This window comes from Mesoplodon bidens (assembly GCF_964165515.1).
Source record: "Mesoplodon bidens genome assembly, chromosome: 14".
In the NCBI taxonomy this organism is placed as follows: domain Eukaryota; kingdom Metazoa; phylum Chordata; class Mammalia; order Artiodactyla; family Ziphiidae; genus Mesoplodon; species Mesoplodon bidens.
The window spans coordinates 63,932,493-64,076,671 of NC_138170.1; the positions used below are offsets into that span (position 1 = coordinate 63,932,493).

Sequence of the window (144,179 nt, forward strand, 5' to 3'; positions counted from 1 at the left end):
AGAGAGAAGTGTTGAAGTAGCTCTTTGTGATCTGAAAATATTGTTTTCTCCTTGTACTATGGTCAAATATATATATATATATATATATATATATATATATATATATATATTTGGATTTGTTATATCTTCTTGGTGAATTCAACTTTCACCATTATGAGGTGATCCTTCTGATATCTAGTAATCATTGTAATATTAGAGTCTTTTTTCTCAAACAGGAAAACAGCAATGTCAGTTTCATTTTGCTCTGTATTTGCAAGGTATATATTTTCTAATCATTTTGCTTTCAATCATTCTATATCCTTATGTTTAAATGTGGCTCTTTTAAAATCATATAATTGAGTTTTAAAACCCAGTCTGACAACTTTTGTTTTTGGAACACTTTGTCCAATTACATATTATAGGATTCCTGGTATATTTTGCTAAAATTGCCTTCTAACTTTTTATTTGTACTGATTGTTCTATGCCTCTTTATTTTTTGTAATCTTCTTTTAGATTATATTTTTGTTCTTTGTATTTTTAAATAAGTCTACTTTATCCTTATATTAGTTTGGAATAAGTACACTATATTCTATTCTTTTAGAAGTAACTTAACAATTCCAACATGAATTCTTGATTTATTAAAGTGTAATGATAATCTTTACCTTTAAACTCTCCTCTGACAGCGTAAGGAGTTTAGAACACTCAAACCTTATTTATTTATCTTCTGTGTTATGTGATATTTTTGTGCATTTTAATCATAAATATTTTATTTTTCCATAAGACATTATTACTTTTTGTTTTATACAATGTTTATTTACTTTTACTCATATATTCATCACTTTCTTTGCTTTTTATTCCTTATGACATCTCTGAACTTCCTTCTGCAATAATTTCCCCTGCCTGGAAGCATCTTTAGAGTTCATTTAGTGGTAGTCAACTGGATGTGAACTCTTTTGGTTTCTTTATTTATTTATTTTTGTCAAAAAATATATTTATTTTATTATTTAACTTTTATTCTTCTAGAGTATTCTTGCTAGCATATAATTCTGGGTTGGGAACTATTTCCTTTCAGCACTTCGACAAAATCATTTCACTGTTTTTGACTTCCACTGATGCTGCTGAGAAGTCAGTGTAAATGAACTGTCAATCTAACTGTAACTTTTGAAAAGAATGTCTTTTATCTCCATATGCTTTAAAAATTTTCTTTTTGTCTTTGGTTTTCTGAAGTTTCAAAGAAATGTGTCTAGTTGTGGGTTTCTTTTAATTTATCTTGCTTGGATTTGTTGGGCTCCTTGATCTGTCGATTGATGAACACATTGATGCCTTTTATCAATCCACAGATCCAAGGAGCTCAGCAAATGATACATTATTTCATCAACTATTGTATATTCTCCATTCTCTCTTTCCTCTCCTTCTGAGAATTAAATATCTATTAGATCTTCTCACTGTATCTGTGTGTCTCATATGTTTTATTTTTCATCATTTTTGTCTCACTCGGTTTTACTCTGTAAGAGTTGCTTCTAACCTATCTTCCTTTATGCTTGTTTTTATTTTTGTAATATTTAATCTGCTCTTAAACCCATTTAACTGAGTTTTTAATGTCAAGTTCAGAATTTCTATTTAATTATTTTCTAATCTACTGTATATCACTTTTGAAATATTTTCTGGTTTTATATTAGTTATCTGCTGGTACATAAGAAATTATAGTTAAACTTGAACACTTAAACTGACAATTTTTATCACATAGTTTTTGTACATCAGAAAACTGGGTGTAGCTTTGCTGAGTTCCTCTGCTCTATCTTCTCACAAGGTTGCAATCAACATGTTATATGGCGCTGCAGTCATCTCGAGGTTCTACTGAGAGGATCCCCCATTCTAAACTCACTCACGTGACTGTTACCAGCCCTCGGGTCTTGGGAGAATGTTGGCTGGAAACATCAGTTCCTTGCCACATGGGTTTCTTCATAAGGTAATTAATTAAATGGCAGCTTGTTTCTCCAAACCAGGGGCTCTAATTGAAAAAGAGAGGGACAGGGAGATAGGGGGAGGGGGAGAGGGAGGGAGGGGCTACTCTTCGTTGCGGTGTGTGGGCTTCTCATTGTGGTGGCTTCTCTTGTTGCAGAGCATGGGCACTAGGGCGTGTGGACTTCAGTAGTTGTGGATCACGGGCTCTAGAGTGCAGGCTCAGTAGTCGTGGCACATGGGCTTAGTTGCTCTGGGGCATATGGGATCTTCCTGGACCAGGGCTCGAACCCATGTCCCCTGCACTGGCAGGTGGATGCTTAACCACTGTGCTACCAGGGAAGTCCCAGGAAGTGGGGATTTTTGAGAGCCATTTTAGAGGCTATCTATCACAAGTTCCATGCCAAAATCTGCAGCTTGACTAGCTCCATGAACATAGTAAACATGGTTATTGTACGATCTTTGGTGATATTCATTTAGAATTTCTGTGGGTCTCTATAAGTTGCCTATTATTTCTACTGCTTCCATCTCATGACATATTTTCTCCTTATTGTCTGATTATGTTTGATTACATGGATTACCCTACAATTAAAAAAGTATTTGTAGAAATAATTTGAGGCCCAGGAAGCTGTTGCCTTCCTCTAAATATGATTTTGAAAGATTGATTTTGTTAGGTTATGATGGTATGGAGGAGAAGTAGCAATTTGGATTCACCTTAATCCTATAGGATTCAGAGTTTGAGATTTTCTGTATTACCCAGCTAATTTAAAGCTGGTTTGCAGTTCATGTAAGGGCTTATTCATTTCTAGTTTATTCTTCCTCCTAAGATGCAGACTTTCAAGTTTTCAGTCCAAGATAGGAGGTTGTTTCCCAAAGTCCTAACTCTTTATGTTCTTGGATTCTGACATTTTTACTCCACTCTTTTCTTTTCTTGGCCATGTGGCATGTGGGATCTTAGTTCCCTGACCAGGGATCAAACCCATGCCCCTACAGTGGAAGAGCAGAGTCTTAACCACTGGACTGCTAGGGAAGTCCCTGTACTCTACTCTTTATAGTCTTCTCCAAAGCATGATTACATCTTTCACTTATCACTTCCAGATTGATAAATGTTCCCAGGACAAAAGCAGTCTGAGTTGCAGACCTCACTTTCCTGGGTTTGTTTTCTTCCTAGATCTTGGTCCAGTATTTTTTCTACCATCTTGTTAGCTCTCTGATACCTAAAGAAAAATTTAAAAAAAATTTCACCACTTCTTTTTATCTGTCTTCAGTGGGAGGGATGGTCTGAATTACCCAGTCCATAATTCAAAAGCTGAAGTCCCAGTTTGCTTTTCTTTATGTTTTACCACACAGGTTTGTATTTTAAATGATATATTAAGTTCTTTTTAAAGTTCTATATAAAAACTTTTCATGTGGTATGTATTGTTCTGAAACTTGCTGTTTCACTCAACATTATGTTTCTTGGTATCATCCATGTTGATGTGCATAGCTCTAGTTTACTCATTTCCACCCAGATATAGAATTTCATTGTATGAATATATCATTCTTTATTAGTTCTCCTGTCAATGAATATTTGGGTCATTTTCAATTTTTGCTATTATGAACAGCGTTATAATTAAATTTATCATATTTAATGAAAATATTTGAAAGAAGATATAGGTAAATGAAGAGATATGCCATGTTTATGGATGAGACTCCATATTGAAAACATGTCAGTTTTCCCTGAAATGATTTATAGAATCAGTTTACATCTAAAAAAAAAAAACAAAAAACACCTCAACATATTGCATTCCAGTGAAATAATTTTTGCATTTAGTCAAAGATTATTGGTGGATATAAAACCACTATGTGAAAGTTGTTTAGTAACAGGATATTTACACAGTGCCAAGGTATCATGCCACAGCTTACTTACTAGTTGCAAAGAAAAATATGTACTTTTACAATGGAGAGAACTGGCAGTCACTCTCTTAACCAGGGAGCAAACTCAGATTCATAATGATGGGATGATTTGTCATGATGTGACTTATGATGTGACACAGTATAAAGTATCCACCATTAACTATGAAGTAGTATTTGTGCCCAAAGTATTTAACCTGAATTTAGCCAAGTTTTCAAGCCAAATTTCCTATTTATAGGAAATACAAGAGATTGAGGATAATGTTAAGTAACGCTATCCAGAAGTAATCAGGCAAATCCAGAATTTGCGGAACAGTCTATAGGACACCTAAGCTGATAGCTACAAAAAGTCATGTCATGAAAAAGATTGGTGAGGAGCCTCTTCTAGAAAACAAAAGACTTAAGAGTTGTAACAATCAAATAGGATGTGTGCATCTTGATTTGACCCTGGTACAAAAAATACTAATGTATAAACACATTTTTGGATAATTGTGGAAATTTAAGTGTGGACTGAATATGAGATGATTACAGGGAATTGTTAATTTTCTTAGATATGATAATGGCATTATAGTTATGGAGGAGGAGGCTCTTATTTTTAGAAAATTAACACAAATATTTAAGAGTAAAATGCATAATGCCTATTATTTTTAAATGTTTAGAAATCAAGTAGCCTTTACGAATATATCCACATATATAAGTAAAGCAAATATAGCACATATTAAAACGTACTGAACCTGGGTTGTGATTGTACAGGTGATCGTTATACTATTTTTCCTGTATACTTGAAAATTTCACAAAAATCACAGCAAAATACATCAAATTAGATTATGAAAATTCCAGCGGTATTTCATAGAATTTATCAAAATTTATATGGAAGGAATGGCCAAAAAAAAGTCTTTTTCTTGGAAAAGGGCCAAGAATAGTCAAAACTGTGTTGAGGTAGAACTAGGCGGGGGCATTTATTATGAGATATGGTAACTGGAACAGTTTGGTGTCAGCGAGTGACAGAAAAACAAACCAAAGATAAGTTTAGGGAGCACAGAACGTGGTTCTTACATTGATATAAACTTCAGATATGACAAAGATGTCACTGCAGATCAATGCACAAAGGGTAAACTTCAATAAATGGTCTGGGACAATTGGATACCTATATGGAGGGAAATGAAATTAGATCTCTACATCACATTACTCATACAAATCAATTCCAGATAGATTAAAAGTTTAAATGTGAAGGTCAAGCTTATAACAGGGTACAGGAGGATATATGACTTCAGGATAGGAAAGGCTTTCTTTAAAAAGATACAAAATCATTAACAAAAACAAAAGACTGAAATATGACTGTGTTATTTAGGAATCTCTGTACATAAAAAATCATTTAAAAGTGAAGAGACAAAACATAAACTGGGAGAACTTATTTCCATACATATAACAAAATTAAAGGACAACAAAAACAAAATGAAAAAAATTCTAAAAATCAGTAAGAAAAAGTTCAACAATGCAACGAAAAGCAGGTGAAAGATGTGACTATTTGATAGAGAGATTGAAAGAGGTTGAATAAACATTTATTTATTCCACAAATTTTTATTGAGTATCTCTGTCCGGAGCCAACTATGAGGTTGTAGTAGTAAACAAAACAGATGAATAGCCTTGCCCTTGAGTGACTAACATTTTAGTGGGTAGCACTGGTAAAGAGAAATAAGAATTCATGACTGCAAAAGAAACTGTGAGTCAGTATAGTCTGGTGGAATGGAGCGCAGGCTCTGTAGTACAACTCCTGAATACGATACCAGCTTTTCCTCCAACTAACTCTGGCGCCTTGGGCACGTTCTTCAATTCTCTAAGCTTCTATTTCCTCTTCTGGAAAATGGGAATAACAATAGTATCCACCCCATATGGTTGCTGAGAAAATCTAATGAGATGATGATACATGTAAAGCACTTAGCATGATGCCTGGTGAAAAGGAAAAAAAAAACGAACTCAGTTTTTTTCTTTCTATGGAGGGAAAAACGCAGTTCTTCCCTACTGTGTTTCTCGCCTGTGTGTCTCCTTTATTTTTACATAGAACACTTCATTTCTGGTCACCAAATGTGTGGAAGTTTTTCTCCACATCAAGCAATTCTCTGTGACACCAGCTGGGTGTCCTGCAATTTAGCTCAATTCTATCTACCTGGAGACAGCATCAGATCCCACAGGTTAAGGGCTCATTCCCACAAGACTGCCCTCCCCCACAACCCTGCAAGCTCAGGTTATCACCTGAGCTGATTCACTGGTTATAGAACCTTTCCTCAGGTTTGATTAATTTGCTAGAGTGGCTCACAGAAGTCAGGGAAACACTTACTTACATTAACCAGTTGATTAAAGGATATGGTAAGGACACAGATGGACAGTCATATAAAGAGATACATAGGGTGAAGTCTGGGAGGGTCCTGAGCACAGGAGATTCTGTCCCCATGGAGTTGAAGTGCATCCCTCTCCTGGTGTGGATGTGTTCCCAGCCTGGAAGCTCTCTGAACCCACTACTATTGGGATTTTATAGAGTCTTCCTCACGTGGGCATGATCAATTATTGACTCCCATTCCAGCCCCTCTCCCCTCTTTTGAGGAGGTGGGGTGGAACTGAAAATTCCAAGCTTCTAATCATGGCTTGGTCTCTCTGGTGACCAGCCCCCATCCAGGAGCCATCCAAGAGCCTACCCAAGTCACCTCATTAGAGCAAAAGTTGCTTCTAGTGCTCTTATCATTTTGAAATTTAGAAGGGTTTCAGGAGCCTTGTGTCAGGGATGGGGTGAAAGACAGGTATTCGAACAATAGATGCTCCTGGTCCTCTTATCACTTAGGAAATTACAAAGATTTTAAGAGCTCTGTGCCAGCAATGGGGGGGCAGGCAGGGACCAATATATATATATTTTATTTCACACCTGGTATATAATAATCAGTCAATACATATTAGATCTCCTTAATCTTCTATTATTATTAATAATCCACATAATGAGTAAAACTCAGTTAAATTACGAAGCCATAATTTAACTAAGCTTTAACTAAGCTTTCCTTAGCCTTTAATTCCAGTCTCCTTTCCAAATCCATCTTCAACCCAAACTGCTACAAATGGGAAACTGACACGCTGAGCTTCTTCCTGGACTCAGGCTTCACAAAGGTACACACAGTCAGAAATCTCTAGAGGGGATGAAGGAGTAGCCACATCTTCATAATACAGATGCTGCAATGTCAATCCCCAAATATACAGAGCTGGCTGAGAAGCAGCAGAATTGATATAGGAACTGAGAAAATTCCAGGCAGCACACAGGTGCCAGGGGCAGGCAGCACAGCCAGCAGCCACATCAGACCAGAGAATGAAGAAATAGGTGGTTGGGAGTTCAAGAGGAACTGTATCAAGTGCTGTTTCTCAGATTTGCCTCTTTGGAATAACCACTCCCCCAGGGTTTGGGGATGTATGTGCTAGTTAAATACTCAGATCCCTGTGTCTCTCTCCAGACTTGCTGCTTTATAATCTCCAGATGATGACTTAGGTGTTTTTAACAAGCATGTTTAGGAAGCATGCACAGAGGAAGGTGCATCCTAAATCAGGGAATTTGGCCTGTTAACCTAATCCTCCATCAGCCCTCTGCTGAAAATGTTTGCTTTGATTTGTGTCTGGTGATTTCCATCCATGCTATGATTGCAGACTCTTTGGTAACATGTGGAGACCTTGCTTTGGTAGAAACATAGAACATTATAACACAAAAGGACCCTTTCAAGAGTCAGGAAACAGGGCATCAAGTACCAACTATTTTCTAGATATTGTGCTGGGCATTTTTACATGCATTATCTCATTGATTTCCTCAGAGCAACCTTAAGTAGGTAATTTTTATTCCTTTTCCATAGGAGAAAAATAAGCTTGCATAGGTCAAGTAATTTGTCCCAAATTATGCATTTAAAAGGGGGCAGAGCTAAAGTTTACTTGAACACTCTTTGGTTGACACAAAAACCCTAACCTTTCCTCGAGAAAAGAAAGGTTATATTGCCTTTGAGATCAGCAAGACACTTCATTTTGAGGAGGAGGAGGCTGAAGCACAGAGGCATAAAGTGACTTGTTGAAAGTCACAAGGAGAGTTCTGGATGGGCTCCCAGGCCCCCTAGGTCCTGTTCTGCGGCCCTTTCTATGAAGCCACGCAGGTGCTTGACGGTGGTCAGAAACCCTGACCCTCTGAGACTCACCAAGGTCTCCAGCACAGAGTTCAAGCTGGCAGAAGTGCCCCTTGTGGAGTTTGCACCCTGGACTGTGTTATGCACTTCTGGGCCTGCTTCACTGACCAAACTCAAGCCTGTGTCTCCAAGATCTCAGACCTTTATATTATCTGTCTCTCATTTGCTATTTCCCATATATGAGAATAACTAAGAAAACTACATCAAAGCAAATGTTCTTAAGAGTCAACTATTTTAGATGAGCTTTTAAGAAAAGCTTCCCTTGAAATAGAAGGCAGGCTTTTTGTTTTAATGGTTGCCTGGGAAAAGTTACCTCGTACTCATTAATAAAGCAAAAGAGGAAGGTTGCCAGGTGGGGGCAGAGAATGTGGAGATGTGACCACAGGTGACAAATGACTCAGTGGGCAGCAGGCTGTGTTCTTTGACCTGGTAAACAAAAGAGACTCCCTCTGGGTCATGGTTTGTGCTCAGCAGCCACAGGACAGAGGGGCAGGGGGCCGGGTAGCATGGACCTGCACAATCCTCCCCCCCTCCTCCTCACTCCCATTCCACAGCCTCTCAATGTTCTGGGAATACTCTCTAAGCATTCTTCTTTCCACATCTTCCCTCATGAAGTTCCCTCTGTCCGGGATGCTCTTCTTTTTTTTTTTTTTTTAAAGATTTAATTTTATTTATTTTTGGCTGTGTTGGGTCTTCATTGCTGCGCGTGGGCTTTCTCTAGTTGCGGCGAGCAGGAGCTACTCTCTGTTGTGGTGCGCGGGCTTCTCACTGCGGTGACTTCCCTTGCAGCATGTGGGATCTTCCTGGACCAGGGCTCGAACCTGTGTCCCCTGTATTGGCAGATGGATTCTTAACCACTGCGCCACCAGGGAAGTCCTGGGATGCTCTTCTTGATTTTCTCTCTGATCAATTCTTATTCCTTCTCTAGAGCCAAGTTCAAATTCTGTCTCCTTCATAAAGTTTCTCATTCCTCACATAAAGATAACTGCTCTCCCACTTCAGACCTTTCAGCGCTTGCCATCTCATACTGTTCCACTAAATGTTGCCCTGTTTTGCACTGACTTCCATTTCTGTCTTAGCTGAAAGATCCTTAAGGGCAGGGAATCCTGTCTTTCTCATCTTGCTCTCCTTCAGTGCCTTGCACAGTGCCTTCCAGGACAACATCAACGATTAAGGAACACCATACAGAATGCCCACAAACTGGATCTCCAAACATGGGGCCAACAGACAAACACCTGGATGGGCTTCCACCACCTAATTTCTGAGTGCCTTCTACCTGAAGAATCTTACAGTTACTTTTCTCACAGCCCTCAGCTTCTTCCCTTCTTTCTGTGGCTCTGCTTGGGAGAGAACCCTTTCAGCTAGTGGTCATTTTAGAACACATGGCTGGCTGTTGGGGTATAAAGAAATCCCATTTCTTTCTTGGTTAAGATCCATCTGGAATCCTGAAAGAGTATCTCCTGTCCTCTGTTGACTTCACTGGGGACTTGGATTTCACTGGGGTTGAAAGATACTGTGTATTTCTGTGTCTGAAGCTGGGGAACTGGCCAACTTGAAGGGGAAGCAAAGGTAATAGAAGGAAGCCCCAGGGAGAGGGGAAAGGGAGGGTCCCTGGGAGGAAGGCTAGGTGCTTCCCCAGCTCTCCTCCCCTGAGGACATCAGATGCCTTAATGGAGTCTTTGGGGAGATGGTTGCAAGGAGCTGTGAAGAAATGGAAAGGACTTTAAGAGAAATTTGGGGGCAGGCTAGGATAAAGGAGCTGACACCATAGTGGTTTTCAGAGAAGGGGTAGTTTGGAGCAACCGAAACTGGAGGTTAGCAGTCAGAGATTTGATAATTTTTAGAGTGGAAAGTGGTGCAGCCACTGAGCTTGCCTTCAAAGAGAGTCACTGAGACCCAGGCAGAAAAAGCTTGACTTTCCGAGAGACAGAGAGGACTAAAGAGAACATTTTGGCTTTGGACTGGAGGGTGACCTGGAAATGGGAAGTGCCATGTAAGGTTATAACCCTGAACTCTGAATTTACCTAATTCAAAGTAGTTTTTACACCAGTAATTTCCTAACAAAGCTGTAAAGTAACTTGTAGACCGCACAGTTGATTGCTGGAAAGAGCATGATGAAGGTAGAACTGAGGGAGACAAACACCCTGCAGCTCTCACTGATGCAGACAGAATGTCACCCATACAGGAGGTGAAGTGACTTCAGGGCTATCTGCATCTTGTCTCTGGGTGGGCAGCGTCAGGGCCAGAGCCAGCTGTGCTGGAATGAGATGAGCTCTTGAGGATCTGAACTGGAACTGTCACCGACCTTCCCCATTAAGGGTCCTTCTGCCCAGTGTCATTGGAGCCAAAAGAAAGAGACGAGTTTTCGGAAGCAAAGGAGTTTTATTCTTCAATCAAAGAATGGAGAGGTGCCAGCAGATGCTCTGGAGTACAGGCTCTTTGGCGGGGGCGGGGGGGACGGGGGAGGGGCTGAGGTGGGCGGGGCTGGGGTGGGTGCAGACGCACTGCTCACAGCTCCAGATCCCAGAGCCTGGCGTAGAGTCTCTGTACACGGCCGGCCGCCGCCATCTTGAAAGGAGGTGTTGTTCGCGGAGCTCAGGGGTCGGTGCTGCAATTTTGCCCTAGGAGGACTGGTCTGAAGTGCGGGTGTGAGGCCTCTGCACACGGTTCCCTGTGAGCAAGTGATGCTAGACTAAGCACAAAGGAAAAGGAAAAAAAAAGGTTAGACTTTATTTTATTACCCAGAATATTTTTATTTCCCATGAATTGTTAATGGGCTTTGCCGGTGACAGAACCATCTAGTTGTGTTGCGGCCCGCACCATCCTCTTTCCCACCTTTGTCCCTGAAAATCACCTGAAATTGTCAATGGAGTTTGAAGATCAGGATAAAGGTATTTATTAGAGCTTTTTCCATGTTTTTGAGTGGATGGGCCCCGCCTGTGCTTTCTTTCCCCAGCAGCGCCTGATTGAGCCCAGCACTTGTCCGGGACCCCACGGGTGCTCTGTGTGGGACCCCTTAGCCCAGGTTACAGTCAGATTAGACCCGTGGCCTTCCACAGCCTTCTGGAAGGAGGAAAGAGGGAAGCACAGTTACCCCTGTGAGTGAGAAGTGAAAACTAGAGGTAATGGTGGAGGTGGGGCGTAGATGAGATTGTCTTTTTCATGTGTTGGAATGCTGATAGGTGTGCTTATGAAAAGTTAGCCCTAAAGCAAACTTTTGGAATTGGAAATATTTTCCTGTTAATTTTCATAATTAAACGGAATTTTTTTAACAGGAAAATTTAATCCTGAAATGGTTCAAATTGCATTTTCTAAAAGTAACCCCTTAAAAAAATCAGACACGAGAAGGGAAAATATGTTATCTTTTTTTAAATTGATTGATTAATTAATTAATTAATTTTTATCTGCGTTGGGTCTTTGTTGCTGCGGGTGGACTTTCTCTAGTTGTGGCGAGTGGGGACCACTCCTCGCTGCGGTGCGTGGGCTCCTCACTGCGGTGGCTTCTCCTGCTGTAGAGCATGGGCTGTAGGCGAGTGGGCCTCACAGGGTGGCTCGCGGGCTCAGTAGTTGTGGTGCACGGGCCCAGCCGCTCCGCGACATATGGCACCTTCCCACACCAGGGCTCGAACCTGTGTCCCCTGCACTGGCAGGCTGATTCCCAACCACTGTGCCACTAGGGAAGTCCTGGGAAAATATGTTTTGATAAGCTATCAATGATAATTGGAAGTCAAAACCTATGCATCTGATGATGAATGGAGCTCGTAGTTTTAGACTGGTCGCCAGACTCCCCAGTGATCTCATAGTGCCTTTCTTGGCATCCTGGAGAATGTAGTGAAAAGAAGGACTAATTGGGCCTGTATAATCTAAGGAAACTTAACTGACCCGGGTGTGCTAGTATAGCATGGCGCCCTCTGTGGAGTTTTCTCCTTTCTTCTTTTCAGTACAATTATAATATACAGGCACTTCTCACCGTGCATGGTTCCGGTATGCACGAATTTCCATAAACATGATTTAGTTAAATAACAGCAGCCTCTAAACATGAGTTCAAATTTCAGTTACCATGTATAGTCATTGAGAGTAATTATATAAAATACAAACTTCGGGCTAAGTCTACAGTCCACAAATCATTTCATAAAAAGCAAATTCACATCAGGAGCACTGACCAATTACATCACTTTTTTCAAAGTCTGTGGATGATTGGTCACTGAGCACCTGTCACTCAGTTTGTAAGAAATACAGAGGACACAGGAAAGAATTAAAACCACAAGGAAACAAATAGACATACCCAGAATGTGGCTGTTCTATAAGACAGTTACTTTGGTCTCTTCAGTAAGAGGGGGAAAAAAAAGGAGAGTGTGGCTGTTCTCACTTAAAAGAGACCTCAGAGACACATTCGCCAAATGTAGGGTATGGTACTCAATCAGACATTGGTTTGAATAAACCAGTTATAAAAGGTATCTTGAGGAAGGGGATAACTAGGAAATTTGAATATAGACTAGGTAGTAGGTGATATTAGAAGATTATTATGAATTTTGTTAGGTGTGAAAAATGCTATTGTGATCATGTAGAAACAGGTCCTTACTTTTCAGAAGTGCAAACTAAAATATATAGGGGTGAGATACTGTAAAGTCTGATATATACTCTAGAATACTTTAGCAGAAGAAAACTAAAAAAAGCAAATATGGCAAAATATTAACAATTTTAAAACCTAGGTGATGGATATGAGTGTTCATGATACCATTTTTCCTGCTCTTCTATAGGTTTGAAAGTTTCAATAATAAAAAATTTTATTTTTTTACCATATTATTTTTTTAAACATCTTTATTGGAGTATAATTGCTTTACAATGTTGTGTTAGTTTCTGCTGTATAACAAAGTGAATCAGCTATATGTATACATATATCCTCATATCCCCTCCCTCCTGTGCCTCCTTGAGGACACGGGGAGGGGGAAGGGTAAGCTGGGACGAAGTGAGAGAGTAGCACTGACATATATACATTACCAAATGTAAAGTAGATCGCTAGTGGGAAGCAGCCGCATAGCACAGGGAGATCAGCTCGGTGCTCTTTGACTACCTAGAGGGGTGGGATAGGGAGGGTGGGAGGGAGGCTCAACAGTAAAAAATTTGAAAACGTTCTAAAGATGTCTGACAAATGAAACATCTGGCTGCCTGAGTGTGCTGCTGGTTAATCTTTGAGGGAGCTGGAAGTTATTGGCTAGAGTGATAGGATTGTTGCATCACTGGTTGTGTGCTTTGAGGCCCTTAATCACAAGGTTGGAAACTGGCCAACAGGACAACTGGCCGGGACACAGATCACAGGGTGTGACTATGTGTCTGGGGACTTCTTCCTCAGTTCTATCCTGCCCTGAGGCTTTGAGTTCTGTCTTACTTGGGGTCAAACTGTTGTGGACAGTCCTTTAAGCAGTGGAGCAGTCATTCAGAGGGACTTACTATGACCTTGTGGCCACCCCTATGACCCATTAGGGAGGTTCAGCTGGGCTCAATTATTTGTCTGTTACCTTCACGTCTGAGAATCATTTATCCACACATACTTGTGCCTCTGGCCCAGTAGAAACTTGGGGTTAAGGAGAAAGCATGAAGCTCCTCTCAGACCTAAGTCATTCTATCTTTTCCTGAAAACACCAGATTTCAGGGAAATAGAGACTTTGGTATTTAAATAGTTGATATTCTAGTTTTTTTTAAATTTATTCATTCATTTTATTATTTATTTTTGGCTGCGTTGGGTCTCCGCTGCTGCACGGGCCCTCTCTAGTTGGGCGAGCGGGGCCACTCCTCGTTGCGGTGTGTGGTCTTCTGACTGTGGTGGCCTCCCCTGTTGCGGAGCACGGGCTCTAGGCATGCAGGCTCAGTAGTTGTGGCTCGCAGGCTCCAGAGCGCAGGCTCGGTAGCTGTGGCACACGGGCCTAGTTGCTCCGCAGCATGTGGGATCTTCCCAGACCAGGGCTTGAACCCATGTCTCCTGCACTGGCAGGCGGACTCCCAATGACTGCGCCACCAGGGAAGTCCCGATATTCTAGTTTTTAACCTCAGTGGATTAAATACAGATTCACTGTAGTATATACCTAAAAATTCTAGGTGATTCTAATGAGGTTCAGGCAAAGTACTGAGTTTTCCTAACACCCTACAGTTTGTTAGTGGTAGAGCTGGGACTAGAGCCCAGGTCTCATCATTCCGAGCTCATATTCTTTTCTTTTTACTTTTGTTATTTAATTTAATTTATTTTTTAATTTGATAAATTTGACATGTTATATTTTGTACATTTAAGGTGTATAGTGTGTTACTTTGATATATTTAGATATTATAATATGATTGCCATTGAAGCAATATCACATCATTATAGAATAATGTTATTGTCTATATTCATTATACTGTGCTATGGTTTATTTACTATTTGTTACAAGTTTGTACCCTTAAACACCATCAGTCTTATCCCCCACACCCCCATCCCCAGGTAACCACCATTTTACTCAGTTTTTGTTTTTTGACAGGTTTGATAGTGATATCAAACAGTACTTGTCTCTCTCTGTCTGACTTATCTCACTTAGCATAATGTGCTCAAGTCCATGTATGTTGCTGCATATGGCAGAATATTCTCCTTTGCGATGGCTGAATAATATTTCATTACATATATAATCTATAATCTATTTTATCTGTTCATCCATTGATGGACATTTGGGTTGTTTCCATATCTTGGCTATTGTGAATAATGCTGCTATGAACATGGATGTGTATACGTATCTCGTCGAAATCCTGTTTTCATTTCCTTTGGATGTATACCCAGAAGTGGAATTGCTGGATTGTGTGTTACATCTATTTGTAATTTTTTGAGGAATCTCTGTATTGTTTTCCATAGTGGTTGAACTAATTTATATTCCCATCAACAGTGTATAAGTGTTCCCTTTTCACCACATCCTCACCAGCACTTGTTGTCTCTTATTTTCTTGCTGATAGCCATTCTAATAGGTGTGAGGTGATACCTCATTGTGGTTTTGATTTGCATTTTCATGACGATTAGTGATGTTGAGCATCTTTTCATGTGCCTGTTGACCATTTTGATGTCCTCTTTGGAGAAATGTCTATTTAGTTCTTCTGCCCACTTTTTAATTGGATTGCTTGTTTTTTGTTGTTGTGTTCTTTGTATATGTTGGATATTAACCCTTTATCTAATATATGATTTGCAAAAATGTTCTTTCATTCTGCAGGCTGCCATTTTGTTTTGCTGATTGCTTCTTTTGCTATGCAGAGCTTTTGTGTTTGATATAGTTCCACTTGTTGATTTTTGCTTTTGTTGTTTGTGCTTTTAGCACCATGTCCAAAAAATCCTTGCCGAGACCGATATCAATGAGCTTCTTCCCTCTGTTTCTTTCTAGGAATTTTATGGTATCTAGTCTTATGTTTAAGTCTTTGATCTATTTCATAAACTCTATTTTAACTTATCATACTTCCTATTCAGTTGCTACAAATTCTTTGCCTCTATCCAGACCCTTCCCTGGTGCAACGATAAATTTTTTAGGTGTCCCTACTCTATGCATACTCTATGCACTGTGCAACCTACTTCAATTAAAGGACCAGTTTGTTCTTTACTTGGAAAGTCAGGGTTGTTACAGCATTAAGCAGTAACACAGGGCAGCATATGCAGAGAGCAAATGGTCATGACTGCTGATATGAGAGGATGCTTCTGGAAAAAGACGAGGCTGGTTGAGCCTTCAGGTAGTTTTTTGGTGGGATCCTCAAATTGTAGTCAGTATTTTGGTGCAAGAAGCTGATTTTGTCTGTGTTTCCAGAGAGCACAAGACTTCCTAGGCCTAATCCACCCAAGTGAAATTCACAAGAGATTTCTATGTAAACCAGAAAGCCAATTTTTTTAGTTTTAGAGGAGGACATGCTTGTCCAGAGGCCTAAATATTTGTGTCTGTATTGAGGGCGTGCTCTTCCTGAGGGACAGAGAATCAAAACCATCCCAGCATTTTGCCTGGTGAATTTTGAATCAGAGCAAAGGATGTTGGGTATGGGAGGGAAGATTACCTTAACGTGACCAAAGCATCAACCCATCCATTTCAGTGTCTTCACTCTATCTCCTTTGGACCAGGTGGGATTAACATTTGCCAAAGCTTGTTCTTTGATTCCTTTTGTTCACATATGTTATTACAATCAATTAGATAACAGGTTTTTCTCCCCCTTAAGTTTATTCATACCTTGATTTGATTCCTAGGTCATTCTTCCTACTTTGATCAAGCAATCATCATGCCCCTTTAGGTAAAGATATCATTCATTTCATGAGACTTTTCCTAGTTCAACTTCTAGATGGTAACTTTGTTCAAAGTCCCAAGGGCATTCCACTGTAGTTACCAGCTGGGAGCCAAAGAAATGGGAAGGGCTCTAGGCCAGTGGTTCCTAGACAGGGAACACAACTGGAGCTATAACTGTAAGAAAGTTTTCCCTGGTCAGAAGTCACATAGGAAGCTCTGCTTAAGGCTATGTTAGCTCTGTCAGTCATTTCTCCATAGCATTGCCAGTGCCTCTATCTCTGAAAGACCATTTTGAATAGGATTCCTATGTCACCCATCATCTTGGTGTTGTCTTCTTTCTAGGAAACTATGTGGAGTAAAACATCCATAAAAGGCACATATAATGGCATGCACACTTGGAGCAATGGCTACACCACAAGTGGGCTTCTAGGGTTATTACTCCTATCTCCCAGACAGCAAACTTGAGGCACATGATGTGAGGTGAGGTGAGATGATGGGAGGTGATAATACCCAAATATATCACAAATCAGTGGAAGAGCTTACACTAGAATTTAGAAACATATGCTAGCAGGTTTTCAGCTCCAAATCACATTCCCAGAAGCTGGAAATAGGTTAGAACTTCTTGTGGTTATGTTATATTCAGGACAACCAAGTTGAGGGCCAAAGGAGACCCATGTGAATTCAACTAAATAAACACCTGGGGAAGAGGTAAAACACCTTGACTGTGGCTCTACAATGGGTCCCCCTTGTCTTTCCCATCCTGGTACCCAGTACCATGGTCCACCTGGCCTTTCAGAGGTATGCTGAAACCTCTGTTGGCCTGACCAGCTCTCAAGCAGGTACAATGAGATGCCTAAGTGTGTTTGAAACCCAGCAACAGCTTGTGGCCTCCATAGATGCTCTCCCTGACTTGTCTCTCCCACCAGTCCACTGGCTACAGTTTGAAATCTTGTTTCCTGAGAGAAATACTCACACTATGAAACAGTAGCTGCCTTTGTGCTTTGTACATACATTTCCCCTGGGTCTAAGCCAGAATCTGTCTTTGGGGATAGGAGGAGAGTGTGAGTTACTTTCTAGGTAAGAACCATCTGATGTCAAGCCCTTCTCTGTCAGGTTCTGCTTGAGGTTTGAACTCACCTTGGCACCACAAGTTCTGATTAACATCAAAGGTAGGAGGGAGGTTTAAGGAGAGGTTTATTAGAGAAACAATGAGGCTCACTGTTGAGGTCCAAAATAGCCACAGGCTTTTGTTTTTTGTTTGTTTGTTTGTTTGTTTGTTTTTGCGGTATGTGGGCCTCTCACTGTTGTGGCCTCTCCCGTTGCGGAGCACAGGCTCCGGACGCGCAGGCTCAGCGGCCATGGCTCACGGGCCCAGCCGCTCTGTGGCATGTGGGATCTTCCCAGACCGGGGCACGAACCCGTGTCCCCTGCATCGGCAGGCGGACTCTCAACCACTGTGCCACCAGGGAAGCCCAGGCTTTTGTTGAGGAGTCATAAAGACCTCATCTGATGAGAAAGCTCATCCAGATTTCCTGTGTCTAACATGGCCCTGGGGCACTGAGCCCAGAGTTGAACTTGGTTCTGGAACAGAGGTTCCAGCCGCTTACTCCCAGGACTGTGCTGCCAGCCCATGGCAGTGTTTTCACTGGGGTTCATGCGGTGTCAGCGTCAGGTCACCAACTGTTGTTTACAGAATGGAAAAGACTTGCTTTTATTCTGTAATTATATTTTTCTACTATTTTGATATCAAAATATTTTCTTGTATGAAATTAATATAATGGCACATACTAGTTTAAAACATTGTATTCAATCAGAAAAGTAAAAGGTTGGCAGTTCTTGGGTCCCAGTTTTTAGAAATTAAGTGTAGTCTGTGAAATTTCAAAGTGTAGGAACCACTGTTTTCGGTGTTCCAAGGAAAAATAGGTTTCCCAGAGGCATGGGACTGGGAAGGAGTGTTTTTTTAGAATAGGTGTGTTTAAAGCTCCTTGCTTCTAGATTCATTCAGCTCCTACTCCCCACATGCACTGTTCCTTTTTAGACCTCATCTGCCCTTAGATTGACCCAGTTTTCTCCTTATGTGGACCTGCTTCTCCAAGAACACAGTGAACTTGGCCCAGCAGAGCTGTGGTCTGTGTCCATCCTCATAGCTTATGTCCTTTGATGTTTGCACTTCCTCCAGACTAATGGCCTGTCCATTCTCCTTCAAGACACAGAAGGGATATCTCCTGTTCTTCCTAATGATATTTTTGGCCGAGTAGTAGGGAAAAGGATCACATTAATACCTAAAGTGTCCCGTGGAACAGATTCTAATTTGGTGATGTGATTCGACAGCACTGCAACACTCAGAAGGACCTACAACTATCCGTTAAAAATCCTCAGTAAGTCATTTTTAAGGGGTTTTCCGGAAAAAAATTTAGTCAAGACTTGGTATCACCTGGGAATGGTAGCACACTGGCATAATTTAATAGAGCTGAATAGCCCACTCTCGTAAGAGAATTTATTTGCTCATATCTTTCTTATCTCATCAAGCATATCACAGGATCCTGAGGGAATGGGACAGGGGCAGGTAGTTTTTGATGTAGGAATGAGATGGAATGTGCATTACAGTGTTCTTTTCTAGCTAGCTTAGGTTTCCATTCTGGGTAGAGGAGGTTGCTGAAAAAAACATGGTGTGTGTGTGTGTGTGTGTGTATGTCTAAGCACAGGAAGGTAATGATGATTTATGAATAAAAGGACAGGAGCTAGCGTAAGATATCATGCGTGCCAAAATGTATGTATTAAAGGCATTAGCTATAAAATCTGCCTGCTGCACAGTTCTGTCCAGGGCTAGCTCTTAGGATGTGGAAGCAGGTCTACCCCAAACATTTATGGGGCTGGGTAAGAGTCAAATTGAAGCCCCAATTCCATATGTCTGAATATTTAAAAGTTATAAAATCAAGCCAATGAAGTATGAAATAAAATATGTTCTGTCTTTCTAACCTAAGATACACTTGATCCTCATTATTTGTGGATTCTGTATTTTCAAATTTGCCTTTTCAGTAAAATTTATTTGTAACACCCAAATCTGTACTTGTAGCACTGTCATAGTTATTCACAAATATGTACATAGTGGTGAAAAATTCAAGTTGCCCAAAGTGCATGTTCCCAGCTGAGGTTGAATAAGGTAACACTCTACCTTCTTTTAAAAAAATTGAGGTATAATTGTTATGCAACGATTTATTTATATGAAACAATTTCAGATGTACAACATAAGGATTCAATATATTTGTATGTATTGTGAAATGATCACCGCAGTAAGTCTAGTTAGTATTCATCACCACATATAGTTACAATTTTTTTCTTGAGATGAGAGATTTTGAGTTCTACTCTCTTAGCAACTTTCAAATATATAATATGGTATTAACTATAGTCACCATGCTGAACATCACATTCTCAGGATTTATTTATAACTGGAAGTTTGGGCCTTTTGACCCCTTCACCCATTTTGCCAACCCCACACCCCTAGCTTTGGGCAATCACCAGTCTATTCTCTGTATCCATGAATTCTTTTTTTTTAAATTCCATATATAGTGAGATTATATGGTATTTGTCTTTCTCTGTTTGACTTATTTCACTTAGCATTATGCTTTCAAGGTCCATCCATGTTATTGCAAGATTTCCTTCTTTTTATGGCTGAATAATATTCCATTGTATATGTATACCACATTTTCTTTACCCATTCATCCATCAGTGGGCATTTAGGTTGTTTCCATATCTTGGCTGTTTTAAATAATACTGCAGTGAACATCTGGTGCTCATATCTTTTCAAGTTAGTGCTTTAGTTTTCTTCAGATAAATACCCAGAAGGAGAATTGCTGGATCATATGGTAGTTCTATTTTTGATTTTTTGAGGAACCTTTGTACTGTTTTCCATAGTGGCTGCACAGTTTACATTCCCACCAACAGTGCACAAGTGTTCCCTTTTTTCTACATCTCTCTAGCGCTTGTTACTTCTTGTCTTTCTTTTTTTTTTTAAATAATTGTTCAAACTGATGTGAGGTGATAATTTCATTGTGGTTTTAATTTGCATTTTCCGGATGATTAGTGATGTTGAGTACATTTTCACGTAACTGCTGACCATCTGTATGTCTTCTTCAGAAATATCTCTGTTCAGATCCTCTGCCCATTTTTTGTTTTGTTTTGTTTTTGCCCTTAAGTTGTATGAGTTCTTTATGTATTTTGGATATTAGCCTCTTATCAGTTATATGATTTGCAAATATTTTCTCCCACTTGGTTGGTTACCTTTTCATTTTGTTGATGATTTCCTTTGCTGTGCAGAAGCTTTTTAGTTTGATGTAGTCCCACTTGGTTATTTTTGCTTTTGTTGCCTTTGCTTTGGTGTCAAACCCAAAAAGTCATCACCAGCAAGACTGTCAAGGAGCTTATTGGCTATGTTTAATTCTAGGAGTTTAATGGTTTCAGATCTTACATCAAGTCTTAAACTCATTTTGAGTTAGTTTTGGGTGTGGTGTGAGAGAGTGGACCAGTTTCATTCTTTTCCATGTGGCTGCCCAGTTTTCCCAACACCATTTATTGAAGAAACTGTCTTTTCCTCTACTGTATATTCTTTGCTCCTTTGTCATAAATTAACTGACCATATATGTGTGGGTTTACTTCTGGGCCTCCTTTTCTGTTCCACTGACCTGTGTGTCTGTTTTTATGCTGATACCATAGCTTTGTAACATAGTTTGAAATCAGGAAGTGTGATGCGTCTAGGTGCTTTACTGCATCTATCTACAAAATTTGATATGCTTAAATTTTCTTTTAATTAAAAATATTTTCTATTTTATCTTGTGATTTCCTCTTTGATCTATCAGTTTTTAGAACTGTGATTTTAATTTTAAATAGGAATTTTTCAATACCTTTTTTTTTTTTTTTTTTTGCGGTACGCGGGCCTCTCACTGTTGTGGCCTCTCCTGCTGCAGAGCACAGGCTCCGGATGCGCAGGCTCAGTGGCCATGGCTCACGGGCCCAGCCGCTCTGCGGCATGTGGGATCTTCCCGGACTGGGGCACGAACCCGTGTCCCCTGCATCAGCAGGCGGACTCTCAACCACTGCGCCACCAAGGAAGCCCTCAATACCTTTTTATTACTGATTTTAATTTAATTCTGACTTGGTCAGGAAACATACTATGTATGATTTCAGTTCTTTTGATTTTCTTGAGATTTGGTGTAAGGTTCAGAATATGTTCTATTTTATTGAATGTTCCAGATACATTGAAAAGAAGGAGTACTCGTCTCCTGTTAGTGGGGTGTTCTATATAAATGTCAATTAGGTCAAGTTGATTGATGATGTTCAGTCTTCTGTATCATTACTGACTTTCTGTCAAGTTATTCTACTGATTATTAAGAGAGAAATGTTGAATTACCCAACTATAGTTGTGGATTTGTCTATTTTTCCTTTCAGTTCTTTCAGTTTTTGCTTCATGTATTTTGAAGTGCTGTTGTTAGGTGAGTATACATTTTGGATTATTAAACTTTCTTTGTGGATTGAACTTTTTATAATTGTATTATATCCCTCTATATCAATGATAATATTCCTTGTTAAGATGTCTACTTTGTTGGATATCAATATAGTCAATCCAGCTTTTCTTTTGATTTGTGTTTCCATGGTATATCTTTTTCATCTTTTAATTTTTAACCTATTTGTATTTTAAATTCTTTTATTTTTATTTAAAAAATTCAATTTTATATTGGAGCATAGTTGATTAACAATATTGTGCAAGTTTCAGGTGCACAGCAAAGTGATTCATTTATACATATATATGTATCTATTTTCTTTCAAATTCTTTTCCTGTTTAGGTTACTGCAGAATATTGAGCAGCATTCCCTGTGTTATACGATAGGTTCTTGTTGGTTATCTATTTTAAATATAGCATTGTGTACATAATCCCAAACTCCTAATCTATACCTCCCCTCCACCTTTCCCCGTGCAAACCATTAGTTCATTCTGTAAGTCAGTGAGTCTGTTTCTGTTTTGTAAATATGTTCATTTGTACCAATTTTTTTAGATTCTGCATATAAGTGATATCATATGATATTTGTCTTTCTCTGACTTACTTCACTTAGTATGATAATCTCCAGATCCATCCATGGTGCCACAAATGACATTATTTCATTCTTTTTAATGGCTGAGTAATATTCCATTGTATATATGTACCATATCTTCTCTATCCATTCCTCTATCGATGGACATTTAGGTTGCTTCCATGTCTTGGCTATTGTTAACAGTGCTGCAATGAACACTGGAGTGTGTGTATCCTTTCCAACCGTGTTTTTCTCTGGCTATATGCGCAAGAGTGAAATTGCTGGATCATATGGTAGCTCTATTTTTAGTTTCTTAAGTAACTTCCATACTGTTCTCCATAGTGGGTGTGGCAATTTACATTCCCATCATCAGTGTGGGAGGGTTCCCTTTTTTCCACACCCTCTCCAGCATTTATTGTTTGTAGATTTTTTGATGATGGCCATTCTTTTTTTTTTTTTTTTTTGGCTGCATTGGGCCTTCATTGCTATGCAAGGGCTTTCTCTAGTTGTGGCGAGTGGGGGCTACTCTTCGTTGTGGAGCACAGGCTCTAGGGTGCGTGGGCTTCAGTAGTTGTAGCACATGGGCTCAGTAGTTGTGGCTCATAGGCTCTAGAGTGCAGGCTCAGTAGTTGTGGCACATGGGCTTAGTTGCTCCATGGCATGTGGGATCTTCCCAGACCAGGGCTCGAACCTGTGTCGTGCATTGGCAGGAGAATTCTTTTTTCTTTTTCTTTTTTTTATTAGTTTCTGCTTTATAACAAAGTGAATCAGTTATACATATACATCTGTTCCCATATCCCTTCCCTCTTGCGTCTCCCTCCCTCCCACCCTCCCTATCCCACCCCTCCAGGTGGTCACAAAGCACCGAGCTGATCTCCCTGTGCTATGTGGCTGCTTCCCACTAGCTATCTACCTTATGTTTGGTAGTGTATATATGTCCATGCCTCTCTGTCTCTTTGTCACAGCTTACCCTTCCCCCTCCCCATATCCTCAAGTCCATTCTCAAGTAGGTCTGTGTCTTTATTCCTGTTTTACCCCTAGGTTCTTCATGAGATTTTTTTTCTTAAATTCCATATATATGTGTTAGCATACGGTATTTGTCTTTCTCTTTCTGACTTACTTCACTCTGTATGACAGACTCTAGGTCTATCCACCTCATTACAAATAGCTCAATTTTGTTTCTTTTTATGGCTGAGTAATATTCCATTGTATATATGTGCCACATCTTCTTTATCCATTCATCCGATGATGGACACTTAGGTTGTTTCCATCTCCGGGCTATTGTAAATAGAGCTGCAATGAACATTGTGGTACATGTCTCTTTTTGAATTATGGTTTTCTCAGGGTATATGCCCAGTAGTGGGATTGCTGGGTCCTATGGTAGTTCTATTTGTAGTTTTTTAAGGAACCTCCACACTGTTCTCCATAGTGGCTGTACCAATTCACATTCCCACCAGCAGTGAAAGAGTGTTCCCTTTTCTCCACACCCTCTCCAGCATTTATTGTTTCTAGATTTTTTGATGATGGCCATTCTGACTGGTGTGAGATGATATCTCATTGTAGTTTTGATTTGCATTTCTCTAATGATTAATGATGTTGAGCATTCTTTCATGTGTTTGTTGGCAGTCTGTATATCTTCTTTGGAGAAATGTCTATTTAGGTCTTCTGCCCATTTTTGGATTGGGTTGTTTGTTTTTTTGCTATTGAGCTGCATGAGCTGCTTATTAATTTTGGAGATTAATCCTTTGTCAGTTGCTTCATTTGCAAATATTTTCTCCCATTCTGAGGGTTGTCTTTTGGTCTTATTTATGGTTTCCTTTGCTGTGCAAAAGCTTTGAAGTTTCATTAGGTCCCATTTGTTTATTTTTGTTTTTATTTCCATTTCTCTAGGAGGTGGGTCCAAAAGGATCTTGCTGTGATTTATGTCATAGAGTGTTCTGCCTATGTTTTCCTCTAAGAGTTTGATAGTTTCTGGCCTTACATTTAGGTCTTTAATCCATTTTGAGCTTATTTTTGTGTATGGTGTTAGGGAGTGATCTAATCTCATACTTTTACATGTACCTGTCCAGTGTTCCCAGCACCACTTAATGAAGAGGCTGTCCTTTCTCCACTGTACATTCCTGCCTCCTTTATCAAAGATAAGGTGACCATATGTGCGTGGGTTTATCTCTGGGCTTTCTATCCTGTTCCATTGATATATCTTTCTGTTTTTGTGCCAGTACCGTGCTGTCTTGATTACTGTAGCTTTGTAGTATAGTCTGAAGTCAGGGGGCCTGATTCCTCCAGCTCCGTTTTTCATTCTCAAGATTGCTTTGGCTATTTGGGGTCTTTTGTTTTTCCAAACAAATTTTGAATTTTTTTGTTCTAGTTCTGTGAAAAATGCCAGTGGTAGTTTGATAGGGATTGCATTGAATCTGTAGATTGCTTTGGGTAGTAGAGTCATTTTCACAATATTGATTCTTCCAATCCAGGAACATGGTATATCTCTCCATCTATTTGTATCATCTTTAATTTCTTTCATCAGTGTCTTATAATTTTCTGCATACATGTCTTTTGTCTCCTTAGGTAGGTTTATTCCTAGATATTTTATTCTGTTTGTTGCAGTGGTAAATGGGAGTGTTTTCTTGATTTCACTTTCAGATTTTTATCATTACTGTACAGGAATGCCAGAGATTTCTGTGCATTAATTTTGTATCCTGCTACTTTACCAAATTCATTGATTAGCTCTAGTAGTTTTCTGGTAGCATCTTTAGGATTCTCTATGTATAGTATCATGTCATCTGCAAACAGTGACAGCTTTACTTTTTCTTTTCCTATTTGGATTCCTTTTATTTTCTTTTCTTCTCTGATTGCTGTGGCTAAAACTTCCAAAACTATGTTGAATAAGAGTAGTGAGAGTGGGCAGCCTTGTCTTGTTCCTGATCTTAGTGGAAATGGTTTCAGTTTTTTACCATTGAGGGCGATGTTCGCTGTGGGTTTATCATATGTGGCCTTTATTATGTTGCGGAAAGTTCCCTCTATGCCTACTTCCTGCAGTGTTTTTATCATAAATGGGTGTTGAATTTTGTTGAAAGCTTTCTCTGCATCTATTGAGATGATCATATGGTTTTTCTCCTTCAATTTGTTAATATGGTGTATCACGTTGGTTGATTTGCATATATTGAAGAATCCTTACATTCTTGGAATAAACCCCACTTGATCATGGTGTATGATCCTTTTAATGTGCTGTTGGATTCTGTTTGCTAGTATTTTGTTGAGGATTTTTGCATCTATGTTCATCAGTGATATTGGCCTGTAGTTTTCTTTCTTTGTGACATCCTTGTCTGGTTTTGGTATCAGGGTGATGGTGGCCTTGTAGAATGAGTTTGGGAGTGTTCCTCCTTCTGCTACATTTTGGAAGAGTTTGAGAAGGATGGGTGTTAGCTCTTCTCTAAATGTTTGATAGAATTCGCCTGTGAAGCCATCTGGTCCTGGGCTTTTGTTTGATGGAAGATTTTTAATCACAGTTTCAATTTCAGTGCTTGTGATTGGTCTCTTCATATTTTCTATTTCTTCCTGCTTCAGTCTTGGCAGGTTGTGCATTTCTAAGAATTTGTCCATTTCTTCCAGGTTGTCCATTTTATTGGCATAGAGTTGCTTGTAGTAATCTCTCATGATCTTTTGTATTTCTGCAGAGTCAGTTGTTACTTCTCCTTTTTCATTTCTAATTCTATTGATTTGAGTCTTCTCCCTTTTTTTCTTGATGAGTCTGGCTAATGGTTATCAATTTTGTTTATTTTCTCAAAGAACCAGCTTTTAGTTTTATTCATCTTTGCTATCGTTTCCTTCATTTCTTTTTCATTTATTTCTGATCTGATCTTTATGATTTCTTTCCTTCTGCTAACTTTGGGGGTTTTTTGTTCTTCTTTCTCTAATTGCTTTAGGTGCATGGTCAGGTTGTTTACTCGAGATGTTTCCTGTTTCTTAAGGTGGGATTGTATTGCTATAAACTTACCTCTTAGAACTGCTTTTGCTGCATCCCATAGGTTTTGGGTCCTCGTGTCTCCATTGTCATTTGTTTCTAGGTATTTTTTTATTTCTTCAGTGATCACTTCGTTATTAAGTAGTGTATTGTTTAGCCTCCATGTGTTTGTATTTTTTACAGATCTTTTCCTGTAATTGATATCTAGTCTCATAGCACTGTGGTTGGAAAAGATACTTGATACAATTTCAATTTTCTTAAATTTACCAAGGCTTGATTTGTGACCCAAAATATGATCTATCCTGGAGAATGTTCCATGAGCACTTGAGAAAAATGTGTATTCTGTTGTTTTTGGATAGAATGTCCTATAAATATCAATTAAGTCCATCTTGTTTAATGTATCAATTAAAGCTTGTTTTTCCTAATTTATTTTCATTTTGGATGATCTGTCCATTGGTGAAAGTGGGGTGTTGAAATCCCCTACTATGAGTGTGTTACTGTCAATTTCCCCTTTTATGGCTGTTAGTATTTACCTTATGTATTGAGGTGCTCCTATGTTGGGTGCATAAATATTTATAATTGTTATATCTTCTTCTTGGATCGATCCCTTGATCATTATGTAGTGTCCTTCTTTGTCTCTTCTAATAGTCTTTATTTTAAAGTCTATTTTGTCAGACATGAGAATTGCTACTCCAGCTTTCTTTTGATTTCTATTTGCATGGAATATCTTTTTCCATCCCCTTACTTTCAATCTGTATGTGTCTCTAGGTCTGAAGTGGGTCTCTTGTAGACAGCATATATATGGGTCTTGTTTTTGTATCCATTCAGCCAATCTGTGTCTTTTGGTGGGAGCATTTAGTCCATTTACATTTAAGGTAATTATCCATATGTATGTTCCTATTCCCATTTTCTTAATTGTTTTGGGTTCGTTATTGTAGGTCTTTTCCTTCTGTTGTGTTTCTTGCCCAGAGATGTTCCTTTAGCATTTGTTGTAAAGCTGGTTTGGTGGTGCTGAACTCTCTCAGCTTTTCCTGGTCTGTAAAGGTTCTAATTTCTCCATCAAATCTGAAAGAGATCCTTGCTGGGTAGAGTAATCCTGGTTGCAGGTTCTTCTCCTTCATCACTTTAAATATGTCCTGCCACACTCTTCTGGCTTGTAGAGTTTCTGCTGAAAGATAAGCTGTTAACCTGATGGGGATTCCCTTGTGTGTTATTTGTTGTTTTTCCCTTGCTGCTTTTAATATGTTTTCTTTGTACTTAATTTTTGATAGTTTGATTAATATGTGTCTTGGTGTGTTTCTCCTTGGATTTATCCTGTATGGGACTCTCTCTGCTTCCTGGACTTGATTAACTATTTCCTTTCCCATATTAGGGGAGTTTTCAACTATAATCTCTTCAAATATTTTCTCAATCCCTTTCTTTTTCTCTTCTTCTTCTGGGCCCGTATAACTTGAATGTTGGTGCATTTAATGTTGTCCCAGAGGTCTCTGAGACTGTCCTCAGTTCTTTTCATTCTTTTTTCTTTATTCTGCTCTGCAGAATAAAGTAATTATTTCCACTATTTTATCTTCCTGGTCACTTATCCATTCTTCTGCCTCAGTTATTCTGCTATTGATCCCTTGTAGAGTATTTTAAATTTCATTTATTGTGTTGTTCATCATTGCTTGTTTCCTCTTTATTTCTTCTAGGTCTTTGTTAAATGTTTCTTGCATTTTCTCTATTCTATTTCCAAGGTTTTGGATCATCTTTGCTATCATTATTCTGAATTCTTTTTCAGGTAGACTGCCTATTTCCTCTTCATTTGTTAGGTCTGGTGGGTTTTTATCTTGCTCCTTCTCCTGCTGTGTTTTTTTCTGTCTTCTCATTTTGCTTATCGAACTGTGTTTGGGGTCTCCTTTTTGCAGGCTGCAGGTTTGTAGTTCACGTTGTTTTTGGTGTCTGTCCCCAGTGGCTAAAGTTGGTTCAATTGCTTGTGTAGGCTTCCTGGTGGAGCGGACTAGTGCCTGTGTTCTGGTGGATGAGGCTGGATCTTGTCTTTCTGGTGGGCAGGTCCACGTGTGGTGGTGTGTTTTGGTGTGTCTGTGGCCTTATTATGATTTTAGGCAGACTCTCTAATGGGGAGGGGTTGTGTTCCTGTTTTGCTAGTTGTTTGGCATAGGGTGTCTAGCACTGTAGGTTGCTGGTCGTTGAGTGAAGCTGGGTGTTGGTGTTGAGATGGAGATCTCTGGGTGATTTATGCCGTTTGATATTACATGGAGCTGGGAGGTCCCTTGTGGACCAGTGTCCTGAAGTTGGCTCTCCCACCTCAGAGGCACAGCACTGACTCCTGGCTGCAGCACCAAGAGCCTTTCATCCACACGGCTCAGAATAAAAGGGAGAAAAAATAGAAAGAAAGAAACAAAGAGGACAAAATAAAATAAAATAAAGTTATTAAAATAATAAATAATTATTAAGAAAAAAAATTTTTTAAGTGAAAAAAAACACAAAATAAAACTCCCCACCAACAAACAAACAAAATGGACCGACAGAACCCTAGGACAAATGGTGAAAGCAAAGCTATACAGACAATATCTCACACAGAAGCATACACATACACACTCACAAAAAGAGGAAAAGTTGAGAAAGTAATATATCTTGCTCTCAAAGTCCACCTCCTCAATTTGGGATGATTCGTTGTCTATTCAGGTATTCCACCGATGCAGGATACATCAAGTTGATTGTGGAGATTTAATCCGCTGCTACTGAGGCTGCCGGGAGAAATTTCCCTTTCTCTTCTTTGTTCGCACATCTCCCAGGGTTCAGCTTTGGATTTGGCCCCGCCTCTGCGTGTAGTCACCGGAGGGTGGGTGTTCTTCGCTCAGCCAGGACGGGGTTAAAAGAGCCGCTGATTTGACGGCTCTGGCTCACTCAGGCCAGGGGGAGGGAGGCGTACGGATGTGGGGTGAGCCTGCGTCGGCAGAGGCCGGCGTGACGTTGCACCAGCCTGAGGCGCACCGCCTGTTCTCCCAGGGAAGTTGTCCCTGGATTCCGGGACCCTGGCAGTGGCGGGCTGCACAGGCTCCTGGGAGGGGAGGTGTGGATAGTGACCTGTGCTCGCACACAGGCTTCTTGGTGGCGGCAGCAGCAGCCTTAGCGTCCCATGCCCGTCTCTGGGGTCTGCGCTGTTAGCCGCGGCTCGCGCCCATCTCTGGAGCTCCTTTAAGCAGCGCTCTTAATCCCCTCTCCTCATGCAGCAGTAAACAAAGAGGGAAGAAAAAGTGTCTTGCCTCTTCGGTAGGTCCAGACTTTTTCCCGGACTCCCTCCCGGCTAGTTGTGGTGCACTAACCCCTTCAGGCTGTGTTCACGCTGCCAATCCCAGTCCTCTCCCTGCACTCCGACCAAAGCCTGAGCCTCAGCTCCCAGCCCCGCCCACCCCAGTGGGCGAGCAGACAAGCCTCTCGGGCTGGTGAGTACCGGTCAGCACGGATCCTCCGTGCGGGAACCTCTCCGCTTTGCCCTCCGCACCCCTGTTGCTGCGCTCTCCTCCGTGGCTCCGAAGCTTCTCCCCTCTGCCACCCGCAGACTCCGCCCGCGAAGGAGCTTCCTAGTGTGTGGAAACCTTTCCTCCTTCACAGCTCCCTCCCACTGGTGCAGGTCCCGTCCCTATTTTTTGTCTCTGTTTATTCTTTTTTCTTTTGCCCTACCCAGGGACGTGGGGAGTTTCTTGCCTTTTGGGAGGTCTGAGGTCTTCTGCCAGCGTTCAGTAGGTGTTCTGTAGGAGTTGTTCCACGTGTAGATGTATTTCTGATGTATCTGTGGGGAGGAAGGTGATCTCTGCGTCTTACTCTTTCTCCATCTTCCCCCTCTCCACCGCCTATTATCTTAATAGTTATTCTATACAGCTTTTAAGGAGCTCACATTCTAACAGAAGAAATGGCTATGTGAAGAGAAACTTGTGAGAACTGTGGCAAGTGATATAGTACAGGGATGCAGAAAGTACCATGAACACGTGGAACATAGAGTAATCAATTCCTTATGGGAAAGATTCATAGGAGAGGTCAATGTGAGCCAAGTTTAAAAGAATGCTTAGGAGTTTTCCAAGCAGATAAGATGAATTTTGGTGTTATATAAATAAGAATCCCTGAATCTAAAAATTTAGATATTTATGCCATTCATCTATTGGTGTAATCTGCCTTTAAAAAATCCCTCTCTCATAAATACCCAAATAACAATAATAACAACAAAAAATCAAAACATTAGTTTCATTGGTGAAGTTTCCTTGGAGAACACAACCTTGACCTATTAGACTAATACTTTTCTCTTGAATTGAATTGGCTTACACAAACTAAGATGGAGGAGCTAAAATACCTCAAGTCTTCCCCTCGTTCAACTACAGTGCCAGAGCCTATTTCTATAAGCAACACTTAGAAGAGAGAAGACAGCTAGCATCACTGTGAGGGCTGCTCTGAAAACAAGAGAGGGGACCCCAGGCTGCATATGCATTTATCCTTCTCCAAATCTCCCCATCAGACATATCACCCCCCGACACACACACACTTTATGCACCTACCCTGTAGGGAGAATGAGTGAAGGCAGAGGAAAGAAGCTCTCTTCTCTCTTCTCTATACTTCCTAAAACTTTCTATTTTATGGACTAAAATAGAAATTTAGGGAGAGAAAGAAAATTTTTCTTCCTAGCCTGGAATGTTCAAAAATAGAGATTAGTTAATGAGGGGTATGAGTAATGTTTCTAAAGTTTCATGAGAAATGAAGTAGCAGGGAAGATCCAGAGAGAACAAAATCGAATCTGTGCTATATACATGTCTCTGTCTAGGAAACTTCTATAGAGCATGTCTTATGGGCCAGAAGTTATTCTAAATTTGAGAGTTTGAAAGGTGAATAAGATGTTGTTCTGAGGGGAACTCATGAACAGTTGTTTTCAATATGATACATTGTCATTTAGGGATCTTTGGATGCAAGCAACAGAAACTGACTAAAAATTTTATTGGTGAAGCTACTAACATGAATAATTCCAGATTAATGTTTCTTTAGAAATTTCTAATTAAGGCTAAAGAAAGAAGGTTGTCATTATTGTAAGGGATTTGGGCACTGAAAAAACAAAACTGATTTTCCTGCTAAATTCAGAAGGAAAATTTTAAAAACTCAGATTTTATAATGATTCTCCTTTGAGAGACCTAGAGTTGCTTAAAATCTGTTTTGTTTCTTTAACTGATTAATATTCTTTATAGATACTGCCCCTCTATTTCTATTTTAGACACTGCTGTTTTATCACAACTTGCTCTTCTGGTTTGCACAAGAGTTGATAAAATCTATCTATCGATCTACCTACATATCAGTCAATCATCTATCCATCCATCCATCCATCAGCAAATAAATTGGTGTAACTTATCTTTCACCAAAGGGGATCAAATATTCAGATTATAATATCTCCTTAATTAAATGGAGCAAGCTTATAGAGACAATATTAAGTGTTTATATATATATGTTAAGTACAAAAAACTCAAATATGTCTAAACTACTGATTCTCAACTGGGAGCAATTTTGTCTCCTCAGGAGACATCTGGTAATATCTGGGCATATTTTTGGTTGTCACAACTGGATGTGTGTATGCTACTGATATGTGTTACCTAATATTTTGTGCTTGACTTCTTATCATAATGTTTTTGAGATTCACCCATGTTATTTTATGTATTTTGTTTGTTTGTATTGATGAGTAGTGGTCCATGGTATAGTTATACCACAATTTTTTTACCCACTCACCTCTTGGTGAACATTTGGGTTGCTTCCAGTTTTGGGCTATTATGAATAATGTTGCTTTGAACATTCAATTTCCTGTTTTGTGTGGACACACACTTCCTTTCTTCTTGGGTAAATACTCAGATGAGAAGAATTACTGGATCACATGGTAAATGTGGGTTTATAAGGTACTGCATACTGTTTTCCAAATTGGTTGTACTATTTTACATCTCAAGTTACAAAATTTCAAGTTGTTACACATCCTTGTCAACATCTAGAATTTTCACTCTTTTAAATTTTAACCACTCTTTTGGGTATGTAGTAGTATCACATTGTGTTTTAGCTTACATTTTTTTGATGACTAATAATGCGGAGCATATTTTTATGTGCTTATTGGCTATTTGTAGATCTTCTTTGTGAAATGTCTATTAAAATATTTTGCCCATTTGGATTTGGTTGTAGGTCATCTAATTATTGAATTGTAAAAGTTATTTTCATATTCTGGATACAATTCCTTTGTTGAATATATGTGTGGCAAAAATGTTTTCCAAATGTATGGATTGCCATTTAGTCTTTTTAAAAATTTTTTTATTTATTTAATTAATTTATTTTTGGCTGTGTTGGGTCTTCGTTGCTCTGCCTGGACTTTCTCTAGTTGCAGTGAGCAGGGGCTACTTGTCATTGCGGTGCGTGGTCTTCTCATTGTGATGTCTACTCTTGTTGCAGTTGCATAGCACAGGCTGTAGTCACATGGGCTTTAGTAGTTGTGGTGCATGGGCTCAGTAGTTGTGGCTCATGGGCTCTAGAGTGCAGGCTCAGTAATTGTGGTGCACAGGCTTAGTTGCTCCATGCATGTGGGATTTTCCTGGACCAGGGCTCAAACCCATGTCCCCTGCATTGGCAGGCGGATTCTTAACCACTGCACCACCAGGGAAGCCCACCATTTAGTCTTCTTAAGTGTGTCTTTGGAAAAAGAAAAAAGTTTTTAATCTTGATGAAGTTGATATTTATCATTTTTTCTTTTATACTTTGTTCTTTAGAATGTCTTGTTTAAGAAATCTTTATCTAACTCAATGTCACAAAGATTTTATGCTATGTTCTCTTCTATAATTTTAATAGTTTTAACTCATACATTTAGATCTATAATCTATTTTTAAAGTTGATTTTGTATGTAATGGAAGAGTTGGGGTTTATTTTTTTCCATAGAGAAATCTAATTTTTCCAGCACCATTTTTTTTTCTCCATTGGATAGCTTTGGCAACTTCTGTTGAAAATCAAACATACTACAAATCTACAGTAATTCAAAAAGTATGGTACTGGCATTAGAATAGACAAATTGACCAATCAAATGGAACAGAGAACCCAGAAATAATCCCCTGCATATACAGTCAACTAATATTTGACAAGTGTGCCAGAACACTCAATTGGGAAAGGACAGTCTCTTTAATAAACCTTGCTGGTAAAGCTGGGTATGCAGAAAAATAAAATTGGACCCCTACCTTATACTGCTCACAAAAATTAACTCGCAGTGGATTAAAGACTTTAACATAAGACCTGATACCATGATTCCTAAAAGAAAATAGGGAGGAAACTTCTTGATATCAGTATTGGCAATTATCTTTTTGGTATGACATCCAAAGCACAAGCAACAAAGGAAAAAATTAGCAAGTGAGATTACATCAAACTATAAAGCTTCTGCACAGCAAAAGGAACAATCAACAAAATGAATGCAATATATGGAATGGAGAAAATATTTGCAAATCATATATTGGATAAGAGATTAATATCAAAAATATATGAAGAACTCATACAACTTAACAACAACAACACCAACAAACAACCCAAATAAAGAATGGGCAGAGGAACTGGATAGATATTTTTCCAAAGAAGAAATACAAATGGCCAATAGGTACATGAGAAAATGCTCAACATCACTAATCATCAGGGAAATGCAAATCAAAACCATGATGAGATATCACCTCACATCTGCTAGAATGGCTATCATCAAGAAAAGAAGAACCCTGAGAAAACCATAATTCAAAAAGAGTCATGTACCAAAATGTTCACTGCAGCTCTGTTTACAATAGCCAGGACATGGAAGCAACCTAAATGTCCATCAGCAGATGAATGGATAAACAAGATGTGGCACATATATACAATGGAATATTACTCAGCCATAAAAAGGAACGAAACTGAGTTATTTGTAGTGAGGTGGGTGGACATAGAGACTGTCATACAGAGTGAAGTAAGTCAGAAAGAGAAAAACAAATACCGTATATGGAATCTAAAAAAAAAAAAAAAAGGTCAGAAGAACCTAGGGGCAAGACAGGAATAAAGATGCAGACCTACTAGAGAATGGACTTGAGGATACGGGGAGGGGGAGGAGTAAGCTGGGACAAAGTGAGAGAGTGGCATGGACATATATATACTGCCAAATGTAAAATAGATAGCTAGTGGGAAGCAGCTGCATAGAAGAGGGAGATCAGCTCGGTGCTTTGTGACCACCTAGAGGAGTGGGATAGGGTGGGTGGGAGGTAGGGAGATGCAAGAGGGAAGAAATATGGGGACATATGTATGTGTATAACTGATTCACTTTGTTATAAAGCAGAAACTAACACACCATTGTAAAGCAATTATACTCTAATAAAGATGTTAAAAAAAAAGAAAGAAAAGAAGAGATAATAAGTGTTGGCAAAGATGTGGAGGAAGGGAACACTTGTACACTGTTGGTGGGAATGTAAATTAGTTTAGCCACTATAGAAAACTGTATAAAGGTTCCTCAAAATATTAAAAATAGAGCTACTATAAGATCCAGCTTTTGGATATATATCCAAAGAGTATGGAAACAGGATATCAAAAAGATATCTGCACTCCTGTGTTTATTGCAGCATTATTTTACAGTAGCCAGGATATGAAAACAACCTAACTTTCTATCAGTGGATGAATAGATTAGGAAGATGTAATATACATATACAATAGAATACTATTCTGCCACTTGTGACAACATGGATGGACCTTGAGGGTATTATGCTAAGATAACTGAGACAGAGAAAGACAAATGTTGCATGATATCACTTATATGTGAAATGTAAAAAGCTGAACTCATAGGAATGGAGAGTAGAATGGTGGTTACCAGGGTCTGGGGTGTGGGGGAATTGGGGAGAAGGTGTTAAAGGGTACAAATGTACAACTAGTAAATAAATAAGTTCTGGAGATCTAATGCACAACACAGTGACTTATCTTTTCCCTTTCTTGATGGTATTACTTACAGAAAAGGTTTTAGTCTCAATGAAGCCAGTTTATCTATTTTTCTTTTGTCACTTGTACTTTGTGTCATAGCTAAGAAATCATTGTCTAATATAAGGTCATGAAGATTTACACCTCTGTTTTCTTCTAAGAGTTTTATAGTTTTAACTCTCATTTTATGTGTTTGATCAATTTTGAGTTAAGTTTTGTATATGGTGTGAGGTAGGGGTCCAATTTCATTCTTTTGCACATAGATATCCATTTGCACCAAGACCAGTTGAAAAGGCTACTCCTTTCCCATTGAATGATCTTGGCACTCTTGTTGAAAATCAATTGACCATAGAGGGTACGAACTGATATTTGGACTCTCAGTTCTATTCCATTGGTCTATATGTTATTATGCTGGTACCACATTGTCTTGATAATTGTTTCTTGGTAGTAAGTTTTGAAGTTGGGAAATACTAGTTCTTCAATTTTTTTCTTCTTTTTAAAGATTGTTTTGTCTATTCTGGGTCCCTTGCATTTCCACGTGGATTTTAGGCTTAACTTTACCATTTCTGAAAAAATCAGTTAAGATTTTGATAGGAATTGAGCCAAATATGTAGATCAGTTTAGAGAGTGTATTAGTCTGCTCAGGTTGCCATAACAAAATATCATTGACTGGGTGTCTTAAACAGGAATTTGTTTTCACAGTTATGAAGATTATACAGCAAAGATGAAGGTACTAGCAGTGTTGGTATCTGGCAAGACATCTCTCCCTGGGTTGCAGATGACTGCCTTCTCAATGTGTCCTCACATAGGGTTGTAGTGGGGAGAGAGAGAGAGGGAGAGACTGAGAGATCTTCTTCTTCTCAAAAGGTCACAGTTCTATATCTGATGAGAGCTCCATACTTATGACCTCATTTAACCTTATCACCTCCTAAAGACCCTATCTTCAGATACAATCACATCGGGGGTTAGGGTTTCAACATATGAATTTTGTGAAAGCACAATTTACTCTATAGCAGAGAGCATGACATCTAATAATGTTAAGTCTTTCAATCCATGAACTTGGAATATCTTTCCATTTATTTAAATATTCTTTAATATCTTTCAACAGTGTTTGTAGTTTTCAGTGTACAAGTCCTTTTGTTAAAATTTTACCTTAGTATTTTTTTTGGTGCTATTGTAAAAGAATTGTTTTAGTAATTTCATTTCAGGTTTTCATTGCTAGTTTATAGAAATATAATTGATTTTTGTATACTGATCCTGTATCCTGCAACCTTGCTGAACTCACTTATTTGTTCTAATAGTTTTTAGTAGATTGCTTATCATTTTTATATATAAGATCATGTCATTTGTGAATATAGTTTTACTTCTTTCTTTCCAAACTGTTCCCACCATCTAACTCTTCTCTGTTTTGTTCTTGTCATTCCTTTCCTGTTCCCTTCCTTTAGACTTATTTGATTTTTTAAAGATTTTATTTTAATTTTCCCGTTGAATTTATAGCTTTTTTAAAATTGAGGTATAGTTGACATATAACATTATATTAGTCTCAGGTATACAACATAGTGATTTGATATTTGTATATATTGTGAAATGATCACCACAATAAGTCTAGTTAACATCCATGCCCATATATAGATGCATTTTTATAGGGTTGCCCTGTGGACTTCAATTACATTCATAATTTTCACAGTATAGTTATAGTTCTAGAACTACATATGGTTATATAGAACTATAGTTCAGTTATAGTTATATGCTTCACTTAAAAGATAGAAATATTATAGATAACTTATTGAATATAGTTCCCTGTGCTGCACAGGGAACTATATTTAATATCCTGTAATAAACCATAATGGAGAAGAATATGAAAAATAATATATATATATATATATATATATATATATATATATATATATATAAAACTGAATCACTTTGCTATACACCAGAAACTAACACAACATTGTAAATCAACTATATACTTCAATAAAAAAATTAAAAAAAGAAATCTTGCAAACGTATAAACTCATATCTCTTTACCCTTTATGTTATGATTGTTATATGTGGTATAACAACATACATTAAAACTTCATAAAATAGTGTAATACTTTTAGCTTTTAAACAGTTATATGGATTAAAGAATACTAAGAAGAAAAAGGCAAAAATAGTTTTTTTGTTACGTTTATCCAGATGTCCGTTTCTTTCTTTTTTTTTTCATCAGTGATGTGTTTATTGCTGTGGAAAAATAAAGCTCAGGTTGGGCAAAGAGAACAGGAATTTATCACCAGGGCAAGTATCAGTTCACATAAGAAAGGCACTTTTATTTGTCCAGAATGAATCTCTCTGGAATCCACAGCTAGAAATCAGGTTGTGTTAGTCAAGGAAGCAGTGATAAATGGTTCACTGGTTCAAACATTGGAGGAAATATGGTTTCCCAAACATGCATTTCAGAAAATTACATTTACCCTCCTGATTAACACACAATCATGTATTCATCACAGATGTCTTTGTTTTCATTCAGTTTCTTTTTTTTAAATTAATTTTTATTGGAGTATAGTTGATTTACAGTGTTGTATAGATGTCCATTTCTGATGCTCTACATTTTTTTCTGAAGATCCATATTTTAATCAAGTATGTTTTCCCTTCAGCCAAAAGAACTTTCTTTACCATTTATTGTAGTGAAGTTATGAATCTTCATAGTTTTTGTTTATCTGAAAATATTTTACCCTCATTATTGAATAATATTTTTGCTGGATATAGTATTCTGGGCAGATATTATTTTCTTTCAGCATTTTAAAGATCTCTTCTGATTTACATGTTTTCTGATGAGAAGTTAGCTGTTAATCAGATTGTTGCTCTCCTCTCTATAATGTTGTTTTTATATTGCTGCTTTCATTATTTGTTCTTTATTTTTGACCTTAATAAGTTAAATATGATTTGCTTCAGCATGGGCTTCTTTGTGTTTTTCTGCTTGTTGCTTATTGAATACCTTGAATCTGTCAATTTCTGTCTTTTTATCAATTTTGGGAATATTTCAGCCATTATTTCTTTGCATACTTTTAATGCCTCAATCTGTGTCTCTTATTCTTGTCTGTTAAGTTGTATAGATTATGGGTTGTATTATTTTTCTCTCATGAATATTATTTCCTTTGTTTTAGATGGTAATTTCCCTGGCTGGTCTTGAACTTCAAGCTTTCTTTTGTTTTGTTCAGAACTTTTGTCTTAAGCTGAATTGCTTTGAGTCTGTTCTGCATGTGTGCAGATGTGGGTAGACAGAATTTGGGGATTCCCTCTCTGGCTCTTTCCTTTCCAGGAATATGATAGGTTTTTTCCCATGTGTCTATGTTGCTGCTGTGTAGACGATTCAGACTGCACTTAAGCCAGACTAAGAGTCTCAGAAAAGAGGAACTTATGCCTATAGCTGTCCACATCCCCCTTCCATGTGAACATAAACTCCCCATCAGTATCTGTCTGCTGCTGCTTATTCTCCAGTACCTTTACGTAGGTTTTCTTCCTCTTAGTTTTTTTTTCTTTTATTTACTTATTTATTTATTTTATTTATTTTTTAGCTGCGTTGGGTCTTTGTTGCTGCACGTGGGCTTTCTCTAGTTGCGGCGAGTGGGGGCTACTCTCTGTTGCCGTGCGTGGGCTTCACATTGCAGTGGCTTCTCTTGTTGAGGAGCATGGGCTCTAGGTGTGTGGGCTTCAGTAGTTGTGGCTCGCAGGCTCTAGAGTGCAGGCTCAGTAATTGTGGCACACAGGCTTAGTTGCTCCATGGCATGTGGGATCTTCCCGGACCAGGGCTCGAACCCATGTCCCCTGCATTGGCAGGCAGATTCCCAACCACTGCACCACCAGGGAAATCCTGCTCTTAGGTTTTATCATTGCTTTCTGGCGTGTGTGTGTGTTTGTGTGTCTGGCAGAATATTAGTCCATCATGTTACCTGGTAGCGAATCTCCTTACCTTCATAAAAATGAAGGATATTTTCAATGGATATGAAATTCTTGGTTGAAAAAACTTTTTCCTTCAGCATTTTAAATATTTCATCATCCTCTGGCTTACATATTTTCTGAGAAATCTGTTGTACTTATTGCCTTTGTTCCTCTACGTCTTTTTTTTCTGGCTACTTAAGATTTTCCCTTTTATCACTGGTTCTCAGCAATTTGGTTATGAAATACCTTGGTGTGATTTGAGTGTGTGTGTTTATCTTGCTTGAGGTTTATCAGGGTTCTTGAATTTGTAAGATGGGGTTCTCATCAAATCTGGAAAGTCTTCAAATATTATTTCTCATTTTTTTTTCTGTCACTCTTCCTTTTTTTCTGGGATTCTATCTATTGTTAGACTTTCTGATATTGTCCAACAGGTCACTGAGTCTCCATTCATTTCCTCCTCCCCCTACAACCCCAATCTCATTTTTCTCTGTGAGAAATCTCATAATTCTTTTAGATTATTTTTATTATGATGTCTTCAAATTTACTAATCTTTTCTTGTGAAATGTCTATAGCCTATTATTAATCACATCCAGGGAATTTTTCACTTCAAACTTTTTCATTGTTGTAAGTTCCATTCTTATATTTTCCATTTATCTCATTATGTTAATTTAAAAAAATCCTTAAGCATATTGAGTATACTTAAAATAGGTATTTTAGAGTATTTGTCTGTTAATCCAGCATCTCTGTCATTTCTAGGTCTGTTTCTATTGACTGATTTTCCTCTTGGTTATGTGACACATTTTTTTGCTTCTTGACGTGTGTAGTGCAGAATTAAATTTATCCAAAGAGAGGTCTGGTCTTTGTGCCAGTTCCTTGGGGATAGCCTCTAAACCCTTGGGATAAAGAATTTGGTTGGCCCTTTCCCCAGTTCTGGGAAGTAGCCCCTAAATCCTTGGAATTTCCTTAGTGATAGGAGTATCTTTGCTGTTCATGGGGGCCCTGATAATTTATACTAAGTAGATGGCTCAGAATGGGGGCTGGCCATGCCAGAATGACGAACTATGTGATTAGAGGGTTGGGATTTGAGCCACGTGATATCAGCCTGACCTCTGAGGAGCAGAGCAGGGCTGGAGATTGAGTTCAGTCACATAGCCGGTGATCAATCAATTGTGAATGAAACCTTAATAAAAAATATGGACACTGAAGCTTGGATGAGCTTTCCTGGTAGGCAGGCCACTGCAATTGTCACACATTGATGTGCTGAGAAGGTAGTGGATTCTGACTCCATGGGGAGAGGACAAGAAAACTTCATGTTTGGGACACACACCCCCGACCTAATCTCTTCTTTTGGCTAGCTCTGATTTATGTCTTTTTGCTATAGTAAAGCTTTAATCATCAATATATTACTTTCCTGAGTTCTGTGAGTTGCTCTAGAGAATTATTGAACCTGAAGGTTTAGTGGGAACCCTCATATTTGTAGTGAGCTGTTCAGAAGTATGTGTGGCCTGGAGACCCCTGAAGTTACTTGTATCTGAAGTGAGGGCAGTCTTGTGGAGGACTATGTCCTAAACCTCTGAAGTTTGGCTCAACTTGAGTAGTTGGTGTCAGAAGTCAACACAACATGTCTAGTAACTTGGAGGATGTTGGATATTGTGAAGGCTACATTGTTACTTGTCTGTATGTAATTGTCTTCCTTTAAAGAGGGTTGGACATTGTTAAATTACTTGTGAATCATTTTGATCTTTTGGGGAGATTGACTGAACATTTTGTTAGGAAGGTAGTCTTCACTCTAAAAATAAATTCTTCCTACCACTAAAGCATGACCTTCTGGGATCACTACTGAATTTCCCAGGTGATCTCTTTCTCTCTCTGACACACACACACACACACACACACACACACACACACACATGCACACACCAGCCATACCCCAATCATCTCTTACATCAAGCTCTTATACTCTGGACCACTATTCGCCTGACTTAATCACCCCAGTGCCAGGTACCAGCCAACTAGAAATAGCCCCTACAACCAACAGCCCACTGGAAATATTCAAACTAGCCAATCCTAAGTCTGCTTACCTTACCTCGTCCATTCCTTCCTGCAGAAACCACAATAAAGCTCTTGTCCATGATTTCCTGTCACTCCCTCTGCCTACTGACTGATCCTGATTCTTCCCTGTGTGGTCTTGTGTGGCTTGCTGTGTCTCCTGTTTCTGGGGTTCTGTGAGTATAAACTTCCTTCATCATGGTCATTTCCATGTCTGCATGCCTCACCATACTGATTAAAATAAATTTCCAGTACCATTAAAACACACACAAAAAGTAAATACTGTATGATTATATTATGTAATGTCCAAAAGCTGGCATAACTAATTATGATGTCAGAAGTCAGGGTGGTGGTTATTCTGGGAGGGGATGTAAGGAGGCCTGAGGGGAGGATGTAAGGAGGCCTGAGGGGAGCTTCTGGTATGCTAGCAATCAGTTTCTTGACTTAGGTGCTGGTTGCAAGAATGTGTTCAGGTTGTGCAAATCAATCAAGTTGTATATTTCCAATCTGAGCATTTTCTTTATGCATGTAACTCAAAGCAGTTGCATTACTGGTTCCAATTCTCTACCTCTCCCTGTATCCCTGTCCTTTGCCATGTAACTTTGCAGTACTTTCCTTTTCTGACTCTGGAATCCACGATGTGACTTGATTTGGACAACGGAAAAAGTACAAAATAAGAGTGTACTAGTTCTTGGCCTGAGCCTCAAGAGGTCTTTTGTGTTTCTTGTCCTCTTGTACTTCTGTTATTGAGACTGTATAGATATGGTGGGGCTAGCTCACTTATGCTAGGACCAGAGCAATGTGGAACAGAGCTGTCTCAGCTAAGGTTCTCCATCCAAACCCAGCCTGGAGCAGGCCTCTCAGTTGCTCAACAGATGAATGAGTGAGCATAGGCAAGATCAGCCAAGCCTAGCCTAGGACAGCTGACCTCCAGCTGACTCACAGATGCATAATCTGAAGATAACTGACTTTTAGGGTAGTTTGTTATGCAGCAAAAGCTAACTGATACAATAATGGAAAAAAGATGATGAGGACTAAAATTGGGCAAAGTTGTAAGATAAGAGAGGAGAGAATTGGGACAGGAGAAATTTCATTAAAAAAAAAGTATTCCATCAAGTTGGGTTTGAAATGTCACATTGCCTATTATCCTGATACTGTATGTTATCAAGAAATATAGGGACTTCCCTGGCAATCCAGTGGTTAAGACTTCACCTTCCAATACAGGGAGTGCGGGTTCGATCCCTGGTCTGGGAGCTAAGATCCCACATGCCTCATGGCCAAAAACCAAAACATAAAATAAAAGAAGCAATATTGTAACAAATTCAGTAAAAACTTTAGAAATGGTCCACATCAAAAAAATCTTAAAAAAAAAAAAAGAAATCTAGAATTTCCTGAGTCTGCAAGCCAGCCTCCCAGGGAGGGTATGGCTATTTCGGACAGAGAAGAGGTAACCAAGAACACACAGGGAGGATCTGGGTGTGGGTGGAGGAGAGTGGAGGGGAAGATAAATGGGTTTAGTTTTGGGTAGGGTTGAATTTGAGGTCTCTGAAGGACATCCAAGTAGAGTTGTCCAGCAGGGAGGAAACACAGATGAGAAGCTCCAGTCTTTGCTGGAGGTCTAGATTTGGATGTTCTCAACTAGCAAGTAGTAAATAAGGAATCTGGGACTGGAGCTGGAAAGCCAGTGCAAATACAGCTCTAGGTAGCTGTGAGAGCTGAGCCTGGCCACTCCATGGAGAGTGCTTCAGCCAATATGGGTGGTTCCTACAGGGTGGTCAACTGAAAACTGAAGCCTATTTACAATTTAATTTTTAACCCAACAGGAAAGTGGTGAATACCTCTTCAGCAAGCAGAGGGTATCACCATACACCACGGTGTCCCAGGAATCAGGAAACAACCTCAAACTGGGCAGATGAAACACTATGTACCTTTCATTGGAATAGCAGGTAGGACAGGGCAGGAGTGGATGGAGTAATACTGAGTGGGGCTCCTGAGCGGCAGTTAGTGGGATCAAAGGGCGAAGGATGAAGAAAGCGCCCACGAAGGGGGAGGGAGAGCAAGGGAAAGATGGGTGGAGCCTGAAGTAGGGACAAGAGAAGAAAATTAACAGGGATGAAGCAATCAAGGGAGGTGGGACAAGAAGACGAGGAGGCAAACAGCAGGTGGGAAGAGGAGGCCAACCTGGGAGGAGGAAACTGGATTAAAGAAAGAAGAGGAAAAAAGGGGTACAAAATATATGAAGGAGGCAGTTAAGGAAGTCTGGATACTGAATCAGAGAAGGGAAGAGGAAACAGATAATGAACGAGGGGGTGAAGAATGACAGGAGGGCAGCAAATAGAAGGGAGAGAGAAAGAACCGCGTCTTAGGTGTTCTAGATCCCAGCTGCACTTCGAAGGGCAACATCATATGGAACTCGATTCATCCGCTCCAGGAGGTGGGAGAGGGCGTCCCGCGGCTGAAGCCCTAGACATGAGCCTGAATCTGGACCAGCTCGGGAAGTCCCGGGGAAGAGGAGAGGCTAGGGCAGACACACAGGATCACTACTCAAGGTCGAAATCCGTGCTTCCACGCCCACGCTCAGTCGACTCGTCTCTTCAAAGCAGAGCGAAAGCAGAGGAAATAAGGATGGGGAGAGGCTGGTACCTGCCTGGGGGCGAGGTGGTGCTGAGGGGCCACTAATGCCGGAAGTGGCCAAGGAGAGCGGCGCCCCAGCGCAGAAGGCCTGGGGGACGCGGGAAGTGGCTGGAGGCTGGGCCCAGAGTCGAAGGAAGGATTCAGGGTTGAGTGGAAGCTGGCGGAGAGTGAAGGAGCACAGGGAACCGGAGGGGTTGGGGAGATTCTGGCTGCGGATGGTCAGAGGGTGGGGACCGCGTGGCGACCACACAGAGGGTGTGTGTTAGGGCGGGAGAACTACCCTGGCTAAGTCGTACCTGTAATTTTCTATTTCCTAGTCCCAGAAATTGCAGCATGAGAGGTTGATGGGTGAAAAACAAATCTTCGAAGGGTAGTTAGAAGGAGAGAACAGTGGCAGGATGTGGAGAGGGCGGGCGCGCGGGCGAAGGCGCGAATATGGGCTAAAGGAAGGGCGCAGGACGCGAAGTTGGCTCCGCGAAATCCTTCATCCACTCTCCGCCTGGCTGCTTTCCGAAGTGCCAGCCCTGCGAAAGGGGCATCGCTGCTGAGCCTAGCCAGGGCTGGCCGCTCTGAGATGGGAGGTAGGATGGAGGGGCGGGAGCCAAGGCCGAAGGGGCGGACACGGGGTGGCGTCTAGCTTTCCATAAAGGGGCGGCGGGGGCCGCGCTCTCTTCTGCGCTGGCAGCGGCCACCAGCGGGGAACAGGGCGCAATGTCCGTTCCATGCCAGGAGAGTCCGGTGCTGGCAGGCAGCGCCACTTTGGCCGTCCTGGGGGCACTGGTTCTGTGCCTTGCGGAGCCCGCCGGCTACGGGAAGTACACGGAGAGCCGGATGCCCGTGGCTACCCGCCTGTCCGCCCGCGCCGCCTGGTTCCTGCAGGAGCTGCCCTCCTTCGCGGTGCCCGCGGGGATCCTCGCCGGGCAGCCCCGCTCTCTCTTCGGCCAGCCTGCGACTGTGCTTCTGGGCCTCTTCTGCGCACATTACTTCCACAGGTAGCGTAGCGTTTTCCCTTGAGGGTGTGCAGCGCAGCGCACTGCCAGGCTCCCGGCGTCCAGGAGCGCAGCGCGCGGCGCGAGCCGCTGCAAGGAACGCGGAGTGCGGCGCGAGGGGAGCACCTGGCTGGGCCGGGGCTGCGGGCCAGACGCGGGCTAGTGGAGGAGCGATCGCGGGCAGACGCCGCCTTCACTCTCCACGGCCCCGCGCGCGTCTCGGGTCCGCACTGCTCCGGGGAAAGCGGTGGAGCGGGGCGGGAGGCAAGCTGGAAAGCTCAAGCTGGGCAGAGCTCTTGGCTCAGACAGTTACCTCTCCAACTCCGCGCCGTCCCGCGTCACCTGTGGCGTCTTGCCCACCACCCCTTCTCGTTCTTCCTTCACCTTTCCTTTGCAGGGTGGGGGCGGGCTGGTTCTGAGATCTTGAGGGAGTCTAAGTATTGGCATCTCCCGAAGGAAACTCGGCTCAGAGGGACTGGATCAACGTATCTCTGCAGGGAGATGTGCAGACCCAGACCCTGGACTTAACGGTGAGAAGGAGAACGTGATGGGAACCCACTAACCTGAGCAAGAGTCCCACTTCTCAGGACCCACCGAAAAGGGACTGCGCTCACCACCAACTCGTTTCAAGTTCCCCTGGCACTAAAGTGTGGATGGGTTGAAGTTAACTTAGAGCTCAAATGTTCTTCTGAATTAAAAATCCCAAATTCAGGAGTACTTTACCTTCTGCTCTGAGAAAGAAAGACAGGAAAGAAACCAAGGGCTTTCAGGATTCGGAGAATAGATGTTCAAAAGAGACTATTCATAGGGGAAGAGAAGAGCTCAAGATTCAGTTGCCTACCATGCCTAGTCATTTACCTTCTGTCGTCCCATGTAGCCCCATTGTAACCTTGTGAGATATGTATTTACTGTGCCCACTTTATAGACAAAGGAGCTGAGGCTGTGTAAGGTTAAGTGACTGAATGAAGATGATACAGTTAGTGCCCAGCCAAATTCAAATCTAAGCCTGTGAAACTCCATGGTTTAAGACCTTTTCACCATGTTAAGCAGGCGGATACTCTGCAGGGATAAAACAGAATCCATGGACAGAGAAAAGTTGCCAAACCAAATCAAGAACTGGAACAGAAGCACAGCCTTATTTTGCGTAGAGAATTATGGGGTAAAAAAAATCAAGGAAATCTAGATTAGAAATTAGGGTAAAGAATTACTCTGGAAGCTGAAAGGCATGATCCTCTCTCATAAAGATCATAAGGGAAAAGCGATGCCTCATTTTGGGAAAAGGAGTGTAGAGAAACAAGTTTTAACCTCTCTTTCCATATAATCCCTTCTTATCCTCTGGATCTTTTTTATTGGTCAAGATTTAATATTTATGCAATTTTAACTGGATTCTCACTCTTTTAATAATTATTGCCAAGCAACCATTTCATAAATGGGTGTCCTTTCTGGAGATATTTACTAACCATTTTATTTTATCTAGATTTAGGTGGTTTAATTTGCACAGAAAGAAGGATGTTGGGTGTAGGAGATAAGAGACCAGCTTCTGATTTCACTGTTTTTGGAAAAGACATTTGACAGAAAAATGTGATTTTATCAGGCAATTACTTTTAACTTCTAATTAACTACTGTCTGTTAGCACCATAAACAATATTTTTATGAGTTCATTTCATCTTACAGTATTGATTAGTGCTTTCTGACAATCCTATTAACATAAGTTTTAGACTTGTTTTTAAAGCCAAAAGGTACTTTGCCTTAATAAATTATGACAAGTACATTTAAAAAACCAAGGAAGTTATTACTCATAAAATGAATATCAACACACTGTTCACCTTCTTCAGGGGAAAATTTAAAATGTAAAATTTAGAGGATTTGGGGATTGATTCTGCCTGAGGGAAAATTCCCCACAGAAAACACAACTCAAGGGTGAGTGAGTTGTCCCTAAGGAATGAAGATGTTATGTTTGTCCACCATTCCCTTTGTGTGAACTGTTTCTTTGTGGCCACTGGACTGTTGAATCTTTTATCATTTTGAGTGCTTACAAGGGGTTACGCACTGTACTAAACACTATGTGAGTTATCTACTAATCCTCATACCAACCCATTGAGGAAGCACTGTTATCACCCCCGTTTTGCAGGTGGGAAACTGGGGCGAGAAGAGCTTAAATAACTTGCCCAAGGTCACAAAGTAACCAGGGAGCCAGGGTTCAGACCCAGGGAATCTGAATCCAGATCTCAGGCTCTTAGCTACCATGATAAACTGTTTTATATTTGTTCTTGCTGCCTTGTTCTTGCCTTTTAAAAACTATATTTAGGCTTAAAATTATTTTTTAATTATAAAAATAATGAATGTTTACTAAAGAAAAAAATGAAAAGTACAAAAGTAGAAAAATTCCCATAATTTCAACACTTAAGTCATTAATTGTTAATGTTTTGGAACATTTCCATCAAGGTTCTAATTTTTCTTGGTCAATTTTTATACATACTTGCTATATTGAATATATGTAGGTTTTAGTTCTGCTTGATTACTGTCTATAATAAATATTTTTCCACATTATCATAGAATCTTTGTAAATATCATCTTAGTGGCTGCTTGTTATTTCATCTAAAAACAATAATTTATCCATCAATCTATAGTTTTTTGATAATTTTAATATTTTAAAAATATAATTTAAATTGGACATTTAATTTGTCTTTTTATTTTGGCTAAATAAGGTTGTGATGTACATTTTTGCACCTACATTTTTTTCAGAAGTCATCACTATTCTCTTAGCCAGGATTCCCAGAAGTGGTTCAAAGTTATGAGCATTTTTGCCTTGAGGTTTTAGGAGTCATTAGGCTTGATAGTGAGGGCACATTAAGGAAAAAGCTCCAGGCTGCCTTGGCTTTACCCTCTGCTGTGCGTAGCTATGACACAGAGAATACGATGGAGGAACAGGGGTTCAGGAGAAAGCTGGTTCAGCTGTGGCTTAGACTCTTTTGCAAAATGTCCCTTGGGGGCTATTCAGAAAAGCAATATGACCCATTGGATAGAAGGTGAAACTCTTTGCACTTTTCTCCATACAAGGGTGATATGCTAGAATGTGAGTCCCACAAGGGCAAGGATTTTTATCTCATTTGTTCATGACTGTGTCCTCAGTGTATAGAAAAGTGCCAGTACATATTTGGTACTCACTAAAATTTGTTGAATGCATGAATGAACTCTACCTCTGACATCAGTACAGGCAGTCAGAATTGTGGGAGGGCTAGCAATTACTTAGGAATCATTGCTGAGATTGCATGGCTAGGTCAACTCAGATCATTCTCTTCCCTTCAGAATCTATTGTTGTGGATATTTGGTTGGTTTAGCTACATGAAAATGACTGCTGTGTAAGCATGTTGCCTAATCCCACATCTAGAGTTGTTTGGAGTCAGAGTCATCTCACCTCCTCTTGTTGACCTTGACAGCGGCCTGGAATAATCCTTTGCCCCCACTCTCTGATTCATCATTTTCTCAAGATGCCTTGGTGTCTCACGCAATGGTCATCACAACACCTATGCCTGTGGAAGCTTATGTTTTTTCAAGACTTGGGTGTGACCTTGGTATTTAGATGAAAAAGAAAGCTGTTTTCAAATAAAGGTGACTATTCTGTAAAAAGTTGCTGGCAGTGTGACCTTCCTTGATGCACATGCAGAAGCAGAGGGCAATGCACACATTAGAGTCTGTTTGAATTTGGAAAGAACTTTCCTGGGGTTTAGATGCTGAAAATAATGACATTTTCTATTCAGCCAAATAAAATGATGGCTTAAATGGAAGGCCTTTTTTTTCTTTCTTTGAATTTTGAATTTTATTTTATTTATTTTTTTATACAGCAGGTTATTATTAGTTATCCATTTTATACATATCAGTGTATATATGTCAATCGCAATCTCCCAGTTCATCACACCACAACCTGCCCCCCACCACTTTCCCCCCTTTGAGTCCATACATTTGTTCTCTACATCTGTGTCTCTCTTTCTGCCCTGGAAACAGGTTCATCTGTACCATTTTTCTAGGTTCCGCATATATGCGTTAATATACGGTATTTGTTTTTCTCTTTCTGACATACTTCACTCTGTATGACAGTCTCTAGATCCATCCATGTCTCTACAAATGAGCCAATTTCGTTCCTTTTTATGGCTGAGTAATATTCCATTGTATATATGTACCACATCTTCTTTATCCATTTGTCTGTTGATGAACATTTAGGTTGCTTCCATGACCTGGCTATTGTACATGGTGCTGCAGTGAATATTGGTGTGCATGTGTCTTTTTGAATTATGGTTTTCTTTGAGTATATGCCCAGTAGTGGGTTTGCTGGGTGATATGGTACTTCTATTTTTAGTTATTTAAGGAACATCTATACTGTTCTACATACTGGCTGTATCAATTTTACATGCCTGCCAACAGTACAAGAGGGTTCCCTTTTCTCCACACCCTCTCCAGCATTTGTTGTTTGTAAACTTTCTGATGACGCCCATTCTAACTGGTGTGAGGTGAAAACTCGTAGTTTTGATTTGCATTTCTCTAATAATTAGTGATATTGAGCAGCGTTTCATGTGCTTCTTGACCATCTGTATGTCTTCTTTGGAGAAATGTCTATTTAGGTCTTCTGCCCATTTTTTGATTGGGTTGTTTATTTTCTTAATATTGAGCTGCATGAGCTGTTTATATATTTTGGAGATTAATCCTTTGTCCGAGGATTCATTTGCAAGTATTTTCTCCCTTTCTGAGGGTTGTCTTTTCGTCTTGTTTGTAGTTTCCTTTGCTTTACAAAAGCTTTTAAGTTTCATTAGGTCCCATTTGTTTATTTTTGTTTTTATTTCCATTACTCTAGGAGGCGGATCAAAAAAGATCTTGCTGTGATTTATGTCAAAGAGTGTTCTTCCTATATTTTCCTCTAAGAGTTTTATAGTGTCTGGTCTTACATTTAAGTCTCTAATCCATTTTGAGTTTATTTCTGTGTATGGTGTTAGGGAGTGTTCTAATTTCATTCTTTTACATGTAGCTGTCCAGTTTTCCCTGCACCACTTATTGAAGAGACTGTCTTTTGTCCATTGTATATCCTTTCCTCCTTTGTCATAGATTAGTTGACCATAGGTGCGTGGGTTTATCTCTGGGCTTTCTATCCTGTTCCATTGATCTATATTTCTGTTTTTTTTGTGTTGTGTACCATATTGTCTTGATTACTGTACCTTTGTAGTATAGTCAGAAGTCAGGGAGTCTGATTCCTCCAGCTCCGTTTTTCTTTCCCTCAAGACTGCATTGGCTATTCGGGGTCTTTTGTGTCTACATACAAATTTTAAGATTTTTTTGTTCTGGTTCTGTAAAAAATGCCATTGGTAATTTGATAGGGATTGCATTGACTCTGTAGATTGCTTTGGGTAGTATAGTCATTTTCACCATATTGATTCTTCCAATCCAAGAACATGGTATATCGCTCCATCTGTTTCTATTATCTTTAATTTCTTTCAACAGTGTCTTATAGTTTTCTGCATACAGGTATTCTGTCTCCCTAGGTAGGTTTGTTCCTAGGTATTTTATTCTTTTTGTTTCAGTGGTAAATGGGAGTGTTTCCTTAATATCTCTTTCAGATTTTTCATTATTAGTGTATAGGAATGCAAGGGATTTCTGTGCATTAATTTTGTATCCTGCAACTTTACCAAATTCATTGATTAGCTCTAGTAGTTTTCTGATAGCATCGTTAGGATTCTCTATGTATAGTATCATGTCATCTGCAAACAGTGACAGTTTTACTTCTTTTTCAATTTGTATTACTTTTATTTCTTTTTCTTCTCTGATTGCCATGGCTAGGACTTCCAAAACTATGTTGAATAATAGTGGCAAAAGTGCACATCCTTGTCTTGTTCCTGATCTTAGAGGAAATGCTTTCAGTTTTTCACCATTGAGAATGATTTTTGTTGTGGGTTTGTCGTATATGGCCTTTATTATGTTGAGGTAGGTTCCCTCTATGCCCACTTTCTGGAGAGTTTTTATCATAAATGGGTGTTGAATTTTGTCAAAAGCTTTTTCTGCATCTATTGAGGTGATCATACGGTTTTTTTTTTTTTTTTTTTTGCGGTACGCGGGCCTCTCACTGTTGTGGCTTCTCCCGTCGCGGAGCACAGGCTCTGGATGCTCAGGCTCAGCAGCCATGGCTCATGGGCCCAGCCGCTCTGTGGCATGTGGGATCTTCCTGGACCGGGGCACGAACCCGTGTCCCCTGCATCGGCAGGCAGACTCTCAACCACTGCACCACCAGGGAAGCCCGATCATATGGTTTTTATTTTTCAATTTGTTAATATGGTGTATCACATTGATTGATTTGAGTATATTGCAGAATCCTTGCATCCCCAGCATAAATCCCACTTAATCATGGTGTATGATCCTTTTAACGTGTTGTTGGATTCTGTTTGCTAGTATTTCGTTGAGGATTTTTGCATCTATATTCATCAGCCTGTGATATTGGTTTGTAATTTTCTTTTTTTGTAGTATCTTAGTCTGGTTTTGGTATCAGGGTGATGGTGGCCTCGTAGAATGAGTTTGGGAGTGTTCCTTCCTCTGCAATTTTTTGGAAGAGTTTGAGAAGGATGGGTGTTAGCTCTCCTCTAAATGTTTGATAGAATTCACCTGTGAAGCCACCTGGTCCTGGACTTTTGTTTTTTGGCAGATTTTTAATCACAGTTTGAATTTCATTACTCGTGATTGGTCTGTTCATAAATTGTATTTCTTGCTGGTTCAGTCTTGGAAGGTTATACCTTTCTAAGAATTTGTCCATTTCTTCCAGGTTGTCCATTTTATTGGCATAGAGTTGCTTGTAGTAGTCTCTTAGGATGCTTTGTATTTCTGCGGTGTCTGTTATAACTTCTCCTTTTTCATTTCTAATTTTATTGATTTGCATCCTCTCCCTCTTTTTCTTGATGAGTCTGGCTAATGGTTTATCAATTTTGTTTATCTTCTCAATGAACCAGCTTTTAGTTTTATTGATCTTTGCTATTGTTTTCTTTGTTTCTATTTCATTTATTTCTGCTCTGATCTTTATGATTTCTTTCCTTCTGCTAACTTTGGGTTTTCTTTGTTCTTCTTTCTCTAGTTCCTTTAGGTGTAAGTTTAGATTATTTATTTGAGATTTTTCTTGTTTCTTGAGGTAGGCTTGTAGAGCTATAAACTTCCCTTTAGAACTGCTTTTGCTGCATCCCATAGGTTTTGGATTGTCATATTTTCATGGTCATTTGTCTTTAGGTATTTTTTGATTTCCTCTTTGATTTCTGTAGTGATCTCTTGGTTATTTAGTAACGTAGTGTTTAGCCTCCATGTGTTTGTGTTTTTTATGTTTTTTCCCCTGTCATTCATTTCTAATCTCATAGTATTGTGGTCAGAAAAGATGCTTGATATGATTTCAATTTTCTTCAATTTACTGAGGCTTGATTTGTGAACCAAATGTGATCAATCCTGGAGAATGTTCCATGCACACTTGAGAAGAAGGTGTAATCTGTTGTTTTTGGATGGAATGTCCTATAAATATCAAATCTATCTGGTCTATTGTGTCATTTAAAGCTTCTGTTTCCTTATTTATTTTCATTTTGGATGATCTGTCCATTGGTGTAAGTGAGGTGTTAAAGTCCCCCACTATTATTGTGTTACTGTCAATTTCTTCTTTTATAGCTGTTAGCAGTTGCCTTATGTATTGATGTGCTCCTATGTTGGGTGCACATATATTTACAATTGTTATACCTTCTTCTTGGATTGATCCCTTGATCATTATGTAGTGTCCTTCCTTGTCTCTTGTAACATTCTTTATTTTAAAGTCTATTTTATCTGATATGAGTATTGCTACTCCAGCTTTCTTTTGATTTCCATTTGCATGGAATATCTTTTTCTGTCCACTCACTTTCAGTCTGTATGTGTCCCTAGATCTGAAGTGGGTCTCTTGTAGACAGCATATATATGGGTCTTGTTTTTGTATCCATTCAGCAAGCCTGTGTCATTGGGTTGGAGCATTGTTCCATTCATGTTTAAGGTAATTATCAATATGTATGTTCCTATGACCATTTTCTTTTTTTTTTTTAATTTAATTTTTTTTGCTGTGTTGTGTCTTCGTTTCTGTGCGAGGGCTTTCTCTAGTTGTGGCAAGCGGGGGCCACTCTTCATCGTGGTGCGCGGGCCTCTCACTATCGCGGCCTCTTGTTGCGGAGCACAGGCTCCAGATGCGCAGGCTCAGTAGTCGTGGCTCATGGGCCTAGTTGCTCCGCGGCATGTGGGATCCTCCCAGATCAGGGCTCGAACCCGTTTCCCCTGCATTAGCAGGCAGATTCTCAACCACTGCGCCACCAGGGAAGCCCCCCTATGACCATTTTCTCAATTGTTTTGGGTTTGTTTTTGTAGGTCCTTTTCTCCCCTTGTGTTTCCCACTTAGAGAAGTTCCTTTAGCCTTTGTTGTAGAGCTGGTTTGGTGGTGGTGGTTTCTCTTAACTTTTGCTTGTCTGTAAAGCTTTTGATTTCTCCATCGAATCTGAATGAGATCCTTGCTGGGTAGAGTAATCTTGGTTGTAGGTTCTTCCCTTTCATCACTTTAAGTGTATCATGCCACTCCCTTCTGGCTTGTAGAGTTTCTGCTGAGAAATCAGCTTTTAACCTTATGGGAGTTCCCTTGTATGTTATTTTTCATTTTTCCCTTGCTGCTTTCAATAATTTTTCTTTGTCTTTAATTTTTGCCAATTTGGTTACTATGTGTCTTGGTGTGTTTCTCCTTGGGTTTATCCTGTATGGGACTCACTGCGCTTCCTGGACTTGGGTGGCTATTTCCTTTCCCATGTTAGGGAAGTTTTCGACTATAATCTCTTCATGTTTTTTCTCAGGCCCTTTCTCTCTCTCTTCTCCTTCTGGGACCCCTATAATGCGAATGTTTTTGCATTTAATGTTGTCCCAGAGGTCTCTTAGGCTGTCTTCATTTCTTTTCATTCTTTTTTCATTATTCTGTTCTGCAGCAGTGAATTCCACCATTCTGTCTTCCAGGTCACTTATCCGTTCTTCTGCCTCAGTTATTCTGCTATTGATTCCTTCTAGTGTAGTTTTCATTTCAGTTATTGTATTGTTCATCTCTGTTTGTTTGTTCTTTAATTCTTCTTGGTCTTTGTTAAACATTTCTTGCATCTTCTCCATCTTTGCCTCTATTGTTTTTCCGAGGTCCTGGATCATCTTCACTATCATTCTGAATTTTTTTTCTGGAAGGTTGCCTATCTCTACTTCTTTTTGTTGTTTTTCTGGGGTTTTATCTTGTTCCTTCATGTGGTGCATAGCCCTCTGCCTTTTCATCTTGTCTGTCTTTCTGTGAATGTGGTTTTTGTTCCACAGGCTGCAGGATTGTAGTTCTTCTTGCTTCTGCTGTCTGTCCTCTGGTGGATGAGGCTATCTAAGAGGCTTGTGCAGGTTTCCTGATGGGAGGGACTGGTGGTGGGTAGAGCTGGGTGTTGCTCTGCTGGGCAGAGCTCAGGAAAACTTTAATCTTCTTGACTGCTGATGGGTGGGGCTGGCTTCCCTCCCTGTTGGTTGTTTGGCCTGAGGCAACCCAACACTGGAGCCTACCTGTGCTCTTTGGTGGGGCTAATGGCAGACTCTGCGAGGGCTCATGCCAAGGAGTACTTCCCAGAACTTCTGCTGCCAGTGTCGTTGTCCCCACGGTGAGCCACAGCCACCCCCCACCTCTGCAGGAGACCCTCCAACACTCGCAAGTAGGTCTGGTTCAGTCTCCTATGGGGTCACTGCTCCTTCCCCTGGGTCCCGGTGTACACACTACTTTGTGTGTGTCCTCCATGAGTGGAGTCTCTGTTTCCCCCAGTCCTGTCAAAGTCCTGCAATCAAATCCCACTAGCCTTCAAAGTCTGATTCTCTAGGAATTCCTCCTCCCATTGCTGGACCCCCAGGTTTCGACGCCTGATGTGGGGCTCAGAACCTTTACTCCAGTGGGTGGACTTCTGTGGAATAAGTGTTCTTAAGTTTGTGAGTCACCCACTCAGCCGTTATTTGATTTTATTGTGATTGCACCCCTCCTACCGTCTCATTGTGGCTTCTCCTTTGTCGTTGGATGTGAGTTATCTTTTTTGGTGATTTCCAGTGTCTTCCTGTCGATGATTGTTCAGAAGTTAGTTGTGATTCCAGTGCTCTTCCAAGAGTGAGTGCATGTTCATCCTTCTACTCCGCCATCTTGAACCAGTCTCTCAATAAGAGGCCTTTTTGCTCGATTGCTCAGTTCATTCTCCAGCAGCATGAATTCTTCCCCATCCTTCAAGACTCAGATCGGGCATCACTTCCTCCAAGAAGGCTTCTCTGTGTCCTTTCTCCTTTTGTAAGTCAAGGTGTGGTTTTCATAGCAGCCAGTGTGGCCTTCCATGAGGCACTTCACACACTGGGTCATAATTCTCTATTTTAAGGAAACGTCACATCTGTCTAGCCTCCTCATTTTATAGAAGCAGAGCACCACAAAGTTAAGACAATTCGGGGCAAAGAGGGCACTGGAACCTGAGTCTCATCATGTGCCCTGTCAACGCTTCTCCAATCTCATAAGACCTGCAGATGTGTCAAATATTCAGAAGTAATCAAACCTCATGAAGGAAATTACTCATTGGCTGAGAATCAGGGTGATGATTAATACGGACATTGGAAACCACCTAGAAAAATCTCTCCTCTTACACACTGAGAAGGAAGTCCCAGGCAGAATAAACTGAATTCTTGTGGTCACTTATTCATGTGTTAAGGACATTCATGAGGCATAATTCGGATCAATTAAAATGGGGGTCAGCAAACTTTTTCTGTAGAAAAGCCAGATAGTAGCTGTTTTAGGCTTTGCAGTAATACAATCTCTGTCACAACTACTCAACTCTGCTCTTGTAGCATGAAAACAGCACAGACAATATGTAGACAAATGAGTGAGGTAATGTTCCAATAAAACTTTATTTACAAAAACAGGTAGTGGGCTGTATTTGGCCTGTGGGTCATAGTTTGCTAGCCTCTCCTTAAGAAAACCATGTGTGGCATAGCTTTACATTCAGTGCCCTGGTAATTCTATTATAAAATCTTGTTAAATCCTATAGCAAAGTATTGGGCATAGTCTAGAAAATTTCTGGTACATTTAAATAGGAATTTGGTAGTAAATCTCATTTTCTGTGAATTCCTGGCTTGCAAGTCCTTTATTTGAACCTTTGTGGGAAATAGTAGGACTCTTGTAGTTTACATTCTAAATGGGATGACATCATAAGCACATCTAAAACATGTACTGCTATGTTTGCCAAAAATGTAAACAAGATTTAGAGATCTTGACCACTTTTACCACACTGAAGAAAGGTCCAACTTCTTGCTCATTTTAAATCTAATTTAATGTCACTTAACAAACAAGATAAGGAAACAGTGATCCAAGCTGGTTGAGTGACGTGTATGAAGTTACATGGCGAGGAAGGGGCAGAGTGGGGCTTGAACTTAGGAGTCCTAATTCTTTATCCGAGTTCCACATGCTCAGATCTGTGCTGGGTCCTAGGGGAGCACACAAAAGAAACACAAAGCTGGTGCTTGCCCTCCAGGAGAAAGGCAGGAAAACGCATCATAGTGTGTCTGACACTCTTTCTGGTGTGAAAGTTTGGTGGTGGTAATGTCAGTATGAGAGGCTCAGGACAGGTGGGAAAATGCAAATTGAGGGACATGTGGACCATGGTCATGCCACTGAACATGCTGAGGTCTCTGGTGCCTGTCTGTGTTTGAGTGTGCATGGAATAGTGGGCAGATGGGTGGGTGAGTTTTGAGGAAACCCAATAAATGGCACCCTTCTTCCCCACCCAAGTTCATAATCAACTGAGAGACAGATCCAGGAATTAGGCAACTAGAGACAAATTACTACCCTTATTAGTGGTAAAGCTGGTTTGGGGCAACATGGCTTCCATTTTGTATCCTAACACTGTCCCTCAGAAAAACTCAGCAACAGTGATGGCTGACTACCACAGGCCTTACCCAGTGGTGCCTGTTCTGGAAAGACAGCAGAACGGAAGAAGGGCTGAGCTGCACACACCCCTTGAGAGGTCCTGCTTTCATATTTACCAATTGGGCAATTTACTTCTCCTTTCCTGAGGAGCAGTGAGTGAGGGAGAGTGGAAAGGCAAGGAGGTATACTCAAATGAAAGGTCCTCGGCCAGCAGGAGGGAGGACATTAATGTTTTCTGTTACAAGATAGAATATGAAAGTTGTCTACATGTTGATTTTTGCCAGAGCCTGGCAACTTGGTTCTGGAACCTGGGGCACTTCCCTTTCTGCTTTTTGACTCCTTGCCACATATGGCAAGGAGACATTAAAGGCTGGACTCAAGATGTTTAGAAAGTTGCTGTGCTCAACCCAGCAGCCTTTAAGGAGACTCATCATAGGAGCTCTAAATTTTAAAACCCTCTGAACCAGGGCCAACAGTGCAATTTGCCTTCCATTTGGTTATGGAGCTCCGGGTGTTCCAGGAATTATGTTACGTGTTTTACATCAGTTATCTCATTTTATCCTTGAGACAATCGCTGTTATTAATGCAATTTCACAAATAACTGCACTTTGATTGCAGTGATTGGTGGGAGTGATGAGTAAGCACTCAGCTGGTCCTCGAAAGTTGGTCTGTGTGGGTGGGAATGAGATGTTCAGTCAGGAAAAGGGGTCTGTTTGGTGACCTATGACTTAAAATTGCCCTGTGCGCCATATGTACTCTGTCTTAGAATACCTTTTTAATACCAAATATCTTTTGTTTCTTTTAACATCTTTATTGGAGTAAAATTGCTTTACAATTGTGTGTTAGTTTCTGCTTTATAACAAAGTGAATCAGCTATACATATACATATGTCCCCATATCTCCTCCCTCTCACCCTCCCTATCCCACCCCTCTAGATGGTTACAAAGCACGGAGCTGATCTCCCTGTGCTATGCGGCTGCTTCCCACAATACCAATTATCTTTTGTATCTATGCCATAATATCGGATCCTACTATCCAAGCCTTAAATCAGGTCTGGGCCATTTTCAAAATTCTTCCATTTACTTGCTTCATGTTGTCAAGGCTGATCCTAAAAGTTACTGTGAAGAAAATAAGGCAATTTGCTTTTGACATTTTTCCTATTTGACCATGAAAAATCCCCAGCTCCCTTTCTGTGTACAGTCTCTGTTTCTCTCTTCTGCCTCTATCTGTCCTCTTTCAACAGCAGTACTTGGTCTCACTTCAGTCTCCCGGTGAATGTTCTTTACTTACCCAAAGTTACCTATCTGATAAACAAATCTAAATACTAGTGTTTTGGGTCCTTTGTTTTCTTATTATTGAGTTTTGAAAGTTCTTTGTATATTCTAGATACAAATTCTTTACCAGATATATACTTTGCAAATAATTTCTCCTACTCTGTATGGCTTGTCTTTTTTATTCTTTTAACCATATCTTTTGAAAAGCAGAGGTTTTTAATTTTGATGAAGTCCAATTTTTCTATTTGTTCTCATGCAATTAAATCTAAGAAATCTTTGCCTAGTCTAAAGTCACATGGTTTTTTTTCTTATGTTTTCTTATAAAAGGTTTATTATTTTAGGTTTTACATTTATGTCTATGATCTATTTTGAGTTAATTCTTATATAGGGTTAGAAATATGAATCAAAGTTCTTCCTTTTGCCTATAGATAGCCAATTTTTCCAGTACCATTTGTTGAAAATACTTTTCTTTCTCTAATGAAATTGCTCCTGCACCTCATGATATGAACAGATACTTTGCTAAAGAAAACATATGAATGGCAAATAAAAACGGGGAAAGATGCTCAACATCATTAGTCATTAGGGAAATGCTAATTAAACCACAGTGGGATACTACTATGCCTCCATTAGAATGACTAGAATAAAAAGACTGAACATACCAAGTGCTACTGAGGATGTGGAAGACTAGAATTCTTATACATTGTTGATAGGAATGTAAAATGATGACCACTTTGGAAAACATTTTGAAGTCTCTTAAAAAGTTAAACATAAACATACCATGTGAGCTACCCATTCTATTGCTAGCTCTTTTCCAAGCAAAATAAAAGCACATGTCGACACAAAGACTTCTATACAGATGTTTTTAGCAGGTTTATTGTAGCAGCCAAAAACCAGAAACAAGCCAAATGTCCATCAAAAAGTGAATGAGTAAACAAATTGTGGTATAACCATATAATAGAATACTACTCAGCAATAAAAATGAGTGAACTACTGATGTGAACTACACTAAGATGAAAGTCAAAATAATTATTCTGGGTAAAGAAGCCAAGCAAAAAAAATAGTGCATGTGGTTTTTTTTTAAATAAATTTATTTATTTTTGGCTGCATTGTCTTCATTGCTGCACACGGGCTTTCTCTAGTTGCAGCAAGCGGGGGCTACTCTTCGTTGCAGTGTGTAGTCTTCTCATTGTGGTGGCTTCTCTTGTTGCAGAGCACAGGCTCTAGGCGTGTGGGCTTCAGTAGTTTTGGCACGCAGCCTCAGTTGTTGTGGCTTGTGGGCTCTAGAGCACAGGCTCAGTAGTTGTGGCACATGGGCTTAGTTGCTCTGCGGCATTTGGGATCTTCCTGGACCAGGGCTCGAACAGGTGTCCCCTGCATTGACAGGTGGATTGTTAACCACTGCACCACCAGGGAAGCCCAGTACATGCTTTATGACTCCATTTGTATAAAATTCTATGAAATTCAAACTAACCTATGGTACATGAAGTACATCAGTAGTTTCCTGGGGACAAAGGGAGAGACAGAAGGATGAGATCATGAAGAGTACGAGCAAAATTTTGGTGGAGATGGATATGTTCATTATTTTGATATGATGGTTTTAAAATTTATCAAATTGCATACTTTAAATACATGCAGTTGATTGTTAATTATACCTCAGTAAAGATTAAAAAAAAAACTATAGGTAGGCCTTTGAAAAAATTGTTGTATGTGTGGCCCTGTGTCACTGAGAATTGTTCAAACTTTCTGTGAAGCTAATCTGGCAATGTTTAACAATAGCTGAAAAGCAGTTCACTTTTTCCCCCCAGGAATTCACTTAGGGAGAATACTCAAGGGCAATAGTCCAAAAGAAAGAAATGAATTTACACAAAGTTATAGTGTTACTATTCACAACTGTAGAACACTGGTAGTTACTTAAATGCTCTACTATTAAGGGCTCATTGTAATCAGTATGATTGAATATTACATATAATTCAAAAATATTACCTTCTTGGATCTATATCTGTGATGGAAATAAGAATATAAAGTCATTTAGTGAAAAAATAACACACAATGAGTATGCTCTAACAAAGTCCACATCAACGCATATGAATTAATATAGATAATTATTAGAATATAAAGTGATGTGAATAGCTGATACTTTTGGTTTATAGATTTTTTAAAATAAATTAAAAAAATTTTTTTGTCTGCGTTGGGTCTTCATTGCTGCGAGCGAGCTTTCTCTTATTGCAGCAAGCGGGGACTACTCTTCGCTGTAGTGCACGTGCTGCTTCTCATTGCAGTGGCTTCTCTTGTTGCAGAGCACGGGCTCTAGGCATGCGGGCTTCAGTTGTTGCGGCTCGTGGGCTCAGTAGTGTGGCTCATGGGCTCTAGAGCGCAGGCTCAGTAGTTGTGGCGCACGGGCTTAGTTGCTCTGCAGCATGTGGGATCTTCCAGGACCAGGGCTCGAACCCGTGTCCCCTGCATTGGCAGGTGGATTCTTAACCACTGTGCCACCAGGGAAATCCCTGGTTTCTAGATTTTTATGTAATATTTTCAAAGTGTTTAATGGCATAACTCTCACTATACCTAATAGAAGAAATAATACTGACATTACAAGATTTTAAGAATTACCTCGCAAACTGAGCATGCAATTAAATGCCAATAGAGATCAAGACATTTCTACAAATAAGCATTGCCTTGAGGGAAAAGTCACCATTAATGTGTAAGATCTCTCCCACTAAGCCACTATGACATCACTAACTTCTGAAATTGTCATCTTTCATATTGATCCTTTGAGTTAGGATGTTGAAGATCCCTTAAAAGGCAGTCATGTTACCTGGTAAAGTATCAATACACAAATATCCTTTTAATATGTATAGAATACATGGGGATGTCACCTGTCTGATTCTTGATAATGGTAATATATGTCTTCTCACTTTTTCCCCTACTCTGTCTAGCTAGAGTTTTATCAACTTTATTGATATTTTCAAGGAACCAGATTTTGGTTTCGTTGAGTTTCTCTATTGATTTTTATGTTCCTATTTGTTTTCTGATTTGATCTTTATTATTTCCTTCCTTCTTCTGGGTTTAGTTTGCTCTCCTTTTTCTAGTTTTTTAAGGCAGAAGCTGAGGTTATACTTTGAGACCTCCTTTTTCTAATTTGGCATATATTGCTATGAAAATCACAAAATACTGCTTATGGCACCTCATAAATTCTAATATGTTGTTTTTGGTTTAATTCATTTCAAAATACTGATATTTCTCTTTTGATTTCTTCTCTGATCCATGGGTTATTTGGAACGGTACTATTTAGTTTCCAAATGTTTAGGGATTTTCCAGTTATATTCTGTTATCAATTTCTAATATAATTTCATCATGGACAGAGAACATACTTTATATGACTTAAAGCCTTTTACTTGTTGAATTAAAACTTTTTTATGGCCCAGAATTTGGTCTGTCTTGGTAAATGTGCTTTTTTTTTTTTTTTTTTTTTTTGCGGTACGTGGGCCTCTCACTGTTTTGGCCTCCCCCGTTGTGAAGCACAGGCTCCAGATGTGCAGCCTCAGCAGCCATGGCCCACGGGCCCAGCCGCTCCGTGGCATGTGGGATCCTCCCAGACCGGGGCACGAACCCGCATCCCCTGCATCGGCAGGAAGACTCTCAACCACTGCGCCACCAGGGAGGCCCGGTAAATGTGCTCTTTAAACTTGAAAAGAATAGGTATTCTGCTGTAAGGAGGAGTGTTCTAAAAATGTCCATAGGTTAATTTGATTGAAAGTGCTTTTCAGATCTTCTATATCCTGCTGATTTTCTGTCTACTTTTTCAATAAGTACTGAGAGAGGAGTATTGATTTATGTCTGATTAAAATAGGACTTCCCTATTTCTCAAAGTTCTATCAGTTTTTTTTCATGTATTTTGAAGCTCTGTTATTAGATGCATGAGCATTTAGGATTGCTATGTCCTTGATGAATTGATCCTTTTTATCATTATTCCTTTATTATCACTACTTCATTATCATTACCCTTATTCCTGATAATATTCTTTGCTCTGAAATCTACTTTTATCTAATATTAATGTAGTCACTATGGCTTTCTTTTTATGAGGGTTGGCATGGCGTATTTTTTCAACATTTTACTTTCAATCTGTCTCTGTGTTTAAATTCACTGTATGTTTCTTGAAGGCAGTATATGGTCAAGTCTTGCTTTTTGCTCAATACTGACAATCTCTGCTTTTTAATTGGGACTTTTAGAATGTTTATAGCTAATGGGGTTATTTATGTAGTTTGGTTTAAATCTATCACATTGCTGTTTGTGTCTTTTTGTCTCTCTGTTATTTGTTTTCATTTTCCCTTTATCTTCCATCATTTGAATTGTGTTATTTTATTATATTTTATAGCTTTTGTTGGATTATTAGCTATAATTCTTTCTTTTGTTAGTTTGATTAAAGCTTTAAAGCACGTATCTTAAATTTATCACTATTTATTTTCAAGTGATATCATACCACTTCATGTGTAGTGTAAGAATGTTGAATAATATACTTCCCTTTCTTCCCTCTTGACCTTTATGCTATTGTTGTTATTTGTTTTACTTATACACATGCCATAAGAAGCTTCAACATACTGCTGTTATTTTTGTTTAAACAATTATCTTTTAAAGAGATTCAAATAATAAAAAACATGTATTTGCCCATGTATTTGCCATTTCTGATGCTCTTTACTTTTGGAGGTTGATCTATACTTCAATCTGATATTATTTTTGCTTTTGTCTGAAGAATTTAATTTTTTTAGAACAGTTTTTTCGTATTTTGAATATCTGAAAATGTCTTTATGTCTCCTTTGTTTCTGAAGGTATATAATTCTAGATATAACATTCAGATTGACAGTTATTTTCTTTCAGTACTTTAAAGGTGTCGCTCCACTGTTATCTAGCTTGCATTGTTTCCAAAAAGAAACCTGTCGTTCTCCTTATCTTTGTTCCTCTGTACATATGTCTTTGATCTCTGGCTGCTTTTAATACTTTCTTCTTGTCACTGGTTTTGAGCAATTTCATCATTATATTCCTTGGTGTAGTTTTCTTCATGTTTTTTATGCCAGGATTATTTAAACTTCTTGGATCTGTGGGCTTAAGGTTTTCATTAAATTTGGGCATCTTTTGTACATTATACTTAATTTTCCCCCTTTTTCTCCCCCATTATTCAGGATCTTCAATTACATACCTTTGAGGCCCATGTATATATGAAACTGTCTTGCAGATCACTGATGCTTTTTTCATTTTTTAAAATTCTCTTTTTTTCAGTGTGTTTCTTTTGGATAGTTTCTATTGCTGAGTCTTCAAGTTTACAGTCTTTTCTTCTGTGATGTCTAATGTATTGTTAATGCTATCTGGGGTGTTTTCATCTCAGACATTTTAGTTTTCATTTCTAGAAGTTTGATTTTGGTATTTCTGCTATCTTCTATGTCTCTACTTAATTTTACATATATACAAAATACAATTATAATAGCTGTTTTAATGTTATTGTCTGCTAATTCTAACATCTGTGTCATTTCTGTGTTATTTTGATTGATTATTCTTCTCATTATGGGCAATGTTTTCCTGCTTCTTTGCATGCCTAGTAATCTTTGATTGGATGGTCAGACATTGTACTTTGCTGGCTGTTGGATATTTTTGTATTCCTATAAATATTCTTGAGCTTTGTTCTGGGGTGCAGTTAAATTACTTGGAAGTAATTTGGCCCTTTCAGGTCTTAATGTGATTTATTAGGTGGTTCTAGAAGAGTGCTAGTGCAAGGGCTAATTAATCCCCTCCTCTGAGCTAAGCTTTCTGAGTACTCTACCCAATGTCCCATGTATTGTGAGTTTTTCAGTCCGGCTGGTGGGAATGGGTTCTATTCCTGGCCCATTCCAAATAACATCAGAATCCCTATAAAGCTTGGCTGCAGTATAAACCAAACAACTAGAATTAGAAAACCACAGCATCATTTTTGCAAATAATGAAAAATAAAGGAGACAAAATTACAGCTTAGAGAAATGATGTATTTGTGTCCAACAGTGAATGTGTCTTGTCCTTATCTTACCTTAGTAGCCTTGCTGAACTTTGTACTTCAAGCTGAAGACCACCCCGTGTCACAATTTATAATTTATTAACTTGGTCATGAGCAGTTCGCATGAGTGGCTGAGGAGATGTGTCTACACAATGCCAAAACCCACACCAAATCAATCAACTTAAAGAAAAAGAAAAGGTAAACTAGTTATTCAAATTAATTGATTAGTTACTCAGGCCAAGAGATTGATCTGGTTCTATTTGTACACTAAGATTTTTATCTTCTAGGGTATAAATAAATAAGCAAGCAAGCAAACAAACAAATAAATAAATAGGGTCAGTGGTCTGTAGCCTGTCTCTTGTAGGAGGTTGTAACCTCGATGATTACTGTCTCCATCATTCAGAAGATCCTCAAAATTTCTTAAAACCTTAGTAATTCATTGGATGTTCAGACTGAACTTCTGCTTTGATGTAGAGGTGGGAAGAAAGAGGAAAATTGAGTGAGTGAGCGGTCCCAGGGTCTCCCAATACTACCAGGACACAAATATTAAGAAATAATATAAACAGGAAACTTAAAAATGGTGTACTGTATTTTAGGTCTTCATGCGCTAATCATCTCAATGCTTTTCATAATTTTAATATATCTACTGGATCATGACCACCAGGTAATTCACACTGGATGACATCTGCAAGGGGTTGACAATGGGGCCTGTCTGTCCTCACTTCCAGGGCATCAGAGCAAGATAAGAAGATGTCTCAGGAGCTTTGGGGAAAACTTTGTATTGAATTTTTCCCATGGTATCACCCTTAGTAGAAAATGATCAACCACTCTATTGCAAGAAAAAGAAATGTAGTTTTATTGAATTAGGTCCCTTATAAAAAAAACTAGATTTGGCAGTCTAATTTCTCTGTGTGTACATAGTCTTTGGAGAAACCAAAACATCTGGTTACTTCCAATTTGAAAAAGTTAAATTTGCCATTGAAGTTTATGCTGTTAGTGGTTTTTAACCCTGTCTGCACATTAGAGTCATCTGGGGGGACTCGTAAGTGCTACTGATGCTCAGGATCCTACGCCTAAGATTCTGATTAATTTGTCCTCAGTGTGCCTCTTCCCCTTTAGCGTTGCTAAAGCCCCTTAGGTGATTTGAATATGGAACCAGAGGTGAGAACCTCTGATTTAAACAAATGCTCATGAAACTGATGTTTTTCACACAGTGACTGCAATAGAGCAAAGTGCTCAAGAGCATAAACTCTGGAAACAGCTCCACCTGGACTTGGATCCCAGCTGTGACATTTCATAGCTGTGTCAACTTGGGCCAATTTAATCTCTGTGCCTCGGTTTCCTTATCTGTATAATGGGGATAATAACAATATTACCTATCTCCTAGGGTTACTATAAAGATTAAATGAGTTAATACATGCAAAGTACTTAGAACATTACCTGGAGCATAGTAAGCAACATGTAAATATTAGCTGTATGTGGTCCTTTGCTGGCAGTTCCCTTACTGGATGTCTGAACTGAAATTAATTTCAATGACCTAATATTACTCTAACAAGGTGTATTAGTTCCCTGTAGCTGCTATAATAAATAACCACAAATGGGGTGGCTTACAACTACAGAAATTTTTTCTCTCATCATGCTGGAGACCAGAAGTCTGAAATTTTTTCTCTCGTCATTCTGGAGGCCAGAAGGTGCCAGCAGGGCTCCCTGTGGAAGCTCTAAAGGAAGATCTGTTCCTTGCCTCATCCAGCTTCTGGTAGCTGTCTGCATCCCTTGGCTTGTGGTTACATCTCTATGCTCTGTCTTCACATTGCCTTTTTCTCTGTGTATCTTTCTTTTCTTCTGCTCCTTTCTTGTATAAGGATACGTGTGATTGCATTTAGGGTCTATCCAGATTATCCAGGATAACACCATCTTCTCAAGATCCTTCATTTAAACTCATCTTTTGCCATGTAAGAATATTCACTCTTTTGCTATAATGAAGTAGTATTCACAAGTTCTGGGGATTAGGGCATAAACATATTCTGGGGGCCACCATTCAAACAACAACACAAGGTCCATAGTAAAACATAAACTTGGATGGGATGCACCACTGACTCATTCTGTATTTAGTCACCTTTGCATCTGGCCTGTACTTCCCGCTTTCTAATATGTCCAAAACCGTTATTTACAATGACAGGTATCATCTGAGTATATAGACAAATGACTGTTCATTGTCACTGTGTGTTAGTTCTTGGGAAGGACTTGGGGAAGTGGGCCAAGGGCTCAGAGGACGGGTTGGCCTAATGCCCTTTGGCATACATAGAGGCTCCAACAGGGAAAGAACTCTTGGTGAGCTCTGCTCCAAGAAAATAATTTTGGGGAAACTCTGTTTTATGATTAAATGCAACTCAAAACCTTCACCAAATCTGGTTTCAAACTTGGAAAAGTTTGATGTGTATTTCAAAAGAGAACAGTGTGGTGGTGCATTAATCAGGACTCTTTCAGTTCCAAGTGACAGAAAGTTCAAGTAGGTTTAAGTAAAACCTGAATTTATTAACTCTCATGACTGGAAAATTCTAACTTAAGGTCCAGATTGATGTAGTGGTTCCAAAGATACCATAAGACCTGGTTTCTCTCTCCAGCTCTTGGCCCTACTTCTTTTACTGGCTCTGTTTTCAGAAAGGCTGTCCTTTGGTGGTGGCAAGACAACTGTAACATCTAAGAGTATATGTACTCTCAGATCCAAGGCATGTGGCAAAAAACAGTTCTAGATAAAAACATAAGGGGTTTGTTGGGTCATATGCCCATCTCTGAAACAACCAGTGTAATAGGGCTGTCACTGTTCCGATTGACTGAGGATGAACCCTCTCATGGGCTAAGATGGAAAGGGAGTGGAGAACCAGGGTAGTTACCATAAAAAGGAAGAAAGAATGCTGGGTAGCAAATACAACAAATGACTACCAGAGATGCAACAAGATCCTTAGACTAAAATGACTGAAAACCAAACATGGATTCTTTTGAAGGGCATGTGAGATTTTTTTTTCCAATTGTATGTTTTGATGTGAATTTTCCTTTCCAACTGGAAATGAGTGAGTTGTTTTGAAGCAGGAGACCCTCATTTAAATCTCATCTCTGCTGCCCCTTTGTAGCTGTGTGGCCCTAGGAAAATTACCACACCTCTGTGAGTTTCATATTCTTCACTGGCCCAGTAGTAGTAACACACACACGCACACGCACACACACACTCAGGATAGATGCCTTCTTAGCAGGACAGCAGGATGCATAAACAGAATAAGCCTACCTGAACACAATCTGATCGGTACCAAAAAACCATCTGCCCCTACAACTCTTTTCTGTGGCCCTGAAACATGTCTGAAATTCCTACCACTCAAGTGTTTTCTTTGGTTTAAAGCAATGTGTCTCCAGGGAGCCAGGTAAAAAATGCAAAAAACCCCCAAGGAGAGGTAACGGGAAATCTTGCATCACTGACTACTCTTTATCTGCCGTCTTGGAGGGGATGAGCCAGAGAAAGTCACCTTGTGAGATGATTTTTATTGCCACATGCAAGGCAACAATTAAGACCTGGAGAAAAATGCTTTCTCTTCCTTCCTCATCTATTTTAGGATTCTTCTCTCACTGTTTCTCCTTTCACTCAGGCAGGGCCTTCATGTTCCCTAGCGATACCCAAAGCCATAGGGAACCTCCACAAGGAAGAACTCTGTCTAGTGTTCTCCTTTCCCCAAGTGTCTCTAGTTGTGAAATGACTCTCTTCTCCATAATCACAATTCTCATTTTCACACTGGAGCTGATGTTAGGTAGGGTGAGTGCCATCTGATTACTATTTGATTAAAGTATTTATGCAAAGCATGAATGAGGGACAGGCTCAACTTTCTTTCAGGGGATAAACAATATCTTCAATCTTCTATTTTGGCATAAGAGGGTTTTTTTAATTAATTAATTTTATTTATTTTTGGCTGCATTGGGTCTTCGTTGTTGTGCGCGGGCTTTTTCTAGTTGCGGTGAGCAGGGGCTACTCTTTGTTGCAGCGAGCGAGCTTCTCATTGTGCTGGCTTCTCTTGTTGCAGAGCATGGGCTCCAGGTGCGCGGGCTTCAGTAGTTGTGGCTCACAGGCTCTAGAGTGCAGGCTCAGTAGTTGTGGTGCACGGGCTTAGTTGCTCCGCGGCATGTGGGATCTTCCCGGACCAGGGCTCGAACCCATGTCCCCTGCATTGGCAGGCAGATTCTTAACCACTGCGCCACCAGGGAAGCCCTGGTGTAAGAGTTTTTTTTTTTTTTTTTTTTTTTTTTTTTTGCTGTACGCGGGCCTCTCACTGCTGTGGCCTCTCCCGTTGCGGAGCACAGGCTCCGGACACACAGGCTCCGCGGCCATGGCTCGCGGGCCCAGCCGCTCCGCGGCATGTGGGATCTTCCGGGATAGGGGCACGAACCCGTGTCCCCTGCATCGGCAGGCGGACTCTCAACCACTGCGCCACCAGGGAAGCCCTGGTGTAAGAGTTTTTGAGAAGGATACTTAGGTCTCTTTCCTAGTCACCAAAGGTCAGTTACAAATGTGCTTATAGCAGGTGCTAACTCCACTTCTGGGAGATTATTGCCCATAGGTTTTAGGTGTTGCTTAGAAGATAATAGGTAGTAGAGCATCCTGAGGGATTAGGACAAAGGAATGGTAGGTTTCAATAAAGGAACTGGAAAGAAAAGATTTGAAGATTGGGAAATTTCCAGGAAAAATAAACATTTTGGGGAACGGTCATGCATGTCTGTGTCAGGCATGTCTGGGATCCTGAGAACCTAGGAAAAAGAGGGAAGCAGTGGGAGAGAGCCCCACTGGGGATATGATCTGAGCAGACCCAAAGACTAGGGCACAAAGACCATTTTCACCATTGGTCTTAGGCTGACCCTCTGCTTTATACAGAGAAACTCTAATGATATATTTCCTTGGTTGGGGAAAGAAACACTTAGTCATTAAGTTTTAATATGTGCCAGTTACATTAATAATGCCATTTAATTCTTTCAACAACCTTCTGAGGTTGGTTATTATTCTCCTCCTTTACCAATGGAAAACTGAGGTTCAGAGGAGTTAAGTTGCCAAGGTCATTGTGATAGTTAAAAAAAATATTTTTTGATATGATTTCCTTGAAAAGATGGTACCTAAGAGAGAGTTAAGAGAGATCTTTATGCATTCTAAACTTCTAGTTCTTTGTAAGATATGTGGTTTCCAGATATTTTCCCCAATGTGTAGCTTGTCTTTTCATTCTCTTAACAGGGTCTTACAAAAAGCAAAAGTTTAAAAAATTTTGGTTAAGTCCAATTTATGAATTTTTCCTTTTATGGATGGTTCTTTGGGATTTTCTATAGAGATAATCATGTCGTTTTCAAACAGGAACAGTTTTATTTCTTATTTCTTATCTGTATGCTTTTAATTTTTTTCTTACCTTGTTGCACTGACTAGAATTTCCAGCACTTTGTTAAGTGAGAGTGGTGAGAAAAGACATCTTGTCTTGCTCATGATCTTAGAGGGAAAACATTCAGTCATTGACCATTAAGTATAATGTTAGCTGTAGATGTGCTTTATCAAGTTCAGAAAGTTTTCCTTTATTCCTGTTTTCTCAGAACTTTTATCATTAATAGGGTTGAATTTCATCATATTTTTTTACAATGATTGATATGATCATAATATTTCTTTTTTTATTCTGTTAAAATGTTGGGTTGCATTGATTGATTTTTGAATATTGAACCAGTCTTGCAGCCCTGGAATAAACCTCACTTGGTCATGCTGTATAATTCTTTTTATATATTGCTGAATTCTATTTGTTAACAGTTTGTTAAAAATTTTTGTGTCTATAATCATTGGCGTTAGTGGCTTGTAGTTTTTTTTCTTTGTACTTTGTTTGTCTGGTTTTTGTGTCAGAGTAATATTAGCTTTATAAAGTGAAGAGATTGTGCAGAATTAGTGTTAATTCTTCTTTAAATGTTAGGTAGAATTCTCCAGTGAAACCATCTGGACCTGGAGATTTCATTTTTGAGTTTTAAAATTAGGAATTAAATTTCCTTAATAGTTATAAGGCTAGTCAAATGATCTGTTTCATTAGGATGAGTTATGATTGCTTGTGCTTTTCAAGGAATTAGTCCATTTCATCTAAACTGTCAAATTTATGCATGTATAGTTGTTCATAGTATTTCATTAATATCCTTCTGTTATTTGCAGGTTCTGTAATGTTATCCCCTGTTTCTTTCCTGATTATGTTTTCTCTTTTTTTCTTTATTAGTCTCATTAAAGGTAAATTTTATTAATCTTTTCAAAGAATTAGTTTTATTATTGTTTTACTATTTTGAATTTTATTGATTTTTTGCTCTTATCTTTCTTATTGCCTCCTTTGGATTTATTATTCTCTCTCTTTTTTTTTTCTAGGTTCTTAAGGTAAAGGTTTTGAGACCCTTCCTATTTTCTATTGTATGTATTTAGTGCTACAAAATTTTCTATGAGCACTGATTTAGCTGTGTCCCACGAATTTTGATATATTGTATTTTTCATTTTCATTGAGTTCAATATAGTTTTAAAATTTCCCTTGAGGCTTCCTCTTTGAAACGTAAATTATTTGGAAGTGTGATGTTAAGTTTCCAAGTTTTGCAGATTTTCTTATCATCTTTCTGTCTGATTGATATAGTGAGAGGTGGCCAGATTCTGGAAATATTTTGAAGGTAGAGCTGACAGGATTTGCTAACAGATTCTATGTGGATTATGGGAGAGAGAGAGAGAGAGAGAGAGGGAGGGAGGGAGAGAGAGAGAGAGAGAAGGAGAAGAAGGAGAAGGAGAAGAAGAAGAAGAGAAGAGAGGGAGAAGTCAGTGAGGGTTCAAGTCCTCAGTCTGAGCAAGCAGAAGAATGAACTGAGATGGGGCAGACTCAGGGAGGTGCAGGTTTTGGGAAGAGTAGGGAATCAGGGGTTTGGGTTTGGATGTATTAAGTCTGAGATGTCCTTTCAATTAGATGTCTAGTAGGAAGTTGGCTACATGAGTCTGAGTTCAAGGACAGCAGACATCCTGCCTGGAGGCATAAATTTGGGAGTTGTCATTCTACAGATGATATTAAAAGGTAAGAGACTAGATGTGATCACATCTACAATGGCTGTAAATAAGAAAGAAAGAGTCCTGAGCCCTGGGGTACTCCCATATTTAGAGGTCAAGGAGATGAAGAGAAACCAGCAATCAAAAATGAAGAGAAATCAGTGAGGAAGGAGAAGAATCAAGAGAAAGTGGTGTGCTGGAAGCTGAGTAAAGACAGTGTTTCCAGAAGGATGGAGTGATTAACTTATCAAATAAGAGGGCTGAAAATTGGCTCTTGGATTTGGAAATGTGGAGGTCTGTGGTGGTCTCGCCAAGATCAGTGTCTGTCGGTGGGGAGGGAGGAAATAAGGAGGAAAAGACACAGATGGAAAGTATAGACAACTCTTTGGAGGAGTTCTGCTGTAAAGGAAAGCAGAAAAATGAGGTAGTGGATGAAGGGGGAGATGGGGTTGAGGAAGGAGTTATTACTGTACATAACAAGTAAATGTATACATGGAAGCCTTGTATTTATATATAGAACTTGAATTTATTTTGATTGACAATGAAGTCTAAAATTTAATATAGTGAGAAGTCTTCAATAAGCTTGATAATCTCAGCAATAGCATTTATATTTGAAGAAGACTTAGTTAAATATGAGATAGTCTACACAAGATGTGTAATTTTAAAGGTTTTTCCTTTAGTTTAATTTGGATTTGCAATTTCAGGTAATCCTTTCCAATAAACATCCCCCCAAATGAATATTTACTTAGCTGTGATAGAAAACTTTATATTTACATAGTGCTTAACAGGCTCTGTATCAGAACAAACACAAAAGAATGAAAATGTACATTAGACGTGTAGGAGGGAATTAAAGGGAAGTGGTTCCAAACCCAAACCCCAGGGAAACTGAGTCTCAGGCCATATTGGGATCTGAAGGTGAAGCTCACCTGCAAAACCCCACAGCACTAATGGTTATTAGCCTCTTGGGTGGACTCTCCTCCCCTTCCTCTCCATTGTTTTTATCACTTTCTACACGGAAACACTTATTTTAAATGGCTCCCAGTTTTCCAATAGCAAAGTTTTTCCGAACAGAAGAATCTTATTTGTTCTCCAGGACTCCTGGCTTTCCAGAGTCTTTTGCCTGTGCAGCTAGGCTGCATTTCCCAGTCGCTGTTGCAGTTGGGTGGCGCCAAAGGAATGAAAGTAGGAGTTATATGTGCTACTTCTAGTCCGCAGCCTGGCCCTTAAGAAAACCTTTACACAATCCTCCACGCTGTCTTTGTCTGTTGGCCAGAGGAGGAAGATGCACTGAAAGAGCCTGGATCCTCAATGATTATAGAGCAGAGCATCACCCCTGAACAGCATTGTGCTGTTCTTGACACAAGCAAGAAATGAGCTTTTATTACATGGAAACTCTCTGGAGTTGTTTATTATAGTAGCGAGCCTGTCTTGAATGAACATACTCTTTGGATGAGAAGTGATTGAGTACTGACTTTGCATTCAAACTTAGACAGTCTGGGGACTTTCCTCGTGATCCAGTGGCTAAGGCTCTGCGCTACAAATGCAGGGGGCCAGGGTTTGATCCCTGGTCAGAGAACTAGATTCCACATGCCGCAACTAAAGTTCTATTAAAATAAATAAATAATTAATTAAAAAGAATTACCAAAAAAAAACCCCCCAAAAACAACTTATAAGGTCCAGAAAGTAGAGGTTGGATGGATACATGATTTAATTTGGAAAATGACTACATGCACTATGTCCTGGGTTTTCAAAAGGCAAGGACTTTGCCTTTGGACTTGTTTTGAGGGCATTGTTGGCACTGACAGGGCCACATTGGGAGGCCGACAGCTATCTTTTAATAGGCTTTCTTTAGCCTTCTAAAACCCTTTCCCGCTAAGAACTTAAGCCACCCTCACACCCTCAAAGCTTCATAACCTATATAAATAGGAGGAGAAACAAATTGTTTAGCAATTATCCTGTGTCAGGCAATTTTTCTTACACCATCTTATTTAATTTTTATAAGAATCCAGTGAGGTAATAATGATTAACCTCCACTTACAGATGTTTATAATCAACTATGGTCATTATTCTTTTTGATACCCAGTTGGTCACAAATTTGGCCAGTGGAATTCCTTTCCAGTTGGCATCTATGTAATTTTGACAACTCCTGTCTCCCGTTTAATCTTCAATTGTTTCCTTATTTTCCAACACAAAGAAAATTTCTGACTCAACCTTGTACTTTTCCTGACTTTGATCTAGAATGAGCTACTTCTCCGTGGTGCCCTGCTTCCTTTAAGTAATGGTATTTACAAATGAAGACCCAGTTGCTTAGTGTGTTTTTGTTGCTGGTGTGCCATTTCTCCTAGATCTTTGAGTGGGCCAGTTTTAAAAGCCATGGATCCATACTGATATTTTCAATTCAAATTTAACATTACAACTTTTCATTTAATTTTATATTTGTGTCTTCTACACTGAAAATCTTAGTTCTTAGTTACATAGCATATTTCCTTTTTTTCTCTATCTGACAATATTCATAAAATAATTTATAAGCTACAATACCATTATTATTGGTAAAAATAGAATAAATTAAAATTTATTATATATTTGCCATTCTTTCCGTGCTTAGAATGAATATAGCCCACTAAGGCTATATGGTCAGAGCACTATGTTCAAATGTCACTTGAAATTATTCTTTTTTGTGTGTGTGTTACTGGTTTTATATACAATTGGGTTCATATCGATATTTTGGTTTGTTTTCAGTTTTACAATTTGCTTTCTTCACTTTTTGATATTTGATATCATTTTTTGTATTTAAAGGCATTTACATGGTCAAAAGTTCAAAACTATATGAAGAAGGTAAATTCAGCAATGTTTCACTTCATGTCAATCCCTTCCACTCTTTATCCCCTCCCATCCTTCTGCCCTTTATAGGTAAGTATCTTTTAAAATTACTTTCTCATTTATCCTTTTAGGGTTTTTTTTTGGGGGGGGAAGTAAGCAAATATGGTCACTTTGGTAAACATTCTGTCAATTCCTCAAAATGTTAACCATAAGACCCCAAAATTCCACTCCTAGGTATCTATCTGAGAAAAATGAAAACATACATACACATAAAACTTAGATGTGAATATTCATAGCAGCATTATCCATAGCAGTTAAAAAGTGGAAACAGGGAGGGACCTTCAAGATAGCGGAGGAGTAAGACATGGAGATCACCTTCCTCCCCACAAATAAATCAAAAATACATTTACATGTGGAACAACTCCTACAGAACACCTACTGAACAATGGCAGAAGACCTCAGACTTCCCAAAAGGCAAGAAACGTCCCATGTACCTGGGTAGGGCAAAAGAAAAAAGAAAAAACAGAGACAAAAGAATAGGGAAGGGACCTGCACCTCGGGGAGGGAGCTGTGAAGGAGGAAAAGTTTCCACACACTAGGAAGCCCCTTCACAGGCAGAGATGGGGGGTGGGTGGGTGGGGGAAGCTTTGGAGCCACAGAAGAGAGCACAACAACAGGGGTGCAGAGGGCAAAGCGGGGAGATTCCCGCACAGACGATCAGTGCCAACCAGCACTCACCAGCCCGAGAGGCTTGTCTGCTCACCCTTCGGGATGGGTGCAGGCTGGGAGCTGAGGCTTGGGCTTCGGAGATCAGACTCCAGGGAGAGGACTGGGGTTGGCTGTGTGAAGACAGCCTGAGGGGGCTAGTGCACCACAGCTAGCCAGGAGGGAGTCTGGACCTGCCAAAGAGGCAAGAGACCATGGTTTTGGGGTGCACGAGGAGAGAGGATTCCTTCTCCATGTGCCCACAGAAGGCAGAGCACTGCCTAAGCAAGCTCCAGAGATGGGCGTGAGCCGTGGCTATCAGCTTGGACCCCAGAGATGGGCATGAAATGCTAACGCTGCTGCTGCTGCCACCAAGAATCCTGTGTGCAAGCACAGGTCACTATCCACACCCCCCTGGAGCCCATGCAGCCCACCACTCCCAGGGTCCCATGATCTAGAGACAACTACCCTGGGAGAACACACGGCATGCCTCAGGCGGTTGCAATGTCATGCCAGCCTCTGATGCTGCAGGCTTGCCCCACATTCCAATTAAGACTACCATACCCCTCCCTCTCCATGGCCTGAGTGAGCAAGAGCACCATAATCAGCTGCTGCTTTAACCCCCTCCTGTCTGGGTGGGGAACAGATTCCTGAGGGAGACCTACACACAGAGGTGGGACCAAAACCAAAACTGAACACCAGGAGCTGTGCGAACAAAGAAGAGAAAGGGAAATTTCTCCGTGCAGCCTCAGGAGCAGGGATTAAATCCCCACAGTCAACTTGAGCCCTGCATCTGTGGAATACCTGAATAGACAAAGAATTGTCCCAAAATTGAGGTGGTGGACTTTGGGAGCAACTGCTACTGATTTGTTTCTGATTTTCATGCTTATCTTAGTTTACTCTTTTTTTTTTTTTGCTGTACGCGGGCCTCTCTCTGTTGTGGCCTCTCCCGTTGTGGAGCACAGGCTCCGGACGCACAGGCTCAGCAGCCATGGCTCACGAGCCCAGCCGCTCCGTGGCATGTGGGATCTTCCCAGACCGGGGCACGAACCCGTGTCCCCTGCATCGGCAGGCGGACTCTCAACCACTGCGCCACCAGGGAAGCCCTCTTAGTTTACTTTTTAGAACTTGTTATCATTGGTGGATTTGTTTATTGGTTTGGTTCCCATTTTTTTTAATTTAATTTTTTTATTTTAATAATTATTTAATTTTAATTTTATTTTTTTCCTTTTTTTTTTTTTTCTCCCTTTCCTCTGAGCCATGTGGCTGACAGAGTCTTGGTGCTCTGGCCTGGTGTCAGGCCTGAGCCTCCAAGGTGGGAGATCTGAGTTCAGGACATTGGACGACCAGAGACCTCCCAGTCCCATGTAATATCAATTGGCAAGCGCTCTCCCAGAGATCTCCACCTAAACACTAAGACCCGGCTTCGCCCAACAGCCAGCAAGCTCCAGTGCTGGATGCCCCATGCCAAACAACTAACAAGACAGAAACACAACCTCACCCATTAGCAGAGAGGCTTCCTAAAATCATACTAAGTTCACAGACATACCAAAACACACCACCGGATGTGGCCCTGCCCAACAGAAAGACAAGATCCAGCCCCACCCACCAGACCACAGGCACCAATCCCTTCCACCAGGAAGCCTACACAAGCCACTGAACTAACCTTACCCACTGGGGGTAGGCACAAAAAAACAGGAACTATGAACCTGCAGCCTGCAAAAAGGAGACCCCAAACAGTAAGTTAAAGAAAATGAGAAGACAGAGAAATATGCAGCAGATGAAGGAGCAAAATAAAAACCCACCAGAGCAAACAAATGAAGAGGAAATAGGCAGTCTACCTGAAAAACAATTCAGCATAATGATAGTAAAGATGATCCAAAATCTCGGAAACAGAATGGAGAAAATACAAGAAACATTTAACAAGGACCTAAAAGGACTAAAGAGCAAACAAACAATAATGAACAACAAAATAAATGAAATTAAAAATTATCTGAAAGGAATCAATAACAAAATAACTGAGGCAGAAGAATGGATAAGTGACCTTGAAGATAAAAGAGTGGAAATAACTACCATAGAGCAGAATAAAGAAAAAAGAATGAAAGTAATTTAGGAAGGTCTCAGAGACTTCTGGGACAACATTAAATGCAGCAACATTCGAATTATAGGGGTCCCAGAAGAAGAGGAAAAGAAAGGGTCTGAGAAAATATTGGAAGAGATTATACTTGAAAACTCCCCTAACATGGGAAAGGAAATAGTCAATCAAGTCCAGGAAGTTCAGAGACTCCCATACAGAATAAATTCAAGGAGAAACATGCCAAGACACATATTAATCAAACTATCAAAAATTAAATACAAAGAAAAAATACTAAAATCAGCAAGGGGAAAGCAACAAATAACATACAAAAGAACCCCATAAGATTAACAACTGATCTTTCAGCAGAAACTCTGCAAGCCAGAAGGGAGTGGCAGGACATATTTAAAGTGAGGAAAGGGAAAAACCTTCAACCAAGATTACCCAGCATGGATCTCATTCAGATTCAATGCAGAAATTAAAAACTTTACAGACAAGCAAAAGTTAAGAGAAATCACCACCACCAAACCTGTTTTACAACAAATGCTAAAGGAACTTCTCTAGGCACGAAACACAAGAGACATACAGAAGACATACAGAAACGAACCCAAAACAATTAAGAAAATGATAATAGGAACATATATATCGATCGATAGTTACCTTAAATATAAATGGATTAAATGCTCCTGCCAAGAGACATAGACTGGCTGAATGGATACAAAAACAAGACTGTATGTATGCTGTCTCTGTCTACAAGAGACCCACTTCAGACTTAGGGACACATACAGACTGAAAGTGAGGGGATGGAAAAAAGATATTCCATGCAAATGGAAATTTAAAAAAGCTGGAGTAGTAATTCTCATATCAGACAAAATAGACTTTAAAATAAAGAATGTTACAAGAAACAAGAAAGGACACTACATAATGATAAAGGGACCAATCCAAGAAGATATAACAACTGTAAACATTTATGTACCCAACATAGAGCACCTCAATACATAAGGCAAATGCTAACAGCCATAAAAGGCAAATCGACAGTAACACAATAATAGTAGGGAGCTTTAATACCCCACTTTTACCAATGAACAGATCATCCACAGTGAAAATACATAAGGAAACACAAGCTTTAAATGACACATTAGACAAGATGGACTTAATTGATATTTATAGGACATTCCACCCAAAAACAACAGAATACACTTTCTTCTCAGGTGCTTATGGAACATTCTCCAGGATAGGTCATGTCTAGGGTCACAAATCAAGCCTTGGTAAATTTAAGAAAATTGAAATCATATCAAGTATCTTTTCCGACCACAACGCTTTGACACTAGATATCAATTACAGGAAAACTGTAAAAACACACACACACACACACACACACACACACACACATGAAGCCTAAACAATACACTACTAAATAACTAAGAAATCACTGAAAAAATCAAAGAGGAAATCAAAAAATACCTAGAAACAAATGACAATGAAAGCACAATGGCCCAAAACCAATGGGATGTAGCAAAAGGAATTCTAAGTGGGAACTTTATAGCAATACAATCCTACCTCAAGGAACAAGAAACATCTCAAATAAACAACCTAATCTTACACCTAAAGAGATTAGAGAAGAAGAACAAAAAAAACCCAAAATAAGCAGAAGGAAAGAAATCATAAACATCAGATCAGAAATAAATGAAAAAGAAATGAAGGAAACAGTAACAAAGATCAATAAAACTAAAAGCTGGTTCTTTGAGAAGATAAACAAAATTGATAAACCATTGACCAGACTCATCAAAAAAAAAAAGAAGACTCAAATCAATAGAATTAGAAAGGAAAAAGGAGGAGTAACAACTGACACTGCAGAAATAAAAGGATCATGAGAGATGACTACAAGCAACTATATGCCAATAAAATGGAAAACCTGGAAAAAATGGACAAATTCTTAGAAAAGCACAACCTTCCAAGACTGAACCAGGAAGAAATACAAAATATAAACAGACCAATCACAAGCACTGAAATTGAAACTGTAATTAAAAATCTTTCAAAAAACAAAAGCCCAGGACGAGATGACTTTATGGGAGAATTCTATCAAACATTTAGAGAAGAGCTAACACCTATCCTTCTCAAACTCTTGCAAAATTAGCAGAGGGAGGAACACTCCCAAACTCATTCTACGAGGCCACCATCACCCTGATACCAAAACCAGACAAAGATGTCCCAAAAAGGGAAAGTACAGGCTAATATCACTGATGAACATAGATGCAACAATTCTCAACAAAATATTAGCAAACAGAATCCAACAGCATGTTAAAAGGATCATACACCATGATCAAGTGGGGTTTATCCCAGGAATGCAAGGATTCTCAGTATACACAAATCATCAATGTGATACACCATATTGACATATTGAAGGATAAAAACCATATGATAATCTCAATAGATGCAGAAAAAGTTTTCGACAAAATTCAACACCCATTTATGATAAAAACTCTCTAGAAAGTAGGCATAGGGGGAACATACCTCAACATCATAAAGGCCATATATGACAAACTCACAGCCAATGTCATTCTCAGCAGTGAAAAACTGAAACCATTTCCTCTAAGAACAGGAACAAGACAAGGTTGCGCACTCTCACTACTATTATTCAGCATAATTCTGGAAGTTTTAGCCACAGCAATCAGAGAAGAAAAAGAAATCAAAGGAATCCAAATCAGAAAAGAAGTAAAACTGGGCTTTCCTGGTGGCACAGTGGTTGAGAGTCCGCCTGCCGATGCAGGGGACATGGGTTCGTGCCCCGGTCCGGGAGGATCCCGCATGCCGCGGAGCGGCTAGGCCCATGAGCCATGGCCACTGAGCCTGCGCGTCTGGAACCTGTGCTCCACAATGCGAGAGGCCACAACAGTGAGAGGCCCACGTACCACAAAAAAAAAAAAAAAAAAAACCCAGAAAAGAAGTAAAACTGTCCCTGTTTGCAGATGACATGATACTATACATAGAGAATCCTAAAAATGCTACCAGATAACTACTTGAGCTAATCAATGAATTTGGTAAAGTAGCAGGATACAAAATTAATGCACAGAAATCTCTTGCATTCCTATACACTAATGACGAAAAATCTGAAAGAGAAATTAAGGAAAGATTCCCATTTATCATTGCAACAAAAAGAATAAAATACCTAGGAATAAACCTACCTAAGGAGACAAAAGACATGTGTGCAGAAAACTATAAGACACTGATGAAAGAAATTAAAAATGATACAAACTGATGGAGATATATACCATGTTCTTGGATTGGAAGAAGAATCAATATTTTGAAAATTACTACCCAAAGCAATCTACAGATACAATGCAATCCCTATCAAACTACCACTGGCATTTTTCACAGAAGTAGAACAAAGAATTTCACAATTCGTATGGAAACACAAAAGTCCCCAAATAGCCAAAGCAGTCTTGAGGGAAAAAAACGGAGCTGGAAGAATCAGGCTCCCTGACTTCAGAATATACTACAAAGCAACAGTATTCATGACAGTATGGTCCTGGCACAACAATAGAAATAGAGATCAATGGAACAGGATAGAAAGCCCAGAGATAAACCCATGCACATATGGTCACCTTATCTTTGATAAAGGAGGCAAGAATATACAATGGAGAAAAGACAGCCTCTTCAATAAGTGGTGCTGGGAAAAGTGGACAGCTACATGTAAAAGAATGAAATTAGAATGCTTCCTAACACCATAGACAAAAATAAACTCAAAATGGATTAAAGACCTTTAATGTAAGGCCAGACACTATAAAACTCTTAGAGGTAAACATAGGCATAACACTCTATGACATAAATGACAGCAAGATACTTTTTGACCCACCTCCTAGAGAAATGGAAATAAAAATAAACAAATGGGGCCTAATGAAACTTAAAAGCTTTTGCACAGCAAAGAAAACCATAAACAAGATGAAACGACAACGCTCAGAATGGGAGAAGATATTTCCAAATGGAGCAACTGACAGAGGATTAATCTCCAAAATATACAAGCAGCTCATGCAGCCTAATATCAAAAAAACAGACAACCGAATCCGAAAACGGGCAGAAGACCTAAAAAGTAATTTCTTCAAAGAAGATACACAGATTGCCAAGAAACACATGAAAGGATGCTCAACATCAGTAATCATTAGAGAAGTGCAAATCAAAACTACAATGAGGGGCTTCCCTGGTGGCGCATTGGTTGAGAGTCTGCCTGCCGATGCAGCAGACATGGGTTCGTGCCCCGGTCTGGGAAGATCCCACATGCTGCAGAGCGGCTGGGCCCGTGAGCCATGGCCGCTGAGCCTGCACGTCCGGAGCCTGTGCTATGCAACGGGAGAGGCCACAACAGTGAGAGGCCCTTGTACCACAAAAATAAAAACCCAAAAAATAAATAAGCCCAACTACAATGAGGTATCACCTCACAGCAGTCAGAATGGCCATCATCAAAAATTTCCACTACTAGGCATATACCCTGAGAAAACCATAATTCAAAAAGAGACATGTACCACAATGTTCACTGCAGCACTATTTACAATAGCCAGGACATGGAATCAATCTAAGTGTCCATTGACAAGTGAATGGATAAAGAAGATGTGACATATATATACAATGGAATATTACTCAACCATAAAAAGAAATGAAATTGAGTTATTTGTAGTGAGGTGGATGGACCTAGAGTGTGTCATACACAGTGAAGTAAGTCAGAAAGAGAAAACAAATACCGTATGCTAACACATATATATATGGAATCTAAAAAAAAAAAAGATTCTGATGAACTTAGGGTCAGGACAGGAATAAAGAAGCAGATGTAGAGAATGCACTTGAGGACACCGGGAGGGCTAAAGGTAAGCTGGGACAAAGTGAGAGAGTGGCATGGACATATATACACTACCAAATGTAAAATAGATATCTAGTGGGAAGCAGCTGCACAGCACAGGGAGATCAGCTCTGTGCTTTGTGACCACCTAGAGGGGTGGGATAGGGAGGGTAGGAGGGAGGTGCAAGAGGGAGGGGATATGGGGGTATATGTATACATATAGCTGATTCACTTTGTTATACAGCAGAAAGTAACACAACATTGTAAAGCAATTATACTCCGATAAAGATGTTAAAAAAAAAAAGTGGAAACAACCCAAATTTCTATCAGCTGACAAATGGGTAAACAAAATGTCATATATCCATACAATTAACTATTATTTGGCTATAAAAATGAAATTAAGTAGTGATACAACGTGGGTGACCCTTGAAAACATTATGCTAAATGAAAGAAGTCACAAAAGACCACATATTATATGATTCCATTTATATGAAATATTCAGAACAGGCTAATCCTTTCAGACAGATATTAGCAATAGATTGCTGGTTTCCAGGGGCTAGGGAGTGGGGGAAATTGGGATTGACTGCCACTAGGTATGGAGTCTCTTTTTGTGGTAATGAAGATGTTCTGGAATTAGATAGTGGTGATGGCTGCACACCTTTGTGAATATACTAAAAAACACTGAATTGTGCACTTTAAAAGGGTGAATTTTAGGTATGTTAATTTTATCTCAATAAAGCTTTTATAAAAATAAGCAAATATGTATATATATTCTTATTTCCCTTTCTTGTTATGAAAAGGTGGCAAATTTTAGATACTATTTTACAGCTTTCTTTTTTCACTAACAAATATGTCTTAGGGCTTGGATGAATCTCGAGAGAGATATCCTGAGTGAAGAAAACTGATTTCAAAGGTTACATATGTATGAGTCCATTTACATAATATTCTTGAAATGATAAAACTATGGAAAGGGATAACAGATTAGTGGTTACCAGGGGTTGGAAGAGGGTAGGCATACATCTGTGGCGATGAAAAGACAGTATGTAGAATCCTTGTGGTGATGGAGTAATAAGCAAATATACTGAAGCTTAAAAGTGTCATATACTATCTTAGTTTTTTACAGATGCATTCAAAAACTTGAATAATATGCATGATTTTCCATGAAAATATAAATTTTCCAGAATTTATTAGGATGCCCCAGAAGGCATAGATAATCTAAACAAACCGATTACCATGAGAGAAATAGAAATGTGATCAATAATATTAACAACTCCTCCTCCCAATAATACAGTCCAAGGTAGATTTCACAAAGGGCTTCTGCCAAATATTTAAATATGGGTAATTCTGGTGCTATTTATGTCATTCCAGAGCATGGTCAAAGAACAAATGCTTCCAGATTCTTTTTAAAGAGAGGAGTGTAACATTATTTGCAAATGCTGATAGACCTGGAAAATATACTGAAAAACTATTATAAATAATAAGGGAGTTCAGGATGTGGCTGGGAACAAAATTAATGTTAAAAAATCAAAGGCCTTCTTGTATATGTAAAACAATTACAGATGTAAATGGAAAATCCTATTTACAGTAACACAATTTAAAAAAGAATAAAACCTTTTTAAAACCCTTTTAAAAAACCCTTGGATTTAAACATTAAAAATATGCAAAATATATATGAAAAAACTGTAAAACCTACTGAGGGATGCACAAAAAAAGACCCAAATATGTGGAAAGGAACATCCTGTACCTGAATAGAAGAGTAATGTCAACAACAACCTAATAAAGATAATGTTTACAAAAACAACATATTTAATCAGCTTTTATTATTTATCCTGTTCTAAGCACTTTGAGTATATTAATTCACTTAATCTTTACAATGCTGTGAAATGAGCAGAGGAAGAAACAGACATAGTGAAGTTAAGTGACAGGGTCATCCATCTGGTAAGTGGAAGAGGCCCTACAATTTAACCTCTGGGCTCTACTGCCAGAATTTTCTCTTACTTAACCTAAAAAATGGAGATGTAACTCACGTATCATAAAATGCACCATGTTCAATGTACAATTCACTGGTTTTTAGTATATCCAAAATATTGTGCAATAATTACCACTATCTAATTCCAGAATATTTTCATCACCCCAAAAGGAAGTCCTGTACCTGGTAACAGTCACTCCCTGTTCCTTAATTCCCCATCTCCTGCCAACCTTCAATCTACTTTCTGTCTCTAAGGACTTGCCTATTCTGGATATTTCATATAAATGGAATCATAAAATATGTTGCTTTTGTGCTAGCTTCTTTCACCTAAGATACTGTTTTCAAGGTTCATCCATGTGGTTTATAGTTTAATAATATGCCATCAGTATGGATTTATAACATTTTTGTTTATTCATCAGTTGATGGACATTGTTTCTATTTTTTGGCTACTATGAATAATGCTGCTATGAACATTTGTGTACAAGTTATGTGTTAACATACATTTTCATTTATTTAGGGTAGGTACCTAGGAGTGGAAATTCTGGGTCATATGGTAACTCTGTTTAACTTTCTGAGGCACTGTCAGGCTGTTTTTTTTGAAGTGGCTACACCATTTTACATTCCCACCAACAATGTATAATAGTTCTAATTTCTCCTCACCAACACTTGTTCTTTTCTTTTTTGTTTAAATTGTAGCCCTCCTAGTTGCCTTAAAGTGGTATATCATTATGGTTTTGGTTGACATTTTCCTAATCTCTAAAGGTGTTGAGCATCCTTTCATGTGCTTATTGAACATTTGTTTATCTTTTTCGGAGTAATGTCTGTTCAAATCCGTTGCCCTTTTAATTGAGTTGTTTGTCTTTGTTGTTGTGTTGTAGTTCTTTATATATCTGGATATAAAAGTATAATCAGATATTGCTTTGGAAACATTTTCTCCCATTCTGTAGGTTGTCAATTTACTTTCTTAATAATGTTCTTTGCTGAACAAAAGCTCTTAATTTTGATGAAGCCCAATATATCTATTTTTTTCTCCTTAGCTTTTTTTGAATTTTATTTTATTTATTATTTTTTTTACACAGCAGGTTCTTATTAGTTATCTATTTTATCCATATTAGTATATATGTATCAATCCCAAACTTCCAATTCATCCCACACACACCCCCCACACACCCGTTTTCCCCATTGGTGTCCATACCTTTGTTCTCTGCATCTGTGTCTTTATTTCTGCCTTGCAAACGAGTTCAACTGTTGCACTTTTCTGGATTACACATATATGAGTTAGCATACGGTATTTGTTTTTCTCTTTCTGACTTACTTCACTCCGTATGACAGTCTCAGGTCCATCCATGTCTCTACAAATGACCCAATTTCGTTCCTGTTTACGGCTGAGTAATATTCCATTGTATATATTTACCACGTCTTCTTTATCTGTTTGTTGGTCGATGGGCATTTAGGTGGTTTCCATGACCTGGCTATTGAAAAGAGTGCTGCAATGAACATTGGGGTGCATGTGTCTTTTTGAATTATGGTTTTCTGTGGGTATATGCCAAGTAGTGGGATTGCTGGATCATATGTTAGTCCTATTTTTAGTTTTTTAAGGAACCTTCATACTGTTCTCCATAGTGGCTGTATCAATTTACATTCCCACCAACAGTGCAAGAGGGTTCCCTTTTCTCCACACCCTCTCTAGGATTGGGTGTTTTTAGATTTTCTGATGATGCCCATTCTAACTGGTGTGAGGTGATACCTCATAGTCATTTTGATTTGCATTTCTCTAATAATTAGTGACGTTGAGCAGCTTTTCGTATACCTCTTGCCATCTGTATGTCTTCTTTGGAGAAATGTCTATTTAGGTCTTCGGACCATGTTTGGATTGGGTTGTTTGTTTTTGTAATACTGAGCTGCATGAGCTGTTTATAGTCTTCCTTAGCTTTTGTTTTTTAACATCTTTATTGTAGTATAATTGCTTTACAATGGTGTGTTAGTTTCTGCTTTATAACAAAGTGAAGCAGTTATACATATACATATGTCCCCGTATCTCTTCCCTCTTGTGCCTCCCCCCACCTCCCTATCCCACCCCTCTAGGTGTTCACAAAGCATGGAGCTGATCTCCCTGTGCTATGTGGCTGCTTCCCACTAGCTATCTATTTTACATTTGGTAGTGTATATATGTTCACTTTGTCCCAGCTTACCCTTCCCCCTCCCCATATCCTCAAGTCCATTCTCTAGTACGTCTGTGTCTTTATTCCCATCTTGCCCCTAGGTTCTCCATGACCTTTTTTTTTTTTTTAGATTCCATATATGTGTGTTAGCATATGGTATTTCTTTCTTTCTTTCTGACCTACTTCACTCTGTATGGCAGACTCTAGGTCCATCCACCTCACTACAAATAACTCAATTTCATTTCTTTTTATGGCTGAGTAATATTCCATTGTACATATGTGCCACATCTTCTTTATCCACTTATCTGTCGATGGACACTTAGGTTGCTTCCATGTCCTGGCTATTGTAAATAGTGCTGCAGTGAACATTGTGGTACATGACTCTTTTTGAATTATGGTTTTCTCAGGGTATATGCCGAGTAGTGGGATTGCTGGGTCATATGGTAGTTCAATTTTTAATTCTTTAAGGAACCTCCATACTGTTCTCCATAGTGGCTTTAGCAATTTACATTCCCACCAACAGTGCAAGAGGGTTCCCTTTTGTCCACACCCAGTCCAGTATTTGTTGTTTATAGATTTTCTGATCATGCCCATTCTAACTGGTGTGAGGTGATACCTCATTGTAGTTTTGACTTGCATTTCTCTAATGATTAGTGATGTTGAGCATCCTTTCATGTGTTTGTTGGCAATCTGTATATCTTCTTTGGAGAAATGTCTGTTTAGGTCTTCTGCCCATTTTTGGATTGGGTTGTTTGTTTTTTTGATATTGAGCTGCATGAGCTGCTTGTAAAATTTGGAGATTAATCCTTTGTCAGTTGCTTCATTTCCATTCTGAGTGTTGTCTTTTGGTCTTGTTTATGGTTTCCTTTGCTGTGCAAAAGCTTTGAAGTTTCATTAGGTCGCATTTGTTTATTTATTTTTTATTTCCATTTCTCTAGGAGGTGGGTCAAAAAGGATCTTTCTGTGATTTATGTCATAGAATGTTCTGCCTATGTTTTCCTCTAAGAATTTGATAGTGTCTGGCCTTACATTTAGGTCTTTAATCCATTTTGAGTTTATTTTTGTGCGTGGTGTTAGAGAGTGTTCTAATTCCATTCTTTTACATGTAGCTGTCCAGTTTTCCCAGCACCACTTATTGAAGAGACTGTCTTTTCTCCATTGTATATTCTTGCCTCCTTTATCAAAAATAAGGCGACCATATGTGTGTGGGTTGGGAAAATTATCTTTGAGTAAGTAGAACACTATGGAAGGAACTCAAATATTCATCAAAGTAAAATACATAAGCACATGTGGTATATTCATACATGACAATAATATACAACAATGAAAATAAATGAACTATAGCCATCCACAACAACATGATTAAGTCTTAGAAACATAATGATGAGTTTCCTTTCATATGGAATTAAATATGAGCAAAATAAACTATATTTTTAGGGATGCATACAAATGAGGTAAAATTGTAAAGAAGCAAAAGGAAATGATTATTACAGGAATCAGAATGGTGGTTACCTCTGGGGTAATGGTGGTACTATGAACAGGAGGGACCCATAGGAGGCTTCCAGGTGATGGCAATATTCCATTTCTTGACTTGGGTTAGTGACTTTATGGGTGTTTATTTGATAGTAATTCATTAAACTATTCACATAGGTTTATGAACTTTCCTGTATGATGGTTATATTGCACCATAAAAGAAGAAAAATCAAAAACAGGACATAGTTTGCTGTCTAGTATTTAGCATTATATCTTGGGCAAATTTTAATTTTGACATTATATTTTTTAACGTCTTCCTAGATTCCTCTAGATTCATAGTTCCTAGCATTTAAAGGAATCTCTCACTTTTCTCAAGGGGTTCTGCAGCCCACTTTCTAGGGAATGCTACAATATCAGTAATGAAATCATATTAGAGAGACATATGGAAAGCCACATATGTCTGAACGACTCCTATCACAATTCCATTCCACTGCTACGTGGGATAAGCCTGGCTTTATCTTTCTTCCAGTATAATCTGGATTTCACTTCTGGATCCATGTAAAGCTGATCTCCAGTCCTGTGTTTATAGGATTGAATTTATTAACTTAATTTATAAGGATGAAATTTACCTTTCAAGGCTGTTGTGGCTTGAAATGCATGGTGGCTACTATGCATTTTAATGAAACAAGACAAATAATAGCCTAAATGATTGCTCTAGGACCAGATAATAATGTTCTTTCATTGCATACATTTAAGGGAAATGGTTTTTAAAAATGGGTTTGATGTGATTGCCTGTTGCTTCACCTCATTGATTGATTTTTTTTTTTTTTTAACAATGGATCCTGACCTTTCTCCTCCATATACCCTAGGACATTTGTTTACTCACTGCTCACTAGAGGGAGGCCGTTTCCAGTTGTATTCCTTTTCAGAGGCTTTGTCTTCTGCATGGGAAATGGACTCCTCCAAGGCTACTATCTGGTTTACTGTGCTGAATACCCTGCTGAGTGGTACACAGACATACGGTTTAGCTTGGGTAAGTGAATCTGACTGCTTCTCACCCATACCCCAGTTAACACCCCTTTCCACAGGCTAAATCACCATTACCTCTCCCTATCCTACTGCAATAACCTTCCAAGGATTCCATTCCCCCCACCCCCCACCCCACGACCACCTCCACCCTGGTCTTTTCTCTGTATAGCAGCGTGAGAGATCTTTGAAAAACATTGTGTCATTACGCATCTCAAAACCCTCCAATGCATTTCTGTTACTCTCAGGATAAAATACAAATTTCTTACCACTGCCTATGAAACCGAAATGTTCTTGGTCCTGCCCCATTTGCTGACTTCATTACCTATCTCCATCCATCTCACTGCGCTGTAGCCTCAGTGGCTTTCCTGCTGGACCTGGAATACTCAAGTTTGTCCTGCTCCAGAGCTGTCGTACAGACTACAGCCTCTGTGTAGAATGCTCAGTCCCTGTATACTCGGGGAGCTTGCTCCCTCCCTTTATTTAGGTCTCTATTAATTCACACCTCCTCAGAGAGACTTTTCCTGACCACCTATCCAGAATAGTAGAAAACACTGATCATTGAATTTTTTTCATTATCTGCAAGAGGAACTAAAGTTCTTTACTAAAGTAAAGGTTCAACTGTTTGTACATTCTTTTGGCTCAAAGGAAAAAGGCAGAGGTTATCCTTAATCCCTCTCTTTACATCACATATCACGTTCTCTCCATCAGCTTAGTACAGCTGCCTCTAGTTCTAAAACTTGTGCCGACTGAGCTCAGCTCTCCATGACTGCACTAACTTCATCCTGGTCTGAGCCAGGATGACCTCTTGACTGGACTGCCATGGTGACCTTCAAGCTAAATGTCCTACTGCCAGTCCTGACCTTCAGTAGCTCCTTCTCCACACAGAGGTCAGAGGGAACATTTGAACACACGAATGGCCAGAGGATTAGTTGTACGAATGCTGATACATGCACCCAATGGAGTATTCTGGAGCCACAAAAGCAACCAAACAAAGCAAAACAAAAGCAAGAAATGTCTCTGTGCTCATTTGGAGACATCTCTAGAACATGTGGTTAAATAAAGTGTGCACAGTGTGTGTAGTGTGCTGCTTTTTGTGTAAAAAATTGAAGGAGGAACTATTGGATTGATAAAAAAGAAACTGTTTTTAAAAAGGTTATCTGTAGAGTTTGGGGAAAAGAGAATGGGATGGTGGGCAGAAATTTTCTTTTAATACAGTTTTGTCCTTTGAGTCATGAAACTTCATAACTTAATTAAAAATCCAAATGAAAGTTGCTCAACACTGAGAAGAGATAAATAAATGTACCTAACTGTATAATTATTAAACTGATCCCATAACCACACAAGAAAATGATTTATGCCAGTTTACAGGAAATACAAAGAATAAAATAAGTTAGATGCCACCATGAGGAAGTAAGCCAGTCTTATCTAGAAAGGGGGGCTTTCTGAGGGACCACTGTCTGGTCTTTTTAAGAAGTCAGTGTCCTGAAAAAAAAAAAAAAGACAGGGGTCTGGGCTAGATGAAAATGTCCTTAAAGGATGTAATGACCAGATGTCAGGTGTGGTCCTATATTGGACTTTGGTTTACACGAACCAGCTAGAAGTGGTATTCTGGGGACATTTGAGAAAATTGGAATATGCCTAGATGTTACATAAGATGAAGATCTGGAAGGACATGCACCAAAGTGTTTAATGGTGGTAGTTCCTGGGTGGTAGGAACGAAGTGTCTTGGTTTTCTTATTTCTGCTAATTAGCATTTCATCTTCCACAAAACATATATACTTCTTTTATAATGATAATAAACTGACATCAGATCCTATTCTCCCCAGCTTAAAACCTGCCATCGGCTTCCTGTTGCAGTTAAAAATCCACACTCCTCACCATATCCTGTAGAGCTTGATGGGATTTTGAAAGTTCCATCCTCTTCTCATCTCCTCATTACCACCACCCCCCGCCCCCCACCATCTATCTTAAAGCATTAACTGTAGCACCTTCCTTCTGTTTCTTAGACATGCTAAACCTATACTAGCCTCAGGACCTTTGCTTCTGTTAGTCCCTCTACCAGAATGCTCTTCCTCAGATCTTTGTATTCTCATTATTCAAATCATAGGACAGATGCCAGATCTTCAGAAAAGCTTTCCCTATTGACCTCATCTAAAGTAGAGACACTTCCTCCCCACCCCAATTCACTCTTTATCTCCTTATCCTACTTTGATTTTCTGCTTTGTAGTGATATTATGTGATTTAAAATTTTTCATTATTTTAATTCATTTCTGTGTTTCTCCACTGAAATGTAAGCTCTATGAGAACAGACACCTTGACTGTTTTTCTCACTACTATGTCCCTGGCGTTTAGGACAGTGCTTGGTACATAGTAAGACCTCAACACATGTTATCTGAATAAATTAATGAAAGAATCAACACATGAATGAGTCTCATACCATCCTTGTAAGATAGGTACTGTTAGAATCTACATTTTACAGATAAGAACACTGAGGCTGAGAGAGGTTAAGTGACTTGTCCAAGGACACACAGACATCGAATCTAAGGTGCCTGCTTTTCCACTGTTGTGCATGCTATCTCCCCTCCCTTTCCCACCCCCTTGTCCTCCCTCCACTGGTGTCTCTTCCCAGGTTTCCTTTCTTCCAGGCTAATAATCTTTTGACAAGACGACATTAACAATCATTGTTTCATATCATAGCAAATGAGGTGAGAGTAGATGTGACTGTTTTGAATTCAGCTGTTCTTGCTTTTTGCCTGATGTTTGTTCTTTTAAATTTATTTTATTATATTTTTAGTTTTGGCTGCGTTGGGTCTTTTTTGCTGCGTGTGTGCTTTCTCTAGTTGCGGCAAACGGGGGCTACTCTTTGTTGCGGTGCATGGGCTTCTCATTGTGGTGGCTTCTCTTGTTGCAGAGCACGGGCTCTAGGTGTGCAGGCTTCAGTAGTTGCAGCATGTGGGCTCAGTAGTTGCAGCGCATGGGCTCTGGGGCACACAGACTTCAGTAGTTGTGGTGAGCGGGCTCAGTAGTTGTGGCTTGCAGGCTTAGTTGCTCCACAGCATGTTGGATCTTCCCGGACCAGGGATCGAACCCATGTCCCCTGCACTAGCAGGCAGATTCTTAACCACTGCACCACCAGGGAAGTCCCCTGCCTGATGTATTTTGATCAGCACAAATACACTTGGCTGAGAGCTGGGGTTGGGCGTCTATGTGGCACAGTGAGTGATTCTGGGCCCACTGGGATGTAATACATAGCATCCCTGACCCGAGCTCATCTCAGACCAGGGCCCTTTCTGTACCTGTGAATGGGGAAGGGGAGTGTGTGTGTGAACTGGCCATGGTGGAAACCAGTTTGCTAGGTGCCAAGCTCTCCGATTACTTCCATGAACGTGGGTATATCAATCAGTAGTGCTCTCAGCAATAAGTCACAGAAACCCAACTCATAGTGACTTAAATAATTAAGAATTTATATTTCTTACATAACAAGATTGTCCAAAGGTAGGTGGCTTCTGCATTCCTCCAGCTGCTTGCTGGTGTCATTAAGACCCCAGGCACTTTCTGCTCCACTGTTGTGAGAATATTTACTTCTAGTCCTCATCACAGTCACTTCATGGTTGCAAGACATTTCCTGTAGCTCAAGGCATCGCATCTGGCAACAAAGGAAGAGGGAGGCCATAGAGGCACTGGTCCCATTTAGCCCCCTTTATCAGAAAAGCAAAAGATTTCCAAGGAAACCTCCAGAAGACTTCCCTTTACATCCTCTTGGCAGAACTAGGCCACAAGACCGTCTCTCAGCCTCTGTAGTGGGGGTGGCAAAGGAGAAGGGATTAGAGTTGGCTGTTGAGTTTGCCGACCATGGTTTGATTATCTGTGAATGGGCCGAAAGCTTGCTATTTATTCATTCATTTATTTGTTTATTTACTTATTTAAGTATTGCATGATGGTAGGGCCTCCCTCTCTCCTTTCCCACTTGTCTCTATCACGTGACACTGTGCATTTTCAGCCCTTTGGTTTATGAAAGAGCACAGCCCCTTCATTCAAGTTTAGGACCAGGGTTAGTTGCCCCCTCCCCCACTTTTTTGCCTTAGTTTCATTCTTAAAATTCGAAGTCAAATGCCCTTCCCTTCATTTTTAGAAAAACAACAGCAACAACAAAAACTTTAGATTGTGAGAAAAACACCAAAAACAGGATATATTTTTAACTTCTCCCTCTCTTCTTTGCCAAGGTGTCTTCTTATTTATTTTGGGAATGGGAATCAACATTCACAGTGACTATATATTGCGCCAGCTCAGGAAGCCTGGAGAAATCATCTATAGGATTCCACAAGGTAATGTCTCCCCTGCCCTCCAGATTCCCACTCCTCCTTGAGAGCCTGTCTCAGGAATTACACTATGAGTAACAAAGGGACAGGGGGCAGAGAGGGCCCAGATGACACAATATATCCCAATATGTCCCTGACTTCTCCTCCACATCCCATCCTACCCCACAGCACATTTGCAGTCCTCATCTGAACCTGGAAGTTCAAGAGAAGAGCCCCCAGGAAGGTTCCTGATCACAATACCCTGCAGGTAGGGGGAGGGAGGGGTTTGGGGTAGGGTGAAAGTAGGCTGCCTCTTAGTTGCAGTAGGTAAGATTATTATGTGCTGTACTGGGGTTCTCCAGAGAAATAGAACCAATAGAATATAGATTTAGACATTGATAAATAAAGGGATTTATTATGAGGAATTGGCTCACATGACTATGGAGGCTGAGAAATCCCATGATCTTCCATCTACAGGGTGGAGCCCGCAGAGAGTAGGCAGTGTAATTTCCAGTCTGAGTCCCAAGGCCTGAGAACTGGGAGAGCTTCCGTGTAAGTTCCAGTCTGAATGCAGGAGAAGACCAATGTCCCAGCTCAAAAACAGAGAGTGAATTCTCCCTTACCCTGTTTTTTGTTCTATTCAGGCCTCCAGTGGATTGGATAACCATCAGCCCTGGGGAGGACAATCTGCTTTACTCAGTCTGTTGATTCAAATGTTAATCTTATCCAGAAACACCCTCACGGGCACACCCAGAAATAACGGTCAACCAAATATCTGGGCACCCCATGGCCAGTCAACTTGACACAAAAAATTAATCATATGTACAGAGTGTCGATCCTTCCTAGGTTAGCAAATGAAGCCTAATCATGCATGACCAACAAATGTGTCCTCTTCAGTAAGTCTCACTAGACTTACCTAGTGAGTAGTCAGGGGGTAGTATTTGTTTATTTCCTGCCACTCGTATGTTCTAAAAGGTGTAGAGAACCATATTTACTTGATCAAAAATTAGGATGGGAAGTCTAACAAGTACAAGTGCATTTTCAGAGATAAAGGTGCAGAATATTTGAAGTCCTAACTGTTCCCAAGTAACCAAGGTGTGAGGTTGACAAGTATAAGCAGGTGGGAGTGAATTCGTCCAAGTCACCCTTCAACATTTTTAGGTGGGTATTTGTGTAGGTCAATGGCTCTCACCCTTTTTGATGTAAATACAACTCTTTATTTACATTTAAAAATTACTGAATTATGACGTGATGTTAGCACAGGCTAATATCCACTGATTAAAAAAAATAATGACAAAGCTACTTTGAATTCGGTAACACTTAAATGAATTTGAATGTTGCTAACATCCTTTCGGTACCTACATCAAACAAAAATAATACTGTAGGTTGAGATACACCATTTGCTCTATTCACAGACTATTTATAGACCCTTTGCGGTAGGCCAGTGTTAACTCCTGGGGAGTTACAGGTCAGGAACTGCTGATGCAATATCATCCTTCAGGAAGATAGCTTTAAGGGGCTTTGATTTTTTAAGTCTTCATTCAGTAACTAGACAAATAGAGAAGAGCAGAGAAAGCTCTTAAAAGTGAAATTGCCAAGGTTAGTCTTCAACTATTAAGTTATGTTAGATAATGACTTAAAAACAAAATATTCTTTGTATAAGTATGGAAAGAAAAAATTGTTTGGGGTGAAACTTGCCCAGTTTAGTGTGGGGCAGAAATATTGAGTGTGGATATATTTCCTAACATTATAAATGTGTTGATTTCTAGATACAGTTTTGAGGTCAGAAATAGAGGTTGGGTAGAAAAGGAAATCTTTAAAATCAATAGAAACAGACTTCACCAGCCTCCAGTAGGTCAAAACCCTTGCAGCTCCCACTCTGTACTTTAAACTCGAACGGAGTGTACTGCTTTGCAGAGGTGGGAGGGCAAATGCCAAAGGAGAATCTGACTAATTCTCACATCAGTTCAGGTTTTTATTGTTTTCACGTGGTGTGTTGTTTTAACTTGTGTGTGGTGGACGTGCTGTGTGGGTGTCCAGGGAAGGAGTGAGAAGGTGAGTGGTAGCTGGAAATGTTACTTAATAGAACGAAACCATCCCCAACCTCCTGCACTGCATCCTTGTCCTGTCCAGAGCCAGTAGTCCAGCAGTTGTTGGAGATTTAGATGGAGCCCATCCAGCAGTCGGGGCCACTCCTCACAATTCCAGGATATTCTGAGGGCTACAGGATGCTGATGCTGTTTTCCCTTCTCCCCAAGAGGATTCCACCAAACTCCCATTACTCTGAAGGCAGTCTCCAGCCCCACATTCATCCTAGGTTCCCTTATGTATTTTGGAACAAAACACAGGGGTTTTAATGCGGCAATGATCTAGCACTGATGGTTGACTTGTTGATTCTTCTGCACGCAGGTGGCTTGTTCACGTACGTTTCTGGAGCCAATTTCCTTGGCGAGATCATTGAATGGATCGGCTATGCCCTGGCCACTTGGTCCCTCCCAGCACTTGCATTTGCATTTTTCTCACTTTGTTTCCTTGGGCTGCGAGCTTTTCACCACCACAGGTAAACTTTTCAATCAAGGTGGCAGCATCCACATAGCTTTCTTCTCCAAATAGGCTTTTATTAACACACGGAGTCAGATATAGACACCGAAGAGATTTTTTTTTTTTTACAAGGTAAGGTTGATACAATTATCCAGACGGATAAATTCTGACTGTTTGGATTTTCACTGAAGTTAAAATTTAGCTGGATGACTGTAACAGTAACAATTTTTTTTCTTCCTATGAGCAAAAACAAACCCAGGTAGACAGGAGCACCAAAGTGACTTGGGAAGCCACATGCCTCCTTGTTGAAGAAGGCTTCCCAGAGAGAAGCACTCAGTGTCCACATGAGTTAGTTGACCCAGGCTCTGTGCCCTCCTATCAGGCTTATCTGGCAATGGCTGCTGTTCGGCAGTGGACAACAGGTAAGAGGAGGTACAAGACGTAGATTCCATTTCCGTGCTTCGACTCACTTCCGCCACATCTCTTCAAGTGTGTTCCATAGGTGGGAGCCCAGGTTGCACTTTCCAAAGCTTCACAGGTAATTCTGAGGTACAGCCAGGATGGATAACCACTGGGGAAAAGTACTAGCCCTGTACCTAGTGTGCCTACTATTTTTAATTCTGGGTTTGGTGCTAACTGTTCAGGTAATCACAGAGCCCTGGAAACTCTAGGATTATTTTCTTGGAATCTGTGTAATACCAGGGCTTATTTTGGTACTCTCCTCCTTCCTCTACCTCCACCCTCCATAAATCATTACCAAGGTCATTGCTGGCTTCCTGGGAAGATAGGGTCAACAATTATGTACTTGTGTGGTGCAGTTTCAGGACTGTGCCATCTGTTGGGGAATGCTGGGAATTGCAGGGGTTTAGACCCATTCCCCTGTAGGTCTAGCCTAAAGCTTTACTAACTCCTCCCTCCCTCCCAATCCCTGAGCCTGGGATGGGGTAGGGACAAAAGAGTTAAGGAAAAGTATCACTGGAAGGGAAAGGGTTACATACTAAGTTGCTATCAGGCTGTAAAGGCAAATGTCAGATCCCTTCACTGAAATGGGGCTGGAGGAAAGAGAAAGCCTGTGGTTACTGGTAACAGAGGGGATGGATGCCCAAAGAGAGAATGGACTTGGAACCAGGACCCTGAAGGAACCCCTTATACTCCTGCATAGGTGTTTTAGTCCCGCTAATGATTAATTTCACAGTTTTGAAGGTTTAATTAAGAATGTGTTCTTTTCCTTGGAGTGGAATTTATGCAGAGACCTGTGAGAAATGAATGAAACAGCAACTCCTCATGACCTATTCTTCCCCCCTCCTCTGCTTGGTGGGGAAGGGCGCCAGAGGGTCCCCAGCCTGGAAGGGGGTCAGTGTAATAGTTCTCCCCCATTCAGGTAGGCCTGTTGCCCACCAGAGTCAGAGGGGCGGGGGAGAGGACAGGGCATCAGCCAGCAGTTGGAGGGGCCCTGAGAAGGGTGGCCTGCGCTGGGCTTGGTCAGGGGAGGGATAGCAATCCCACCAGAGGGTTCAAGCTAGTACAACAGCAGAATCCAAACTGAGGCCCTGTCCTATTATGTCAGCCTGCTTCAGAGGGAAGGGCGGAGGGCATCTTTTCATAGGGCTCACTGGGGTTTGTGGGAGGCAGCTCAGCAGACCTCAAATCACAGCATGGAAAACGAGCCACCTCCTGTAACATATTAATACTATTTGTCCCTCAGTTCAAACTATGGGACTTGCACAGAGTGTATCATCTTAATTATAACTTGAGAGCTGCCAGCTTCAACTGGGTAAGAGAACAGCCTGGTCACTTAAAGGGAAAGCCTTTTTACAAGATGTATTAGTCTCCCTGGGCTGCCGAAACAGATGACCACAAACCGAGTGGCTTAAAGAACAGAAATTTATTCTCTCACAGTTCTGAAGGCAGAAGTCTGAAATCAAGGTGTGGGCAGGGCCAGGCTCTCTCTGAAGGCTCAAGGGAAGAATCCTTCCTTGTCTCTTCCTAGCTTCTGGCAGTGGCCGGCAGTTTTTGGTGTTCATGGCTTATAGCGGCGTCACTCTAATCCCTGCCTCTGTCTTCACGTGGCCTTCTCCCATGTGTGTGTGTCTCTGTGTCCCTTCTTCCCCTTCTCATGAGGACACCAGTCATATTGAATTAAGGGCCCACCCTGCTCCAGTATGACCTCATCTTAATAAATTATATTTGCGGTGACTCTATTTCCAAAATAAGGTCACATTCTCAGGAACTGGGGGTTAGAACTTCAGCATATATTTGGGGGGAACACAATTCAACCCATAATACAAGGTGACATTTTCTTGGCGTTCCCAGGCCTCATGAAGGGATATTTTTCCTGGGAACATGACCAGTTCTCTAGGGTTAACGTTGCCCATGCTCTTTGGGGTCTCTGGTTCCCTGTATTTCTCAGTTGAATCTACTGAGTACTTCTTTCTGGCTATGATGTATTTTTTATTGGGTAAACTATACGTAACATGAAATTTACCATTTTAACAATTTTAAGTGTATAATCCAGTGGCATCAGGTACACTCATCATATTGTGCAGCCACCACTGCTGTCCTCTGGCTATTACTTTTTTTTTTTTTTTTTTTTTTTGCAGTATGCGGGCCTCTCACTGTTGTGGCCTCTCCCGTTGCGGAGCACAGGCTCTGGATGCGCAGGCTCAGCAGCCATGGCTCACGGGCCCAGCCGCTCCGCGGCACGTGGGATCCTCCCGGACCGGGGCACGAACCCATGTCCCCTGCATCGGCAGGCGGACTCCCAACCACTGTGCCACCAGGGAAGCCCTGGCTATTACTTTTTATTTCTCAACATGAGAAGCTTCAACATCTACAAGAGATAGGATGCAGGAGGGAGGAAGAAGATAGATAGATGGCTATCTGAAAGAGTCAGGCCCTGAACAACTGCAGGTTGATTTGTAACAGGGATTCCAAACAGATCAAACCTCAGTCGTTGACCACTGCTTGGTTGTATTTATAATTATTCCTCTCTTGTCTTTTAGATTCTACCTCAAGATGTTTGAGGACTACCCCAAGTCTCGGAAAGCCCTCATTCCAGTCATCTTTTAAAGAAACCAAATAAAAAGGGAACAAAGCTCCCACAATCCTGTTGAAAACCATCAAGCTGCTGAACCTATAACTTTTTAAAGTCCCATCGTGTATATGTAATAGTAGGCCTCTGGTGTTCTGGCAGCTGGCCTGAGGATTCTGCATGGGCCCCCTTAGTGTTTCCTCCCATCCTCCCTGTCCTGATCTCCTACTGAAGCTTCAACAAGGCCCTTTCTTTTTAACGCAAAGACATCTACTTAGCTATTCCTCCTAGAAAGTGCAAGGTTCCCTATGTATTTTTTTCTTTGAAAGACCCAAGTACAGGTGGCTTTATACCTGCTCTGTATCAGTGTAAGACAGCTCGGTAGTTGAGAAAATTTTGAGTTGAGGGCAGCAGTGCTTATAGAATTTATTAAAGGTGCACATTTGACACGTATACAGATCCGCAGCAATTTAAATTCTGAAGCTTCACGGACCCAGAGCAATTTTTCTTCCAAATGAAAACCCACTCAATGTGGGTTTTACTTAGTTAACTGTGAAAAATGTGAAATGATTATGTAGACTTTTAATAGGGGAGCTCTGCCTTCATATTGCTGAAAATGCAACAACGCATTGACCCCATTTCAAATTTGTGCATTGTCTTAGTGCCTCTGTCTTCCTGAAGAGTCCACAATCCCTGTTAGAGATATCATAGACTAATCCAGAAAACTGGTGTGGGTTTTATTGAAGGTCAGATGTTAATGACCACAAAGAAGAAGAGATGACTCTGGTTGACTACAAAGAGCAAAAAAGTGTTTTACAATAGACCGCAAATTCTTATATTCTTATAAACTGGTGGGAATATCCAAATAATGAGTGTCAGATAAGGAAGTCACCGAATAAGAGCACATGTTGTTTGCCAGGACAAGACATGTACAATGATGGTAAAGCATCTCAGAAGCACCCAACAACTCTTCCCTTCTGGAGTTTCTGCATCACAGTTAGTAGAATCTGATCAAGAAGGTGTTCCCTAGGGGTGCCTTGAACATCAGTTCTCAACAGTCCTGGGAGCAGAGGCTGAAAATTGTAACCGGAAGGATGCCTCTAGGCAGAAAACCTGCTTTGTTTGGCTCCGACAGTGTTTCTCACATAGTCTGGTTTTCTTTTTTTGTTTACATTCAAAGTTTCCAAAATTTAAAAATTAGGAGGTTTCTGCATTCTCTAGTGTCCTTTAAAAAGTTGGAGGATCTGGACCCATGGATCCAGCTAAGAGCTGGGACTGATCAACTGGTAGACATCAGAGTTTGCAACCTCGGTGGAGAGGTCACCCTTGCATTGGTGCTGAGACTTTGGGCTCTTTAAGGAAGGGGCTGAACATTCATAATTAGAATGTATGATGGTATTTGTCTATGTAGGTCTAGGTTTGTAGTCAGCATTGGTAATATTTAGCAAACCCCTTTGAGCACCAGTTTTATCAGATGTAGTGCTAAGTGCAGAAATTCACTAGGATAAATCACACAGGACACTTAAAAGATCTGAAGATGATGTAGATTACTGAAAAATATAACTTGTAATCATATAGATACATGTTTTGCTGTTTAAATACCTCTCAAATCATGTAAAGTAACTTTTTTGAATTAAAAGATCCCCAGACTCATGAAGATTTTCCTAAAGTGTTGAGCTGTGTTTGTTCCCCCTTTATTCTTTTTTTTTTCCTCCAAGTGTTGCTTCCTTTTTTTTCTCTTCTCTCTTCATTTTGCGAACTTGAAATTCAGGGCTCTGAGATGAAAATAAAAGAGAAATATGACTTATAGAGCTTGTCACACAGCTAAGAACTCCAAGCAGGTGCAATAAAGGCGCAGGAGAATGTGCTAAGGCTGGATGCCCCTCCTAGTTCAGGCATACACGGGGGAGTGGGAGAAACACACTCAGTGAAATAAATCTTAAAGTGTAGCTTGGCCTCTGTGAAATAAAAGACTCCCTGTTCTCTCCGTGACATTGAAAACTGCCTTTATTAAATCCTTTATCTTATTACCATGTAAAACATCCAGGCCAGTACTTGAAATGTAATAAGTGCTCAACAAATGATAGCTACTATTTGCCCAGTGTGTGCAATCTCAGGACGAAACTGATATTCAGCAATTGCATTTTTGGCCACTAGAGGGTGCTCTCTAGAATTTTATTTGGGCCAACCCTGATGTACTTAGGAAATGCATGTCTGGAAATTTAAGAAATTCTACTGTCATTTCAAGTTAACATGATCGTGGACCTCCTTAATTTAAAAATAGGGTAGAATAACTTTTATGTAATTTTAAATATTTTCTTGATAACTGAGGTATTCTCTGCTGTAGGGCTATTCAACTCGATTTCTCTGTTTAAGTCTAGAATATGTATGCAGAAGGGATACAGTAAAGGTCTGGAGCCTTGCTCATCCCTAAACGTATTTCCCCTTTCTCCTAAAACTGGAGTGCAACAAAAACATGGTTAATTTAGGCTTCTGTGGTGTGGTTTTGAAATTAGGGGCTAAAATATGACAGTGGCTTTTCCTGGTGGGAATGTTTTCCTACTGGCCTGTAGGAGGTGCTGTAATGTTTTGTTTTCAGAATTAAAGAGCCAAAGCACATTTAAGACATCAGCTAAGATTGGGATTGACATATACACACTACTACATATAAAATAGATAATTAATAAGGACCTACTGTATAACACAGGGAACTCTACTCAATACTCTGTAATGGCCTATATGGGAAAAGAATCTAAAAAAGAGTGGATATATGTACATGTATAACTGACTGACTTTGCTGTACGCCTGAAACTAACACAACATTGTAAATCAACTATACTCCAATAAAAATTAAAAAAAACAAAGTAATTAAATAAAATGAAAGATAAAAAGCAAAAAATGTAAAGTAAAACGATCTAAACAAAACAAAATAGTTAAACAAAAAGACATCAGGTAGGTCCACCCCTTTGTATCACAGATGCAGACACTAAGACCCAGTGTTAAATGCCTTTCAAGGTGTTGCATAGCTGGTTTTAACTTGTCCCTTTCAGGATCAGAAGTCCTTTTTTCTTTGTAAAGCACAGCAGACTTTTTTTTTTTTTACATCTTTATTGGAGTATAACTGCTTTACAATGGTCTGTTTCTGCTTTATAACAAAGTGAATCAGTTATACATATACATATGTTCCCATATCTCTTCCCTCTTGCATCTCCCTCCCTCCCACCCTCCCTATCCCACACCTCTAGGTGGTCACAAAGCACCGAGCTGATCTCCCTGTGCTATGCGGCTGCTTCCCACTAGCTAGCTATTTTACGTTTGGTAGTGTATATATGTCCATGCCACGCCCTCACTTTGTCACAGCTTCCCTTTCCCCTTCCCCATATCCTCAAGTCCATTCTCTAGTAGGTCTGTGTCTTTATTCCTGTTTAACCCGTAGCTTCTTCTTGACATTTTTTTACATAAATTCCATATATATGTGTTAGTATATGGTATTTGTCTTTCTCTTTCTGACTTACTTCACTCTGTATGACAGACTCTAGGTCCATCCACCTCATTACAAATAGCTCAATTTCGTTTCTTTTTATGGCTGAGTAATATTCCACTGTATATATGTGCCACATCTTCTTTATCCATTCATCCGATGATGGACACTTAGGTTGTTTCCATCTCCTGGCTATTGTAAATAGAGCTGCAATGAACATTGTGGTACATGACTCTTTTTGAATTATGGTTTTCTCAGGGTATATGCCCAGTAGTGGGATTGCTGGGTCCTATGGTAGTTCTATTTGTAGTTTTTTAAGGAACCTCCATACTGTTCTCCATAGTGGCTGTACCAATTCACATTCCCACCAGCAGTGCAAGAGTGTCCCCTTTTCTCCACACCCTCTCAGCATTTATTGTTTATAGATTTTTTGATGATGGCCATTCTGACAGGTATGAGATGATATCTCATTGTAGTTTTGATTTGCATTTCTCTAATGATTAATGATGTTGAGCATTCTTTCATGTGTTTGTTGGCAGTCTGTATATCTTCTTTGGAGGAATGTCTATTTAGGTCTTCTGCCCATTTTTGGATTGGGTTGTTTGTTTTTTTGTTATTGAGCTGCATGAGCTGCTTGTAAATTTTGGAGATTAATCCTTTGTCAGTTGCTTCATTTGCAAAATTTTCTCCCATTCTGAGTGCTGTCTTTTGGTCTTGTTTTTTGGTTTCCTTTGCTGTGCAAAAGCTTTGAAGTTTCATTAGGTTGCATTTGTTTATTTTTGTTTTTATTTCCATTTCTCTAGGAGGTGGGTCAAAAAGGATCTTGCTGTGATTTATGTCATACAGTATTCTGCCTATGTTTTCCTCTAAGAGTTTGATAGTTTCTGGCCTTATATTTAGGTCTTTAATCCATTTTGAGCTTATTTTTGTGTATGGTGTTAGGGAGTGATCTAATCTCATACTTTTACATGTACCTGTCCAGTTTTCCCAGCACCACTTATTGAAGAGACTGTCCTTTCTCCACGGTACATTCCTGCCTCTTTTATCAAAGATAAGGTGACCATATGTGCGTGGGTTATCTCTGGGCTTTCTATCCTGTTCCATTGATCTATATTTCTGTTTTTGTGCCAGTACCATACTGTCTTCATTACTGTAGTTTGTAGTATAGTCTAAAGTCAGGGAGCTCCGTTTTTCGTTCTCAAGCTTGCTTTGGCTATTCGGGGTCTTTTGTGTTTCCATACAAATTGTGAAATTTTTTGTTCTAGTTCTGTGAAAAATGCCAGTGGTAGTTTGATAGGGATTGCAGTGAATCTGTAGATTGCTTTGGGTAGTAGAGTCATTTTCACAATGTTGATTCTTCCAATCCAAGAACATGTATCTGTATCATCCTCAATTTATTTCATCAGTGTCATAATTTTCTGCATACATGTCTTTTGTCTTCTTAGGTAGGCTTATTCCTAGATATTTTATTCTTTTTGTTGCAATGGTAAATGGGAGTGTTTTCTTGATTTCACTTTCAGATTTTTATCATTAGTGTATAGGAATGCCAGAGATTTCTGTGCATTAATTTTGTATCCTGCTACATTACCAAATTCATTGATTAGCTCTAGTAGTTTTCTGGTAGCATCTTTAGGATTCTCTATGTATAGTATCATGTCATCTGCAAACAATGACAGCTTTACTTCTTCTTTTCTGATTTGGATTCCTTTTTTTCCCTTTTCTTCTCTGATTGCTGTGGCTAAAACTTCCAAAACTATGTTGAATAAGAGTGGTGAGAGTGGGCAACCTTGTCTTGTTCCTGATCTTAGTGGAAATGGTTTCTGTTTTTCACCATTGAGGACGATGTTGGCTGTGGGTTTGTCATATATGGCCTTTATTATGTTGAGGAAAGTTCTCTCTATGCCTACTTTCTGGAGGGTTTTTATCATAAATGGGTGTTGAATTTTATCGAAAGCTTTCTCTGCATCTATTAAGATGACCATATGGTTTTTCTCCTTCAATTTGTTAATATGATGTATCACATTGATTGATTTGCATATATTGAAGAATCCTTGCATTCCTGAGATAAACCCCACTTGATGATGGTGTAGGATCCTTTTAATGTGCTATTGGATTCTGTTTGCTAGTATTTTGTTGAGGATTTTTGCATCTATGTTCATCAGTGATATTGGCCTGTAGTTTGGTTTCTTTGTGACATCCTTGTCTGGTTTTGGTATCAGGGTGATGGTGGCCTCGTAGAATGAGTTTGGGAGTGTTCCTCCCTCTGCTATATTTTGCAAGAGTTTGAGAAGGATAGGTGTTAGCTCTTCTCTAAATGTTTGATAGAATTCGCCTGTGAAGCCATCTGGTCCTGGGCTTCTGTTTGTTGGAAGATTTTTAAGCAGTTTCAATTTCAGTGCTTGTGATTGGTCTGTTCATATTTTCTATTTCTTCCTGCTTCAGTCTTGGAAGGTCGTGCATTTCTAAGAATTTGTCCATTTCTTCCAGATTTTCCATTTTATTGGCATAGAGTTGCTTGTAGTAATCTCTCATGACACTTTGTATTTCTGCAGTACCAGTTGTTACTTCTCCTTTTTCATTTCTAATTTTATTGGTTTGAGTCTTCTCCCTTTTTTTCTTGATGAGTCTAGCTAATGGTTTATCAATTTTGTTTATCTTCTCAAAGAACCAGCTTTTGGTTTTATTGATCTTTTCTATCGATTCCTTCATTTCTTTTTCATTTATTTCTGATCTGATCTTTATGATTTCTTTCCTTCTGCTAACTTTGAGTTTTTTTTGTTCTTCTTTCTCTAATTGCTTTAGGTGCAAGGTTAAGTTGTTTATTTGAGATGTTTCCTGTTTCTTAAGGTGGGATTGTATTGCTATAAACTTCCCTCTTAGAACTGCTTTTGCTGCATCCCATAGGTTTTGGGTCCTCGTGTCTCCATTGTCATTTGTTTCTAGGTATTTTTTGATTTCCTCTTGATTTCTACAGTGATCACTTCATTCTTAGGTAGTGTATTGTTTAGCCTCCATGTGTTTGTATTTTTTACAGATCTTTTCCTGTAATTGATATCTAGTCTCATAGCATTGTTGTCGGAAAAGATACCTGATACAATTTCAATTTTCTTAAATTTACCAAGGCTTGATTTGTGACCCAAGATATGATCTATCCTGGAGAATGTTCCATGAGCACTTGAGAAAAATGTGTATTCTGTTGTTTTTGGATGGAATGTCCTATAAATATCAATCAAGTCCATATTGTTTAATGTATCAAAGCTTGTGTTTCCTAATTTATTTTCATTTTGGATAATCTGTCCATTGGTGAAAGTGGGGTGTTAAAGTCCCCTACTATGAATGTGTTGCTGTCGATTTCCCCTTTTATGGCTGTTAGTATTTGCCTTATGTATTGAGGTGCTCCTATGTTGGGTGCATAAACATTTACAATTGTTATATCTTCTTCTTGGATCGATCCCTTGATCATTATGTAGTGTCCTTCTTTGTCTCTTCTAATAGTCTTTATTTTAAAGTCTATTTTGTGTGGTATGAGAATTGCTACTCCAGCTTTGTTTTGATTTCCATTTGCATGGAATATCTTTTTCCATCCCCCCACTTTTAGTCTGTATGTGTCTCTAGGTCTGAAGTGGGTCTCTTGTAGACAGCATATATATGGGTTTTGTTTTTGTATCCATTCAGCCAGTGTGTATCTTTTGGTGGGCGCATTTAATCCATTTACATTTAAGGTAATTATCCATATGTATGTTCCTATTCCCATTTTCTTAATTGTTTTGGGTTTGTTATTATAGTTCTTTTCCTTCTCTTGTGTTTCTTGCCTAGAGAAGATCCTTTATCATTTGTTGTAAAGCTCGTTTGGTGGTGCTGAACTCTCTCAGCTTTTCCTTGTCTGTAAAGGTTTTAATTTCTCCATGAAATCTGAATGAGATCCTTGCTGGGTAATCTAGGTTGTAGGTTTTTCTCCTTCATCACTGTAAATATGTCCTGCCACTCCTTCCTGGCTTGTAGAGTTTCTGCTGAAAGATCAGCTGTTAACCTGATGGGGATTCCCTTGTGTGTTATTTGTTGTTTTTCCCTTGCTGCTTTTAATATGTTTTCTTTGTATTTAATTTTTGACAGGTTGATTAATATGTGTCTTGGCGTGGTTCTCCTTGGATTTATCCTGTATCGTACTCTCTGTGCTTCCTGGACTTGATTAACTATTTCCTTTCCCATATTAGGTAAGTTTTCAACTATAATCTCTTCAGATATTTTCTCAGTCCCTTTCTTTTTCTCTTCTTCTTCTGGGACCCCTATAATTTGAATGTTGGTGCATTTAATGTTGTCCCAGAGGTCTCTGAGTCTGTCCTCAGTTCTTTTCATTCTTTTGTCTTTATTCTGCTCTGCAGTAGTTATTTCCACTACTTTGTCTTCTAGGTAACTTATCCGTTCTTCTGCCTCAGTTATTCTGCTATTGATCCCTTCTAGAGTATTTTTCATTTCATTTATTGTGTTGTTCATCGTTGCTTGTTTTATCTTTAGTTCTTCTAGGTCCTTGTTAAATGTTTTTTGCATTTTCTCTATTCTATTTCCAAGGTTTTGGATCATCTTTGCTATCATTATTCTGAATTCTTTTTCAGGTAGACTGCCTATTTCCTCTTCATTTGTTAGGTCTGGTGGGTTTTTATCTTGCTCCTTCTCCTGCTGTGTTTTTTTCTGTCTTCTCATTTTGCTTATCGAACTGTGTTTGGGGTCTCCTTTTTGCAGGCTGCAGGTTTGTAGTTCCCGTTGTTTTTGGTGTCTGTCCCCAGTGGCTAAAGTTAGTTCAGTGGGTTGTGTAAGCTTCCTGGTGGAGGGGACTAGTGCCTGTGTTCTGGTGGATGAGGCTGGATCTTGTCTTTCTGGTGGGTAGGTCCACGTGTGGTGGTGTGTTTTGGTGTGTCTGTGGACTTATTATGATTTTAGGCAGCCTCTCTGCTAATGGATGGGGTTGTGTTCCTGTCTTGCTAGTTGTATGGCATAGGGTGTCCAGCACTGTAGGTTGCTGGTCGTTGAGTGAAGCTGGGTGTTGGTGTTGAGATGGAGATCTCTGGGAAATTTTCCCTGTTTGATATTACATGGAGCTGGGAGGTCCCTTGTGGACCAGTGTCCTGAAGTTGGCTCTCCCACCTCAGAGGCACAGCACTGACTCCTGGCTGCAGCACCAAGAGCCTTTCATCCACACGGCTCAGAATAAAAGGGAGAAAAAGTAGAAAGAAAGAAAGAAAGAAAGAAAGAGGACAAAATAAAATAAAATAAAGTAAGGTAAAATAAAATAAAGTTATTAAAATAAAAAAATAATTATTAAAAAAACATTTTTTTAAGTTAAAAAAAAAAGGATGGATAGAACGCTAGGACAAATGGTGAAAGCAAAGCTATACAGACAAAATCTCCCACAGAAGCATACACATACACACTCACAAAAAGAGGAAAAGGGGAAAAAATAATATTATCTTGCTCTCAAAGTCCACCTCCTCAATTTGGGATGATTCGTTGTCTATTCAGGTATTCCACAGATGCAGGGTACATCAAGTTGATTGTGGAGATTTACTCCGCTGCTCCTGAGGCTGCTGGGAGAGATTTCCCTTTCTCTCCTTTGTCCTCACAACTCCCGGGGTTCAGCTTTGGGTTTGGCCCCGCCTCTGCGTGTAGGTCGCTGGAGGGTATCTGTTCCCCACTCAGACAGGACGGGGTTAAAGGAGCCGCTGATTCAGGGGCTGTGGCTCACTCAGCCCGGGGGGAGGGAGGGGCACGGAGGCGGGGCGAGCTTGCGGCGGCAGAGGCCGGCGTGACGTTGCACGAGCCTGAGACGCGCCGTGCATTCTCCCGGAGAAGTTGTCTCTGGATCTCGGGACCCTGGCAGTGGCGGGCTGCGCAGGCTCCCCGGAAGGGAGGTGTGGAGAGTGACTTGTGCTCGCACACAGGCTTCTTGGTGGCGGCAGCAGCAGCCTTAGCGTCTCATGCCCGTCTTGGCGTCTGCGCTGTTAGCCGCAGCTCGCGCCCGTCTCGAGCTCCTTTAAGCAGCGCTCTTCATCCCCTCTCCTCGCGCACCGGGAAACAAAGAGGGAAGAAAAAGTCTCTTGCCTCTTCGGCAGCTCCAGACTTTTTCCCGGACTCCCTCCTGGCTAGCCCTGGCGCACTAGACCCTTCAGGCTGTGTTCACGACGCCAGTCCTCTCCCTGCGCTCCAACCGAAGCCCAAGCCTCAGCTCCCAGCCCCTGCCCGCCCCGGGGGGTGAGCAGAGAAGCCTCTCGGGCTGGTGAGTGCTGGTCGGCACGGATCCTCTGTGCGGGAATCTCTCTGCTTTGCCCTCCACACTCCTGTTGCTGCGCTCTCCTCCGCGGCTCCGAAGCTCCCCCCCTCCGCCACCCGCAGTCTCCGCCCGCGAAGGAGCTTCTAGTGTGTGGAAACCTTTCCTCCTTCACGGCTCCCTCCCAGTGGTGCAGGTACTGTCCCTATTCTTTTGTCTCTGTTTATTCTTTTTTCTTTTGTCCTACCCAGGTACGTGGGGAGTTTCTTGTCTTTTGGGAGGTCTGAGGTCTTTTGCCAGCGTTCAGTGGGTGTTCTGTAGGAGTTGTTCCACGTGTAGATGTATTTCTGATGTATCTGTGGGGAGGAAGGTGATCTCCGCGTCGTACTCTTCCGCCATCTTCCCCCTGTCTCACACAGCAGACTTTTACAAGAGAGACCCAGCAGAGCCTACCCAGATAGGTGTGAATTTAAGGCCTGCACATGATCATTCACTCAGCAATCATTTTTGAGTATTTATGATATGAAAAATGGTAAGGGGTGGGAGGATATTGTTGAATTAGACACGACTTTTGCCATTTAGGGGCTGCCATTTGGATTTCTGAAGAACTCATGCAGGAGAAAAATAGCCAGAGCTTAAGTGCTGTGTCACAATTCAGATGCACACTGATTATCCTGGGCATTGGGTGGAAACTTTTTTTTCACTCTGTGGGGGAGGATCTGGCTGATACCCTTATCTTGAACCTATTTGATAAAATGAAGGTGTAGTAGAGATGACATTTTTGTTCAGCATGGAAAAGATGTTAAGTCACGACTTCCCCTCATCCCAAACACTTATCTTCATACAGAGCAACGTTGGTTCTATCATGTTCAGAAGGAGGAAAGACTGCTAATGAGAAATTTGCAATTAAATAGTGACTTAGGTGCTTTAAACTCTTTCAAAAGCCAGTAAATAAACCTATGATTTTACTGTCCTATAGTTTTGCAATAGCCATCTTGACTTCTTGTGGTAACCTCATGGCAATCTCACCAAGAGAAAGCTCTTGGCATGTGAAAGAATGGACTTGTGAAGAGTCGTTTCCGTTCTTGCCTGCCTTTTTGATTCTCTAATAGGCTGTGGGCTGAGGTCCGGGCATGGCAAATAAGCAGGGTAACAATAAATGTAAGGCAAAATCTTCTAGAGAAGGCTGCTGATTGTTTTATAGCATCTATACTATCTCATGATAAAAGAAAGAGGCATGGTGCCACCTGGTAATGTGGGTGCTTGGATGATTTAATAGCCATTGAATGGATTTAATTTCTAAATAAGAGATTTGCTTTTTCTCTCTATAAGTCCACTGAGGCTTGATCTTAAGAGGTTCTGTGTTACTTGTGTCTTATTTCTTCCCACTAACCATAGCTTGGGATTTGGATGAGTGAAATATGTTTTTGGGGAAGGTTAAAGTATGTACTAAGCTGTGTTAGTTCCTTTTGTTCTAACCTTTGTGGGTGCAGGGCTTGGCTTTGCTCACTGTAGTCAGAGTCTAAGTGAAGGATATACGGTATCCTCTCCCACGTGGCAGCCTGGCTGGGAGGAGGAGGGGAACAGAGAGAGAAAGTGGAGGAAGGTGGGGACTTATGTGGGAGGAATGGGCTGCGGTGGCGGAAGGTCTGCAGTGAAGTGAGGCAAAGGGCCTTGGGAGAGGGTGGCCTCTCGTGACAGAGTGGTTTCTTCTCTTTCCCTTGTGTCCAGGTCTGCATAAGCCAGATCCTTTCCTTATCCTCGCAGGGAAAAAAAATCCCTCTGAGAGAGAAAATAAGCTCTTCTTGGAGCTCCTTTTTTATAAGGGAAGAAGCTGAGTTTCTTTAAACACAAGCCATATGGCTGTGCCTCACGATAAATAATTTAATTGTATTTCTGTCCACTCACCTCATAAAGATGGTTTTAAGTCTGTGCAGAAGTGACACTTGTGAAAAAGAGGTGAAGGAATTGTTCTGAGAAGCGTATGGCAGCATCCAAGTTCCGTGAGGCCAGTGGGGAGGGAGAGCAGCGGAGGAGTCAGCATCCATCAGGGTTTTCCCTTGTCATGGTCTTTGTTTTCTGTTACTCCAGAGGCCTCAGAGAAGAGGATCCTTTTGGGGTGCATTTTTCAGCACTGACTAGAAAGCAAATACCATAAAAATCCATTAAATTTTGTTAATCAATTCATTAATGCATTAATTCATTTTCAATAATGTAAGATTCTTACACTATACAGAGAGAGGTATAAATATAAATGTAAATCGTGTTAAGGTAAAGATATATATTGTACAAACTCTAGGGCAACAATTTAAAAAAGAGATATAAATAATTAACTAATAGTGGAAAAGAAAAACAATCACAAAAAACTACTCAATCCCAAAATAGTGCAGTAAAAGCAGAAGAAATTAAAAAAAAAAAAAAAAAACCAAAAACCCAGAAGGGGAGAAAAGAAAATAGTGAGATGGTATTTGTGAGGAGTCTGGGAAGGGTTCACAGGGGCAGCCACATAAACTGGGCCCTCATTATGTCCCTTATGAAACTAGAGATGAATTTTAAATATGGACAAAACTCTCAATATATTTTATTGAAAATTTGAGATAGAAAAATTTAAGGGATGAAAATGAGCCCTGTAGCCTTCTATACAGTAGTCATTTGGACTCTGGGGGCTCTATCTAATCCTTATCTGGTCTTCTCAATGCAACTGAAGTCTACTCTTCCCTGACATATGAGGCATTACTCTTCCCAAATTTATAGGTGCTAGGAATGCTGTAACCCTCTCCATCCCCCACTTGGCCACTAGCAGAATTATAAGCAGAGCCTCATGTAGCTGAAACACCACCACACTTTATCAACAGTTCTAATGCACTCTCCCCCACCCTAAAAGCCATAGAAATATGTTAGGTAAAAGCAGATTTGTTCTGCCCTGTACTAGTTTGATAGATTCATCATTTTCCTTTAGCCTATAAGAACTGTAAGAAAAACCCAGATGTCTGGTGATTGCTGAAGAAACGTCATATCAAATTTTTCATTCATTAAGCTAATTTATATTGAGATAATTGGATATCCACATGCAGGAGAATGGATTTGAGTCCCTATCTTACACAATGAACAAAAATTAACTCACAGTGAGTCATAAAGCTAAATGTAAGAGCTTAAATTATAAAACCCAATGAAGCAAACATAGGAATAAATCTTTATGATGTTGGATTAGGCAATGATTTCCTAGACATGATGCCAAAAGCACAAGCAATAGAAGAGAAGATTGGCAAGTTGAACTTTATCAAAATTAAAACCTTTTTTTTTTTTTTTTGCGGTACACGGGCCTCTCACTGTTGTGGCCTCTCCTGTTGCGGAGCATAGGCTCCAGACGCGCAGGCTCAGCGGCCATGGCTCACGGGCCCAGCCGCTCTGCGGCATGTGGGATCTTCCTGGACCGGGGCACGAACCCGTGTCCCCTGCATCGGCAGGCAGACTCTAAACCACTGCGCCAACAGGGAAGCCCCCAAATTAAAACCTTTTGTACCTCAAAGGGTACCACCAAGGAAGTAAAAAGGCAACCCACAGAGTGGGATAAAATATTTGCCAATCATACCTGATAATGGACCTATATCCAGAATATATAAAGAACTCTTACAACTCAATAATAAAAAGACAGATAACCCAATTAAAAAATGGACAAAGGGTATGAATAAACATTTCTTTAAAAAAGATATACAAATGTCCAATAAGGATATAAAAAGATGCTCAACATTATTAGTCATTAGGGAAATGCAGATCAAAACCACAATTATATGCCGTTTCGCACACACTAGAATGGCTATAATCAAAAAGACAGATAATAATGAGGGTTGATGAGGATGTGAAGAAATCAGAACCCTTATACATTGCTGGTAGGGATACAAAATGGTGCAGCATCTTTGGAAAACAGTTTGGCAGTTCCTGAAATGTTCCTGAAAATATTAAACTTAGGTTACCCTATAACCCAGCGAGTCTAGGTATTTACCTTCTTCTAGTTGGGTTAAAGCACCAAGTGACCTGAAATGACACTCGGTTAAATATCTCTTGGCAGGGGTTACTTTGGTTGGCCCTTTGTCACAGGGTCGGCCTGCAGCAGGGCAAAGAATTGGAAGCAGAGGAGGAGCCGACAGAGGGGAGAGACTGGGCAGTGCTTGGAGTGCCCTCTGGTGGGGATTGTTTAGACGTGCAGCAGGGATTGTGGACAACTGGGGGTTGGGATGAGAATTATGGGCACCCCATGGACTGGGGGAGAGAGGCCAGAAATGAAACAAGGGGTAAACCTCAAGGGAGAGAGATTTGATTAACTATAAGGAAGACAAAGAACCTGGCTGTGAATTACCCATCACTGGAACGTTAAAGAAGAGGCTGGACTATGGAGAACGGTATGGAGGTTCCTTAGAAAACTAAAAATAGAACTACCATACGACCAGCAATCCCACTACTGGGCATATTCCCTGAGAAAGCCATAATTCAAAAAGAGTCATGTACCACAATGTTCATTGCAGCTCTATTTACAATAGCCAGGACATGGAAGCAACCTAAGTGTCCATCGACAGATGAATGGATAAAGAAGATGTGGCACATATATACAATGGAATATTACTCAGCCATAAAAAGAAACGAAATTGAGTTATTTGTACTGAGGTAGATGGACCTAGAGACTGTCATACAGAGTGAAGTAAGTCAGAAAGAGAAAAATAAATACCATATGCTAACACATATACATGGAATCTGAAAAAAAATGGTTCTGAAGAACCTAGGGGCAGGACAGGAATAAAGATGCTGACGTAGAGAATGGAGTTGAGGACACGGGGAGGGGGAAGGGTAAGCTGGGAAAGTGAGAGAGTAGCATGGACATATATACACTACCAAATGTAAATAGATAACTAGTGGGAAGCAGCTGCATAACACAGGGAGATCAGCTCGGTGCTTTGTGACCACCTAGAGGGATAGGATAGGGAAGGTGGGAGGGAGACACAAGAGGGAGGAGATATGGGGATATATGTATATGTATCACTGATTCACTTTGTTATAAAGCAGAAACTAACACACCATTGTAAAGCAATTATACTCCAATAAAGTTGTTAAATAAATAAAAATTAAAAAAAGAAAAAGAAGAGGCTGGAAGATGACTTGGGGAAGGTCAGGTTGAATGGAAGCCAGGGTTTAGACTAGTGTTCTCTAAGCCCTTCAAAGTTTCTGACTCTAAGTCCTAGGCATTGACAAAATTCCTGGTTGACAAGTTTTCCTGGGCCAACCTGGCCTACAGTTCCAATTGGTTTATGGAAATCAATCCAGCCCTGCCTAGGATCTCTCAAGGCATCAGTAATTCAGTTGCATCGGGTTCTGGGTCTGAGCCAGTAACACCTGGATGTGTGTGGATGGAAAAATGCAGGACTCAAGAAGTTTAGCTCAGTTCCAGGGAAAGTTGTACCTCCTGGAGCACCAGATTCTGGACAACAGCTACAGAACTTCTGTCTACAGAAGTGGGGTTAGTGCTCCAAAACACCTGTACTACTTGCATTCAAGGGAACTAGTGAAGGAAAAAAGATGGAGAAACTGTGATAGAGGAGAAGAGGCTCTAGAAAGATGATATATCAGTGACTTGATTATGTAAATCACTTTATTAGACAACCTCTTTTCTTTTTCATTCATTTTTAGGAGAAAGAAGAACATAAGAAAGCAAAATGATAGTAAAGATGTCTTTTCCTTATCAACTTGATAAGAAATAATTTATTTACAACAAATTGCATGTTTCAAGTGTATATATGATGAGTTTGACAGTCATATACATCAGTGAAACTACAACTGTAATCAAGATACAGAATATTTCCTCATCCTCATAAAGGATTCCTTATGCTTCTTTGCAGTCCATTCTTCCCTTCACCGCTAGTCACAGACAACCACTGATGTGATTTTCCTCACTACAGGTTAGTTTGTATTTTACCTAGATGGAATCATACAGTGTATACTCTAGTATGTGTTGATTCCTTCACTGGGCATAACACAGCAGTCATGAGACTCATCTGTGTTACCGTGTGGATCAGTAGTTCATTCCCTATTACTGCGAAGTAATATTGCATTAAGTTTGCCAAAATATATACTTTTTATTTATCCTTTCACACGTTGATGGATATTTGAACGGTTGCTAGTTTTGGGTGATTATAAATAAAGCTGTTATAAACATTTATGTATAGATTTTTGTACAAACACAAATTTAATTTCTCTTGGGTAGCTGCATAGGAGAGGGATTGTTGGATTATGATATGCATATGTTTACAGGAAACTGCCAAACTGATTCTGAAACTGAAATGGGTGAACGGTTTTTGTTTTTGTTTTTTTAGTTTAAACGGTTTTATTTTTTAGAAAAAGAAGAAACTGCCAAACTGTTTTTCCAAAGTGGCTGCATCATTACTTCTTTCTAGACATTTTGTAGTTTTATGTTTTTCATGTAGGTCTATAATCCATTTTGAGTTAATTTTTTGTAAGATGTGAGATATGAGTTGAGGTGAACTCTCACATATTAATATCAAATTGCTCAGACACCATTTGTTGAAAAGGCTCTCTTCTCCATTGATTTGTTTTGTATATTTGCCAAGAACCTGTTGACTGTATTTGTGGGTTCTATTTCTGCACTTTCTATTCTGTTTCACTGTTCTGTGTGTCTATCGTTTTACTAATACCACACTGTCTTGATAACTTTAGATTTATAAGTTTCAATATCAAGCAGTGGGATACTCCAACTTTGTTTTCTTTTTCAAAATTATTCTGGCTATTGTAAATCACTTGCCTTTCCATATAAATTTTAGCATCAGCTTATTATTCTCTACAAAAAACCCTTTTTTATATTTTTATTTGTATTTCACTGTAACTAGAGCTCAATCTGGAGAGAATTGATATCTTAATAAGATTGAGGCTTTCAATCCATAAATATTTATTTAGATCTTAATTGATTTCTTTTATCAGTGTTTTGTAGTTTCCTGCATACAAATCCTGTACATATTTTGTAGAATTTATATCAAATTAGTCCATTTTTGGATGCTATTGTAAATGGCACTGTTTTATAACTTCTGGATTCTGTTTTGAACTCTAATTTACTTTTCCTAATTTTAAAAAGTAGAATTTTAGATTTCTTATTTTCTAAGTATTTAATGCTATAAATTTCCCTGTAAGCACTGCTTTACTGTATCCCCACAAATTTTGGTATGTTGTTTATCCATTATCATTCAGTTCAAATATTTTATTTCCTTTATGTTTTCTTCTTTGGCCTTGGACTGCTTAGAAATGTTTTATTTAGTTACTGATTTCTAATTTGCTTCCATTGTGGTAAGAACATACTTTGTATGGATTGAATCCTTTTAAATTTATTAAAACTGTTATGACCTAACATATGTTTTATGCTTGTGAATGATCATGTGCACTTGAAAAGAATGTGTATTCTGCCATTGTTGGCTATAGTGTTTTACGAGTACAAATTAAACGAAAATGATCAATATCAGGTTCTACTTTTTAAAATGATTTTTTGGACTAGTTATTCCATAAATTACTGAGAGAATGTTGTTAATTTCTCCTTTTATAATTATGAGGTTGTTTATTTCTAAGTCCATCAGTTTCTGCTTCTTGTGTTTTGAGGCACGTGTATGTGTGTGTGTGTGTGTGTGTGTGTATACATATGTATGTTTTATTGTTATATCTTCTTAATTAATTAAGCTAACAAGCTAATAGGTAACATTAACATTATGAAATGCATCTCTTTATATTTGACAATACTCTACTCTTTATCTGAGAGTCTGTTTTATCTGATTTAAATATATCCATTCCAGCTTTCTTAAGCTGACTTTTACATGCTATATCTTTTCCCATGTATTGCTTTCAGTCTTTCTGTGGCTTTATATTTAAAATATGCCTCTTGCGCAGTGGTTGAGAGTCCGCCTGCCAATACAGGGGACATGGGTTCGTGCCCCGGTCCGGGAAGATCCCACGTGCTTTGGAGCGGCTGGGCCCGTGAGCCATGGCTGCTGAGCCTGCGCGTCTGGAGCCTGTGCTCCGCAACGGGAGAGGCCACAACAGTGAGAGGCCTGTGTACCGCAAAAAAAAAAAAAAAAAAAAAAAATATATATATATATATATATATATATATATACACACATATATATATATATATATATATATATATATATGCCTCTTGTAGGCAACATAGGTTTAATCTTGCCTTTAAAAAAATCTAGTCTGATAATTTTTGGTATGTTTAGTCCATTAGCATTTAATGAAATTATTATTATGATTGGATTTAGGTCTACCAATTTATTATTTATTTGATTTGTTCCCTCTGTTCACTGTTCCTCTATTATCCTTTTTTTGCCTTGTTTATATACATTTTAGAAATCCATTTTAATGTTATATATTGGATTTTCAGCTATATTTCTTTGTGTTATATTTTTAGTTAATGTTTTAGGGATTACATATCCCTCCTTAGCTTTTTATGGTCCTAGAATTAATCTTAGACTTAGTAACTTAGAGTTAACCTTATATCACTTCATCTATCTATCTATATTCCTTGCAATTGTAAAGGTCCATTCATTTATGCCCCCACCATGCTTTATGTTGTAGTTGTCATATGTATTACATCTACATTCATAGTAAACTCTGTAAGGCAATGTTAAAATTTTTTCTTTAAATAGCCATCTGTATTATAAAGGACTTAAGAGAAGGAATAGTCTTGTACCTACATCTCTATATTTACTCTTTCCTGAGTTTTCTTGTATTATTTTCCTTCAGCCTAAAGAACTCACTGCAACATTTCTTATAGTGCAAGTGTGGTAGTACCCTTAGTTTTCCACTATTTGAAAGTATCTTTATTTCACCTTCATTCTTGAAAAGTATTTTTTGTGGGACACAAAATTCATAGTCAACAGTTTTTTTTTAACCTGTCAGTGCTGTAAAGATGTTTCACTGTATGCTGGCCTCCTTGGTTTCCGATGAGAAGTTGTGATCATTCAAATAATTGTTGAACGTTATGTGTCATTTTTTTCGGAAATCATACTTCATGATTTTCTCTTTATCTTTGTTTTTCAACTGTTTGAACCTCATGTGCCTCTTCAAATTTATCCTGTTTGGGGTTCATGAAACTACAGAATTTGTAAATTTAAATCCTTTACCAAATTTTGGAAGTTTTTGCACATTATTTCTTCAAATATTTTTTCTGCTCCCTTTTCTCTCTCTTCTTTGTCTTTAATTACATTTACACATATGTTAGACCTTTTGAAATTGTTCCATATATCCAAGAGGTTGTGTTGACTTTTTTTCCTGTTGTTTAGACTGTATACTTTCTATTGATCCATCTTCAAATTACTGCTTTCAGAAGAAAGCCACAAGAAGGGGATGTTATTGTTTTCCATACAGCAGATTTCAACTCTCCTCCAAAAACTGCCTGCTTTTGTTCCATCTCTAGAGTCTCGGGTAGTTGTTTTTATATTTTGTCCAGATTTTATAACTCTTACTTGCAGCAAGATCAGGTTTTTAGGTGTTCATTTACCAATACAGTAAGCAGAAACTAAAGGTAATATTTTACCTTGAAGTCAGCATGGGTTTAACCCAACCACTCACGATTTATACGGCCGTATTTCACAGATGGTTCTCAATGAATCAAGAGGTATAATGACTTAAAGTCTGTAAAAAATAATTAAAGAAAAATTAAAAACTGTTCATTATACCATACTTATTAATGAAGAAAAGAACTTATACATCTATAACATTTTTCATTGATTTACTCCTAGTTAACTAGAAAGATCTTGCCGATTCTCAATGCCTCGGTTTCATTACCAGTTTTAAAAAAAGTTAGACTATACTGGCCTTCCCTGAAAAATATTCTACAGTGATAAGAGATGTTGCTTGCAAAAATGTTGTGTGGTTAAATATGTTCGGAATCTGTAGGATTAAGCAAAGTTTAATAGGGTTCTTTTCTGCAGTATTTTTCAAAGCCTTTAATATGCTAATACATGTTCTGAGTTTCCAAAAAGAGGACAAGATATTACTTATTTTTGCTTTTGTCTCAGGCTTTAATATGGCTCAGTGTGCCACTGTTACTGATTCTGCCTTTATTTAAAACCTTGAGGGCTTCCCTGGTTGCGCAGTGGTTGAGAATCTGCCTGCCAATGCAGGGGACATGGGTTCGAGCCCTGGTCTGGGAGGATCCCACATTGCCGCGGAGCACCTGAGCCTGTGAGCCACAATTACTGAGCCTGCGCGTCTGGAGCCTGTGCTCCTCAACAAGAGAGGCCGCGATAGTGAGAGGCCCGCACACCGCGATGAAGAGTGGCCCCTGCTTGCCACAACTAGTGAAAGCCCTCGCACAGAAACGAAGACCCAACACAGCCAAAAATAAATAAATAAACAAAACAAAACAAAAAAACCCTTGATATTTTGCTCATCATGGACTTTTTGTACATTGATTTGTCTTTTAAATGCTGCATTAGAATATTATTTGATTACTGAGTTTTTTGTGCCTTCTTAAATTTTGCAGTAGAGGCAAATGCCTCTTTCACCTCACTTGCCTCATTCTAGTCCTGGCCCTTATAGCAGCTAAATTGATAGATTTACTAATAAGGCTTTGTATTTCCCCAAACATGAAATCAAACAAACCTATCAGCTTACAAGATCTTCTATGGCTTGACTCTTATGAACCCCTTATCCACTCTTTCTATACTTTACTTCCTTCTTGTCACATGAACATTCTGCACTCAATTACCCCTTCAAGTTTTTGTTCCTTTTCTACCCAAACTAGGAATGTCTCCCCCACTGCATTTCTTCTCCTCAGCTAATTCAAATTCTTCTTCAGAATCCTGCTCAAGTGTCACTCTCTTCTTTCAAGTTCCCCAGACTCCCTCCCTCTGCTGATTTCTAGTTCATGAATTTCCCAGTGGTCCCACACAACTTGGTCATGATTTACATCCTGCCTAGGATGGTTTCTCGATCATTTTATGGATCCATGTCTAGTCCCCTCTGAGTTCTAGAGCACGTATCTCACACTTCAATATACTTTTAGCACAAAGCATTGTGTGAAGGCATACAGGGCTCAGTAACTGCTGCTGATTTGATAAGTTGCTTCAGAATTCCCTTAACTCACTCTTCTTCCCTTGCCTCTTTGATCTTCTCTTTTTCTAAGTTTCAGGTGTTACAGCATTATAATTTGGCATCTGTGTATGCTACAAAGTGGTCACCACCACAAGCCTAGCTGCCATCGATCACCATACAGTTGACCCCCTTCACTCATTTTGCCCACCCTCTAATCCCCTCACCCCCTGGTAACCACTAACCTGTTCTCTGTATCTTTGTTTTTAATCTTATTTTGTTTGTTCACTTGTTTGTTTTAGATTCCACATATGAGCGAAGTCATACAGTATTGTCTTTGTCTGATTTATTTTGCTTAGCATTGTACTTTCAAGGTCTATTCATGTTGTTGCAAATGGCAGAATTTCATTCTTTTTTATGGCTGAGTGGTAGTCCATTGTATATGTATACCACATTTTCTTTATCCATTCATTCATTGGTGGACACTTAGGTTGTTTCCATATCTTGGCTACTGTAAATAATGCTGCAATGAACATAGAGGTTCATATATCTCTTCAAATTACTGGTTTCATGTTCTTCAGACAAATACCTGGAAGTGGAATAGCTGGTAACTCTATTCTTAATTTTTTGAGGAACGTCCATACTGTTTTCCATAGTGGCTACACCAATTTACAGTACAACCAACAGTTTATGAGGGTTCTCTTTTCTCCGTATCCTATCCAACATTGTTATTTCTTGTGTTTTTGATAATAGCTACTCTGACAAGTGAGAGGTCACATATCATTGTGGTTTTGATTTGTATTTCCCTAATAATTAGTGATGTTGAACATAGTTTCATGTGCCTGTTGGCCATCTGTATGTCTTCTTTGCAAAAGTGTCTATTCAGATCCTCTGCTCATTTTTTAATCTGGTTGTTGTTTTTATCTTGTTGAGTTGTATAAGTTCTTTATATATTTTGAATATTAACCCCTATTGGATATATGATTTGCAAATATCTTCTCCCATTCAGTAAGTTACTTTTTCTTTTTTTGACAATGGTTTCCTTCTCTGTGCAGAAATTTTTAGCTGGATGTAGTCCCATTTGTTTATTTGTGCTTTGTTTTCCTTGCCTTTAAAGTCAGATCCACAAAAGCATCACTGGGACCAATGTCACTGCTTATATTTTCTTTTGAGAATTTGTAGTTTCGGGTCTTAGATTCATTATCCATTTTGAATTAATTTTTGTGTATAGTGTAATATAGTTGTCTTCTTTCATTCTTTTGCATGTTGCTGTCCAGTTTTCTCAACACCATTTATTGAAGAGATTATCCTTTCCCCATTGTATGTTCTTTGCTCCTTTGTCATACATGAATTGTATATATGTATGGGTTTATTTATGGGCTCTCAGTTCTGTTCCACTGATCTCTGTATCTGTTTTTGTGCCAGTACAATATTGTTTTGATTACTATAGGTTTGTAGTATAGTTTGAAATCAGGGAATGATACCTCCAGATTTTTTCTTCTTTCTCAAGGTTGTTTTGGCTATTTGTGATCTTTTGTGATTCCATAAAATTTTAGAATTATTTGTTCTAGTTCTGTGAAATATGCCATTGGAATTTTGATAGGGATTCCACTGAATCTGTAGGTTGCTTTGGGTAATATGGATATTTTAATAATATTAATTATTCCAATTGATGAACACAGAATATTTTTCCATTTATTTGTATCTTCTATTTTTTTCATCAGTGTCTTATAGTTTTCAGTACACAGGTCTTTCACCACCTTGGTTAACTTTATCCATAGATATTTTATTCTTTTTGATGTGATTTTAAATGGGATTGTTTTCTCTTTCTGATAGTTCATTATTAGTGTATAAAAACACCATAGATTTCTGTATATTGATTTTTTATCCTGGAATTTAATGAACTCATTTATTAGTTCTGAGAGTTTTTTGGTGGAATCTTTACGGTTTTCTATATATAGTTTCATCTCATCTGCAAATAGTGACAGTTTTACCTCTTCATTTCCAGTTTGGATTCCTTTTATTATTTTTCCTGCCTAATTGCTCTAGCTAGGACTTCCAATACTATGTTGCATGACAGTGGTGAGAGAGGGCTTCCTTGCCTTCTTCCTGATCTTAAGGAAAAATTTTCAGCTTTTCACCTTTGAGTATAATGTTTGCTGTGGATTTGTTATATATAGCCTTTATTATGTTGAGGTACCTGTAGACCCACTTTTTTGAGAAGTTTTATCATACATGGATGTTGAATTTTGTCAAAAGCCTTTTCTGCATCTATTGAGATGATCATATGACTTTTATCCTTCGTTTTGTTAATGTGATGTATTGTGTTGATTTATTTGTGGGGGTTGAACAATCCTTACATCCCTGAAATAAATCCAATGTGATTGTGATGTATAATCCTTTTAATTCATTGTTTTATTTGTTTCCTAATATTTTGTTGAAGATTTTGTACCTAAAGTGAAAGCGAGGCATGGACATATATACACTACCAAACGTAAGGTAGATAGCTAGTGGGAAGCAGCCGCATAGCACAGGGAGATCAGCTCGGTGCTTTGTGACCGCCTGGAGGGGTGGGATAGGGAGGTGGGAGGGAGAGGCAAGAGGGAGGGGATATGGGAACATATGTATATGTATAACTGATTCATTTTGTTATAAAGCAGAAACTAACACACCATTGTTAAGCAATTATACTCCAATAAAGATGTAAAAAAAAAAAAGATTTTGTACCCATGTTCATCAAGGATATTGGCCTGTAACTTTCTTTTTTTGTGGTGTCCTTGTCTGGTTTTGGTACCAGGGTAATGTTGGCTTTGTAAAATGTGCTTGGAAGGATTCCCTCCTTTCAATTTTTTGGGAAAGTTTGAGAAGGATAAGTATTAAATTTTCTTTGAATGTTTTGTGGAATTTGCCAGTGAAGCCATTTGGTCCTGGGCTTTTGTTTATTGGGAGATTTTGGTAAATGTTTCAATGTCCTTACTAGTAATTGGTCTGTTCAGATTTTCAGTTTCTTCATGATTCAGTCTTGGAAGGTTGTGTTTCTAGGAATTTATGCATTTCTTCCAGGTTGTCCATTTTTTTGGCGTATAATTGTTCATAATAGTCTCTTATGATCCTTTGTATTTCTGTGTTATCAGTTGCTGCTTCTCCTCTTTCATTCCTGATTTTATTTATTTGAGTCCTTTCTTTTTTTTCTTGGTTAATCAAAGGTTTGTTGATTATGTTTATCTTTTCAAAGAACCAGCTCTTAGTTTCATTGATTTAAAAAGTTTTTTCAGTCTCTCATTTATTCTTGCTCTGATCTTTATTATTTCCTTCCTTCTACTAATTTAGGCTTCATTTGTTCTTCTTTTTCTAGTTCCTTTAGATGTAAAGTTAGATTGTTTATTGGGGATTTTTCTTGTTTCTTGAGGTAGGCCTGTATTGCTATAAACTGCCCTCTTAGAACCACTGTTGCTGCATCCTGTAGATTTTGATATGTCATATTTCATATGGTTTTTTATGTAGTTCCTCTCTGTTCCTTTCTTATTCTCTTTCTCTCATTCCTTGTGTTATGGTGGTTTTCTTCATTATTATATTTAGATTCCTCTCTGCTTTTCTTTTGTGTATTTACTATATTTTTTCCCTTGTGATTACCATGAGGTTCACCTATGACATCCTATGTATGTAGCAGTCTGTTTTAAGTTGGTAGGCACTTAAATTTGAATGCATTCCAATGCTTTATCATTTTATGCCACCCCCACCTTTTATTCTTTTGATGACACATTTATATCTTTTTACTTTGTGCATCCCTTAACTAATTATTGTAATTTTAATTATTTTTTACTACTTTTGTCTTTTAACCTTCATGCTTGTTTTATAAGTGATTGGATCTACTACCTTTATTATATATTTACCTTTTCCCTCTGTGTTTGTTCCTATGCATTAGGTAAGTCAGCTCTCTCTCCCAGCCCTGAAGGAGTGGCCTTATTTAGGAGATGTCCTCTGGGGCTCAGATATCCTCTGGGGCTCCCTCGTCACCAAACTCAAGTGTTTAAGGAATGTCCCCTATGTGGGCTGTGTGTGCCCTTCTGTTGTGGTGGGTCCATGGCTGCCACTGGGACATTGGTGGGTGGGGCTGGCTCCTGGAATGGCTGCAGGGCCCAGTGGCAACTGCCATGGTGTGTTGGTGGGTGAGGCTATTGCTCAGTTGGCTGTGAGGCCTGGCCAATGTGCAGGAGTAGATGGGGCTCTTGATGGGGCAGACCCATTGGTGCTAACAGGTTAGATAGAGAATTCCAAAATGGTGTCCACCAGTGCTGGTGTTATCAAGGTAGCCTGAGATCATATAAATGGCTCCCAGGAGAGACTCAGTCCCTGGGAAATGTCCTAACTGGTTCCTGCCTTTTTGGCAGATGCTTCAAGATTAGTAAGTGGGTTCCCTTCACTTATAGTTCATGTGCTTTTCAATCTGGTATTTTTGCACTGGTTTTTGTTGAGTGAGCCTATGTGTAAGCCCTTTAGGGGTAATTTATTTGTTGCCTGGAATTCTTTAGATGTGTTGTGCTCTTGGAGTTTGAAGGAGTTTCCTGAAGGGATTTGCAAGTTTATGAACACTTTCCTGCAAACAATTCTCAGCTCACCAGGTGTAGATTTAATGCCTGTGGTAGAGCAAGTCCCAATCTTCCTCCCACCAGCATGAATAGTAGAACTTTTCCTTCCCTGGAAATTTAGGTATCTGACCAAAGATATACCTGATGGAGTAGTGGGGAGGGTGGTGTGTGTTCTCTTAACACGTTGTCTCTATTTTAAACTATCAGTTGTTTTATTTCTCCTTCAAGGAGAACCTAAAATCTTGTTGGGTCTCCTGCCCCTCACGCTTATGTCTGTACCAAGTAACTTGCCTGCTGCATCTGCTTAGAACATTGCAACAAAGAGGGAATTGATGTTTAAAGGCCTCTTCATGGCTCACTGAAGCTTTTCTCTAGTAAACAAACATCTGAAGCTTAAACACAGAGCAAAGTGCTCTGGAACCAAGAGATCTGGTAAAAGGAAATCTGATGTAATCCCTCTCAACCTTCTTTCTATTAAGTGAGTCTTCATTATCAGAAACAGAGTCCACAGTTTGTGCAAAAAAATTATAATCAATATGACAGCTAATTTATTCTATGGGTCTTTCCTTTTACTCTATCCATTTTATTAATGGATATTAAATGTGACTCTTTTATTAATGAGTGCCTTATACTGCTGCAGCCTGGAATAAAGGAGAATAGTCTAATGCTGGTTTGCTAATTGATCCTCTTCTAAAAGGGCCAATTCAGGGCCTTTTGAATGGCAAAAGGCTGCCTAAGCTGATGTCTCCTGGGACGGGCAAAAGAAAGTGCTTTGGAAAAGAAGATTGGATTGCAGAAAGATGCTTGCCATGCTGTTTTTGTCCACATGGTGACTTTGTTGTAAAAGTGAACATGAGTTTGGGGAATGAGAATTAATTCTTATGTAGCTGTTTGTTCAACTGAGCTGACCGTTTGCCAACTCCCAGGATCCCCCAAGATTAGCCACAGTGGCCAGCACAGGTTCTGCAGGGAGCTATACAGAGGAAAAGCTCCAGGCAATAACACTGTATTATTGCAGTTTTTCCCTCAAATACGTGGTGAGCTGGCTGACTACTCAGCTTCAGAGTGGGTTAACACTGACATCAAAAGCAGGTAAGGGGGTCTTTTGATCCCTTGTCCTGGGCCATTCCCTATTCTCAGCCTCCCCAGTGAGGAAAGTTTAAGACATGTAAAGTCAAGGAAAAGCCCATTAAAGGCTAAAGGAGGAAGGGGTTTTCCTGCTAAGGTCTGGTTCAGAGGTCACCTAAGTCAATTTATTTGTGCCTTCTTACTTAGTGTCCAAATTTCCCAGCAGGTCAGAGGACAGAGTAAGGGGTTTCCAAACAAGAGGAAACAACAGAGTGATCTTACCAGCCCAAACCACTCACAAGACAATGAATAGTAAAACCCAAGAGAGATGGGTAGAAATAGAGGGATGATATCCAAGGCTGGTGAACATGTGACCTACCATTTACACCCTGCTGACACAGATTCGCATAGGATACAGCTATATATGCAGATTCACCTATAGTTTTGTGTGTATCATTAATTTATTATTTTTTAATGACTATTATTTTATGGTATGAATATACTGCAATTTATTTTTCTTATTTCACTTGTTGATGGACATGGGGGTTGTTTCCATTTTTGGCTATTGTGAAAAAAGCTGCTATTAGGGAAAGACCTTTTGTGGACATATATTTGCATCTCTCCTAGCTATATACATAGAAGTGGAATGTTTGGAAAGGTGGGTGTATGTTTATCTTTATTAGAAACTACCAAAGAGTTTGGACCATTTTACACTCACACAATGAGTTTTTAGCACTACTTTCTCAAATCTTTTTAATAGTAGCCATTCCAGTGGGTTAGAAGTGGTATCTCCTAGTATTTAAAAAAAAAAAAAGCTTATGACAATATATTTACACACAATAATATATAGTTTTAAGTATACAGCCAATGAGTTTTGAAAATTTATGCACCTATATAACTGTCACCACAACCAAGATATATATGTGTGTGTGTATATATATTGATATACATATACATGTATATGTATGTTTCCATCACTCTCGTACGCCTTTCTAGTCAATAATGATCCCACTCTTACCTCAACTTCAGACAACCACAGAAGTGTTTTTGTCACTATTGATTAGTTTGTTTTTTCTAAAATTTCATATGAATAGAATCATGTATTTACTCTTTTTCAATCAGCATGATGTTCTTGAGTTATAGCCATACTGCTGTGTATATCAATAGTGTTTTCTTAATTGAGTAATATTTTATTGAATGAATGCACCATAGTGCATTCACTTGTTGATGGACAATTGGATTATTTCCAGATTTTGGCTACTACAGATAAAGCTGATACTATTATTTGTGTATGAGTCCTTGTGTGGACATAGAAGCAAGGAAATTACAAAGATAAAAAGTAATGAATTATGAAAACAAAATTTAGATAGGCTCAACAGACTAAAAATTAGTTCTTTGAAGAGAAAAACTAGACAAACCTTAAGCAAGACTGTGGGGAAGAAAAGAAGACATATACAATTCAAAAGAGGCATAATTACAGATAGAAAATCAGTATGACGAATCATAACAAAATCTATATGCCAGTAAGTATAACAATTGATTTTTTCAAAAAATATTACAAACTTGAATTGTCTTAAGAAGAAGGAAGATTAAATAAATGAATAATAACTAGCTTAAGAGTAGGTACAGATGGTAAAATTGAGACTCAGTGATTAAAAAGGTATATTGCTTGTAATAGCCAGGGTCCACACACTAGCAGTGACCATTATTAAAATGAATTGTTAGTTGAAAATTGCCATAATCAAAATGTACCCAGAGAGAATTATAGTCAGGTTTTTGAACTTTCAAGGGACAGGTGATTTCTATCTTATGCAAATTGTATCAAATGGAAAGCTACACAGCTCATTTTATGAAGCTGGAGTAACCTTGCTATCAAAATTATAAATCATATCTATAAGTATAGATACAAAAATCTCAAATAAAATATTTGCATATCATATATTTATATATGTCGTACATGACAATAAAAGGGATTTTCCCACATATACAAGGATGGTTCACCATCAAAAAATCTATTAGTTTAATTCTTCACATTAACAGATAAAAGGAAATGCTATATGATGATTCAAATAAGTGCATAAAAGGCATTTGAGAAATCAATACTCATTCATGATTAAAAAGAAACTCTTAACAAACTAAGAATAAAAGAAACCCCTCTCTTAATTTGACAAACAATGCCTTTCAAATACTACAGAAAACATCACATTTAAGAGCTAAAATTCAGGAAGTATGCTTACTTTTACAATTCAATATAGTATTAGAGGTTATAGACAATAACATAAGATAGGAAAAAAATAAGGTATAAATTGAAATGGAAAGCACAAAACCATCTTTATTTACAGATATATTATTGTTTACATAGAATTTAAAAGAATTTAAATACAGTTAGTAGAAATAAAGAGAATTAGGCAAATTTGTTGGTTAAAAGATTTACATACAGAAATTAATAGCCTTCCTTTACACTAGGAATAATCAATATTTAATAGAAAAAAATGCCATTCATAGTAGTAACAAAACCCAAAAGGCATTTAGGGATAACTCTCATTAAAAATGAAAGATGTATTAGCCCTTTATAGAGAATATTAAAAAACATATTGAAGGCCAAATTATACCTGAATAGACAGAAAGATATACTGTGTTCCTAGATGAGAAGACTAAAAAGTATGAACATGTCAAATGTCCACATATCACTTCATAAATTCAGTTCATTTTTGGTAAAAAACACGGGGTGTTTCATGGAACTTGATGGGATGATTCTAAAATTCATAGGAAACAAAGGCCAATTTGAGCAAAGACAATTTTGAAGCACAAGTTTAGGAGCCTTTTCTAAGCAGAAATAAAACTTATTTTGAAGGTACAGGTATTAAGGTAAGCATGCAGTAGAGTTGGGGAGAACCAACTAGGCTACTGGAATAGAATATGGACCTTGAAACAAATAAATTCGTAATGATGATGATGATGATGATGGTGATGATGATGAAGATGAATGTGGTGGTGATGATGAGTGTTTTTATATATTTATATATATAAATAAAATTAGAAATGGCAGTTCCTATAAATGGGGGAAAGATGAGCTCTTTAAAATATATACTTTTCTGGGATAATTGACTAATTGTTCATTTGGGAGAATAATTAGATTCCTAACTCACTTCATACAAAAAAAATTACAGATAGATTAAAGGTCTAAATGTGTGAAAGGTACTTCTTAAAAAAATTATAGAAGGATATATTTATGAATTTGAAATAGAAAAAAAATTATTTAAAAAAATCACCAAAAAAAAGTGCAAGAAAGAAAACAATTGATAACATCTTAACTTTTTAAAAAACTCTGCAACTTCTGTGGAATAAGGATACCATAGAGAAGGTAAAAAGATAAGCCATAGCCTGAAAAAACATATTAGCAATAAATATATCCAATAAGGAACAGTAATCAAGAATGTATACAAAACTTCCACAAATTAATAATCCTCCAATGGCAAAGAACTTGAATAGGCAATTCATGGAGGAAGAAATCTGAATTAACAATTAGCATATGATTAGAAGTTCATCTTCATGACTGATCAGGGAAAAACAAACAGAAATGAGATATTTTGCACCCATCAAATTTCCCAAAATTAAAAAATCTTTCAATACTAAATTGTTGGCAGGGATGTGGAGAAACGGAAACTTCCGTACATTCCTGTTGAGAGTGAAACTGGGACAATCGCTTTGAAGAGCAATTTGCAATACTTGGTAAGGTCACTTTGCTTACATTACAATTCGACAATTCTACTTTTAGGCATGTGCCCTATAGCTGCACTCTCTGTTACAGTAATCTCTAGCCACATGTAGCTATTTGAGCACTTGAAAAATTAAGATATAATATAAGTGTAAAATAAGCATCAGACTGAAAAGACTTAGTATAAGAAAAAGAATGTGTAGTATCTGATTCATAATTTTATATTGATTATTTATTGGAATGATAATACTTTGGATATATTGGTTAAATAAAATATAGTATTAGAATTAAAGTTCAAACTATTAGTTTTAATTTTTAAAATGTGGCTACTGGAATATTTTAAATTACATGTGTGTCTTGCATTATATTTCTACTAGACAGCGCTGGTATAGGGAAACTCTCACACATCTACTCAAGAAGACACGTACAAGAACGGTTATAGCAGCATCGTTTGCAGTCACAAATTTAGAAACAACCTCTATGTTAATCAATAGGGCTATGAATAATTTGTCCCCATGAAATGAAATTCTATACAAAATTAAAATAAATAAATTAGAGTTACATATGTAAGCAAGGAGAAAACTCAGAAACATGGGTTATGGAATATTATGCAGAGTACATTAAGCAAAAAATACAGGTTATAGAATATTATATAAAGTGTGATACCATTCATTTAATGTTTTAAGAACTCCACAGAAAAATAACAAATGCTGTTTATGAATATACATATACAGTGAAAGTATAAAAACACAGGAATGATACAAACCAATTTCAGAATAATTATTGCCTCTGGGAATGGAAGGAGGAAAATGAGCTTAGGAAGAGTTATATTAGAGACTTCAACTGTATTATTAACGTTTTATTTTCTTAAACAGATTGGGAGGAAAAGTGGCAAATTGTTAGAATTTGTTAAAGTTGTCACTGGGTACATAGATTAATCTTGTGCGTTATTCTCTATGGTTTTCTCTGTGTTAAAAATCGTTAATCATAAAAAGTAAATGAGAAAACTATATTGTGTGAGACAGTTTTTGAAAAGACTAAATTTCAAAGACTTGGTGAAGATATTGCAAAGTAATAAAAGTACAGGGAATGGGGTTCTATTTACACCCATGAACTGGAAATACAGTAGCTTGATGTAGTGGCAAATGGTAAACCTTTGGAGAAAGACCACCCGGTTCAAATCCTAACTGGGCTGCGTTTAAACTATGTAACCTTGAGCAATGTGGTTAAATTTTCATGTTTGTAAAGCAAGGATCACAATATTTGCCCTTCAGGGTTGTTATGAGGGTCCAAGCGACATATGCATCAAGTGTCTGGCACGGTAGACATTCTATAAACTGTAGGCTCACGTACATTAGTGCAGATTTTCATTCCCTTCCTTTTTGTCTGAGACCTTCCATGTACCTCCTGCTTTCCCCCCCAACTTTAAAGCAGGGAGAAGTGGAACTCTGCTCAAATAAGAATAACACCACAAGCACATGTGACTGTGTCCCTGAAAAAAGTGAAAGGCTACTAACATAATGAATATACCTACAGTAAGTCCCATGCATACGGACGAGTTCCATTTGGAGAGCATGTTCGTAAGTCCAATTTGTTCTTAAGTCCAACAAAGTTAGCCTAGGTACCCAACTAACACAATCGGCTATATAGTACTGTACTGTAATATATTTATAATACTTTTCACACAAATAATACATAAAAAACAAAAACAAAACATTTTTAATCTTACAGTACAGTACCTTGAAAAGTACAGTGGTACAGTACAACAGCTAGCATACAAGGGCATGTTCGCATCTTTGAAAGCTGGCAACTTGAAGGTTCATATGTAGAGGACTTACTGTATTTTTGGCAGAAAGGAATTTAGTCAAAGCTTTGTTGTATAATGGGATTAACACTTGCCTAACTGATCTCACACAGTAGCCATGAAAACGAATTGTGATGACTAGGAAAGCCTCTGAATGCTGACAGATTCTTGCTTCTTCTGCAGCAGTCGATTTGTGGGACTTGTTCTCATTTTGGCAGGTTTGAAGTGGAAAACACACAGCCATGGGGGCCTCTGAAACCAAGAACTGGAACTGCAGAGATATTAGATGCTTATTATCAGGATGACCTTCACCTAATTCCCAATGAGTGACAGCTAGCTGTCAGAACTGAAAATGATCTTTAATGCCATTGTCTCATGTGTTCCCCACAGGTATGCAAAAATGAAGTAAGATAATCCTAAGGAATACATTCTGCTTATTGGGGGTGCTCCAAGGTTAGACAAAATTGCCAGAGTTCCTTTCTGTCAGTCAGTCCAAACATACATTTATCTACTCAGAAATTCATCCTTCCATCTGATGCACAGACCACCCTGACACAATGTGAGAGGGACCACACAGGGTGTGAATACCAGCAGGTGGAATCAGTGGGTCCATCTTTCAGTCTGTTCACCACCCTCACTAAGGTCACCACTAAGGACCTCTTACTGGCCCAAAACAGCAGACATTTAACTGTCCTTTTCAAGTACTATGGACTGCATGTTTGCGTCCTTCCAAAATTCATATGTTGAAGCCCTAATCCCCATTGTGATAATATTAGGAGGTGGGACCTTTGGGAGGTAAATATATCATGAGGATGGAGCCCTCATGATGGAATTAGTGCCCTCATAAGAAGAGACGAGAGAGAGCTTGCTTCCTCTCTCTCTCTCTGCCGTATGAGGACATAACCAGGAAGAGTGTTCTCACAAGGAACTAAACTGGTTGGCATTTTAATCTTGGACTTCCTAGTCTCCAGAACTGTGAGAAATACATTTCTGTTGTTTAAGCCACCAAGACTATGACATTTTTGTTACAGAAGCTCAAACTGAGTAAGATACCAAATAAGGGATTCTACCCCATGTATGATTTCTCTCACCTGACCATTCCCTCCTTAACCCCCTCTTCTCTCTTGATGTTTGTCCCCTGCCTTGGTTTTCTTTCCACTTCTTGGGTGGTTAATTCTCAGTCTCCATGCCTCCTCCTCCTGCTTCCTAAGTCTTGGTGGGCTCCCAGGAAAATGCCCTCAGGTCCCTGATTTCCTCTCCCAAACTCGCTGGCCCCAAGCTGAACTCCTAATCTTCCTTTCATACCTTGTCTTCCTGTGGTCACCATCAGTGACTGGTCTGGGACCTCAACTGCTCCCCAACATCAGGGGTCTCTGCAAAGTCAGAGTGATTGGCTGAATCAGAGGTTGCAAATTATGGAGCCTCGGGAATATTTTGTTTGTTTAAACTAAATAGTGTTTACAATAAATGAAAAATCACAAAAATCCAGATTTTCATTTACCCTTTAAACCTGAATTTCCACATGACAACAATAAGTGGGAGCTGATTGGCAGCTACCCCCTTTATTCTAAGTACACACCGTCCAATATGCTGTACAGTTTGTCATGGTCCCCACTACTGCCTATTGATCTCCAGCAAGATACCTGACATGTTTTGCTTTTTAAAAATTATTATTACTGGCACAGAACTTGTAGTAAGTTGTGTCATAGATTTGTGTGGAAACATGATGGTGCTTTTGCAGAATTATTCACTGCATGTGCAAAGAATATAGATACTATTGCACTAGTATAGGAAATGTGGGATTTACCATTGCTCCAGCTCAACCTCTAAATGACGGAAAATGAATCCAGGTTTCCTATGAATGAAGACTTGTTCCTTTTAGTATCTGTGGTAGCTGCTCTCTGCCCCTGCTGTTTTTAATTATGTTGTTCATTAAATATGGCAAATAAGCTGCGTGATAGAGCATACTTAGTCCAAAGACTGTAGTTAAGATCCCACCTGAGCTCAATGAATGAGCCACTCAAGTTTGCTCAGTGATTTCTGCTGTCTTAGTTGGACCCACTTATTTGAGTTGCTTGGGTTGTTGCTGAATACAGCTCTCCAGGTCATCTGTTTTGATAGGAGCTGTGTCATTTTTTTACACCACAGATTTATTCCAGTGGGTGTGGAGTCAAGTGCCCAGGAAGTGGGGCAGTCGCTCACACTTTTTGGAGATTTAGCTCCTTCCTGAGCTGTGCTTTCAGGTAAGAGATTGTGCCAGGCTTTGGAAACACTGGGTTATGGGTTAGTACCTCAGCTCCATGTAACAGGGTTTTCCAGGGCCCACACCTGAGCCCGAACAACTGTTTTTTAATAAATGAAACAGAAAATGATGCTTTTGAAAACTCCAAACAATAATTTATTATATTATTAAATCAGGGATAAATAACATGTAGGAATAGATTATAAACAAAGAAAACTGCTACTAAGTGATAGATGGTCTGTTTAATCTGTTTCAGTCCCCTGATAACATTTTGCAGGTGTAATCAGGGTTCTGCTCTGCTAAACTGAGCCACAAATCACCTTGTCTGCCTTCAGTTTGCTGGTTGTATTTACAATCATATTTTTTCCACATATAAAGATCTTCAGGAACCTACTTTTTTCAGGGCCCTGCAGCAGTATATATACTGCTCCCCCATTTCCTGTCATAAAACGGGGGAAACATTTTAAGAATAGGTTTCTTTGAGAGGGTGTGCATATAATAGCTTTTTCTCTTTTTCACTATACTAAGCTATACTATATAAATAAAAATATGGTGTGAGCCAAATACACTCATATTTCAACAAAATAGAGTTTCTCGGCAGGCATTGAGATTTAAGTATCCTATCAAATGAAATCAACTCCACATTGACTTCCCCTCTCTGAGCCACCATATTTCTGAGATCTTACTACTTTTGGCAACAGAAGAAACTGGTTATTTTTACAGTAATTCAGGTTGAACAGGTTGGGGAGTAAAACCTGGTCTCCTCAAATCAAGTGAAGCTAAAGAATTAAGTTAGTCTCAAATGGCACCATTTGCTGCTTTAACCTGGGAGTCTTACTTCCCATCATTAAAAGTAGGGTTTGAGAATGTCAAAGCAACTTGGCCATCTGCTTCAATTTCCTTTTTATCTTGGCAGATCTCCTTTGGCTGAGTGTATACAAAGTTGACTCGATTCAAGAAGAAAGCAGGATAAAAAAAGAAGAAAGGGAGAGTAAGTAGATATTGGGGGAAGGGAGTGGGAAAGGAAACCTTTATTGAGAACTGACTATAGCCAGGCATTTTGTATATTTTATCCTATTTAATGTCATAAAACCCTGATAAGTAGGTATTATGTCCATAATATTTTTTTTTTTTTCTTTTTGTGGTATGCGGGCCTCTCACTGTTGTGGCCTCTCCCGTTGCGGAGCACAGGCTCCGGATGCGCAGGCCCAGCGGCCACGGCTCACGGGCCCAGCCGCTCCGCGGCATATGGGATCCTCCCAGACCGGGGCACGAACCCGTATCCCCTGCATCGGCAGGCGGACTCTCAACCACTGCGCCACCAGGGAGGCCCTATGTCCATAATATTGATGAAAGCTATGAGGTTTGAAAGACTGGCTAACTACCAAACCTGTATTCTTTCTGTTACTACCTGGAGAATAATAAAAGGTGAGAAGGATTATGACCCTTCTCAACAAATCTTAAGGGATTTGTTGAGAAGATGGTGCAAGAGAGGTGTGGAGCTCAAAAGGCTAATGTGAAGATGAAAGACTAAGAAGTATCATTTTATTTAAAAGGCTGAGAATCAAATACAGGGAGATTTGGCAAACCTCCTGATGCCTAGGCTTACATTTTGATGGTTTGGGAGTGTTTGGAAGAATTTTGTGGTTCCTTGACTTAGCCTCAGGTGAATGGTGAGCAATGGAGAACACAGTATGTTCTATCCATTAAGGTGCTCAAGTGGACAGGTGCCAGACATGAGCAAACTTAAGTGTTAAAAGAATGACTCTGATTGCTTTTTGGAGAATAGACAATAAGGACTCAAATATAAAGCAAAGCAAACCAGCCAGGGGTTAGGGCAGTTGTCTAGGTGAGATAGGGTGGTGGCAAGAACCAGAGTGGTAGTGATGGAGAGAGTGAGGAGTGCTTGGATTTACATTATATTTTAAAGGTAGAGCCAATATCATGGCTGATGGGTTGGATATAATGTGTGAGACAAATAGAGAAGTTAAGGATAATGCTAAGATTTTTGGGTTTTTTGACCTGAGCAATTGATTGAAACTGTGATGGGGGGCTATCTGAGGAGAAACATTTTTAAAAAGGTAGAAGAGGAATTGAGTCCAGTTTAGGGTAGAATAACTTTGATATATCTAGTAGTTATTCAAGTGAAATTATTGGGAAGACAGTTGGATGCACACGTCTGAAGATACTGTATATGAGTTGGATATCAGGGCTGGAGGTATATACAGAAATATATGGCATTTAAATCCATGAGATTGGGTGTGATCACTATGGACGTGAGTGTAGAGGGGTCAGAGAAGAGGTCTGTGGATCAAGGGCACTCTGGCTTTTGTTGTAAAAATTGCCACTGAGCCATCTTGGAGCTATCGAGAACTTTTCTCTCTTATACACTCCACATCCAATTCATCAACAAATCCATGTTCTAACCACTGCCACAGCTATCACCCCAATCACAGCTGCCATGATCACTCCCCTTGATGATTACAGTAGCTTTCTAACTTTATTATGGCAGCCGGAGCAGACTAATACAGATGGTAGTGACTTTTGTAGTGCCTGATCTCTGGGTGACAGTACCTCTCCCCACCTCTCCCCACTTTGGTTCTCTAGTCCTTTTTAACACTTTTAAGCAACATCTCCTGCCTTAAATCACTTTGAGCTGAAAATACCTAAGGTGATTTCCATTTTTTCTGAATAAATCATGATGGACACAGTATTTGCTACCAAGGATGATGGCATTCATATTGGATCAAACTGCATCTAGTGTTATAGGCACAATTGCCAGAGATTTTGAAAACTCTGTGTTATCATGAGCAGCTGGAGTGATTGCTATCAGCTTGCTTGTTTAGTTGACTGAAACCTGGACTCAACAGTGGCCTAATTCAATGAATCTGAGGTGCTATAACTTCTTTGGTGAAACAGAAAGGAAGAAATCCTAAAGCTTAGGGAGAAGAAAGTTGGAATACATTTTTCAGGTGTGACCCTCCTATATTCCACTGTGTCTCAAGGAAGACCCAAAGCATTGAGAAACGCACTGATGAGGGAAACACCATAATTTTGTAAAGCTCTGTACTGTCTGTCTCTTGCTACCTGGGCATGAAAGTGATAGATGCCACTTTACAATACACCCCCAGAGTGGCTGAGACCAAGTGCCAGCACTTAACTGCCTGAGACAACATGGGCCCAGGTCCTGAAATGGTCAATAGGGATGGGACAGCAATGTGAATATTGTGACCCATTGTGACAATTTGATCTGTGTCCTTAGGACTGATAGATGGGCATTCAACGAAAGTAATAAATTTAATCAAAAACATTTGAGACCTGGACACAGATCTTGTAGAACTGTGTGCTCTCACCCTGATCCCAGACTCAAGCCAGTTCAGTGACTTGTAGCCTCTTGAATGAAGAAGGGACTGAGTCTCCTTGAGGAAGGAGCCCGTGACACGACCAGAGTTATAGAGTGTAAATATTCCTCCAAGATTTCCCCCAAAGGACCTGCATCCATATAGCATGATGATAGTGAATTGAGGAAAGAAAAATAACAATATCTTTAGGAATTGTAGACAATAAGTTGGAATGAATGTTAATCCCTGGGGACCTGAAATGCATCCGTAGTCTGCCAGAGTGGGGGCCTGTGGAGGTTGGGTGATAAGCAGAGTTTTAGTCTAAACTGACCTCACAGTGGGCCTAGAAAGTCTGAATTTACCTCAGGTTATTTCCTAAGTTCCCAAATGCATGATTGGAATAGACACACTGGTAACTGGCAGAATCACCAAGTTCGTTCCTTCACTTATGGGCTGAGGGTTATTAAAGTAGGGAGATCCAAGCAGAAGATGCTGGGGCTTCCTCTCCCTACTAATCCCTGGGTGAATTGCAATTGTTGGTACTACCATTAAAGGCTGGAAAGATGCAGAAATGGTGATTCCTTCCATATGCTTACTTAATTTGCATGTTGGTCTGGCCATAAGGCAGATGCGTCTTGGAGAATGACTGTACATTTTTGGAAAGTTAATCAGATGTAATTCCAGTTGTAGCAGTGATATAGCTGGAGTAGGTGCCATGGAAGACTGAGCCACCCATCATCAAACTTGCTTATGTTTTAGAACCATTTCTACTCAGTTACAGCTTGGTGTCATGCATGCCCAGTGCTATAAACTGGGATTCAGATAATACCCAGCTCACATGTAAAAGAATGAAATTAGAACACTCCCTAAAACCATACACAAAAATAAACTCAAAATGGATTAAAGACCTAAATGTAAGGCCAGAAACTATAAAACTCTTAGAGGAAAACAGAGGCAGAACACTCTTTGACATAAATAACAGCAAGATCCTTTTTGAACCACCTCCTAGAGAAATGGAAATAAAAGCAAAAAATAAACAAATGGGACCTAATGAGACTTAAAAGCTTTTGCACATGAAAGGAAATCATAAACAAGATGAAAAGACAATTCTTGAGAGGTTGAACCAAGATGGTGGAGTAGAAGGATGTGATTTCACTCCCTCTGTGAGAACACCAGAGTCACAACTAGCTGCTGGACAGTCATCGACAGAAAGACACTGGAACTCACCAAAAAAGATACCCCACATCCAAAGACAAAGGAGAAGCCACAGTGAGATGGTAGGAGGGGTTCAATCACAGCAAAATCAAATCCCGTAACTGCTGGGTGGGTGACTCACAGACTGGAGAACATTTATACTACAGACTATACTATACTAGTCCACCCACTAGAGTGAAGGTTCTGAGCCCCACGTCAGGCTTCCCAACCTGGGGGTCTGGCAACAGGAGAAGGAATTCCTAGAGAATCAGACTTTGAAGGCTACTGAGATTTGATTGGAGGACTTTGACAGGACTGGGGGAAACAGAGACTCCACTCTTGGAGGGCACAACAAAGTAGTGTGCGCATCGGGACCCAACGGAAGGAGCAGTGACCCCAGGGGAGACTGAACCAGACCTACCTGCTAGTGTTGGAGGGTCTCCTGCAGAGGCAGGGGGGTGGCTGTGGCTCACCGTGGGACAAGGACACTGGCAGCAGAAGTTCTGGGAAGTACTCCTTGGCATGAGCCCTCCCAGAGTCTGCCATTAGCCCCACCAAAGAGAGCAGGTAGGCTCCAGTGTTGGGTTGCCTCAGGCCAAACAACCAACAGGGAGGGAACCCAGCCCGACCCATCAGCAGTCAAGCGAATTAAAGTTTTACTGAGCTCTGCCCACCAGAGCAACACCCAGCTCTACTCACCACCAGTCCCACCCATCAGGAAACCTGTACAAGCCTCTTAGATAGCCTCATCCCCCAGAGGACAGACAGAAGAAGCAAGAAGAACTGCAATCCTGCAGCCTGTGGAACAAAAAAAACATCCACAGACAGACAAGATGAAAAGGCAGAGGGCTACATACCAGATGAAGGAACAAGATAAAACCTCAGAAAAACAACAAAATGAAGCAGAGATAGGCAACATTCCAGAAAAAGAAATCAGAATAATGATGATGAAGATGATCCAAGACCTCGGAGAAACAATAGAAGCAAAGATGGAGAAGATGCAAGAAATGTTTAACAAAGACCTAGAAGAATTAAAAAACAAACAAACAGAGATGAACAATACAATAACTGAAATGAAAACTACACTAGAAGGAATCAATAGCAGAATAACTGAGGCAGAAGAACGGATAAGTGACCTGGAAGACAGAATGGTGGCATTCACTGCTGCAGAACAGAATAGAGAAAAAAGAATGAAAAGAAATGAAGACAGCCTAAGAGACCGCTGGGACAACATTAAATGCAAAAACATTTACATTAAAGGGTCCCAGAAGGAGAAGAGAGAGAGAAAGGACCAGAGGAAATATTTGAGGAGATTATAGTTGAAAACTTCCCTAAAATGGGAAAGGAAATAGCCACCCAAGTCCAGGAAGCACAGCGAGCCCCATACAGGGTAAACCCGAGAAGAAACATGCCGAGACACATAGTAATCAAATTGGCAAAAAGTAAAGACAAAGAAAAATTATTGAAAGCAGCAAGGGAAAAATGACAACTAACATACAAGGGAACTTCCATAAGGTTAACAGCTGATTTCTCAGCAGAAACTCTACAAGCCAGAGGGAGTGGCATGATACACTTAAAGTGATGAAAAGGAAGAAACTACAACCAAGATTACTCTACCTGGCAAGGATCTCATTCAGATTCGATGGAGAAATCAAAAGCTTTACAGACAAGCAAAAGCTAAGAGAATTCACCACCACCACACCTGCTCTACAACAAATGCTAAAGGAACTTCTGTAAGTGGGAAACACAAGAGAAGAAAAGGACCTACAAAAACAAACCCAAAACAATTAAGAAAATGGTCATAGGAACATACATATCGATAATTACCTTAAACGTGAATGGAATAGTGCTCCAACCAAATGACATAGGCTTGCTGAATAGATACAAAAACAAGACCCATATATATGCTGTCTACAGAAGACCCACTTCAGACCTAGGAACATGTATAGATTGAAAGTGAGGAGATGGAAAAAGATATTCCATGCAAATGCAAATCAAAAGAAAGCTGGGGTAGCAATACACATATCAGATAAAATAGACTTTAAAATAAAGAATGTTATAAGAGACAAGGAAGGACACAACATAATGATCAAGGGATCAATCCAAGGAGAAGATATAACAATTATAGACGCACCCAACATAGGAGCAACTCAATACATAAGGCAACTGCTAACAGCTGTAAAAGAGGAAATCGACAGTAACACAATAATGGTGGGGGACTTTAACACCTCACTTACACCAATGGACAGATCATCCAAAATGAAAATAAATAAGGAAACAGAAGCTTTAAATGACACAATAGACCAGATAGATTTAATTGATATTTATAGGACATTCTATCCAAAAACAGCAGATTACACTTTCTTCTAAGTGCGCATGGAACATTCTCCAGGATAGATCACATCTTGGGTCACAAATCAAACCTCAGTAAATTTAAGAAAATTGAAATCATATCAAGCATCTTTTCTGACCACAACACTATGAGATTAGAAATGAATTACAGGGGAAAAAATGTAAAAAACACAAACACATGGAGGGTAAACACTACGTTACTAAATAACCAAGAGATCACTACAGAAATCAAAGAGGAAATCAAAAAATACCTAGAGACAAATGACAATGAAAACACGACAGTCCAAAACCTATGGGATGCAGCAAAAGCACTTCTAAAGGGAAGTTCATAGCTCTACAAGCCTACCTCAAGAAACAAGAAAAATCTCAAAAAAATAATCTAACCTCACACCTAAAGGAACTGGAGAAAGAAGAACAAACAAAAACCAAAGTTAGCAGAAGGAAAGAAATCATAAAGATCAGAGCAGAAATAAATGAAATAGAAACAAAGAAAACAATAACAAAGATCAATAAAACTAAAAGCTGGTTCTTTGAGAAGATAAGCAAAATGGATAAACAATTAGCCAGACTCATCAAGAAAAAGAGGGAGAGGATGCAAATCAATAAAATTAGAAATGAAAAGGAGAAGTTACAACAGACACCACAGAAATACAAAGCATCCTAAGAGACTACTACAGACAAGTTTATGCCAGTACAATGGACAACTTGAAAGAAATGGAGAAATTCTGGGCTTCCCTGGTGGCACAGTGGTTGAGAGTCTGCCTGCTGATGCAGGTGACATGGGTTTGTGCCCTGGTCCGGGAAGATCTCACATGCCGTGGAGCAGCTGGGCCCCTGAGCCATGGCTGCTGAGCCTGCGCGTCCGGAGCTTGTGCTCCACAATGGGAGAGGCCACAACAGTGAGAGGCCTGCATACCGCAAAAAAAAAAAAAAAAGAAATGGAGAAATTCTTAGAAAGGTATAACCTTCCAAGCCTGAACCAGGAAGAAATATAAAATATGAACAGACCAATCACAAGTAATGAAATTGAAACTGTGATTAAAAATCTTCTAACAAACAAAAGTCCAGGGCCAGATGGCTTCACAGGTGAATTCTATCAAACATTTAGAGAAGACCTAACACCCATCCTTCTCAAACTTTTACAAAAAATTGTGGAGGAAGGAATACTCCCAAACTCATTCTATGAGGCCACCATCACCCTGACACCAAAACCAGACAAAGATACTATAAAAAAAGAAAATTACAGACCAATATCACTGATGAATATGGATGCAAAAATCCTCAACAAAATACTAGCAAACAGAATCCAACAACACATTAAAAGGATCATACACCATGATCAAGTGGGATTTATCCCAGGGATGCAAGGATTCTTCAATATAAACAAATCAATCAATGTGATACACCATATTAAAAAATTGAAGAAAACCCATATGACCATCTTAATAGATGCAAAAAAAGCTTTTGACAAAATTCAACACGCATTTATGATAAAAACTCTCCAGAAAGTGGGCATAGAGGGAACCTACCTCAATGTAATAAAGATCATATATGACAAACCCACAGGCAACATCATTCTCAACGGTGAAAAACTGAAAGCATTTCCTCTAAGATCAGGAACAAGACAAGGATGTCCACTCTCACCTCTATTGTTCAACATAGTTTTGGAAGTCGTAGCCATGCAATAAGAGAAGAAAAAGAAATAAAAGGAATCCAAATTGGAAAAGAAGAAGTAAAACTGTCATTGTTTGCAGATGACATGATACTATACACAGAGAGTCCTAAAGATGCCACCAGAAAACTACTAGAGCTAATCAATGAATCTGGTAAAGTAGCAGGATACAAAATTAATGCACAGAAATCTCTTCCATTCCTATACACTAATGATGAAATATCTGAAAGAGAAATTAAGGAAACACTTCCATTTACCATTGCAACAAAAAGAATAAAACACCTAGGAATAAACCTACCTAAGGAGACAAAAGACCTGTATGCAGAAAACTGTAAGACACTGATGAAAGAAATTAAATATAATACCAACAGATAGAGAGATATACCATGTTCTTGGATTGGAAGAATCAATATTGTGAAAATGACTCTACTACCCAAAGCAATCTACAGATTCAATGCAACCCCTATCAAAATACCAATGGCATTTTTTTTCAGAATTAGAACAATCTTAAAATTTGTATGGAGACACAAAAGACCCCGAATAGCCAAAGCAGTCCTGAGGGGAAAAAATGAAGCTGGAGGAATCAGGCTCCCTGACTTCAGACTATACTACGAAGCTACAGTAATCAAGACAATATGGTACTGGCACAAAAACAGAAACATAGATCAATGGAACAAGATAGAAAGCCCAGAGATAAACCCATGCACCTATGGTCAACTAATCTATGACAAAGGAGGCAAGAATATACAATGGAGAAAAGACAGTCTCTTCAATAAGTGGTGCTGGGAAAACTGAACAGCTAAAGTAAAAGAGTGAAATTAGAACACTCCCTAACACCATACACAAAAATAAACTCAAAATGGATTAGAGGCCTAAATTTAAGACTGCACACTATAAAACTCTTAGAGGAAAACATAGGAAGAACACTCTTTGACATAAATCACAGCAAGATCTTTTTTGATCCACCTCCTAGAGTAATAGAAATAAAAACAAATATAAAAAAATGCGACCTAATGAAACTTAAAAGCTTTTGAACAGCAAAGGAAACCATAAAGAAGATGAAAAGACAACCCACAGAATGGGAGAAAATATTTGCAAACTAATCAACAGACAAAGGATTAATCTCCAAAATATATAAACAGCTCATGGAGCTCAATATTAAAAAACAAACAACCCAACCCAAAAATGGGCAGAAGACCTAAATAGACATTTCTCCAAAGAAGACATACCAATGGCCAAGAAGCACGTGAAAAGCTGCTCAACATCACTAATCATTAGAGAAATGCAAATCAAAACTACAATGAGGGCTTCCCTGGTGGCGCAGTGGTTGAGAGTCCGCCTGCCGATGCAGGGGATATGGGTTCGTGCCCCGGTCTGGGAAGATCCCACATGCCGCAGAGCGGCTGGGCCCGTGAGCCATGGCCGCTGAGCCTGCACTTCCGGAGCCTGTGCTCTGCAACGGGAGAGGCCGCAACAGTGAGAGGCCCGCGGACAGCAAAAAAAAAAAAAAAAAAAAAAAAAAAAAAACTACAATGAGATATCACCTCACACCAGTCAGAATTGGCTTCATCATAAAATCTACAAACAAATGCTGGAGCGGGTGTGGAGAAAAGGGAACCCTCTTGTACTGGCGGTGGGAATGTAAACTGATACAGCCACTATGGAGGTTCCTAAAAAAAGTAAAAATAGAACTACCATATGACCCAGCAATCTGACTTCTGGGCGTATACCCTGAGAAAACCATAATTCAAAAAGAATCGTGCACCACAATGTTCACTGCAGCTCTATTTACAATAGCCTGGATATGGAAGCAACCTAAGTGTCCATTAACAGATGAATGGATAAAGAAGATGTGGCACATATATACAATCGAATATTACTCAGCCATTAGAAGAAACAAAATTGAGTTATTTGTAGTGAGGTGGATGGACCTAGAGACTGTCATACAGAGTGAAGTTAAGTCAGAAAGAGAAAAACCAATACTGTATGCTAACACACACACACACACACACATGGAATCTAAAAAAAATGGTTTGAAGAACCTGGGGGCAGGACAGGAATAAAGATGCAGACATAGAGAATGGACTTGAGGACACAGAGAGGGGGAAGGGTAAGCTGGGACGAAGTGAGAGAGTGGCATAGACATATATACACTACTAATGTAAAATAGCTAGTGGGAAGCAGCCACATAGCACAGGGAGATCAGCTTGTTGCTTTGTGTCCACCTAGAGGGGTTGGATAGGGAGGGTGGGAGGGAGACGAAAGAGGGAGGAGATATGGGGATGTATGTATATGTATAGCTGATTCACTTTGTTATACAGCAGAAACAAACACACCATTGTAAAGCAATTATACTCCAATAAAGATGTTAAAAAAAAAGATAATACCCAGATCATAATGAATAGCCATGATGGAATTGTACCTTGAGCTCCATGATCAGGCATTCAGTCTCAACTAGGGCTCAGTAGTAAGCCAGAAGCTGTTTCTCAAAGGAGAATAGACATTTGAAGAGGAGGACATGGCTTTGCTTCAAAACCTTAGGGTTCTGTACCTCTACTGGGGCTGGACAGAAACTCCATTCAGTATCCTTACCTGCTGCAGACACTGTGATCATCGCAGGATCTTCTGGGTTACCAGGCCCAAGTGGCCAAGCAGCTTTCATTAATTGGACTAATTGCAGAGGCTTCTCTTGCTCTTGGCTGAATTTGAATCAGGCAACCTTGTGGGTTTCTCAATGAGTCAGAGTCACTAATGCAATTAAATGTGGCATATGTGTAGCATGACCTTCCGTTCCAGTCTGCCCAGGCCAGTCCCAGTTGATTCTAAAAGATAAAATCTCAATCACCACAGTATCTTTAATGTTTTATTCTCTTGGTTGCTTTTACTTTTATATAGATCTTCACCATTTTACTCTCCTGGAAAAATACTTTGACTCTTTTATAGAGCTTCAATACTTTACTCCCTTGGACAAATGCCATAGGCCTTTATAGATGTTTATTATTTATTGGGCAAATACATTGGGCAAATACTTCTTTTGAATGTTTGCTATCAGCACCCATTTCAAATAGCTTATTTGGAAATTATCTAATTTATGATGGCAAAATCTAATCCCACCCTCCTGCTGAGGTCTTATCTGCCCTTTCTGGGGCCTCCTCCTCTGTTGAACTCAAGGAAATTCTCAGAGGATTCTTGGATTAT

At 39.4% G+C, this 144,179-nt stretch overlaps 1 protein-coding gene across 1 annotated transcript; it reads left to right on the top strand.

Annotated features, from left to right (window-relative positions):
* Positions 1 to 44,623: 44,623 nt before the first annotated feature.
* Positions 44,624 to 98,208, top strand: SRD5A2 (steroid 5 alpha-reductase 2; the record flags this gene model as incomplete). The annotated part of the gene is made up of 5 exons (XM_081254972.1): positions 44,624 to 44,904; positions 88,141 to 88,304; positions 92,524 to 92,625; positions 95,008 to 95,158; positions 98,142 to 98,208. The coding sequence occupies 5 exons, from the start codon at positions 44,624 to 44,626 to the stop codon at positions 98,206 to 98,208; spliced, it is 765 nt and encodes a 254-aa protein (XP_081111098.1).
* Positions 98,209 to 144,179: the final 45,971 nt, after the last annotated feature.